The sequence below is a fragment of the Oryza glaberrima genome, chromosome 10 (genome assembly GCF_000147395.1).
Source record: "Oryza glaberrima chromosome 10, OglaRS2, whole genome shotgun sequence".
NCBI classification, from domain to species: domain Eukaryota; kingdom Viridiplantae; phylum Streptophyta; class Magnoliopsida; order Poales; family Poaceae; genus Oryza; species Oryza glaberrima.
Window position 1 is genome coordinate 4,114,766 of NC_068335.1, and position 142,714 is coordinate 4,257,479.

A 142,714-nucleotide genomic window follows, 5' to 3' on the forward strand; every position below is an offset into this window, starting at 1 on the left:
TATCAGATGATAAAACATGAATAATATTTTTTAACTTATTTTTCTATTTTTTTAAATAAGATGGACAGTTAAATATTGAACACAGAAACTTACAAATGCACTTAAAATGGGACAAAGAAAGTATTTGATTATGATCGTCCACCGGTAATATGACAATTTTTTGTCAAGCTTGTACAGTAACACGTTTCCTCTAACTTATGCTACAAGGAAAATAAATGCTTCTATAGAAAAATGTCCAGCACATTCACTTGTATAAGCTAACTCTAATATAAAAACTGGTGATACACGCACATGTGCATCCGAATCAAGCTATCATATCGCCCAATCGGAAATAATAGGTCAGAAATATTGATGAAAATGCATTTATATATAGTTGGAGGTAAAGACACGTTGTTTGTTACTAGGGGGTGTTTAGATCGAGGGGTGTAAAGTTTTACCGTGTCATGTTAGATATACGGACATACATTTAAAATATTAAACGTAGTCTAATAACAAAACAAATTACAGAATCGCCTGTAAATTGCGAGACGAATTTATTAAGCATAATTAATCCGTCATTAGCAAATATTTACTTAGCACTACATTATCAAAACATGGAGTAATTAGGTTTAAAAGATTCGTCTTGTAAATTAGTCACAATCTGTACAATTAATTATTTTTTTAGTCTATTCGATCTGACAGGATGAAAATTTTTGAGAAGGGATCAAAACAGTGCCTAGGAGTATTAATTTGAAACGGTGTTTTCAGACATCCCATCGGTAGTCAGATCAATCTGAAGTTCAGTACTCCATAATCTCGAAAAATGTGTTCGCTTAAAGAACATGTCACCTGGATTGTGATTTGTGAAACACACTAAATTATCTGAAAGAGTATACTATCAATCTTGGTGTAACTTTAATTTTTTAGTCGAAAAAATGCTATATATTCAACATTAAAATGTTAAGAATGTCTAATTAATTATATATTGAAGACAATGCCAATGTTTGAAATACTATGTTATACTTATATATATTTAAACAAAATGAATAAGTGAATATGATTGTCCTTACTCTTGTCGTGTACACTACAACAAACATACCTTGTAAAGATATTTTTCTTATACTATACATGCACTTTTAAAATGCCTTTAAATTAGTATAGAGACATTTCTGAAATACCTTATGATCAACATACTGTCAATATAAACGAAGATGCATTTATAAAATGTTTTCCAGAGGCATGAAATTATACACAACCATAGAAAATCAATGTGAGAAATATTGATAAAAAATATTATCACTGGCTACTATTGCCAATTTTTGAACTCAATATTTCTTCAGTAAATCGTTTCTATATTCAATGCATTAACCATCTTAATATCGTATCATTACTGATAAATGTGTGCCCTATGTTACTTATATATAGTTAGTTGGCATATATTAACATGGGTTCAAATCCTGATTAAAATGCCTTACATATCAATCAAGTTTTTAATTCTAGTAAAAAGATATCTCTATAAAATAAATTCAACAAAATTACCTAAAATATCTGTCAGTAACTCCGGCTGATTCAATCTGGCTTGTAGGTATCATCATATAACTTTTAGTGATAAAATAAGTCACAATTATCAAAATAAATGAAGCATATATAACTTATTTAAATAAGATAAATTATCAAACGTCATACTAAAATCCAACAGAGCCATGTACTAAGATATTAACAAAATGCAGGGAGTAACTACTTTGAATTATTTGAATAAGATAAATTATCAAACGTCATACTTTGAATGCATGGTAGCCCTAACTTATGCATTGTTGGATCTTGGAAAAGAATTCCATTTGGTGCGTGTTTTTAATAGAGTTCAGAGATATGGTCCTATCACATTAAAGACATTCATGCCACGAGGCTAAAATCTGGAAGTGAAGGTTGAAATGGCCACGTCGCATTAACGAAGTTCCTCATTTAAATCTGATCTGAAAGCTCAGTTTGATCCGTGCAACAGTATCATCATATCATGGAAAGTTTGAATCATTTTTTAATACCTTGACTTCCTTTCCATCGTTCGTTATTTCCTTTTTTTTTCCACCCATTTCATGTACAACTAATACGAGACAGCACAATCACGTACTAATACTGAAATGTCCATTTGATGCACAGAAAAATAAGTGTAGCACACGGTAGTACCAAAGTACTCCCTCCGTTTCAAAATATTTGACACTGTTGAATTTTTAGTACGTGTTTAACCACTTGTCTTATTCAAAAAATTTAAGTAATTATTTATTCTTTTCATATCATTTGATTCATTCTTAAATATACTTTCATGTAAACATATAGTTTTACATATTTCATAATTTTTTTAATAAGACGAACGGTTAAACATGTGCTAAAAAGTCAATGGTGTCAAATATTTTGAAATGGAGGGAGTATTCAATTATCTTCGAAAGACTGATATATTCTACCTTTGTTATGATTATTACTAGTACGCGTCATGACAGAAGAAGTACTTCAAGTCCCTACGGATCTCATCTGAAATAGTAATGGTTAGGCGGTACATTAAAATTAGTAGTCCTAGCTAGAAACTCTTTTGTTTTTATGTCGTGCAAGTGTACCCTTCGGTATTTAATGTTTGATATGGATGAACATACATTTAACTAATTTCTCGTTAAAAAATTTGTGTAAATGTAGAAAAATATTAGTCATATTTAAAGTACCATCAGTGACAAAACAAATCAAAATAAATAAAAATCATATTATTTGCTTTATAAAAGAAATGATTCAACACATGTGTAAAAAATAAACGGCATCCAACATTAAAAAATATATAAGAAAAAAAGGACTATCAAAAGAAAAACTGCCGCGAGTTTTTTAAGACAAAAACTTTCAAATCTAACTATAGTATAATTATAATATAATTTTACTGTAACTATAATATAATTTGTATATAAGTATTAAAATAATACATGCAACTTTATATCTAAATGCAGTTACACCGTAATTACATTATAGGTACACTGCAACTACAGTAACATTGGAAAGTTTTTTTGTAAAAAAAACTTGCGACAGTATTTTTTGGCAATTTCGGAAAAAAATTGACAGAACTAACTAGCAAAATAGAACCAAATGCCAATGCATGCGCACTTTGCATAGTGTCGCAACTCGCAAGCTAGAATGATGGCGTTCTTCCACCTATGCATCTCGTCTCTTCTCCTTGTCTTCATCATCTCCTACATCTTCCAACCTCTGCTCGATGCTCGCCGCCGTTTTCTGCCGGGACCTCACCGGCTGCCGGTCATCAGCAACCTCCACAACATCGGCAAGAACCCGCACCACGCGTTCGCTCGCCTCGCCGGCCGCTATGGCCCGCTCATGTCCATCCGGCTCGGCGGCGTCCGCGCCGTGGTCGCCACCTCCGCGGACGCCGCGAGGGAGATCCTGCAGAGGAACAACGCCGACATCACCGGCCGCGGCGGTATGGACTCGTGGCACGCCTGCGGCCACCACGCCAACTCCAGCATCACGCTGTCGCCACGCTGGAAGTGGCGCGCCATGAGAATGCTCTGCACGGAGGAGCTGCTTGTTAGGATTATGGATACCACATACCTAATAGTAGTTGACTAAATCTCGGCAGGACCCACTACATACCATGTCTTATACGGAAACTGACCTCGGATATGGAGGGAGTTCCGGATAAGGAAAGACAACTAGAGTTCTACATGGAAACGACAAGGAGTACTTGGATTGTATCCATATTGGTCTCCCTAGTTCTACTTGGACAAGGTGACACCTATGAGTATAAATACAACGCCCCCTAGGAGAAGAGGGGACACGGACAACATAGACGCCACAAAGCCACAAGCCAATACAAGCCTACATACGCCAAGACAAGCTGCCAGATATCGACATCAGAGATAAGCCTAGGAAAACCTCATATGGTACCTACGGGAACCAAAGAGAGGAATCTAGCGCTGTATTTGATCTCGCCGGGCACGAATTCGAGGAGGAAGACTACCCTATTGTCGACTACGTGATGATACTTCAGTCCGCTATGTCGACAACAGATAGATAGGCTACCCCAAATATTGTACTGGTGTGATTATGGTGAATAAGAGAAACGACCGGCTTCGGCCAACAGGATGTAGGGCTATTACCTGACAATTCTAGGGCCCGAACCTGTAGAAAAATCCTCGCCTCTGTCTCTTTTACCTAAGTCTCGCATATATCCTAGAACCAACGATCCCCATACTATGCAAATACCGGAATCGCGACATCAAACGTCGACACTGCTCACGCCGAGATGGCTCACGGGGCTACGCACTGTCATGCCCATAAATTAATGAACCAGAATTTCTAAGCTGAATGTGCATTAAACCCCTGTCCAGGACCAGCTAGGGTACACAAACGACAATTGTTGACATACATATCCACGGCTTACAAAAATATAAAAGATTACAAATGCAGCGGAGAAGGTAAAAGCGAGCTAAGCCTGAAGACTTGACTCCTATAGCAGGCGACTCCATTCCACTGGCATCCTTGACGGCAGCGACAAAACCAACTTTTTCGGGATGGCTCGAACTAGGAAGAACTTCAGCTCTGGTGTGGAGAAGAGAGAGCAAGACTGAGTACTACCCACTATACTCAGCAAGTCATACCGGAAGAGGAGGTATGATGCAAGATATAACCAAAGGAGGCTAAAGGAGTTCATTTGCATAAAGCTAGCATTTATAAACAGTAGTTGAAAGCAGTAAAACAGTTGTGATAATTAGCCAATATTAAACCAGCCACTGCTCAACGCTACACCACATTGAGACAGGCCCAAACCACCACCTGAACTAATCAGTTCCATTAGACTAAACTAGGGTGAGACTAATCACGGTGAATCTGGTTGAACGCCCATAACCGCGGGCACGACTATTCGAATAGTTTTACTCTGATCAAAGGTGTACAACTGTACCCACAAGACACAGCCCCACGACATGTTCCCGTGCACCGACATGCCACCACGGCATACCGGAAAGAGGCCGTGACAGGACCCTTCGCATAACCCCCACTAACCAAACACACCACACCTCAGGTTTCACCCCCACTCCTTGCAAGGCAGCGGGCAGTCCCCTCTCATGTTTAGGTGAATCCGGAAGTGACAAAGGCCATCGCAGGGCCCATCCCGCTCCATCACGCCTACTCTTGCCTGGATGCGTCAGCTAGAGGAAAGCTACACTACAAGCCCAGCCGTTGTCCACGCTGGCTTGTGGTAAGTACGATAAATTCTTCCAGGGCATCCCGCGAACCGGTCCTTAATTGCCATGGGCGCGACCATCAAAGCCATGCACCCACAGCCCACCATTTAATATATTTTAATTAACCAACACCAAAGCGGTGGCACTAATCCAACATCAATACTAGAATCTGAAGTCTATGCATTAATGTAGTTCCCCCATTGTGTACTAGTTGAACTAGGCATGGCTAAGCAATCCCTAATCCAACATCTAATCATGTTACAACCCAAGCTAGCAAAGTATAAAGGTATCAAATAACATGCATGGCTGAGACAGTAGGTAATCATCCCATGGTAACATTATAAAACAATGCAATATTTAAAGGAAAGCAATAGAGCATTTGCAATATGGGATCAACATGTTCAACTGACAATCATGACTTGCCTTGCTCTGTGGCTGGAGGAACCTCGGCGACTATTTCGAAGTACACCGGAGCGTCGGGAGAGCCGGAATCTATGCGACATACAAAGCAAACAATACAAACAGGCTGTAAGACTACTGAAACAGAGAACAAAACCATTTTAATTGGATTCTTTGCATTTTTCTTGATTTACTGAGACTTGAATGGCTTAAACAGAGCACGGATGAATTATCTATGAATTTTAGAAGATTCACTGTGTTTTTTTACTATAAAAAGAAAAAACTTAATTGATTCATTGCGCAATAATTAACCCTGGTGACGTCAGCGAAGGGGGGGGGCGCCGGCTTGCGAGCCCCACAAGTCATCGGCTCAAGGCCGCTGGTCCACGGTGGACCGAGTCCACGGGATCGGGGATGGGGAACGCCACGTGGTGCACATGTGGCGGCCACGTGGGCTGCCACGCTGGCGGCAACGGACGGCCCCGATCTACCCGAGGGTAGATCGGACGGCGGAGGCGGCGTACGCCCGAGCGCACGCGCGGGCGGCTTAAGCCGGCCCGGCGGCCCTGGCGCGCGGCGGCCCGAGGCGGCGAGCGGCGGCGACACGGCTAGGCGGCGGCGCGGCCGACGGCAGCGAGCAACGGCAACGCAGCTAGGCGGCGGCACGGAGGCTAGGCAGTTAAGCAGCAGCAGCACTAGGCGGCGCGGGAGAGAGAGGGGAAGAAGGGGAGGGGCCTCACCGACGGTGATCGACGACGGTGAGCGGCGGGAAGCGACGGCTACGGCGGGACGGGCTCCGGGGTAACCTAGGGAAGCAAATGAGAGTGATTAGAGAGGGAGAGAGGGAGCGAGACGGGCAAAATCGCCGGCCAAAGGAGGTGGCAATGGCGAGTTGACCGGCGCACGGTGGAAGCCGGACTCCGGCGGCGGCATTGGACGGGGAAGGGGTGGGCGGCGTGGCCCGTGGGCTTGTGAACCCGACGGCGGCGACGGCGAGGCTCGGCGGCGGCTCTAGCGGCAGCGAGTGGCGGCCGGAGGTGGCTGAAGCGGCGGCAGCGGGTGGTGCGCGACGCTAGGGTGGTGGAGTGCACGGGAGAGCTCGACGAGAACGGGAAAATGGTAGAGGAGGGGACGGGGTTGCTTTTTATAGGCACGAGGGGGCGAGATGAAGCCGAGAGGCGCGGGAATCGGCCGGCGACGTGGGGAGGTGGGGAGGAGATAGAGGCGGGATTCAAAAATTGAATCCCGGCCATCTCGGTGGGGGCGCATGGGCGGGTGAGGGGCGGCAGTTGCGGGACGTGCGGGGCGAGTGCGGGGAGTGGGCGACATGCGCGGGCGCGCGCGGGAGAGGCAGGAGCGGCGGTTGCGGGCGCGGGCGGCGCCGGCCCGAGGTAGGGGACGGGGCTGATAGGTGGGCCCCACCTGTCGGTGACCCAGAGGGAGGGAGAGGGGGGCGCGAGGCGGCGGCTGGGCCGCTTGCTAGGCCTCGGCCTCGGGCCAGCTTAGCTAGCGCACGGGGAGGGGAGGGGAGAATGGGCCGTTGGCCCACTCGAAGGAAAAAGGGAAAAAAAGAAAAAAAAGGGATTTCTAGGGATTTAATAATTGCTTGTGCTCATTTTTAATTGGTTAAAATTATTTCTAGACCTCTGAAAATTCTACTGAAAATCCTGTTAGCATATTTTGACTTGTAGAAGTGAACAAAAATTTCACATGCCAATTCCGATTATTATTTGCATTTATTAAATTAGGGTTTCTCTCTTGCCAATACACAGATAATTTCTTGAGGTCATTTATTAAATTAATTTAGGCTTGCGAGAAGAACTTCAGGGTGTGACACGTGCCATGCGGGAGGAGGTGGCGCGTGAGCTCGCGCGCCGCGTGTCCGACGCGAGCGCCGGGGGCACGCTGGTGTCGGTGGCACGCGAGGCGTTCGCGGCGGTGGCTGGCGTGCTGTGGCGGAGCATGTTCTCTGAGGACATGGACGCCGCGACGACGCGGCAGCTGAGGGATGTTATCGAGGAGGCGGTGGTGGTCGCCGGAGCGCCGAACCTGTCCGACTATTTCCCGGTGATCGCTGCCGCTGACTTCATGGGCGTGCGGCGAAGGATGGATAATCTCGTCGGGTGGGTGTACGGCATCATCGATGTGCAGATCGACCGGCGGCGGCGCCGCCGCATCGTCTGCGAGCCTCGCAAGAATGACTTGCTGGATGTGGCGTTTGACATGGAAGGAGAAGTGGAAGGCGAAGGATGGGTGATGAACCAAGACACCATGAGGGGAATGTTCATGGTAATATTAATACTGTCCCATTGTGATTCAATTTTTACAGGTTTTCAATTTCATTTTATTAATACAGTTTTTTTTTCTCCGGACAGCCAATTTTGCAAAATTTTACAGTGAGTAAAAGTTTGTTATGTTTATTTCATTAGATACCTAAAGATAGTACATGATATTTTTGCCAAAAATGGCAGTATTTAGGAAAATACGTAAGTCCACCTAAGCTTTATTTTGTTATAGGTGTATGAATTGTTGAGTTAATATGGAAGACACATCACACATACGGAATGCACGTTTAGTTTTAAACATATTTTGCAATTTATCAGGATTTGCTCTTCGCTGGAAGCGGCTCGACCTCAAGTACAATAGAGTGGGCAATGGCAGAGTTACTGCAAAATCCAAAGTCCATGATACAACTTCAAGAGGAGCTCAAAGGCCTTATTGGCACAAAAACTCACGTTGCAGAATCAGACATCAGCCAGCTTCCTTATCTCCAAGCTGTCATCAAAGAGACCCTCCGGCTTCACCCAACTGTTCCAATAGCATTCAACAAGGCTGAGGCCACAGTAGAAATCCAGGGCTACAAGATACCTCAGGGAACAACTGTATATGTGAATATATGGGCAATTTGTAGGAGAGCTAAGATTTGGGATGATCTGGACAAGTTCATGCCATACAGGTTCTTGGGTAGAGATATAAATTTTCTAGGAACCAATTTTGAGTTCATACCGTTTGGTGCTGGACGACGCATCTGCCTTGGGATGCCATTAGCAGAAGGGATGCTGCATGCCTGCATCTGATGCTTGCATCGCTACTGCATCGGTTTGAGTGGACGATCCCTGATGAAGTTAAGGGTGATGACTTGGACATGGCAGAAGAGTTTGGTCTTGTGTTGTCCATGGCTAAGCCACTTCGTGCTGTGGCCAAGGAAACATGAAAGCTAATGCAAAATGTTTGATAATGTTATGTAAGACGCCATTGCGCTTTTATTTAGGTCTCCCTGCAAATGATAGAGATTTGTATGAATTTTTGAATTGAAATAGTTCTTGTGTAAACCTTATACTGCCTGTTTGGCAAGAGATGGAAAGCGGATTGGAAGTTTAGAGGACGACTGATCATGGGAGTTTCATTTTTATTCCTATTCCTTTGTTTGATAGTAGAGATGAGAATCATGGGAAGTATGGATGTGAATTGAATTTTAAGTGATAATGTATGGCTCATATTTATCTCATCGTACTTAGAAAAGAACTCCCTCCCAATTACCTACATCTAAATAGGTATTGGATGTAAAATCAAAGTGTTTTTGAGTCCTATTTTGTGATGAACAATTGGCATCTGTAATTATTGGTTTTGATATTTAGAGATTATTGGCGAAGTAGTTTTGGAGATGATTGGATTTTCAAGTGATTAACAGGTGCTGCTGTTTTGTCGGGTACGGTCAGACCGGGCAAGTGCTGCCAGTCATACTGGCGCTATGCGAGCGGTCTGACCGGCCGACTCTGTGTCGGTTTCGGTTTCGGGTTGTTTGTTTGGATATCCATGATTGTTTCATGTTTATGGCTTCTAGATGGATACTATTCGTATGTAATACTGTTGTTTGCTAACAATGAGTCAAGTTGGAGATAGCTTAGTCTCGGAATGTGGTTTCTTTGTTTGATTCATGTATAGGTGACTTGATGTCTCTGGAGAGTATTGCTGGTGATAGATCGGGAGTCGACTTGGGGATAAGGCGACGTCCGTGATGGTTAGACATCATGCGGATACTTAGGCTAGAATTCAATGCACGTGGTTGGTGAAGATTCCATATGGCATACGATGGATGTATTGTGTGCATATGGGATGTGGAGTTAAATTTGGAAGGCCAAATTTGGTATGATTGGAGTTTGTAATGTTTGTTTTTTGTACGGGAAGGTTTCCTATGTGGATTAGGACTTCTAGTATGAGTTTGGTTCGTGGCTTTAGGCTGCCTACCTCATGTATAAATAGAGAGGGAGCGTGAGGCTTCCCGGTATCGCTTTTGAGAGCATTGAGTTGATAGTTTAGTTAGGATTTCGAGTTTAGTCGAGATTTTCATGAGGAGTGCTGTTGTTGCACTTTGTAAACACAGAGAGAAGTAATAAAGTTGTCATCTACATCTTGAGTTCTTCAATTTGTGTTTGCGCGGGTTCGGCAGTCTACCCGGCGAAACACCGGCGGTCAGACCAGCGGCATCGCGGCGGTCAGACCGGCGAGTAAGCGGCGGTCAGACCAGCGGTGGCATCAGGAGGCAGTGACGACTTTGGGGCTGTCGGACCGGGCGATCTACATCAGTCAGACCGACGGCACAAGTGCGGTCAGACCGACGGGACAACTTCGGTCAGACCACGATCCGTCGAATTTGAGTGTAACTTTTAATTCCGGAAAAAGTTTGGGTTTTTGGGTATACCAACCATTCACCCCCCCTCTGGTTGGCTTAGTTCTTCTATTCAATCCTACAAGTGGTATTAAAACCTTGTTTTCTTTTTTGGATTTTAACTGATCTAGAGTTTTTTTGCCATGGCTAATAAGTTTGCAACTAAGCTCCATGTTTTCAATGGAACGGATTTTCTTTATTGGTGTAGTAAGATGCAATCTTACATTATGATTGAGTATATTGATATTTGGAGAAAAGTTTCTAATCCTTATGTGATTCCTGATCAAATTAATACTGTTGCTTTAAAAACTGAATTTGAAAATAATTGCAAAGCTCACAATATTCTTTTGGGTGGGATTTCTCGTTCGGATTTTGATCGTATTTCGCATCTTGAAACTGCAAATGAGATTTGGAACGCTTTGAAAAACTTTCATCAAGGAACTTCAAATATTAAAGAACTTCATCGATAACTTTTCAAAAAGGAGTATATAAAATTTGAGATGAAACCTGGAGAAGCTTTGAATGACTATCTTTCTAGGTTCAAAAAATTTTGAGTGATCTTAAATCTGTTGATTCTTCTTATGATATAAATTACACACAATCTGAGGTTTCTCGTCACTTTTTGAATGGTCTTGACATGTCTATTTGGGAGATGAAAGTTACATCAATTCAGGAGTCTGTTGATATGTTTACTTTGACTTTGGATTCGCTTTACACAAAACTCAAAACACATGAGATGAATATTATTTCTCGTAAAGTTGACTCTAAGTCTAGTGATTTGGTTTCTTCCTTGACTTCTTTGGATGTTGGTGCTTCTTCATCGAATTACTACTATTCTTGCTTTAATTAATGCCATGTCCAATGAGCAACTCGATGGTTTTGGTCACTAATAAGTTTTCTCGAGCTATGAATAATGTTAGGTACAGGAAAAGAAGTGGTCCAAATCGATCGTTGCTTTGAATGTGGTGCTCTTGATCTCAATCGTTCGCATTATCCTAAGCTTGGGAGAGGCAAAAAGGAAGACAATGGTGGAGAGAAGACTAAGGAGAACAAGTCTAAGAGCACATTCAAGGGGAAGAAGACCAAGGAGAATCTCAAGAAGATGTTTGAGAAAGTCTATGCCGCTTTTGAGCCACTAAGCGATGTAGATGGAGAAAGTGAAGATGAAGATAAGGGAAAGAACATCTCCGGTGTTTGCTTCATGGCACATGGTGAATCAGATTCAGAGTGTGAAGATAATGATATGAGTTCTTTTGAGGAAGCTATTCTTATTTTAAGTGCAAAAAATAAGAAGTGTGAGAAGATGTATAGAAAACAGGAATTTATTATTGAATCCCTTAATTCTGAAATTTATAGATTAAAATCTCTTATTCCTAATGATGATGGTTGCAAAAATTGTGAGGTTTTAATGCATGAAATTTCAAAAATTAGAGATGTCAATGTTGCACATCATTTGAAAAATAGATCTTCTCTTGCTCTTGGTTTTGTCTTGCACACACGTACTTTGGATGAGTTGTTTTTAACTAAAAAGTTGTTGAAAAAAATATCAAATTGCTTTTCATGCTAGTTTGATGTTTAACATGGTTTGTGCTAAAAAGTTAAAACAACAACAACAAAGTGTTTTTGATTGCTCAATATGCACACTAAACAAGATGAAACTAAAACATGCTTTAGGTCGTGTTGAGTACATGGAAGATGTTGTGAAAACCAATGAAGTGCTTTCTTGCCTCAAATGTCGAAAAAGCAAAAGTGTCATGGTAGATTGTGAAAATTGTGCTAATTTGGAAAAATAGGTTTCTTATTTGAAAAGTTCTTTGCAAAGATTTTCTGATGGTAAGAAACAACTTAACATAATTTTGGATCAATCTAAAGTGACTAGCTACAATAGGGGTGTTGGTTTTGATGTTCATGACTTTTTCAAAATAAGTCAACCCAATGTTTTGAGTGTGACTGAACATGGCTAAATTTTGACAAAACCTAGTGCTAAAAAAACAGTTTTCAAGTCTGCTGGAATTATGCCCTCTCTTTCTGCAACACTAAAGTAAACAAAAACAAATATTTCAAAACCATCTTCTTCTAAAGAAAAAGGATACTTGTTCTTTTTTGGGGTAAAGATGGACATCTTGTTGGTTTTTGTTTCGAATTAGCTCATAGATAGAAAAAGCAGAGAGAAATTGCTTTTGCAAAATCAAAGTGGCAAAAATCTGGTGTTTTCTCGAGGAAACCGGTCAGACCGCAGTGGGTCCCGCGGTCAGACCGGCGACCAGTCAATCCAGCGGCTGTGCTTCGGTCAGACCGAGCACCAGTCAGACCAACGGTACAGCAGTGGTCAGACTAGCTGTACACCTTCGGTCAGATCGGCCTCAGAGAAATTTTTCTGAAAATTCTCAAACTGTTTTTGTAAGGGGATATATGCCTATTGGATCTAATGGTCGTGTATCTCAGTACTGGATTCCTAAATTTTTATTATCTAACCCCAATACTAAGGCTTCGACATCTTCTTGTGTGTAGGCTTTGGTGGTGAGGAAGGAGAACATGTGGATCATGGATTCCGGTTGTTCGTGGCACATGACCGGTAATAAAAATTGGTTCTCCTCCCTCGAATAGGCATCCAAGACTGAATCAATTATCTTTGGTGATGCTTCTACTAGTGCCGTTCATGCCACAGGTTTGGTCAAGGTAAACACTAGAGGTTCAGCCGATATGATCTTTATGTATGCCCTGTGGCTTAATACGTTCTGCTAGGGGCCGCCGTTAACGCGTGGACCAAAAAGAGTTTTCGGGTTACAGCCGAGTATATATGAACCTATAGGGTCGCACGCTTAATGGGCCGGAATAAGAGGATTGGATGGAGATCCAATATGAGCTTAATTCGGATAGGGATCCGAATAGGAGTCCTACGGGCCTTGGAGGCCCGAGTGATGGATTCTATATATTCGTGAGGGGTGTGACCGGCGGAGATATTGCATCACGTGAGAAACCCTAGACGTCATTTCCCTCCCCGAGCAAAACCCTAGCCGCGCACAGGTGCTAGCACATCTGCGCGTGGTGTTCCGTCCCTGTACGTGTGGATACCGGTAGAGGCGCCACTGGTTTGCGGTGCTGGTCGGCGTGGGAGTACGGCGAGGAGAACTCATGAGGAGGAGAAGGTCGAGCCGGTGCGATCGACTACTTCCTCTACATCGACGCGCGCTACTTCGCGAGAGTTCCTTCGACTTCTCAGCGTCTTCTTCCACTGCGCAGCGCGTCGAGTGGTAACGATCTATGATCTAATACTTGCATGGTTTCTGGTTTATGCAATAGAAAATTTTGATTTATGCTATCGTAGCCTATGCGTATCCCAACAGTTTCTAAGTTGGATGTTTTTTTCTCTACATCACGTTAACTCATACAAGCCCGTGATAACTTCAACACCAATATTTTCTGAGTTGGATTTTTTTTTCTCTACATCACGTTAACTCATAAAAGCCCGTGATAACTTCAACACCATTATTATACAAACCATTCTCGATAAACAACTCGGTAATCAAGAAGATCAAAGTATTCTTCTTACGAAGAGATTCGCTCTTATGGATATTTGAACCCAGGACTGTAGGGTGCTACTCAGAGTACTGCAACCACTAGGCTATATGCCCTTTCACATTTGATCAATTACTTGAACCAAGATATCACAAAACTTAAATTTAGCACAACGGATCTTGCTATGGGCTTATTTGGCACAGCTCCAGCTCCAGCTCCACCTCTCCTGGAACTAGAGCTCAGCCAAACAGTTTTAGGGCCTGTTTGGCACAGCTCCAGCTCCAGCTCCAGCCTTCTTGGAGCGGGAGCTCAGCCAAACAATTTCAGCTCCACTAAAACTGGGAGTGGAGCTGGGTGGAGCTCTCTCACAAAATGAACTAGAGTTGTGAAGCTGGGTTTAGGCAGCTCCACAACTCCACTCTAGACCCAACTCTTGGAGCTAAATTTAGGAGTTGGAGCTGTACCAAACAGGCCCTTAGCTCCACCTAAAATGAGAGCGAAGCTGGGTGAAGCACTCTCACAAAATGAACTAGAGAGGTGGAACTGGATTTGGGCTGCTCCATAACTTAACTCCAAATCCAACTCATGGAGCTAAATTTAGGAGTTGGAGCTCTAACAAACAAGCCATATGTACTACTAAGTTCTTACACGCCCTGTGCTCTGGTTAATTGCAATGCAAGGACAAAACCGTCTTGGATAGCGACAGAGATTCCATGCGTGATGAAGCAGATCATAACCACACGTTTTCGACGATTCTACGAAAATTACTCTCTACGAGATGACGCAAGAGAAAATTTCTGAAGATACACACTGATCAGATGGAAGATTAACATATCAAGGCAGGGGTTAGAGAACTGAGTTATTGGATTAACCAATGATGCGTGTCGGGTTCAATGTCCAAGAAACAATTGAATCACTAAATAAAACTCATTACACCATTCTTTCCTGAGATTTGCATTGATTCGCTGAAGAATGTATTGTTATTGTTATGCCTTTAACATTAATGGTCAACCACGAGGACAAAAGAAATGGCTACCAACCATTGGAACGTTTTCTGCTTTTCTTTTGTTTGATATATTCATATTTTGACAATAACTATTCTGCACAAGTGGACACATAGTTGTATGATTCACAGCTGATGGTTATAAAATAAATTACAACGAAACTAGGATATATGTGATTATTTCTGCTGCGACAAAAGTTCGGCCTGCGTGATAAAACGACCATGAAAGCCATAGGGAACACGGGCAGGCAGCTGCACCGCTGCAACAATTTCCAGTTCTGGAGACATGGCATCCATCACCACGAACTGGCTCTCTCCGGTATCCTCTTTGTGTGTATAGCACACCACATATCCATTGTCCTCATTACCATCCCCATTATCATTGCTTGGCACGAAAAATGGCTCCCCAACAAAGCACCCGGGGCCAAAGTCACGGCGTGCAACCGTGCAGTCGTCAGCACCAACCATGGCAAAGTCGAGCTTTCTGATTCCAGAGAACCTGGGTAACGGTGCGCTTACACCAAAGTATCCATAGCGGTTGTATCGACCGACGTAGCCCTGATGAATTACACCAAACTCAAGGCTCTCCGGTGAGAGTGCAGTGCGCAAAACAGTACCAGTGCGGAGATTGATATGTATCATGTCAACCTGAACTTGCATGAGTTCCATGTTGCCAAGCATGTGTTTGACAGATAAGTTGTTGGTTGACACCAATATAATCTCCTCTCCATTAGCTTCCTCCCAGGCATTAGCTGTATGTAGCATATTGAATCCTGGGACCTTGAACCACCTCATCTCTGACTCGTCCTTAGCATACCTTGGTAGCACACCAATCCGTTGTACCATTGCACTATCCAATCCTATCAGCGAGCCACCACGTAGAGCCATGTTCATCGGACACATGACAAGTTGCGACTCAGGGAAGATGGCATAATGCTCCGTGATTGCAAAGTCATGTAGCATTGATGGTTGCTGCAAGGAGAAGATGGGCACATCATCAGCCTTGTTGCCAGCCTTGTCAAACCAAATATACGTGAGAAATGGCTGGAACAAGCTATAACGGAACGCGAATAACTCTCCAGTGACTGGGTCCTTCTTGGGATGCGCTGTCATTCCTATCATGCGGCGACCATCAAAGTCACAACGGCTAAGGGTGGTCACCTCTCCGGTGGCCGGGTTGATGCACATGGTGTATGGGAGATCAGACTCACAAAGCGCATAGAAGTGTTTTGCGAAGAAGAGGATGCTAGTGTTGGCCAACCCAAAACCCATGTTCGCTAATCTGACCTGCCAACGCCCTAGCAAACATGACCGCCATGCGGGCCAGTCCAGCCACTCCTTGGAAACCGGCGATGAAGTTGGGAAAGACCAGCACTCCAGCCTCACGCTCCAAAAGGTACTTATATGTGTGCACATAGCGTGAACAGAACACTGGCTCTTGCAACAATGTTGATGAGGGCGCAGGGAGGAGGAGGGAATGGAGCATGCCATTTCCATCGAAGAGGTGGTTTGTCCGCCCTTGCAGCTGTTGCTGCGGGTTGGGCCCGTTGCGGATGTACGCTCCCCCAGCGAGCAGGGCTGGCCCTGAGGCAGTGCGGGCAGTGCGACCGCACTGGGCCTCCAAAAATTAAGGGCCTCCAAAATATGTATACTATGTGTACCAAGCCTGATAGGCTACTTTGTACATTGAGAAGATGCTGGTAGATGAGATTGTTATTGACATTACAATCACTGATTTTGCATCTAGAACTGTTAGAAGAAATTGTTTTAAATGATATAGAGATATTTCTTTTAGTAATTTAAACTTATTAGTGTGAAATTCGTTAATGACAATGAGTTTTTAAATATTATCTTGTATTTTTATGGTGAATGGGGGCCTTCATTTTTTTCCGCACTGGGCCACCAAAAAGTCAGGGCCGGCCCTGCCAGTGAGGCAGATTGGGATGGAGCCGAGGACAAGAGGGCAGCGTGTCGGTGGCAGCTCGACGACAGGTTCAAAGTTGCCGGAGAGCACACGCTGGGGGTCTACCAAAGGCCGCCTCTCCGGTGGGTCGATGAATCTATCAATCGCCTTGTCCAGTGTATTGCAGATCGACACTGGCAGCGAAGCTCCGGTTGCCGAGTTGTGGTGAACCGGCTGTTGCACAGCACCATGGGCTGTGGCAGCAGGAGATATGTTGGAAGCTTTCTTCTTGGGAAGCCATGAAGCATGAGGGATAATAGTGGCTGGGTAGGGACAAGCCATGGCGACAATGGCTCTGTCCAGCCTGCAAACTTTTGTAACGGATGGGAGCATGGTATTGGTGCACTCAGCTATATATATATGGATCGCCAGTGAGGTGTCGTACAGTAAGTTTGTTACGCTATCTCTATAGAATGGTGTAGATTGAAGCCAATCATAGCAAACTATCAGCAAGGTTTGCACTTCAGTAAACACCGAAATTTCGAGAGTTTCAATTGGTTTTTTTTCCACGAAATTATTTAAATGTTTAACAAATTTTGACTGAATTTGAATAAATTTTCACCAACTTCATTAAAAAAATGAGAGTATTCGAAAATTTCGGATGAGATGTTTGCTTGTCAGGGGATTTGAAATTTCTAAAATTTCGAACCAAGATTTTAAAACCTGACTATCAATATGTTGATGAAGAGAAATTTCATTTTAATAATACAAATGAGATATAATATGGTCTTCATCATTCACTATTGTAGTGTCGCCTTTGCATTTTTGGCAACTAGCAAGAGTCCTATTTGGACAAGCTAGTTTTCTGGCTCACAATCAAAGACCACGTTACGGCGTGGCTCAAGCATTCATTCGAGCCCAAGAACTGCTCAAGCCATTCATATCGGGGAAAAGTACACCCAAGGTCCCTCAACTTGTCATCAAGATACAAAATCGTCCTTAAACCGCAGACCCAGATATCGGAGGTCCCTCAACTAACAAAACAGTTCGCTTGAGGTCCCTCGGCGGTTTTAACACCGGTTTTAGCCTACGTGGCGGCTGAATCAGCGTGTCCACGTCAGCCTCCTCTCTCTCTTTCCCCTCTTCTCTCTCTTCCTCGTCTCTCTCTCTCTTACTCTTCTCTCCGGGGCTCTCTAGGCAGGGGAGCAACTGAGAAAGGCGGCAGCGGCGGTGGGAGCAGGGGAGCAAGGTGGTGGCGCGCAGCGGGGGAAGCAAGTCGGCGGTTGCAGCCTCCGGTCTCTCCCGCCCTCTTCGCTCTGGGCTGAGGCCGCCGTGCTCGCCCCGTCGTCTTCGCTCTGCCCAAAGCGGCAGCGGGGGGAGCAAAGACGTCGTCAGCGGCGGGGGAAGCAAGGTGGCGGCGAGCGGGGCTGAGTGGCAGCCGGTGGAGCAGAGCGGCGGCGAGCGAGTGCGGGGCAGCCGGCGAAGCGGAGCGGAGGCGGGCGAGTGCGTGGCGGCCGGCGGAGCAGCGGGGGCGGCAGGCGGGCGAGCGAGCGGCGGCCGGAGGATGGGGAGAGGCAACCAGTAGGCCCCCTAGTGGTTGTCACTCGGCTGCCGCGTCCTCGCCACTAACGTCCCCGACCGCGTCACTCGGCGACGAGCGTGTTGGAGTCCAGGTTCCCGCCCTACGGAGGCGCAGCCGCCGTTGCCGCGCTGCCGGCGCTGAGCACGCTCGAAATAGATGGGCGGTGGCAAGCGGGGCTGAGCGGCGGTCAGCGGAGGCGGCGTGCGAGTGCGCAGCGGCCGGCGGAGCAGAGCAGCAATGGGCGAGTGCGTGGTGGAGGGCGGAGCGAAACGGAGGCGCAGAGCGGCGGGCAAGCGGCCGGCGGAGCGGAACGGCGGCGGTCTGCTGCCGGGGGGAGGAGATGGGCGAGGGCGGCAGCCGCCGAGCCACCGCCACATCTGGGCCCCTGCCTTCAAGCTCTTCACCGACGACCGCGGCCACCCCGACTCCTTCCTTTCCACGCGGTGGAGATCGCCGGCCTCCCCACGCCTCCATCGTGTCTGCGGCCATGGACGACCCCGCAGATCCGGCGGCCTGCGTCGCGCCGGCGGAGCAACGCCGCCGTCCGCATACTCGTTGCCGCCACCGTGGCACAGCGTGGCCGGACTCGTACGGCGTCATCTAAGCGAACTCGAATGGCACCTCCCCCTCCTCCTCCTCCTCCGTCATCCACGTCGTGGGTGATCCTGAGGGAGAGCAAGGACGCCGCCGCCATCGTTGTCCATGGACGCCGGCAAGCTCTGCTGGGTGGACGCCAAAGACAGCTTCTTCCCGCACCAGCGCCGCCCCTAGCTTCTTCCCGCGCTCGCCCGCCGCCGACCCCGCTTCGCCGTCGGCCGCCTCTCCCTTCTCAAGAGTCGCAGTCATAGCTGCTGCCGCCTCCTTCTCCCGTGTCGTCGTCGCCGGACCTCCTCCCCACACGCTAGCCACCTTGCAGAGAGGAGAGAAGCGAGAGAGATGAGGAAGGAGAGAAGAGGGGGAGAGAGATGAGCTGGCATAACGACATGTGGGACCCATGTGGGGCCCACGCTAACTCACCCGCCACGTCAGAGAAAACCGGGGTCAAAACCACCAGAGGACCTCAAGTTGAGGGACCTCCGATATCTGGTTTTGCGGTTGGGGGACGATTTTGTAAGTCGATGATAAGTTGACGGACCTCCGGTGTACTTTTCCCTTCATATCACAGTACAGCAGTAACCTTGAAAAGGACCTTGGCAGTACCAGGGCCCACGATCAAGACCTTGACAGCACCAGGAATGTGGATCTTAGCACAAGATTGCAAGCGGTCACACCCACAAACCCACTTATAGTATAAATAAGTAGCTAAACCGATTTATAATGCAAATAAATGGCCACACCTATTTGTATTATAAGTGGTTGATAGGTCTGTCCACTTGTGCTTATACCCATATTGTTTCGAGGATATCCACGGCTCTTCACATGATGTGGATGCGAATCTCCGAGCAATCGTATTGGGGTAAAACATCACATGTACACACTATGAATGGCCAATAAAACATTTGTCCATTTTCGTCCTATTCGGACGTGCCGATAGCACAGTTGTGTTGCCTAGCTGACAATTTGCCATGGTTCCATCATAGAATTGGCCTTTTTGTTTCGTAAACAGCAGTCATACTAGCGTTGTTTGGGGGGAGAAAAAGATGTATTTGACCTCATGGATAGTGTTTTCTGCAGTGGCCGATGGTTGGTCTAAATACAAACGCTCTTATTAGGATTGCAAGTGGGATGGGTTGTGGGCCGTCCCGCCCCGCCCCACACCAGCCGCAAACTGAATGTGCGGGCAAACGGTAGCCTGCCCCGCATGGCTTGGCGGGATTGCTCAGCCCGACGGTCACCGCTGGACAGCCCACAATGTGCACATCTCTGTTTAATTAGGTTCATCAATCACACAAGCACATAACTACTCCATATCCCAAATTTAGCACATGAAAACTGTATTATTTTCATGTGAAAGTATTCTTTTTCAATGACATAACAAGTATAGTACTAAATAAGAACACCATTCTTTTCCTTCAACATCATGACTAAAGTTAGAGTGATGATGATGCATTTTCTCTTCATGATAAACCAACTATCCCAATTGACAAAGTGACAAACAACTGCTTCCAACTCCATGAGCTCTTCCGGTCTTTTTCTATATTACCTTCAATACATTAAATTTGACAAAGTTAGAGTGGAGAAACTACTAATCGAAAATTAGAAATGAATTCATCAACCGACTGATCATAACGTTATTCCATATTGTAGAATGGAGTAAATATGTACTAAGTTTCATCAATTAAGAATGCATCCAAAATATGAATTAAAGGACATAATTGACAATAACAAGCAGTTATCGAGGATAGTGAGATATATAACCTGCTGCTGGTTGTTGTGCTGGTACTACATGTTACTAGAGGTGTATAGGCATTTTCACCTGTATAGGAACTTCCTATTACGAAGAAACAATGGAGTTAATAAAAAAGAGTACATGCTGGATTGTTGGATGTTAATAAAAAAGAAACAAATTGTTTCTTTTTTATTAAACAATGATGTTAGTGGTGTAGTATACAACTATACAAAAATATAGAATAGCCAAGTTAATTCAAACGAATCTCAATTTAAATACCTGAATGTTGCACATTTTGGTCATCACTCTCAGCAAGATCACGTGCAAAGAAATCACCCAAACCTTCTGCCCTCATCCAATCTTGAAGGCAAATCAATGCCTCTACAGTACTGCTCGAAAGTCTACTTCTATAGTCACTAATGATCCTTTCTCCAGTTGAAAATGCTGCCTCTGATGCCACTGATGTTGCTAGAATAGCCAAAACATCACGTGCCATTCGTGAAATCACAGGGTACTTTGTTTTGTTTACCATCCACCAGTTCAAGATATCAAAATCATGCCCATCTTAGAAATCACCTTCCTGAGGCATATCAGCAAGATATCGACTAAGCTCACTCTTTACTTTGCTCCTGCTTTTGTCATGTAGAAACTGTCTCCAATCAGCGAATTGATTACTTGCATCAACATTCTGCTCAACACTTGTTTCGGGCTGAGAATTGATGTTGTTTGAGCCCCCATACTTGGCAGAATATTCATCAAACAATTTCTGCATATTACTCTTGATTTCCTTAAGGTAAGGAGTTGCAGCAGCTCCAAATGCAGACTTCAAACGAAACTCAATGAATTTGTACTTATACCTTGGATCAAAAATAACCGGGAAACATATTTGCAAGTATTGAGCGTTCCAGTACTTCTTAAATTTTTCTTTCATTTCCTTGACAATAGATGCAATGGTGACATCTTCATTTGTAGCCTCCTTGTTCAAAACCATCTTTATCTTCCAAAGTTCTTGAAAATAGCATGTTGAAGTTGGGTACAACGTACCAGATACTGCAACAGTAGCTTCATAGAAAACTTTCAACAAAGCACAAAGCTTCTCAGCCATTGTCCATTGATAATCGAAGGGTTGATGCAAATAATTTATGTCATGCCGATCCAAGGCTTCAAAGGCCATTCTGACCAATAAAGATGACTCGAGCATTAAGTATGTCGAATTCCATCTCGTTGATACATCAAGCGATGGTCGTCTGTTAGTTTTTATTCCCACTTGAGCAATCATCTCTTCAAACCTTTGACCACGTGATTGCGAACTCCGAACATATTTAACACTTTCTCTTATACTATTAATGGCGTTGCTCATGGTTTTTAGCCCATCTTGGACAATTAGATTGAATATATGGGCAGCACAGCGGAAATGCAACAACACTCCATCACAAGGCAACATTGTCTTACCAACAAGATTGGTTTTCAGATGAGTCATCATTGTATTATTCACACTTGCATTGTCTAAGGTAACACTGAATAACTTATTTTCGATATGCCACTCCTGAATGGCCTTTAGCATTTCACTAAACATAGTGATGCCATCATGTGGGGTCGGCACTAGAGCAAACTTTATAATTCTCTTTTGCAACTTCCATTCATTATCAATGTAATGACAGGTAACACACAAATAGCCTAAGTTTTGGATGGAAGTCCACATGTCGGCAGTAAGAGATACTCGAGAATTTGAGCTCTTCAAGACATCAAATAAAGCTAACTTATGATCCTCATAAGCAGCCATACAATCATTTCTCAGTGTGGTTCTTGATATCACCTTAAAATATGGATTTAAACTTGCAACAAATCTCCTAAATCCAACATGCTCAACAATGCTAAAGGGTAACTCTTGCAACACAATCATCCTGAGAAGTTCTTTCCGTGACACTTCTTGGTCAAATTTCCAATTCTTCATAACATCGGTGGTAGGGGACAAGTTGGCATGCATATGCTCAATCAAATGGTGCATTCTAAGCCTGACCTTACAAACTTTCAAATGTCTAAGGCACTGACTAGTCCCAGAAGATCGGCTAGCCACGAAAATCTTATTGCAGTGGATACATTTAGCATGTGATAGTTTATCATTAGTACGTATTGGATCAAACTCTTTCCACATTGTAGATTTCAGTTTTCTTGCTCTCCCTGTGGCTAAGCACAAAAATATTGCTATAAATACACTAGTGACAAGTAAAGTAAAAATACTGCACTGACAAGTATTATACGAATATTATAAGTATACCAGCGACATTTCGACAAGTACTCTATGTTCAGTTTATACATATTGTGCAATTGCAGTACATGCACACAATCAATTAATATAAATTAATTCATAGACATGAATAGATTACTGTAACAAACAATTAATGGCTATTGCATACATATTATATAACTGCAGTACATGCATGCAATCAATTAATGTAAAAATAATAATTCATAGACATGGATAGATAACGACAAAAATCAGAACAAATAATTTCAAAGAAAAGTCAGCAATTTCTTACCGTGACTCCCACAAGGAGTCGCTCTTGTCTGATTTGTCATATCGATATCATTAGAAGTTGGGGCTGGTGATGGAGTTCTTTGATTTGAATAATTGATAATTGCCATTGGAGATCTAATAGATGGAGAGCTCACTTGGGACATCATGTGTCTCACCCCTGGGGACCTTACTAATGGCAAAATAGGTGACCGTGGTCGCTTGGCTGAAGGAGGATCTAAAGAAGACTTCCGCTTTGGCCCTAAAAGGGTTGCCTCTTCAGTAACTTCAAACGATGATGGGGTCGACATGGAAGAAAATTTGTGCTGAAAAGAGCAAAATTCTGAGCATAGTAAAATTGTGAGCACTTATGAAAAGAGTAAAATTGCGAGCACTTGTGAACTACATAGCACTTCAAAAATCAAAACAAATAGACTATATATCATGAAGGGCAAATAATAAAAAGAATGCGTAGCACTCTACTATCAGCACATGTGCCTGATTGGTCCTCTATTAGAACAGTACTCTGATAGTCTGATTGGGCCAACAGTTGTGTAAGTGTTCTGTTTATTTCACCAAGATGAAATTCTGAATAACTAATGCAGATGCAGGGAAAACATGAAAAAATAATTATCCAATGTAACATCTGGGGTGAATATTACTACTACATGTAACTGTACTTTATATACTATAGAACAAGAAAAAAAATCTGAAGCTAATAATTAAGAAATTAGTCTGAAGGAAACTTCTCTGAATGAGCACCTATCAATCTTGTTATGTCAAACCAGTGGTAGCTGATCATGCACCACATTAATTAGATAAAAAAAAAGATGCAATAGATCATTTGCAGACGCTGATGTGCAGTATAACAATGGCTAGATCACCAATCACACTCAAAGTTTAACATATACAAAAACAAATAGAGTGAGTGAGACAACCTGCTGCCATTCTTGGAGAAGCAATTCGTTGATTCACATAAATACACAAGAAACACATGAAAGGTTAGTTTGATCTTGTACCTTAATTAGTGTGTAGAGATCTGGAGGCGGCAGCGCAGCGTCGCAAGCTGCAGGATTTGGATTGGATGGATCTATCAAGAACTATCAAGAACTGAAGTATGAAATGCATTGGATTCGCTATTTCGCTGGATCAGGAGACTGGAGGGCGTCGGCTGCTGGATTTGGATGGATGGGTGACGAGGAAGACGAGAGTAGCGGCCGCTGTGGCGCCGTCTCCCGTCTCCCGTCTCGGCTGCGCCGCTGCGGCTGCGTCTCGCGTCTCCCAATCTGTACCCTAATGCCATGGCGCCCAACGGGCTGTGCGGGATGGGCCAAACAATTTTGCAAGGTCCACGCGGGATGGCCAGCCCGCAAATTTGCGGGCTTTTTTGTGGGGCGGGACTACGGGCCGAAAAAAAAGCCCGCCCCACTTGCATTCCTAGCTCTTATGGCATTATATTTTTCATCGAAAAACTGTGAACTTCTAAACCTTTATTCTATACTACATGAATTCAAGGTATAACATTGATTTATGGTACTCTTGTATACAAAATTATGGTAAAAGTGGTTCGTGACCTACTCATTTACATAAAAAAGAAAATACTAAATATATTGATGTTGTGATAAATGCAAAATAGATAGCTTAAAATTTAGAGTAAATTTCACAAAACTACAGATAGTTTGGTCAAATCATCACAAAACTACATATTTAAGGAGATGTATCATAAAACTACAGATTTAACAATAAATTTATCACAAAACTAAAGATTTTTGAGATTAAATCCTTAGCATTAGTGTTATATGCACGGGTGGAGAAGTGGTTTTTACTCCCGGTTCGTAACCCCTGTATAGTCCCGGTTTTCCAACCGGGACTATGAATCCGGGACTAAAGATCGCTATCTTTAGTCCCGGGTGAAATAACCGGGAGTAAAAATCGATTTTTAGTCCCAGTTGATAACACTAACCGGGACCGGTTGGTAACACCAACCGGAACTAAAGAGGCAGATCTAGTTGCTTCTTTATTCTTTTCTTTTCTTCATTATTTTTAATATATCGATTTCACCCTATCCCGTCCCCAAAATCCCAAAACAATCATCCTCAAATTGCCTCCAAATCCACAAATCGATCATCTCAAATACATCACAAAATCTTAAAAAAAATTACATCACAACTTCTATAAAATTCATCACATATTCACATCACACACAAATCAAATACATCATACAACAATCTCAGCTCAGATTCTCCAAAAAAAAAAGAAAGAAAACTGCCAACGTAGGCGCCGCCTCGCCGCGCCGGCCGGCCGGCCCTCCGCACCCCGCCGCCACAGGCCGCCGTCGACGACCACCGCCTCGCTGCCCTTGCGCCGGCTGCCAGGCCACCGCCGCCTTGCCGTGCGCCGTGCCGCCGCCGCTTCGCCCCGGCCTGGAATCCTCGCCCCACCGCTGCAGTGTAGAGAGGAGAAGGAGAAGAATAGATAAGGAGAGGAATAAATAAGGTTGAGGAGAGAGTTAAAAGGAGAGGAGGAGATAAGGTTGAGGAGAGGAGGAGGGAGGAGTTAAAGGAGAGGAGGAGATACCTCGATCTGATCACGCAGGCCTCTCCGATCTCCACGTTGATCTTTTTTCCCGGTTGGTGTTACCAACCGGGACTACAGATAGATCTTTAGTCCCGGTTGGTAACACCAACAGGGAGTAAAGTGTATGCCGATCTTTTTTTCCGGTTGGTGTTATCAACCGGGACTACAAATAGATCTTTAGTCCCGGTTGGTAACACCAGCCAATACTAAAGATTGGAAAGTACCCCTGGAGCTTTTAAACCGGGACTAGAGATGTTTTTAGTCCCGGTTTTTAATACAACCAGGACTATTGTGAAATCTGGTCGACCGACCAAAGATGGTTTCTCCACCAGTGATTTGAGTTATAAACATCTAAGTTTTTTGATTGAATTGACACTAATTTGAGCTATAAACCTGTAGTGTTGTGATAATTTTGTTACTAAATCTGTAGTTTTGCGATACTCCATCTTAAATCTGTAGTTCTCTAAGAAATTTAGTGTACAATATGTAGTTTTATGATATATCTCCTTAAATCTGTAGTTTTGTGATAATTTGACAAAACTATCTGTAGTTTCGTGAAATTTACTCTAAAATTTATTTGTGCTGGACAAGAATATATAAAACAATCAATGGTAAACCTTAGGAGGCAGTTCCCGCCCATTCCGCGTCCCTTAGGAAGCTTAAGTTAAAAACCAGCATGGATAAGTCTTTATATGGGCCGGTTGTTATATGCCGATGTATTAAAAAACGACGTTGATGATATTTTATGTGTTAGTAGTTTTTTTAAAAAAAAAACTCGCACATGTATTACATACATTGTATCCAAAAAGAGCTGGATTCATCTTTAAAGCCAGTCCCCTCAAATCCTCTCTCTCTCTTCCCTAGAATTCCTCACCTCCACTCCTTGCTTCTCTCCCCACTACAATTCTTTTAGGTAAAAATTTGCTACAAGACACTGAAAGATTACGGTCTTTGCTGTGAGACACCCGAAGATCGTGTATTTGCTCGTGGACACTGTAAAAAAGTGGTAATTAGCTGCTGGACACTCATCCCATTATTTTATTATTTCCGGTCAAAATGGAGAGAGAAAGAGTTGCGTAAGTACCAAAATGCCCCTGTACAGTGTTCTTCCTCTCACTTCTTTTCTTTTCCCCTTCTTCTTCTTCGCAGTGGAGCAGAGGGCGACGGCGACCGGCCCGAGCTGGGACGGCTCGGCCACGGCGGGGTGGCGGCGGCGGCGCATCGCCCACAGCGCTGCCGGCGACGCCCTCCGCGTCGGCGCGATGCGCGGCGGCGGCGGCGGGCTCGACTTCTTCACGTCGCGCTCCCATGCCGCCCGCCTCGTCGACCTCATCACCTCGCCGTGGCCCGCCCGCGTCGTCACGTCCAAGCACGCCGCCGCCTCGTCGCATGCTCCGCGGTGAGCTGCCCGAGGAAGCCGCGCACCGCGTCTGTGAGGCACTGGCAACGTCGTCGAGGCTGTCCGCCACGAGCGCTCCATCATGGGTGAAATCCGCGCGCTCCACAACATGGACGACGACGAGGTCTGCGCCTACGCCAACCGCATCGCCGCGCCCTACGACCTCGTCATGCAGACCAAGCAGCTGGGCTGCCTCCCTATCGTGCAGTTCGCGACCGGCAACGTCGCCACCCCCGCCGACGCCACCCTCATGATGCAGCTCGGCTGCGACGGCGTCTTCGTTAGCTCGGGCATCTTCAAGAGCGGCGACCCCGCATGCCGCGCCCACGCCATCGTGCAGGCCGTCACCCACTGCAGGTCATCGCGTCCAAGCACGCCGCCGCCTCGTCGTCCTCGCTGGCACACCTTCGCCGTGGAGCTCTGCCCGGTGTGCCGCGACAGAGAAAGAAAGGAAGAGATGAACGGAGAGAAAGAGAGGAAGAAGAACAGAGAAAGAGAGATTGACAAGTGGGCCCATGGACAAATTTGTCTTTAACCAAAGTTTCTCTCTTTATTTTGACCGGAAATAATAAAATAATAGAAGGAGTGTTCAGCAGCTAATTACCACTTTTTTACAGTGTCCACGAGCAAATAAACGATCTTTGGGTGTCTCACAGCAAAGACCACAATCTTTCGGTGTCCTGTAGCAAATTTTGCCATTGAATGTGAGGACCGATGACTATGAGTGCTAATCTGTCTGTCTATCAGTAAAGAGTACGGGGCATGACGCTCTTTCCCACCTCCTGTTCATCAATTGGGATTCATTTATCGATCAGATGCATTTCGGGGAATAAACTTTTCCAGACTAGTACTATGCCAAATTGGAGAGTATGCCGATATACATAGTTAATAAAAACCCGTAGCGCCCCATTACTTTGTCTGTTTTTATATCTTTTTATATTTTTTTCTTCTCGGAGAATTTAATGTGTATTAGACTACTTTGGAAAAGTTTCTCGTGTATATGCAGAATTTTAAACAGAAGCTCCCACAAGCTGACAGCTTGTGTTTGTTTCGAAGAACCCCTCAACCTTGAAGAAAAGTATAAAAAGACGCGGAAAAATTTTTGCTTCTAAGAATATATAACGCTCTAAACATATTAGTAGAAGGGTGTTTTCACATAAGAGCTATCCCTCAACCCAACACACACCAAACCATCCACTTCTTGGATAGTTCGCCTACTTTCAGTTCATGGAAAAATTATTTATTTATTCAGCTTAACCTTTGGTTTGCCCTACGTCTCAGCTCTGCCCTTAATATGATTGTGATGTTCATATGGAGCTCTCGATGGTCTGAGTTGATTGAGGTTAACAAACTAAAGTTACTTAATCGTGGATCAGTTCTAATTTATATAGATATTCCTTTATATTAGAGCATCATTTTTTTCAAATGATACACTACTTAAAAAGAACCTCATAGGAAGCACTATCATAGGTATTGGTACATAAAAAACCGACACATATGAGATTTTCCCTTTTTTCATAGGTCTATAAATAAAAACTGGTATAATGACTTACAGATGTTGGTTCATAAAAAAAGGCACCAATAATCCCTCAACTCATATGTATCGGTTCTTATAATAAAGCGGCACTTATAGACGTCATATAGGTAGCCGTCCTTGTAATAAACCGGTAGCTATGAGTGCATCGTAACAGGTGTAGATTTTTATTGGAAATCGGCACATATGGTCATCATTTATCTGCCGACCGTTGAAAATTAAAAGCGGCACCTATGTTGGCGCTGCTAATATATGTGTGTTTTGCACATAACTTTTTTATATGAAATCGGATGAAGATAAACTTTATATCAAATTTCTAGAGCACGGTAAGTTCTGCATCTTTGTAGTTGATGATATTTTTATTTGAGATCATTTGGAAGTCTGAAAATATGTGAATTTATTTGGATAAGTGAATTTCTAAAAGTTCCTAGATCTATTTGGATAAGTGAATTTCTAAATTTTCTAAACGATCTCCGATGGAGGCAGAATCTATATGAAAGTTATATATCTAGATGAGATCTATAATTTTGTAGTTGAAAATATTTTCATTTCAGCTCATTTATAGTATTAAATAGTAGTAAAAAGACTTTGAGTGGAGATTGAGGTTGTGGGCTCGAACCGTTCTAACTCCATGCGCTTGAAAATAATGAAAAAATATTGTGAGTTGTCCAAACCAAAGTGTGACCATGTATAAATGACTAGTAAAATACAAAATATTTTTTGGGTTTTTTTTCGAGCACGTAAATATAAAATAGAGGTGCACCTTATAGGGAAATATTCATTTGGTTTATTTTGAGCCAATAAAAATAAAAAAAATTATCTTTATAAGTGTCGATTCTAAATTATATCCGGTAAATCTTGTGAGTAGGAACCAAAGTATGACCATGGATATGTAGTAAAATACTAAATATTTTTTTTGTTTTTTTAGCCCTAAAAATAAAAAAACGAGTATACCCCTATATTTGTCCATTCCAATTAGAACCGGTACCAAACTACCAATAAGGATATCATTGGTGCCCCTCATTAGTACCATCTGACGGGTGTTGGTTGGGGAGTCAACACTATGTAGGGTTTATGTAATAATGACATGCTACCCATAATTTGTTTTTTCTTTACACCTAGTACCTCATGTCGCACCACTAGCTGTGTGACGTGGCACTGCGATCCCTCTCTCAGGAACATCAGTTTATATATATTATCATGTGTTGTTCAAGCTCGGGTCTCGCATTAGGCACATAGCCTGTCTTATGTTGGTGACTGTTTTTGGTCGCAGTCATTTGTAGTTTCTTAAGCATGGTACATATTTGTTTACATCCACTCGAACAAGTATGGATCATTAGTTCGACACTTCAAGTATTCAAGTCATTCTGTATGAACTCAAAGTGACAACGGAGGAGTTTCAAGCACTTTTTTACGTCCATTACAACTTGTGTGAATCATTTCGTAACGAATGGAGTGCACATAGAGTTCACATCAAATTGAGTTAAATCATGCCTTGTACACTCAAAATGACAATCGAGGACTTCAAGCGCTTTTCTACATCCCCTACAACGCGTGTGAATCAATTCATTCACAATAAATTAATGGAGTGAATATTGAGTTCAGAACAAATAGAGACCAATATTCTATATGGATTAAAAGTGTTATTATATTAGAGGAGATTCAAGTATTTTTCCTGCATCCACTGCAACGCGTGTGACTCGTCGGTCCGCAACTGAAGTAATGAAAATTGAGTTTATACCTGCATGGATCAAAAGTTACATTATAGGAGTTTCAAGTGCTTTCTTATATACATTCCCATGCGAATCATTGGTTCGCAACAAATGGGAAGAATCATTCTGTATGTACTTAACTTGACATTAGAGGAGTTTCAAGTATTTCTTTTAACATCCATTATAACTCGTTTGAATCATTCATTTGCAATGAACGGAGTGAAAATTGAGTTTGGATGGGAGGGTTTTTTCCTCCGTAATTTTTGTATCTTCTTAATGAAATGACTCACAATACTAATTATCTTGCATGTTCGAGAAAATATGTGGTTCAGCTATAGGGTTACAGGTGGTACTTTTTGTTGCCCTGTGCAATCTTTGGGTGATTCGGAATGATGTACATCATATCGATGTTCCAGAGTCTCCTAACGTTGTCATGGAGAGGATCGCTTTTTGGTTGGAAGAATGGGCAAATCTGAATAGTGGTAAATCACCAGCTGTTCACTACCCGGCGAAATGGTGGCAAACGCCTTCTAGCGGCTGGTTCAAGGTGAACATAGATGGAGCATTCATGGCGTCTGAACTTAAGGGGTCTGGGAGCTGCTAGCTAGAGTAGTTCTGAGGAATAACAAGGGTAAGATTTTGGGGGCAGCATATATTAGCATGCCAAAGGGCTCTGAGTCTGGCTATAAAAATGGGAGTTGCAGAGTTGATTCTGAAAACGGATATGTTACATGTGGTGAATATGCTATCTGAAGAAGAGTTCAATCATTCAAAGTATAGGACAGTTATCCAAGAGTTGAAATGTAAGCTCAGGTACTTCCACATGTTTTAATGCAAGATTGTTAATTTGTTATTCTCGCCACAAGAATAAGGGCATTTAGCGACCCTTTCCCATGACCCACGGATGAAAGAGTCACCAGAATGTATGCCTCTATTATTTTGCGACTCTTCTTGGTTGTGAGATTATGATAGCTGGTGACACATTGGATGACTTTTGCAGAAGACTCAAGGTTCACAAGTCTAGTGATAAGAGCAACCGCAATGTATACTACCAAAGTGGATAATAACGTGGGCCCAGGTTTAGGTGGTAACAGTTATTACAAAGCTCACAATATGCTATGCCTATTCTGCAAATTAAGGTGGGGTCCACCTTAAAAAGAATCATTGTAAAACTATCTCCTATAGCCATGCTCGTACAAAAAGATTCTCATATCTACAGAAAATATTGTCTATTCTCTTGTTACCGGCAGTAGCACAGTGGCCCGGTAGTAGTTATTGTCTCTACCCACAATGTTTCTTACCTGGTTATAAGTCTATATTAATTGTTTGTTACCTGCTTTTGTTCAACATTGTGGTTGCCCTTACCAGGTGGTGACACATTAGATGGCTGTCTGTAGAAGAGTCAAAGTTTTTAAGTCTTGGTGACCCCTTACAAGTGCCATGTGTTGTTTGTTTAATTATAGAAACACTTATGTTTAATTTTCTAGGGAACGGTTTACGAACTGGTCCTCAGTTCCCCTATGTTCCTTATATCTTACTCCCTTCGTCCCAAAATATAAGGAATTTTGGGTGAATATGACATATCCTAGTACAATCATTCTAAATAGACTCCATGTCCAGAATTATTGTACTAAAATATATCACATCCACCAAAATACTTGAGACAGAGGGAGTATCTTGATGATGGCTGTGAAGAGCCCATTATGTTTGAATAAAGTGTCTTTAGGCTGTGCTGTTTAGGCACTCACAGTGCGTCACCAATTTTTGAGGAGCCAACACTGCCACTTTGTAAGCAACAACCTCCACAGTGCATGTGGTCTTCTTTTTCCTTCACAGTGGGTCCCACCCTTCTCTCTCACTTTTTACCTCCTCTCCTCTCTCTCCCTGCCTTCCCTAACCAGGCCACAAAACTGCTCCCTCCTCTAGTGCGCCGCCGGCGCCTCCCACACACCGCCGTCACCCCTCTCCCCCTCCGCCGGCGTCCCTCTCCCCCTCCGGATCTGGCGGCCCGCCGGCGGCGACACGGCGCGGGAGCCGAAGGCGGACGACCCCGAGGCGATCTCGGCGAAGGGCGCTAGCGGCGGATGACCCCGGGGCGGGCTTAGCGGAGCGCGCCGGCGGCAACGCGGCGGAGACGGCGGCGCGGGCGGCAACGGTGCCGAGGCGGCCACCCTCTCCTCCCCCGAAGCGGCGGCGGCGCCGCCACGCTGCTTCGGCTTCGCCTTGGGCTTCTTCGACGAGGAGGACGCCGCGGCGCCGCCCTTCGGCCTCCCCATGGCGCGGGCGCGTCTCTCTCTCTCCTTCCGGGCAGCGCTTGCTGATGAGACGGCGGCGGCAGGCGGCTAGATCCAGCCCGGGCGGAGAGGCGGCGCCGGGAGTTGGTTTGGTTTGCTTCTTCTCTGCTTCAACGGTTGGTCGACTTCAATGCAAGAAAGCGTCGGCAGCAATTGCTCCTCCTGTTTAGTTAATGTCGTCAATGGCCTCCAACGAAGGTATTCTTCTCTTCTTTCTCAAATATTCTGTTTCTCGCATATATGTTTGCTCCTTTTTTTTCCTTCTGCTCGCTTCTCTCTTCTTCTGTTCGTCTTGGTGATGACGAAACTGAAGGAGTATTTGGTGATTGAATCTGCAGAGGCCGGATTCCCTTCTCTCCTGTGGGATGAACTCGACGACGACGCGGGGCAGGATGAACTCGACGACGACGCGAGCGCGGGAGAACGACGAAACGATGTCACGACCTCCACAATGCGCGCAAGTGCCCGTTCCTCACGCCGCTCGCCCTGGATTTGGCCGAGGAACGCGTGACCAAAGTTGGACGCGCGGACTTGAGAAAAGTGTGACTTGAGAAAAGTGTGCCAGAAGCTAACGTGGCAAGGAATCTATGAGCTGTGGCAAGGAATCTATGAGCTGGCGCAGTGAGGCTGAACGCAACCTCACCGCATTGTAAATGGCCTTAGTGTGAGTTCTAGCTAGCTTCTAAAAATACAATAACCAGATTTGTGGCACACGGATGTTGGACAGTTGGAGTGCTGTTTTAGGAGTCTCTGAAAAGTGACCGAGAATCTGGCCCTTGGGTTAATGACAAATTTGATTCAACGATAATACATGAATTTAATTGAATATACACATGATTTTACACCACTGACTGTAGTGACAAAAAAAATATTTCAGCTCTATAGATGCAATCAAATCGTAAATGCGTTAATTTTAAAACTACCTGTCTATCTGGAGAAACAAAATAGCAAGGTCAGCTGTAATAGATAGATGCCAGAACAACTAACAAGTCGGTCAGAAGAAGCCCGATAGCATCAAATACGTATTTTGGGGCAAATAAACCCCAGACCTGCAAAGTTTGACATTGTATAGTGTCACATAAAGTCCACCATAATTAATTAGCAAAAGCAGGAATACTCGTGGTATTCTTATGTGGCGCTGGGGTAAAAATTACCATCAAGTGACGCCGTTGAATGGTAACACAAATGATTGTAAGCGTTGTTGTGATTGATGTAATTAAACCATACATCAAAAGCACCTAAGTGAAACAAAACAGACAAGGGACCCCATCGATCAGTAAGCAAACAAACAGAAAACATAATTTGGTCTCCAAATGGAGTTCCATAATGCATGCAAGATCAGTACTCCCTCCGGTTCCATAATTCTTAACATTTTGGATAGGGTTGAGGTCAAACTTTTGTAACTTTGAACATCAATAACTTTAAATATATTTAGTTTAAAGGAAGTAGAACAACATAAAAATAAATATATTTAGTTTAAAGGAAGTAGAACAACATAAAAAAGTAAACACGCATTTATTTATTGTATATATATATTATAATAGAAAAACAAAGTCAAAGATGTATTTTGAAGGCCGTGTCGTTGTCCAAAACGTCAAGAATTATGAAACGAGAGGGAGTACTACGCTTTGTCCTATTGTTTATATTCTGGGAGCTCCAAATTATTTTTTGTATCCAATATTTTAGTGCCTAACTACTTGCAGTATATTTGAATTTGGCATAGATACCTTGAAGTTAGTATTTTAGGCTGCTGCTTTGTAACGTTAAACTGGTCCAGAAAAAAATAAAACTACTCCATATTTCTAACTAATTACCTGTATTAATCTGGTGACAGTGGCATCATTCACCTTGCTGTTCTTGGATGCAGAATTGTACCAGCATATGGCAATAAACGGAAGACTAAGAACAGGCAGTATGTGAGAAACGCCAAAAGTATCAATGGAAAGAAGAAGGCCTTGTCGGATAATATGGAAATGATCAAACCTGTAAAATTAATTGTTGTGATAAGTAAACCGTGTGCATCATGAGAGATGCCTTTCAGCATTTATATTTGGAACATGATTACACTCACCCAATGAATGCAGCACCATAACGGAGGCCATCAAAGGTACACCTGAAACATAATTTTTGATCAACAATGTATTTTCAACAACTCCATCTAAAAATATGAATTAAATCACATCAGATACAGAAAATACAAATTGTACATGCATTTTATTCCAGACTAGGAAACAAATTGCATACTAAAAATGCATTATTAACAGAAAGATAAATTCTAACTAAAAGATAAAGGTCAGTAACATCCACACAGCAAGGAAATTACCAATGACCCGTCAGATAAAATAGACAAACTGCCAGAAAGCTCCATTGTGTTACTGAAACAGAGTCAGCAGCATGTATTCCTTTGTCAAGTTTCAGCTCTCTCTGATTTTTCTGCTGTAACTTTATTAAACACCATGCTGCAAAATGAAAAAGAAAATCACATGCCATGCTCTTAATTAGGACATAACAGGAAAAGAATCTCAAATAGTGCCCAAAGTAGTAATTGCCATGTTCTGAGAAGCAACCATATGTCTAGGAATAGAGCTCACAGTACCTATAGTCATACAAATTAGAGCCACAAAGGGACCTTGTCTTCCCAACAAGATCAAGATAGTAGGACTCCAGGAGCACAGCATGACAGCTGACAAACTAGTTATCCTTTCATTCATCTTCAAATGATCAGTTGACCCAAACAACCGATAAAATGCAGATATTGCTAATGATAAACCTCCAATAGTGTATACAAGGTGAGGAGCTAAACTTATTCCAGTCTCTCTAATAGCTTTAGTATGAGAGAGCAAAGTACTTTCAGAAGCCCAATGAATTGCTATAAATATATAACTCAAGATGCTTCCAGACATAACAGAGTACTTCAAGAATCTATGACTGATCGCATAGGATATGCACTTCAAAATGATATAGGCCACTAAGGTAAGAGATATGATGGGGAATATTTCCATGAGATCACTGCAAAAACTTGAACCAAACAGGCCACAAATAATGCTGACTGGGTGGTCATTTGAAATTATTGACCCAGAAATTTGTTTTGACATCCCAAACTCAATCCCAAATCGTATGAAAATATTAAGGAGGAGAAAAACAAACTCCTGCGAATAAATAGAGTAAAAGTAGATCAGAAGTTGACTATACATAATAATAGAATAAAACTGAGGTCAACACAGGGAAATTGGGAGCATTAATTGTGATAAGAATATTAACTTCTATGATGAATTTTCCTTTTGTGGCTGAGTGCCACACACTGGCAATGCAACTCGTGGCCAAAAGAAAGTTTGCAACTCTACCTTCTGCCACTGCATCACAAGAAATAGATGCATGAATAAGCAGGTGCACCAAATAAATTTATAATATTTGATGAGGTTGGTATAGCTGACAAACTCACATATATAGCTATTGGATAGGAAACTTGCTGCCCGAATTGCAACCAATGCAAAAGCAAAGAAATTTTTCGGAATGAAACTTGAACTTGCTCTTTCCTTTTCTGAAATTTGATTAATATTCAACTTCACAAGCATACATGCCTGAGTACTAACTGACAGTATCATAACTGAAAGACCAATGCCCATCAACCATAAATCAAACTCAGTCCATGCAGAGCGAGCAAGCTTTGCAAAGCTCTCCAAGAAGTCAGAGTATGCATCAATTTGCAACCGCAGAGCTGAACTTGTGCATTCCTTATTTGCGCACTCCTTTAATTCATCCTGACTGCTTGTTTCCAATGGACATGTAGACCTCAGGACAGAGGACCAATTTGCCTGAGCTTTTGAATACAGATCTGCAACATGGTTCAGGTCTTCTGCTCGAAATCCAATAACAGAAGTGGCAGAATATCGATCAATGTACCTCTTTACCTATGAGGGTTAACTGAAAATCAGCGTAGAGCTAGGAGGACGCAATCCACCCAACCAAACAAATACAAATGAACTTTCATATTACCTGCCAACAATTTATACAGAGAGCTTCAGCATATCTCCGCATCCATGCTTCTAGATCATTCTGCTGTGTACAATCATTGGCACCGATCTGTTGATTATCCCATGTTCCAGCACTCAGAGCATACAATTCTGGGTTTACACGTCCAATGCTAGATATGGCACAATAGAACACATTTCGTAAATATACTGAATTAAGTACTACAACTATGGAAGGATGTAGGGACAATAGCAACTGAAAAATAAAATCAAGTCGAATCAGTATATATAATGAAAAAAAAAAAAGCAACTAGATAGTGTCTCTAGTCAAACCAGATAGTAGCACACACTGCAAACAACAGAAACAAGCAAGTACCAAGTAAAGCGTACACACCTTCCAAAAGGAAAAGGTATACCAAGTAGCGCTGCTATAGTTACTGCAAAATCAAGCTAAGAACAAGGAGAAAAATTAAGCAATATTGATCATATAAGCCATCAACATAAAAGAATGCAGTTAGCACTGACCTGCTGCATAGTGCTGACGCACACCTCTTTACCATGCTAGAAAAGAAATAAACGTGTGATTAGTAGGCACATTACTACAGTCACAAATAAAAGCAAGCAAAATCTGGCTAAACAAAATGTACTACGATTAACATGTATCTTGGCCAAAAACTGTATTACATCAATCACTGCTTATTTCAAATTTACATTCCTAAAATTTACAGGCCCTCATTCCCACTCTTTTCATTAAAAAACGCTGCATGCAGTACTTCATAGCCATGCATAACACAGTCAGAGTAGAGTTTAAAATAGTCAATCACTTTGCCCTACGGTTTTAGATGTCAAACCAAATATACAACAGTAAGACATTCAATATGGAAGCAAGGGATTAGAAAAATATCTTCTGTACGCAATTCTAGTTTAAGTGTTCTAGACAAAAAAAATGTAACTCAGGTTATAATATGGCCAATGAATATTAATTATAATTGTTTGAAAACTTAGTCCTGATCATAACATTATCGCCATACATGGCAAGATAGCTCAAATCATAATTAGTTAGCAGAACATATAGGATAAGAAAATGTACCAGATCAGCGTTGCATAAATTTTTACCAAGAACAGACAAGACAGCATTTGGTGGGGTCTTCGGACTCCATGCAAAGAGCGATGTTTCAACCTATAATAGTAACAGCATTAGTTATGTAGACATGATTACCATTTAGTGTTCCTCTTCAGCATTTAGCAACAAAACATAAGATAGATCACCTCTTCAGCAGTTCCTCCACCATGATCACCATTTAGTGTTTGGCCATGATCCCCCATTACAAGAAGTAAAGTATTCTCATGGGGACCACCCGATGTTGATAGACTTTTCAATGTGTCAATTACATCCTGTATGAGTTAAATATAGCAGCATTTGATTATCATAGTTAATATGGCCATCATATGGGAATAAAGAACATAATGAGGTCAAATTTAAAAGAATGATAAGCAGGTAAGCATAAAGCCACATTATATATTTGTGCATGAGGTGACTGACCTCTAGGATCCGATTGTATTGCTCCAACTTCTGGATCATTGGGGTAGAGTCAACACCGAATATATGCCCTGCATGGTCCTAAAGGAAGTTGATCTCACATGTTCTTTATTCAAAACGGACAGGATAAAAGGATTAATTTTAAGCTAAGGCATAAGAGAATGCACAATAACTTACCACGCCAAGGAAATGTGCAATAAGAACGTCCCAATCATTTTTGTGTAATGATGGAAGCAAGTGCTCAATAACACCATTGTCTACCTGATATATACGATAAATACAATTACTGGTAATTTCATGGAAAATTTATGGGAGGAAAAAAACTCGCATTGCAGAACAAGGAAAAGAATGGTACCAAAGATATGACATACTGTGTCAAGATCTTTAACGTTAAAAGAAGGGTAAGGATATGACTTGTTGAAATGTTCAGGGTATAACTGGATCCAAGTATCGTCTCCCATCATGACGACCCTCTTTCCATTTTTGGCAAACTGATTGAGTACAAAGAAACAAGAGGCAACACATACTTCCACGGTTAGTTATCCAGAATAAACTGAGTAAGTTTACTGACACCATATTTGTAATGTTAGATGCAAGATGAGATTGTGACAAGAACCTGATGCATTATGTTGTCTTCTACTATTGCTGGAGCTCCAAAGCTATTTCCCACATCAATAAATGTAGGCAGACCACCTGTCGTCAGAGCCTGAGTATAGAATTTTACAGCAAGGATGTTAAAGCCTGGGGGGTGAAGAACACACAAAGTTACAACCATTTGATTGCACTGAATCGTGCAGAGCATATCAGGTCAACTCAATTCATGAATGCATATAATGCGATAATCTTATACTGCACTGAATTGAGGAAAGGACAACAATTTTTCAGGGTAACTCTGTTGATGAATGAATGAATATCTGGATTAACAACAACAGAAACAGAGTTGATCACCTTAAGACGTTGAAGGCTAGTCGTCGGTGGATCAGCAAGCGCTTTGAATATCCTAGCAGAGGTCTTCTCATCAGCAGCCAATTTTTGCAGAACCTGCAGTTTGTCCATCCATGGTTGCCTCTCTGCAGCGAATCATGGCCTCATCTCAGAGTTACAAATCACATTCTCACATGTTACACGTTGAGCATTATAGTAATACATAAAAGGAGTAAATCACCTTGAAAGAATGTACTTGGTGCCACAAAATCGAACCTGCAGGACAGTGCATTGCACAACTGTGTCAGCTCCAAACTTATCGTACTTTCTCGGTAACCCAACACTGAGTATAATCGCAGTAGCCAACAAGAGATTTAATTTCTCTCTTGGGGAATCTAAGATTCGAGGGGTGGTGATTTTACCTGAGGGCGTCGAGGACGACGATGACGAGGCGGTCGACGGCGGGCGGGGGCCAGGAGGAGCAGCCCGGGGAGATGCCGGTGCGGTCGTCGCGGTGGCTGTGGACGTCGAGCTCGGTGCGGGTGAGGAGGAAGCCGCGGGTGAAGAGGTAGATGGCGAGCGAGTGGAACATGAGGACGGCGAGGAACAGCAGCGGCCACGCGCGGCGGCGGGCGTGGCTCCCCGGCGCTGCCATGGATCCCGTCAGCGAACCGCGGCGAGATCTGGCGGAGGGCGGGTGGGGATGGTGGAGGCGTGCGCCGTAGCGCGGCGAGCGGCGTGGCTTCTGGCGGCGTCGGACGGCGGCTGCGTGTTGGATGGGCCTAATTAGTGGGCCTACGGCTTTTTGGGCTTACTGGCCCATCAACGCTCATGTCTTCTACTGGGCTGGATGCAACATGCTGCAGTTGGGCTATTTAGGCATAGTAAAATGGAATAAGTGCACTTACCATCCCTCATCTTTCCGTCTGGTTTAATTAGCATACTTATTAAACCTCGATATCATTAAATGGTTTTGCAGTTTTAAAAAGATTTAGGTGAAGATGTCTGATATTGAGGTTTAAACATAATGGACAGAAAAGATGAGGGATAACAAATGGACTTATTCCTAGTAAAATGCGTGACCATAGCCCGTCAAAATGTTCCACTGCTGATCAGACGGTTAAACTGCTAATGGTGGACAGTTCTAATCGAGAGGCTGCCCTACAGTAGGAATGTAGGATATGCTTTGACGATATTTCTTCAGTGGTTCAGTGGATCAAGTGTGTAGCGCTGCGTCCCAAAATATAAGCTACTCCCTCCATTAAAAAAAAAAACTCAATTTAGAAAGAGACGTGTCTCCTAGATGTTTTTTTAAGGACAAAGAGAGTAAAACGGATGTGACATTTTTTTTAAGGACGGAGAGAGTAAAACGGATGTGACATTTCTAGCTCTTTTGTCCAGATTCGTATTCTCTATAGATTCGTAAGAATGTTTGAAATGAGCGAGACAAGCAGTAGAGAGTATTTCATGATCAAATACCCTCCTGTAACAATCACCGGATTCGATGGAATCCCACGACAGAAGGAGCCGAACTAACAAAAATTGAATCCAATACCAAATTTCATGTGGTTGAAGCAAAACTGGCGAGTTACACACCTCTTACATGAGAAAGATCCATAGCATCCGCGCACATATAAAAGACCCAGATACACTAAACCAGTTGGATGTCCGTTACACGCATGGCAATCGGAACCGAGATTCTAAGCAGCAGAGAAACAAGACAGGTAGGTCTAAGGTAGTGCTAGTTTGGCAGCATTACACATCAGCGATCGTCACCTCGACCTCGACACCAGGCTCGATGGTGATGGAGGTGATCTGCTTCACAACATCTGGGGAGCTGATGAGATCGATCACCCGCTTGTGGATGCGGAACTCGAAACGATCCCATGTGTTTGTTCCTGGTCAGAAAAGAACGCAAAATTGTCCTGAATTAGCACAAGAAAACCCAACCAATGTGAAGTTAAGCCAACAAGATGTCAGCAAATTTCCCTAGCTTAAGCAACTAGCATCCAAAGTGGTTTCATCTAACAAAGAGCGTCCAGTTTAACTGTTGCAAGCATAAACTGACCTGAAGATATATTGATGAAAGATAAGCATGAAAGTAAAAAAACTGTCAATCATCAGAACAATATGCTACAACTACATGAGCATAGGTAAACAGGGGTACAGGATGATTGGCACACAAAAAGGATATACATTACAAGTTAAACATATCATGTACTTTGTCCAATTAACAAATCAATGAATTCACATAATAATAAATCCCATGAAACAAACTCACATGTCCACTTAAATGGGCGTAAAGTTTGATCCTTTAGTTTAGTGATGTCTTTTTGCAACCAAGTCTCTTGCGCAATGCAGGCTTCGAGCCTATGGTTGCTATAATAGTGGGAAGAGCACTAATCTTGTTTATCAATGGATTCCTTCTCTAATACTACCTCCATTTATAAATATATGACACCGTTGACTTTTAAATCTACGTTTGACCACTCATCTTACTCAAAAAAGTTATACAGGTATCATTAATTTTGCCATGACTTGTTTTATCATCAAATATACTTTAAGCCTCACTTATATTTTTATATTTGCTCGATTTTTTGAATAAGACGAATTGTCAACATATATCTAAAAGTCAACAGCGTCATACATTTAAAAACAGAGGGAGTACAATACTACATCCATCCCAAGGTGTAACTATATCTAGCTATGAATCTAGACAAGTTCATATCCAGATTCAAAGCCAAAGAGAGCTACATTTTGGGCAGGAGGTTTTACTACACTATGCAACCTTTGTAGGTTAGGAGCCAAAAAGATAAATAGTAACTAGAAAACTGATAGAAAAATTCTAAACAAATCAAAAATGAGTTCCATCTGGTCAAAAATATGACATTTGGCTTTTTCAATCAGACTTTTAAAACTTAACTACCAATATATTTTAAAACGCATGTTTGAAAACATTAAAAAGACATGTGCAGATTTTTCTTGAAAAGTACTTCCATAATATAATAAACTTGTTCACACCACGAAGATCATAAGTCAAACATCATATATTTTGGACCAGAGGAGTAACAAACTATGATACTCCCTCCGTCCCAAAATAAACAAACCTAGTACAGGACTAGGAAGTGCCACATCCCCGTACTAGCTTTGTTTATTTTGGGACAGAGGGAGTACCTAGCAAGCTACGAGACTAGCCAGTAGTTTCTTGTGCCACTGGTACTCGATCCCATAACAGTTATCACTAGTCCATAACAAACCTTAAATTTAAAAGTAGCATTGCTATTATTACCAATCATACTAAACTATCAGGATACAAGAGGGCCAGCCCACAAACCCACTTATAGGCCATTTAAGTGGACCAACCTATGGTTTACCCACTTGAATAGCCCATAAATGGGTTCAAAAGCCAGCCCACTTGCATTCCAATAGAATACCAACATATGTGCCTTCCAAATCCCTGCTAAACAAAATCTTACTAAACCTTCTTGACTTCAGAACTTGGCTTGGCTATCTTTAAAATTATGACATGTGGAGAATAATAACACTAAAATTGAAGAAACGTCTGTATATTCTGCCCCCTTAATATGAGACTGTGGGGGTAACGGCAAGTTTTCTGAGCTTGCCTCTAGATCATTCCCTTATCTAGGAGTGAATAATATAGGATTATCCTAGTTTGTTGTAGCTTGACAGTGTCCATCGCTTGCTATCCCGCTGCCCATCCATCTCCATGCATGAAATGGTTGGGTGATGAAATGGTTGGGTCGACAAAGAACAGGTAAACCAAACTTATTCACCACAAACCTCCAATAGTAACCCTTCTACTCAACTTGCTATACCATGTGCTTTCACTCGAAAACTTAAACATTCATCCTTCATTACATTTTGGTGGCAACTTGTTGCTGGTAGTCTTTATTGCAGATTTTAGATAGCCGAAAGTCACTATAAGAACATGGCCATACAACAATAACACTTAGTGAAGTACTCTAACTAAGGCAAATTTCAACAAAGAGATTGCCTGAAAAATCAAATAGTTTTGACTAAATGATTCCAATGGTCACACAATCCACACTAGTCACCAACCAAGAGCACTAATTTAGACCAGGATCTAGCTTAACCAAGCATCTATACACTGGCATCTATACAGTGGCATCTGTCTCCACCAATCCATTTCCTAACCACCTAAACCAAAGCTATACCCATGAGTCGAAACATACCACAAAAACAAATGGATTCAAACCCAATCAAGCATTGCAATTAGAGGTGGCTGCAACTGGTCAATACCTTCACCGCACGGCGACTTGCGGGTGGTGATGTGGAGCACCTTGGTGGGGATCCTGACGGGGCCCTTGACGCGCAGCTGCTTGTCCTTGGCGCCCTTCACCAGATCAGCGCAAACTGCAACCATAAACACACGAATCAGCTTCGCGCTCTCAGCAAAAAAAAATCCGATCTAATCTAATCCTCTCTGAACGACAACGAACTGAAGCTATAGAAGAAAAAGAGAAAGAATGGATTACCCTTCTCGAGGTTCTTGACGTTCTTGGAGGAGAGGGTGATGCGGATGCGGTTGAGCTGCAGCTCCCGCGCCTCCTCCATGCCGAGCTTCCCGCCCTTCATCGCGCCGCCGGCGCCGTACACCGCAGCCGCCGCCATGTTTGCTTCGCCTCGCCTCGCGTTCTCCGCTCCGCTCGCTCGGGGGGTGGGGTTGGTGGTGCTCGGGGATGGCGGCGCGGGTGGCGTTAGGGTTTCGGAGGGGGCGGAGGTTCGCTCGGAAGGGCCATTTATATAGGAGATGATATGGGCTCGGCCCAACTCTAACTAACCTCTGAATGGGCTGTCTCTCAGACTCTCACTCTCTCTTCTTTTGGCTGTCTGAAATTGGAAGTGTATGGTTTTTTTAGGGTAATATATGATATATATACTTTTTTGAGGTGCAACATAATCAAAGATTCAAAGTGGCCATCTTTTATGCTTTTGTAGGATTTTATTAGTTTATTGTCAGGTTATTCTCTAGGAAAATTTGTTTATAAAGGATATAGAATAAGAATAGATTAATAAAAGGGATTTTAGATTAGTAGTACACAATGCTAGAAAGTCTTATAACCTGAAACGGAGGTAGTACTAATAATAATTTGATTGATATAATAGACAAAAGAATCCAACTTCTTCGCAATGTACACTCCCTGCTTCCTTTAGTGTTTAGGGAGAAAAAGCATGCAGAAAACATCAATTTTCTAAGCTTTTTACCATTTTAACGTAAGTTCCTTTTCCCCTAAGAACTCATGTAAAAAATATTTTTTGTCTATACTAGAAAAAGACGTTTTCCAGCGGTACAACGACTATTAGGAGCTATAATGACATTATAATTTTACATGAATTTATAATCTACATTGGTCAAAAAATAAATCACCTAATAGAAACATCTAATAAAAAATATAAAAAATTTTAGAGTTGGACCAGGGTTTCACTTATCGCACGATAATCGTGCGATTATCGCGGGGGTACGGTAGGGGAAACCGGCGATATGATTTGGATGAATTTTTACCAAATTCAAAATTCCGGAAAAAATCGAAAAAAACTGAAAAAATTCATGGATGTAGCGCGATAACATGCCACCTCATCGTCCACTAGTAATAATTACAAGGAAAAATTAGAACCATGCCATTATAATTTTGCAAAATTTGAGATATACTATCCTGACCCACATGTCATTGACTCATATGAGTCCTACATGTCATTGAGATACCGATGACATATCTTAAACTTTGCAAAATTATAATGGCATGATTTCAATTTACCCTAATTACACACAAACTTATGCAAGCATGCAACATATCTATAATTCATTGAATTCTACATATCAACATCCAATCATTTTTCTTCACATTATTTTTTCACAATATTTTTAACATATATATATATATATATCCATCATTTCTATATTACTTAACATATATTCATCTATACAATTAAAGTGTAGAATATCATAGTTCATCTACAATCTCATACTAAATGTATTTCTCTCTAAACATACTTTGACAAACCAATTTTATTTTATTTGTTGTTAATAACTAATATAATTTATACTTTTATACTTTTAGCTCGATCATTAAAAAAATTTAGAAGTTACTTGGCAATTTCCGTACGTAGAAAGCGCGGGAAATCAGCTAATTTACTAGTAACGTGTCCCTTCGCTAGACGTGCGGACGCGTTGTGTGCAGTGGAAGAAGGGATAGAAGGACGACTGCGCTACAAAATTCCAATGCATAGAAACCTTGAGGGTTCATAGCATGGGTTTGAACAACGTGTAAATTGAATTCCTGCCTTTTCTTACTCCAGTGTTTTCAAATTCCTACATTCGAAAGAAATCATGCTTTAACAGAGTACTCCCTTCAACACAGAGCTCCCTGCCCATTGCCTCAAATCGTGTAAAAAAAATAACTTAACCTTCAGATTACCTTACTCAACCGAGCAAAAGTTCATCATGAACAAATGTCTACAAGAACAATACTGACAGCAATAAAACGAGCTAACGGATTCTGCTGCAAGTCCTTGGACATTGAGCACAGGACCATTCATCAGTAGCAAATGCTACAGAAAAGGAAATGTTTGTTGCTCAGCTATCAGCATACATCTTTGGTCGATCAAGGATGTAAACAAAAAAAAAATCTGACAATTAAGCTTGAACACTTACAAAGTATGGATGTTTTCCATGAGCACATTGTCAAAATATCTCTGAATATGAAGTTGCATGATCATACATGTATTTTACAGAAGACAACGCATACAAAGACCTCCAGCATGCTTTCAGCTTACATTTTTCTTGACCAGTAGCAAGACCTTTTTTCTCCCATACGTTGCCATTGATGCAAGTTTACAAGGTGGCCCAAAGGAGTTAATCTATGACATCTCAAAAGGGAAGGAAAAGAAACAAACAAAAAATAAGTCTTTAGTCAACAATGTGCATCATTGGCGATGTACAACAAACCAGTTTTTTTTTTCTTCAGAGAAGAAAATAACAAGGCACCTGCATTAGTGTCCATTTCCATGCGTCTCATGTTCTGCTTCCTCTGCATCCTCAAAACGTTGGTCATTGATCTGAAGCTGCATAAGGACATTATGAGGTTTTTGTTCGAGTTAGCTCATGAGATTGGCAGGGGAAGGAACAAAAGAGTTTTATCTTAGTATACAGAGATCAAACTGTTCAGAAAGTAACTGTTTGATGTTTATAATAATTTTGAAAGGATAATCAACTGCCACCCTGAATCACACGGTATATCTGTATATGAATTAACTATACCTTAACATATTATGTGACAAAAACAGTAAGAAATATACACATGGTCGTAGTTTCTAAATAAAATGACGTGAGAGGATGCCATTACCAATTCCTATACCATATGTTGTAGTAAATACAGATTATATTCACAGGAGCCCGAAGAAAAGAAAAAACCTTTACAACCAAGCTTATAACACAAGAGTTTTATTTCACTTGCAATCGTTTCACAGAATCATATAAAGCATAAAACATAATGGTAGAACAAACCAACAGCATACCTCAACTACAGCATGAGTAATATCATGTTCATCAGTTTGACCTATCGGGTTGACATCTGAAAACTCACATTCAGCATCACTTCCTGAATGCAAGATAATACATAAAAGATTATGCATAACGTTTGGATGAACACAAAAGAGAAATGAACAGGGCGAATTCTTACCACCAGTCATATCTTCATCACCTTCATCTCTATGAGCCCAGCCATTCTCTTCATCACTCTCTGGTAATTAAAAAGGCATACATCAAACAAAGAACATTCTTTTATTGTTTATTAACTATAAAACTTACCAGCATTAGGATCGGGGTTCAATTCAGCACAATGTGAGAATGCTTCAAAGAGTCCATCCACTGAAACTTCTGTCAAGGATCCAAGATATAATGTGAATATATAATAGAAGATACAAATGCTTCAAGAAATAGTATTAGTCAATTCTCCAAATAAATAGCATTTCAAACAGCTGGAAATAAAAAATATATCTGCCATGATGATCTGCAGTATGATACTAATTATGCAAGGTAGTTTATTCTTGGTTAGCTATTAATCCCAACAGAGAACCATTTGTAACTGAATAACATAAGACAAGCAAATTTTTACTTGTGAAGGAACAGAATGCACACATTACATTCTTAAAGTAGTACCCTCTAGAGTGAAGACCTATTCTTCAAGAATAAACAAATCTAATCATGACTATTAGTTGCTACAGTCATGAGAATAAATTAAAAATAAAGAGCTAATGAAAAATGAACATAGAGCATTAGAAATGATAGTTATTTCATGTAAACCTGCACTCATATCAAAATTTAGTATGCAAGCATCAGAGGTAGATTTATACAAGGAAAACCAATAAATGCTCCTACATCAGACAATTTACTGTAAAAAGGATACACTGACAAGGATCAGATGGTATGATACGCATCTCAGTGACTTTCGATAGCTCTGTTTCCACATTTACTTCGGAGTCTGATTCATCGGACTCCTCATCAGAACCATCTTCTGTCTCAATCTTTGAAAATTCCAACAAAGGGAATAGCAAACATTAATTGTGATATGCCAAATTCACTAAATACATCAACATCACATTTCAGAATTCAAAATTTAGCAGCTACAAGAGCTCTAAACAAAAACCACGAAGAACTCCGCACCCACCCAGCATACAGGACAAATGATATATCCAGACTAGGATCACTCTTGAGTTGAAAATTATGTACCAGCTCTATGAAGATTACAAAAAGGCTGCATGTGATAAATTACATCCATACATTTATCTTTCAACTATTTGCTACTATGCTAGTAGCAAAAATCACCTTCACTGGTGTTTGCTGCGTACAAACTGAAATCTACTAATGCTATAAGATCAAAAGGATAAAACCAAAGAGAATAAACAATAGCAGTATCCATCCGTTAGTACCCGGTGAACCAAAGGAGAAAATTTCTGCCAATCCTCTCAAAGAAAAGGAAAATAAACTCCACCTTAGTCAAATGGGTCATAGCCTGTAGTTTGTCACGGCGGCAACATCTGTAGCAGGGAGTTCAAAGCAGAAGCCAGCGGCCCAGCCTGTGAATCGGCCCAGAAGGGAGAAGCAGCCCAACTCCCGTTTCACTGCGAGTGTGTGGACCCAGTAGTGATTGGCTGGGCCACTGTCAGTGAGTGAGAGAGGCTGTGTAGTGCGATGCTATATAAGCCAGCAGGATTGAGAGGAAAGGGATCGAATCATGTAATCAAACATACTCAAATTCAATTCCATCTCTCTCCTGTTCAATTCTGTTCTGTTCTTCTTCTTCCTCAAGCCAACTCTCTCAATCTCTTCCCTTCTCTACTCGACCGAATCTCTCCTACGAGTTCAAGACCGTGACAATTTGGTATCAGAGCAATTTCGATCCTGGAGAAGCCACGATATACTTCCCGTTTGCAACTTCAAGTCGAAGCGATGGAGAAGCAGAACATTGATTTCGGCAAGGTGTTGATGGAGATCCAGGAGTCCTTGGTGACGCTGAATCGTGCTCAAGGCGAAACTCAAGCAGCGGTCGTCAAGCTAGATCGCGAAGTGAGCAGTTGGAGACCTCAAGTAGAAGCAGCAGTTCAGGAGTTGCATGAGGAAGTCGGCGACCTTCGTCAGCAACTGGATCTCGTCGGCAAAATGAAGCAGGCTTCTCCGGCGACGTCTTCCCCTCGATTTCCGTTGACAGACGAGGAAAGGAAGGCGCCGCTGCTGCCTACGCCGCCAACTTCATCTCAAGCTGCCGCGGCGGAAGGCGGAAACAAATTGGCCAGTGGCCGACTGCAAGCTCATGAACACCGGGGAAGGGTACTGGGGATGAACGCAACCCTAGGCCCGACTCCGGTCAAGGGTGCGTATGAATCTCCTTCCACATCTCTGAAAAATTTTGATCAATTTGAGTTGGGGGGTGGGGAATTTGATGGGGATCAGTTTGGGCGTCAGTATAATCACAGGGTTCCCAAGTTAGATTTCCCTAAGTTTGATGGAACAGACCCAGAGGATTGGAAAATGAGATGTGAACATTATTTTGATGTGAATAATACTTTTCCAGGGTTGTGGGTTAGAATAGCCACAATTTATTTTTCGGATAGGGCAGCTTCCTGGTTACGATCTTCTAAGGCTCATGTTAGATTTCCTGTGTGGGAGAATTTTTGTATTGCTGTGTCACACAAATTTGATAGGGACCAACATGAAACTCTCATTAGACAGATGGATAGTATTAAGCAGACAGGAATAGTTTGGGAATATTATGAGAGATTTGATGAATTAATGAATCAATTGCTGACATATGATCCTGTTTTGAATATGCGATATCTAACACATCGTTTTACTGAGGGACTGCGTCAAGAAATCAGGAATGCAGTGCTGCTGCAACGTCCTAAAGATTTGGAGAATGCTTTGGCAGTAGCAATGTTGCAAGAAGAAGTGATTTCTGAGACAATGACAGTGTCAGTTCCAAATCTGAAGAAAAGTGATGGTGGAAATTTGCAGATTCGGCCAAATGTCGCATTCAAAGGAGCATTACCATTACCCTTACCTCCAAACCTTGGAAGTGGCTCTGGTGTTTTGAATCGATCAGAGGATCGTATGTTTCTTGACAATACCAAGACTGGTACCAGTAATGATAAAATTTCTACACTGAAGGCTCAGCGTAGAGCTCAGGGGTTATGTTACATATGTGCAGAGAAGTGGTCTCCAATCCATAAGTGTGCAAACACTATACAACTGCATGCAGTTCAAGAATTGCTCACAGTTTTGCAATCCGATTTGCTCTCTGATCAGGGTATTTCTGACGAAAGTGATGGTCTGGACAGTCCTGGATTGATGTCAATTTCAGTTCAGGCTATAAATGGCTTTGAAACAGTGGGCTGTATGAGAATGTTGGGATATGTTCAGGGTAAAGAAGTGCTTATATTGGTGGATTCAGGTAGTACAGCAAGTTTTATTAGCTCTAAGATTGCTCAAACCTTGCAAGGAGTTGTAACTCTTGAACCACCAGTACAAGTGAAAGTAGCAAACGGTTCCATACTTACCTGTCTTACTTCAGTACCAAGGTGTGAATGGATGACCCAAGGATGGGTGTTTTATACTGACTTAAAGGTGTTAAATCTGGGAAGTTATGACATGATTTTAGGCATGGACTGGTTGATGGCTCATAGTCCTATGCAGGTCGATTGGGTTAACAAGCTCTTGACAGTTTCCTGGAGAAAGGAATCCATTACATTACAGGGAATTTTGTCAGAAACTGAACAGTGTTCTCAACTCTCTTCTCAACAGTTTTTGGAGTTGAAGGATAGACAGGCCATCTCTCACCTGATTCAGTTGTGCACTCTGTCAGAATCTTCAAACAAGGAGCAAATTCCTGTGGAAATTCAACAAGTGCTAGCAGAATTTGGACAGGTGTTTGAAGAACCTTCTGGATTACCACCGTCCAGGGTTTTTGATCATACAATTCCACCCATGCCAGGAGCTACTCCAGTCAATGTGCGTCCCTACCGTTATACACCTGCTCAAAAGGATGTGGATAGGTAACAATACCTTAGTTCAACAAAAGATTTTGGCTAACTTGCATACTGCACCAGTTGGGGGTCATTCAGGCATTCATGTCACTTACCAAAGGGTGAAACAACTGTTTGCTTGGCCTCAATTGCGCACTACAGTTATGCAGTTTGTTACTGCTTGCTCTGTTTGTCAACAAGCCAAATCAGAACATGTCAAGTATCCGGGAATGTTGCAACCACTGCCTGTACCTGACCATGCTTGGCAAGTTGTTTCTTTGGATTTTATTGAAGGCTTACCAAAGTCAGCTACCTTTAATTGTATCCTGGTGGTAGTCGACAAGTTTTCCAAGTATAGCCATTTTGTTCCTCTTGCTCACCCTTTCACAGCTATGGATGTGGCCGAAGCTTATATGCAGTTTATTCATAAATTGCATGGATTACCTTAGTCACTCATCTCTGATCGTGATAGGATTTTCACAAGCACCCTGTGGGCTACTCTATTCAAGTTGGCTGGTACACAACTCCGGTTGAGTTCTTCTTATCATCCTCAGACTGATGGACAAACGGAGCGTGTGAATCAATGTCTTGAGACTTTCCTTCACTGCTTTGTGCATGCTTGTCCTTCTCAGTGGAGTCGATGGCTGGCTCTAGCGGAGTATTGGTATAATACTTCCTTCCATTCAGCCTTGGGGACCACTCCATTTGAAGTATTATATGGACATAAGCCACGGTATTTTGGTTTGTCAGCAAATGCAGCTTGTCAGTCGACTGAGTTAGCTGACTGGTTACATGAAAGGGAGCAGATTCAGAGTTTGATTCGGGATCATTTGTTGCGTGCTCAAGCTCGTATGAAATTTCAGGCTGATCAACATCGCTCTGAGAGAACATTTGTTGTCGGCGACTGGGTTTATCTCAAATTACAGCCGTTTGTGCAGCAGTCAGTGGTCACTCGTGCTAATCGCAAGTTGGCTTTTCGTTTTTATGGTCCTTTTCAGGTGCTCTCTTGAGTTGGTGAAGTGGCTTACAAATTGGCTTTACCAGCTACCAGTCTTATACACCCGGTGGTCCATGTCTCACAGCTTAAGAAAGCATTGGCGCCAAGTGAGGTGGTGTATTCTCAATTGCCCAGAATCCAGTCCACTGCTGGTACGTCAGTTGTTCCATCGCAAGTGCTGGATCGTCGCTTCATTTGGAAAGGATCCAAGATGGTGGAGCAGTTGCTGGTTCGGTGGTCTGTAGATGATCCGCATGTGGTCACTTGGGAAAATGCTCAAGAACTTCGTCATCGTTTTCCTGACTCTGAAGCTTGGGGACAAGCTTCGACTGAAGGAGGAGGGGATGTCACAGCGGCAACATCTGTAGCAGGGAGTTCAAAGCAGAAGCCAGCGGCCCAGCCTGTGAATCGGCCCAGAAGGGAGAAGCAGCCAACTCCCGTTTCCCTGCGAGTGTGTGGACCTAGTAGTGATTGGCTGGGCCACTGTCAGTGAGTGAGAGAGGCTGTGTAGTGCGATGCTATATTAGCCGGCAGGATTGAGAGGAAGGGGATCGAATCATGTAATCAAACATACTCAAATTCAATTCCATCTCTCTCCTGTTCAATTCTGTTCTGTTATTCTTCTTCTTCTTCTTCCTCAAGCCAACTCTCTCAATCTCTTCCCTTCTCTACTCGACCGAATCTCTCCTACGAGTTCGAGACCGTGACATAGTTGCATTACTAACTTAGCAGTCGAATACAAACAAGCCATGATACACCAGAAATGAATGTAATCCAAAGAAACTATACACGACATAAGCAATAAAATGAATATATAAAACTTATCATGAAAGATTATTCATAAGTGCTATAGACAATACATTGTGTAAAACATGACCAAGCCATATTCCAAACTCCAAAGAGAAGTAGCTCAGTTGGACCCGAAGCACTTGAAACTCCAAGCGCACAAGCTTTTTCTTTCCTAGAGCTACTTAGTTCCTTTCTTTTTTTTGTTTTGTTGAAACCAATAGCTGGTGATTAAAAAAACAAAATAAAAAAATATCTAACATCACATGAACCATAAGCCCCAACCAAAAACTAACAATGCAGAATTACAGATACCCGAACTTAAGAAATAAAATTGAATAACAACATGACCATGATGGCCAATCCATATTATAAGTCTAATTCAAACACTAAATTAGTAGTAATTACAGGGAATGTATCCTATATATTACCCAAGCTGCACAAATTTCTCAAATATGTCACTAATAAAACCCTACAGCTGATCAGCCAATCCCTGTAAATACTCTAAAATCAAACAAATGTTCGCTCCCCAAGCTATCTCAACTACAGTTGAAAGAAATTACCTGCGTGTAGATGCAGGGGGAGGGGTACGCCTCCGGATCGCGAGAGACGGCGTGGAGCGAGACGGCGAGGAAATCCACCGCGTAGGCCTTGCCCTTCTCCACCTCACTGACCCAAATCACCCTCCTAGCTCAACACACAAGCACACGCGCACGCTCCGCCGCGTCAGAGGCAATGGAGAGGCAACTACTTGGGGGAAGTGGAGAACGAAGAGAAGCGCGGTTACTACCTGGTGGTGATGAACAGGGTCCCGGGGGGCTCCGGCGCGCGGGAGCCGAGGGCGACGGCGGCGGCGCGCTCGACGCGGACGAGCTCCTCCCCGGCGGCGGAGTTGAGGTGGGGGGCGCCGTCGGCGGCGATGTCGGCGAAGGCGTAGAGGCCTAGCACCATGGCTTGTGTGAATTTGGGAAATGAGCGGCGGTGGCGACGGGGTAGCCGAGCCGGGCACCAGAGCTAGGGTTTTGAGCTTTTGGGTTTTCAGTTTTCACTTTCGAGAAAGAGTGAGCTATTGGCTATTTCTTCGTCTCTGTGTGTGTTTTTTGTTTGTGCTTTTTCCGAAATTTCCTACTCAAATTGTAATATTAATTTGTTAAAAAATATTTTTATAACATATGAATATTCTGATTTTTCAGATTGTAACTTTGATGTTTTCTTGGGCCATTTTTTACTGTTGAATTTTGTTCACAGTCCATATTTTTCACCCTAAATTACAAACCGGTTATTTTTCATCCTTAACTTTCAAAATAAAATAAATAACATCCTAGATTATATTTCTTTTTTCTAAAAAATATGTTCTATATCATATGAAATATGCTGACTATAAAAACAGTGGATAGCTCAACTGGTAGGGAGCTACCAGGAGCAAGCCACTGGTCTAGGATTGTTAAAAAAATTTGCTAACTATTCCTATTGTAATTTTTTTTTCAAGGGTAAAGCCCTTTTTTGGGCCTTGAACTTTGTTCAAAATTCAGTTTTTCAATACAAGCAGGTTGTTTTTCATCCTCAATTATCAAAGACTAGTGACATCCTATAACATATTCCTGATGTTTTTATCTGAAATGCGGCAGTTTTCTATCCCATACTCTTATTATGCATATTTTTGTTAATGTAGATGTTAATTAATTACACAACCATGAATATTAACAGCTTGAAGTTCATTTTACCAAATAAAACTACAATGAAATATGATTTACGGTGTTATTTTATCTTGTTTTAAAAGTTTGGGTGTGACAACCAACTTTCGGGGGTGAAAAATAACCTTCGAGCGAAATTCAAGGAATAAAATGAACTATACTTTTTCCTAATTGTTGACTTTTTAGTCACGACTATGATATTTGCATGGTATGAAGATTGTCGGTACCAGGGTATATGCGAGATTGAAGTAAAAAAGATGGAGACAAGGATTTTTATACACGCTCGGACCCCTTATCTGATAGGTAATAGCCATACTCCTGTTGGTCGAAGCCGGTGTTGCTTTATATTCATCGTAATCACACAAGTGCATCTAGCTATGGTTGACTTGGCGGCTGTCACACCTGGAGTTTTTCCATTTTTCGTAGTTTCTAAATCATTGTTGAATCATCTATAACTTTGTTAACTATATAACTCTGTTAACTAGGAGGAAACCCTAATGAATAATGCATTTAATAATTGGAATGGTTAGGGAGAATTTTTTGGTATTAGCTTTGCTTTAGATCATTAACAGGATGTTCAGAGGAATATACAGAGTAGAGGAAGTAATACTGTCAAGTTAAAATGTCAGGAGTTGAATTAATAATTCTTTCCTCTCCCTTCTTTGGTCGTGAACCATTCCCGGTTCACTCTCCCCGTTCGCGGTTCGTCGTATCTACCAACCCCTTTGCCGCCACGGTTCCGTTTTGTATGTGTTGGTATTTCTTACGACCACAGATAAATCCGCAAGCGCACGGAATACCGCTGTAGCACTTCACCTTCGGGTGACCGCAAAAGGATATCGAACTCAGGGAACGTGTGTAATCTACCTAAGGCTAAGACAATCCAAGGACAAAAACTAAAGGTAGGCAGGCTAGAGAGGACTCTCTATGTGTTTTAATTATCTAAGCTAAGTAAAGGTAATTCCCTATCTGTTGCTTCGGGCACCGATCCCTGCTGGTCTGCCAGCGTGGTTCCGGCTATAGCTCTATGATGTATTCGAACGTGGAGGATTACTGGGACGGGATTCAGGGCTGTCACCACCTGCCGCCTACTTCTGACAAATCCGTGGGATACACAACAAACAAAGGTAATCTCTAACCTAGACATCACGTCTAAGTTATTAATTACTACTCTAATACTTGTACAGGAACTTCCTTCTCTATCCAGAGTCCTAGTACTAGAGCACTTAGTATGAATACTAAACAATGAACCCGCAAAGATGGAAATATATCTTACTTAAACAAAGTATTTAAATAACATAAGAAAGGAACACGAATGCTTACTTTATAGAAGAAGTTCTCCGAACCTAGAGCAGAGTGTACCGACAGCTTCGGTACTCCTCCAGAATTCCTCCTAGAAAGCTACACTCGTCGAGGTAGAAGTCAGATGAGCGCCAAACTTCCGGGCACTCCTCCAGAGTTTTTCCTCACTCTCTACCTTATTCTAATATACAAAAGATACAATAGAGCCTCTTGTAATTCAGCTCAAAGTTGTGTGTTGTGAATGAATGAGAGGAGCTCTATTTATAGCCTCCATATGACGGTTACAGGTATGGGAAACGACCAAACTACCCCGCAACCGTCATTGGGATGAAATCAGGACCGTCCATGTAAAGGATGGCGATGAACAGCCACCAAAGTGGTTCGGCCGAACAGTTCGGCTGAACCCGAGACGGCTCCGTTCGGCCCATTTTTCATCGTGGACACTAATTTTGAGGCCCTCAGCCCATTGGCATGATAGTTGGGCCCATTTGGAGTTGTTTAATTGACTTATGGGGCCTCCAATCCGTGTAAATACGTCCTGAATGCGCGGAGGTGCAGTTTGTCGCTTGACGGATGTGTTTTCTTTTCAAAATACCTACATACACATACTTCACCAATACTAGTGGAAATGATTAGTAATAATCCCTACCACTAAGTTGGATACCACATTTTATTCTATTATATGCAGGTATTGACGGTCAAATATTATGATTTAAGGACCGTCAACAGTATGACGAGCCGAGCACTATTCTTATTCCAGTCCAGTTTCCTTTTCCTTTCCCTATTCTTATGCTTATCATACTCAGCCTTTTGTTACCTTGTGTAGCGACCCTCGTATTCCACTTCCGAGGTAGAATACCAGTCTACGGCTCATTCCTTAGTAAGAACCAACTTACCAAGAAATAGGCACACCAGAGTAGCATAGCAGAAACAATTGTAGCGAAACCCATTAAATAGAAACCATAAGAAATTAGTTTTTACCAAAATAATAGCACTAACAGTACCTTGCTCTTATAGATCTTCATCACCTTCAACAGTAATTTGATGTAGAGGTATGCAACACTTGATCAATTTTGTAGAATCCTCTCTTCACCTAATTGTTAGCTCAACACTACAAGGAATAATATATAGGGGATGAGTACGAATGGTACTCAACAAGTCCAACTATAGCAATCCAAATAATATAAGCCCATAATCCACCTGCATAATACATATATCTCCAAATCCCATAATCCAACAAGAAATTTTATCATAAAAAAGTGTAGTAAAAGCTCATATTAAGTAATTATAAAATCTAGTACATATAAGGCACCACAGCTATTAGAACCTCCGATAGATTCCTTTCCTACCGCGTTCGCAGTTTCTACCCGAAACAGGGAGTGACATATCACAATTCATACACTCTGCAGAGGTGTGTCGCTGTACCCATAGACGCCTTAAACATTTTAACGCCCGCGCTACACCGCCACCACGCCAGCGCCTAAGCACACTTCATGGTGTATGCCGGCAAGACTAAGGTCACAAGCTTTTCATCAATCCCATCTGGCAATTATCTCTGCGGGTGATTCCCGCAACAACGGTGATCCACATCATCTAATCGGATTCCGCAACAATGGCAACCCTCATCGCTAGCCCACGCTCACGGGATTCGCGGAAGTCCTTAAGCCCGTAGGATAAAGCCATTAAGAAAGAACTACTAAGCTAGCCTGTCCCATTCCAGGTCATATGGTCGACACGATCGCTACGACGCTTGAATGCCATATAACAGTTGTTTAACCTTATGATGATAAATATGGCATTTTTTGCCGAATCTCAAAAATACATTAATTTTTTTTACGAATTCAGAGTTGCAATAGGAAATGTGAAAAATTTAGAGAATATTAGTGTCATGGTTATGGATACCACATACCCAATAGTAATCGACTAAACTCGGCGGGGTCCACCATATACCAAGTCTTATACGGAATCATACCTCATATATAGAATATATAAAAGAAGTTCCGGATAAGGAAGGACGAGTAGGTTCTATATGGAAACGACAAGTACTACTCAGATTATTTCTATATTGGTCTCCCTAGTCATATTTGGACAAGGGGATATCTATAGGTATAAATACAAGACCCCCTAGGGAGAAAGAACATACAAGACCAACACAGATCGACACACAAGTCAGAATAGACACCAACACTGGCAACACATGCCGCCAGACATCGACATCAGAGATAAGCCTAGACAGACCCAATATGGTGCCTATGGAGGCTGACAAGAGGGATCTAGCGCCATCTCTGATCTCGATGAGTCTGTATTCAAGGAGGAAGACTACCATGTCATCGACTACGTGTTGGTTATTTATGCCGCTGTCACGCCCATAAATTCGCTAACTCGAATTTTTAAGCCAAATGTGTATTAAAATCTCTGTCCATAACCAGCCAGAGTATACAAACAACAAATTGATAAACAGATCCACGTCTTACAAAAATAATAAATAATTCTTACAAACGCAGTGGAAATAAACAAATAATATAAACTTAATCTTCACGACCAAAACATAGCTTCCTCCATAATCCACAGGCATCCTCAACGTCCGGAACAAGCTTAATCCTCAAAGAACTCACCATCTGAACAATTCTCTGCTTCTGGGGTGGGGAAAAATAAAGTAAAACTGAGTACCAACCACCGTACTCAATAAGTCATACCAAAAGGAAGGTATGATGCAAGATATTCACAAAGAAAAGGCTATAAGATATTTGCACAAAAAGCATCATTTATAAATCATAATTTGAATACAATAAAACAGTAGATATAATTAAGCAATATTAGATATCACTGCCAACACTAAACTACGTTGCAACACTAAATTTTCTGTTGCAGAGTTCCATATTACCAAATCCTGATAAGCTTTTTTCGGCAACAACTAAACATGTCCTAAATTCGTTTTATAAATGGAAATGTCCTAAATTCTTTTATTTGAAGGGAAATGTCCTAAATTCTCTATACTAATAATGCACTATAACTGTCCTAGTTTATGTAAGTGTTCCATAATATTCCATGGTAGTGCCTGTAGTTCTGTACTAAAACTATTGCTTCCTTAAACATAAGTCACTTCCTGCTCAGACCAATTGGGTTGTGGAAATTGACTTCGACTTTAGAAAAGTAACTACCATCCAACATACAAATGGAATATCACTATTAATTCTAGTGGGAACATATATGTTGTGTATCCCACATGCCATGAATTTAACTAAGTTCATATTGGTCCTAATCATTGGTTTAATAGTCCTTTTTTTCTGTTCTTTTAATATTTTTGTCAACACTAGGATAGCAACCCCCCAGCCACCGTAACAGAGAGCCCTGATTAGGATGGACATGAGCCGATGGAGCACATCCTGATTGCATAAAAAAATTAAAAATTGCCACGAGTGAACCTTAATAAAATTGAACGAATTTCGATAGCATAATCCTGTGATAACATCGTAACAACAGACGTACGCGTGATCAGAACAGAGGCACACATGACACTTACACATTCCCTGCAAACAAATAAATTTTATGCATAATTTTCTCGTAAAAGCAAAATGAGATACAGCGTACCACCACCTGAGTTCAAATTCTAAACTTGACACGTGTGCTAGCTTACATTTATAGCTATTTATTTTTATGGTAGGTGACGTACCCTTCGACAGCGAGCCATTCATGGTGACTTCGTCAAACTTAAGATATGTCGTGTCGCTCGTAGTTACTTCGTCAATTTTAAGATATGTCGTGTCATTAGCGGTGACTTCATCGATCTTAAAATATATTGCGTCGCTCGTGGTGACCTTGTCGATATTAATATATATCGGTCTAGTTTTTCAGAGATGCATATAGGAGAAAACAGATGCACATAGGAGAAAAACGTGTGCATATATGCGTGTTCAAAGGGACGATAATACGCGTATGTGAGCATCTGCGTTTATACCGTATTTCTAGAAAAAATAATTCTTGTAAAAGTTTGAACTTTGGACAGTGACAAGTAGTTCATTTATGAAATAGAGGGTTTCAGCATCTCACGATTTAAGTGTACCGCTTTTTTTTCCCTAAAAAATGAAACTGCATCACCTAAGATAGTAGTTTACACACAGCGGACACATCTTAATTAATACTCTGATTTCAGTCTCATGAGTTGACTAAATGTTTTTTTAATTAATGTAAATGTGTACAACCCATGCTTTAAAAAAACTCTACTTCCTCCGTTCGTATATACTCCCTCCGTGGCTCCATCCAACAATAAACATTTCTAATTTTTTTTGACAGTGGTTAAGTTTAATGCGAAAATACTTGCAAGCTATAGAGAAAAAAAGATCGGCGATGAAGAAAGGGCCAAGCATAAAACAAAAATGTAGTCTAGTCCCTCCGTTTTAAGTTATAAGACGTTTCGACTTTGGTCAAAATCAAATTACTTTAAATTTGACCAAGTTTGTAGAAAAAATAGTAACATTTTTAACCCAAGATAAGTTTATTATGAAAATATATTTAATTATTGATTTGATAAAACTAATCTAGTATTATAAATATTACTATATTTATCTATAAATTTAGATAAACTTGCAGTTTGACTTTGACCAAAGTTAAAACGTGTTATGACTTAAAACGGAGGGAGTACAAGATAGCAGGAAACGAAATAACTTTGAATGGCAAAAGATTAGTCTATCTTAAGGAACTTGTACATGATGGCTAAATGCTCCTGGTTTAAAGTACTCCCAATCTAGTTGGAAAATGCACATGGAGCAAAAAGCTACTGATACTTGTCCAATCAAGGGAAACGCTCTAGTCTTAGGGGAAAAAAGGAAAAAAAACTTTGTTTGTGCCGTTAATGGTAAAATTGGAAAAAAAAACGCATGTTAGGACTTGGGAATGGCGCACTAACAAGTTTTCTGTGAAAAAAAAAGTTACAGAGGAATGGAGGGATAAGAGTTTTAAATCTTGAGCATCAAATGATTTTTTTTAAAGGAAGTATGGTGCGGACAACAAAATATTTTTTCTAACGCTAAAATGTATTTTTGTGAAAGTGTCGCTGGAAATTTTTTCCCCCTGCTTCACAAACTAACTGAGTGAGGAGTGAGGACCGGTGGCTGAGCTAGGGTGGAGGATTGGTGGCTGAGCTAGGGTGGTCGAGTTCGTGCAAAGACCAATGAGCCACGGAGTTCAACCCCTTGACGATGTACAAATAACTAAGTTGTCACACATGGTCATTTTCTATCTTTTAGGTAGAATATGTCAATATTTATTCTCCCCAACCTCTCATTCTACTCATGCAATACTTCTTTATACATCCATCGCTTGTACTAAGATTCTCTCTCTGAATTTCGGATATTTATTCAGAATAAACAAAACACCGTTTGATACAACTTTTACTTTGATGTTTTTGTCCCATAGAGCTATAACTCTATCAAACACTTTCAAAATCTTAGATAACATATAACGAAGCTATCGCTCCGTTGCTAAAAAATTACAATACGAGGATGGAGGGATATTCTCACCACTCATCAGCTCCGCTTCATTCTCCTAATTCTCCTAGGAGCTGTATCAAACGGTTGAGTCTTTTACATTAAAACCAGAAACCTTCACGAATTTTAATTTATAATCGAGCAATACACACATTTCTCTGTATTTTTCCCCTCCTTTTGAAGTGGTAGACTCTTCTAATTTAAGAAGCTTGAAGCAATTTTTATTTTGAAAATAAACTTTCCTAATTTATGCAGGTGGAATTTCAGATACGTTACGTACGTACCGTATTCCTTCAACACTCTATAAATACATGTACAACACTCACGCTATCCCAGCTGCAAGCGACAAGCTCGAGTACGTAGCTAGAGCAAGCCAGCTACGTAAGCGCGCGTCGCGTCGCGTCGCGCGCCATGGTGTTCGGCGCGGGCGCCGGCGGCGGCGGGAGACCGTGGCCGCGGCTGGGGAAGATGCCGGCGGCGGCGCTGTTCGCGAAGCAGGTGGTGACGGGGCGGTGGTTCATGATGCTCGCGTGCATGGTGATCATGTCGGCGTCGGGCGGCACCAACATCTTCAGCATCTACTCCGGCGCGCTCAAGTCGTCGCTGGGCTACGACCAACGGACGCTCAACACGCTCTCCTTCTTCAAGGAGCTCGGCGCCAACGCCGGCATCGTCTCCGGCCTCGTCGCCGAGGTGGCGCCGCCGTCGGCCGTGCTCGCCGTGGGCGCCTGCATGAGCCTCGCGGGCTACCTCGTCGTCTACCTCGCCGTCGCCGGCCGCGTCGCGCGCCCGCCGCTCTGGCTCATGTGCGCCTGCATCTCCGCCGGCGCCGACTCGCAGGCCTTCGCCAACACCGGCGCGCTCGTCACCTGCGTCAAGAGCTTCCCGGAGAGCCGCGGCGTCGTCGTCGGCCTCCTCAAGGGGTTCGCCGGGCTCAGCGGCGCCGTCCTCCCGCAGCTCTACCTCGCCATCTACGGCGGCGGCCACGACGCCGGGTCGCTGATACTGCTCATCGCCTGGCTCCCCGCCGCCATCTCCCTCGTGTTCCTCCGCGTCGTCCGCGTCATGCCGCACCGGCCGACGAACGGCCGCGTCGGCGGCGGAGGCAGCAATGGCCCCATCTTCTCCTTCCTCTACATCTCCTTCGCCGTCGCCTCCTACCTCCTCGTCATGATCGTGCTCCAGAAAACCATCAGCTTCTCGCACGCCGCCTACGCCGCGACGGCCATCGTGCTCCTCCTCCTCCTCCTCCTCCTCCTCCCCCTCGCGGTCGTCATCAGACAGGAGCTCAGAATCCGGAGGGAGGCCGATGTCCAAGAAACTCTCCCCGCGGCGGCGCCGCCGCCTCAGCCCGTCGTCGAGACACCACCACCACCACCGGCGTCGACATGCGGCGTCGGCTCGTGCCTGAAGCGAACGTTCAACCCGCCGGCGCACGGGGAGGACTACACGATCCCGCAGGTTGTGCTGTTCGTGTGCGTCATCTGCGGCGCCGGCGGCTCGCTGACGGCGATCGACAACATGGGGCAGATCAGCCAGTCGCTGGGTTACCCGGCGAGGAGCGTGAACACCTTCGCCTCGCTCATCAACATCTGGATGTACGCCGGCCGCGCCGGCGTCGGCTCGCTCTCGGAGCTCCTCCTGTCGCGCTACAGGTTTCCGCGGCCGCTGATGCTCACGCTGGTGCTCGTCGTCTCCAGCGCCGGCTACCTCCTCATCGCGCTCGGCGTGCCGCACGGCCTGTACGCGGCGTCCGTCGTCGTCGGCTTCAGCTTCGGCGGGCTGTACACGCTGCTCTTCTCCATCGTCTCCGAGGTGTTCGGGCTCAAGTACTACGCCACGCTCTACAACCTGGGCATGGTGGCGAGCCCCATCGGCGCGTACATATTCAACGTGCGCGTCGCCGGCGCGCTGTACGACGCCGAGGCGGCGAGGCAGAACGGCGGCGGCGGCGCCGGACACAGGGCGTGCGCCGGCGTGCGGTGCTTCAGGGCGTCGTTCCTGATCGTGACGGCGGCGACGTTCTTCGCCGTGATCGTGTCGCTGGTGCTGGTGTGGAGGACGAGGGGGTTCTACAGGGGGGACATCTACGCGAGGTTCAAGGCGGCGGCGCCGGCGCCGGCGGCGGAAGGGCACCGCGGCGAGGTGACGCCGGAGGAGGCGTCGGGGACGAAGCTACATGGTTCGACTTAAGTATTATCGTGTGACGAGCTTGCTGTCTCTGCTTTAACTTGGCGTGCGTGTTCTTCTAGTCTCCAACAAAAAATTGTGTCATTTAAGTTCAATGCATTTCCATATCAGTGAACTACATACGTTTTTAATTGAAAAAAACACAAATTAATGTGTCATTATTTCTTGCATTGCTAGGATTGTTCATAAAGGCCACGATTTGGGCGAATTGGGAATGGCTTATCAATATTTGATCTCTCTTATTCCGTCGAGTCAAACTTATTGATATTTGACCATTAGTTACATGTGAATTATATCAAAATTTCTTATAGTGAATCTAATAATGTAAATCTTATGAGATGTTGATAGTGCTGTGTTAAGGGGTATGTGGTATATGGTTTCAATCCTGATGTGTCGTGTTCAATCTCTAACATCCTCATAATTTCTTCTTTAAAATATTTAGAGGGACGTCTCTCCTTCCAAATCTCCTTTTTTTTAATAATGTAAATCTTATAAAGATAAACTATATGTCAAAGATTAAAATGTTTGACTTAGGAGAAATTTATAACGATAAGTAATTCAAAATGGAAGGAATACTATTGATTAGTCCACATTATATTTTCATAACTCTTGGTCAACACGACTCACCATAGACGTAGACAACGATAGTGATAACAGCGACAAACTTTCTGCCTACAACCCACGAACTCCAATACAAATTAGGGTTTCAGGGTTGGCTACGATGGGATGGAGGCAGAGGGCGGTGATGGTGGCTTTAGAGTGATGGGCGGGGTGGTGGAAGACCGACGATGAACGATGGACATAGATAGGCCGTGGTGTGTTGCTGGTGGTGCCAAAGCCATAAGAATGAAGGAGGGCAGCGGACCAGTGTAGATATACATTGGTTATGAGGCGGAAGATGATGGCATCTTAGTGGTACAAGCTATCAGAGACGGTGGAGTTTCGCACACCGGCGAGGAAGGGAGGTAGCACACGAGGAGAGGTGGCCGATGCCAGTGGTGGGTGCAGTGTGTGACGCCGCAGGTAGGGGGACAAAGATGGTTTGAAGTTGTACGAGTCACAATGCGATGTGAGCTGTTGTGAAAAAAAATGGTACTAGATTAGAAAAATTCAGGCAAATGATGAATAACAAAAGCCCCATCTGAAACTACAATCGTACATTCGTACAAGTAACCCTGATTGTTGCTATGGAAAATTTTGTATGATAAAATGATACACATGAGATTTAAGATGGATATTCTCTGTAGCCATGTGACTTTAGCCTTATTGCTCGTACAATTTATATCTTTAAGATGACAGTACTTCGTGAGAGATGAGAGGAAACTAGACTAATAAGTAGAACAATATTGGTTATACAATAACTACTCTGTATATGCCACTGGAGCGGCTGTTCTACTTGCCTCCAGTGTACTATAAGTTCTTAATTAAGCACTAATCAACGGAATGAAGTACTTCACAACGATGCTACGCTAGCGAAGATGCTGGTTCCAGCTAACAGAAGAAATGGGAGTACAGAAATAATCCTAGAAACTGACAGTGTACAAGTACGAAATATATTGTTGATTTTCCTGAACGATTGATACATGGGGACTCATACGATGGCCAAAAAATAAAAATAAAAAACAAAGGGTGAGGCTTTTGAAGATTTCAATATCAATTCGGTACGGCGCACTGCAACCAAGCGGCACATATCTTAGCTATGGACATGCATCAAGATAGAAATAATTTCACCTGGTTTACAAACAGTGCAATGGAAAATGGACGGAGGAAGGAAAAACACCTTCAGGATCAAAATGGTAGGCTATGAAATCCGCCCTACCTCACCTAGTAGTCCCAACGAAACGAGAAGAAAAAGAGAGAAGGGATGGATAAAAACAAGTAACAGAAATAGCAAAGGTAGATACTTCAACTGAATCTGATTATCCCTCCATGTACAGAAATTGCCACAAGAAGATTGGCACGATCTGTTCATGATAGATATGTTGATGGCAATCAAATATAATAATAGGCATAACAATCATGAATTGGTGAAAAATAAGTTGGATGGAATCATGAAACTGTACGCAACTTTTTATGGTGCAACTACAAGAAAATTAAGCAATCATATTCATGTCTCAGGCAGATCAAATTCAATTTACAGGCCTAGAAACACAAAAAGAAGGATTGATAAAGAAACAAGAGCTAATATACAAACATACAGAAGTTGTTTTCCTGGTTGTTGATGTGCCTTTCCCGTTGGCAGCGACGAAGTAAGAACCCACTCCAAAGAAGCTATGACACTCGTACCACGATGATATTCTACAAAGCGAGCTCTACATGGGGGCAAAAGGGGTGATTCCCTACTTCATACATCCAATGGCTGTCTCGACGAAATATACAAAGCGGACTCATAGTAATGATGTATCAAGAGCACACATAGTGAAGCTTGCAGGGTTGAGCTAACCGTACCTAGAATGGTATTGGCAAGCATTGTGCTCGTTGGTATTGATTCATCAGAATCATGTGATTCTGATCCAGAATTCTGTGTCTCACGATCATGACCCCCTGAACCAGGGCCACCATTATCTCCAGGATGATTGTCAAAATTGTTTCCACCATCTTTTTGGTCCTTTGAGCTCCCAGCACTGCCATTACGTGTGAAACCTTGGACCAGATCTGGTCTAGGTTCTACTCCAACTCGTCTCAAATGTAGCTGCCATTGTTTTCAAAATTGTCATTCATAAATCCTTCAAAACTGAAAGATTGCAGAAGAAGCGTTTACAATACCTGAAGGTACAAATTAACCTCATCAGGACGTGACAGGAAGGGGAAATCACCGCCCGTCTTTAGTACTGCACGCCTTGCACCTGGGTACCTTTCATTCACTTGGTCCTTTAACTGCTGAGGAACAGCGGAATAGTCGTTTGTCTGTGCAAATATGTTCAACACACACAGTTAGCATTCAAGGGACACTGGGATGCTCAAGGTCTCTGATAATGGGAACCCTTGGGCACCCTTTTCTGATGATTTCAACTTCATACTTGATTGTAACTTCTAAGGTACAAAAATTTAGCATGCTTATCTCCCAGCATACCTACACATGACATACTGATTAAGAATCATTCCTTCTTAATACCATGCTAGCCTTAGATTATCTCTTAACTGGTGCAGCCAATCAATAGAATGGAAAATAATAATAAATAAACCCTATATAAACAGAAACACATGAGAATCACTTGTATTATTTGGGTCGAGGTAACTTACATCCATTATAGTGATGAGTGAATCAGGTAGCATTAATGATCCAACTGATGCAACATTAACATTTAACATCAACCTTGATGAGAGATCATCTCTTGACAGCGTCTCAACCTGGCATGCAAAATTTAGATTTTAATTTGTTAACAACAATAACAAGCCCAGTAAAATAGAAGAGCAACACTGAGTAACAATGCGTTGTCAAGCACAGAGTAGTCATCTAACTAGCAATACCTAACATTACAATTTCAGATAAAGTTTGAATGCTCATATTTATAACATGTATGAAATTAGTTCAAACATCAAATAAAATGTTTACAGTTGATCCTGACCTGACTCACAACAAAATCCACTGAGTCTGCAATAAACGGTTCATGGGGGCCATCTCGGATTCCTGTCAATAGGTACCGCTTCAGCAAAAAAGAAGGGGTCCAATTAACACTGCAATGTCAAAAAAGTTGTTTGACAGAATTATTCTCTATAATTTACATCCAATAATAAAGTATACTTTTATATGGAAAAATCAGATTTTATGAGTATATGATGTCCACCAATGTGTTACGTTTTTTTTTCTAGTGATGTACTTCTAGTTGTATGAAATGACTTTGGCCTCAGGACACAATCCTGATAAAAGAAACACCCCCATCGTTTCGCTTATTCGGCATATTTGCAAACAAAAAATAATTTGTGGATAAAACTTATATATACGTGTAGTCAGCGATTTAAAAGCAAAGGCTGAAAAATAAACTTCGATGAAAAAACCTCAAAATCAACTCCAAATTTAAGGTTGAAAATTCAAATTTTGGCTGATAAGCATAAGCGAAAAGATGGGGCTGAAAGTTTGCAGGATCATGGCATATGAATAGATTATGATGCAACCATAACAAATCTCAGAAAGAATACATACACAGGAGACCATGGCGTAGCAGCAGCAAACTTATGTGTCTCAAGAAAAGTATTTGATAGGACCAAGGACTTTACTCTCCTTGGACGGTGTTGAGCAAATATTTGTGCAAGAAATCCACCAAGAGATGTACCATAAATATGAACCTGTTTTCTCCAATGAAAAAATAAATAAATTAGTATTAAATAACTCAAAACTCAACGAAATGAAACAAAAACTTCTGCTGACATACAAGGAACAAACTAACACACTCTACTATAGACTCCTTAATAAAGAAGTGAATCATGCAAACTGGGAATTGCAGAAAGAATAAGCAAAAGCAGTCTTTCATGAAGTAGTAGGTAACATCAAATTGATTTCATATTGTTCAGAGCTGACTATAGCATATTTATATTCTCACTGCTATGACAATCCTGTATACTCCCTCCATTCCAAAATATAAGGCACGACCACCCTTAACCCAAAGACCAAGAAATAATTATTATCATCTTCTAGTTTGAATCATCCTAATAAATATAATGCATGCATCCAATAGGATTAGATAACATGAGAGTGGAGGATTTAAAAAAGTAATAATTTAATGGAGAAGATGTAATAGTTAATTGCATGCTTGCATGCATGCCTTATATTATGAAACATCTAAGAAAAGTGGTTGTGTCTTATATAATGGAATAGAGGGAGTACATACTTTGCTGCGTTCTACACTACACTTTCCCAATTTCTATTTCCCTTGTTTTCCATGCGCACGCTTCCCAAACTACTAAACGGTGTATTTTTTACAAAAACTTTATATAGGAAAGTTGCTTTTAGAAAAATCATATTAATCTATTTTCCAAGTTTTTGAGTTAAAAATTAATTAATCATGCGCTAATCCACCACTCCGTTTTGCGTGCTGGGGAGAAGGGTCCCCCCCCCCCCCCCAAACAACAAAACGAACACAGCCTTATAGGTTGCAAGAGGCACAAGAAGAGTGGAAATGAAGAATACATGGCTTAAAATATGAATGGTTGGACAGTTCTAAGACTGCAATGCATAAAAGAAATGCAGAAGGAAGGGAAGACTTCCTTACATGATGGATATTCATGGAGTCCAAAAATTTTTCAAATGAATGAATCCATTCCTGGTGATTCCAAACTTGAGGAACATCAATTGACATCACTCGATAACCCTGAAAGAGAAGTGAGAAATGAAGGGTGTAGTAAATTGCGATTAACTAATTGCCTATAGAACAGAGATCAACAAGGTTTCAGAAATATATGAGTGGCATTCAAATTAATTACAAGTAGATGGAGATGTTCGTATTCAAAACTGACACACTAAATATAACCTAAAGATGAATACATCCTAAGGTACTAAAGCTGCACCAAGAATACAAGGATTCTTGATCATATTAACAGTCTTACTATGCATCATGTACTAATATTTCCAAATTACTTCAGATCTTCATTGATACTTCAAATTTTAGTAGTTCAAGATAAAAACTGTTTATGTTGAGAGTGAAATTATTGTTTGGTAGAATGATTGAGAACAGGTCCAAGGACCAAGTACAGAACACTTGACCATGACTTTTTTGTAGTTCTTTTTTTAAAAAAAAAAAACTTAGCACTACAAGACTACAAATGCAAATAATAAACATATCGGTATATGTTTGTAGGTATGCATGAGAACTGAAAACCAAAACCAGATCAGGTATGAAAAAAATAGTCTCAAAGCAGGTACTAGGAACCTTCATAGAGAGAGACATGATCTGTTTGTAGTACACATCAGCCGTTCCTGCAATTCCTGGGATGCAGACAAGAGGTGGAACAGTCTTTGGTCCAAAATCATAGTACCTCCATAATTTCGGTCCAATCTACAAAACCTCCAATAAGGAAACAGATTAGAATCTAGCCAATCGTATGTAATGATTAAAAAATTAGTTCTTAAAAAAATGAAGGCAGCAAATTTATTTTCTTCAAAAAGGGATACATCACAAATTATAATTCTGCCATGTTGAAGAACAAAGCAGAGAAACTGGTCAACCATATGAATAAAATTGAGAAATTCATGCAAAGAATTGAAGAAAGCAGCTTGGTTTTTATTAGAATGGCATCCATCACACATTATAATAATACAAAGTTGAGAAGAAGTTGGCATGTAACGCATATTCACATTCAAAATTTGTACATCCTACAGTTCACTTTGTACAGATTGAGGAAACTCGTAAGCAGAGAATGATGCAATATGCATATCTGCTGTTATAATCGATGAATAAGTTAAGTAGACAAAGCAAAATAGCTTAATCTAAGATATTCTATTATGCATAGCGAAAAGCAAGCAGTCAAGCACACATATTTCAATAGCAAGGTAAAAGCAATAAAAAAAAGAAAGAAATTGCAGGAAAAAAGAAGATCAATAAAAACATGGGGACTCTGGGACACCATAAGCCAATCCCATCATACATCGCAATTCAGATCACATTACTAGTGTCAATTCTGCACAGAATCACCAAGACACACTGCATATGACACTCAAGAAGGCAAAGATAAAAAATATATACGGATAACTCCCATAGGTACCAAATTTAGTCAGCAGGTTACATCTAACCAAACCAACCCCTAATTGCTACTAGATAACTTGATTTGTTCACTTGCTAGACGGTGGAGTTGACGAGATTTTAAGAAATTTAAGGCAAAGTAACTAAGGAATACTAAAGCTTAACGCTCTTGATCTCTCTAAAAAAAAGAGAGGATCATAACCAGATACTATGAATCAAGGCACTGGAGAGAAATGACGACATAAACATCGGAGCTTAGAATCATTGTCGGCATCTCATCCAACGGAGCAAAAGATGCTGCCCGAATTACTCATGATCATGACGAATTGATGATCATGATCTAGACAAAAACCGCACCAAATGCCATCATCCAGAACGGGGAAATGCCAATCAACCTAAACCCATTTCCTCCCTCCCTAAAACTAGAACTAAACCATACACATACTTGGACCCCGTTATCCATCCAACCCAGACATTGTGATCCCGTAGATCCCGCATGCTAAATCCTCCCCGCAAAATCAACCCCAAAAACCCGCATGGGAACCCTCCTCAACCACAATCCCCACAACCAACCGCACCAAATTCCACCGCCGAGGACCGAAATCCACGCCGCCAGCAGCACTAGCGAGGCGCACGCGAGAGAGGAGGGGAGCTCCTCCACCGTGCAAAATTGCTTACCGAGATCTTGTGGAGCGGGACGACGGACTTGAAGTAGACGTAGTCCCCCGGCGCCGCCGACGCCGCCGCCGCGCCCCCGCCGCCCTTCATCGGCGGCGAAATGGGAAGGGAATCGCGGAGGCGAGCGGAGAGGGGAAGGAGGAGGAGACGGCCGGGAAGGATCTCTCCTTCTCCGGTGTTAAGAAGAAGGGAGCCCCTCGCTCACTGACAGTGGGCCCGGATGCCGCGTGGCCCACGTGGACGTGGAGGGGGTGGACCCCACCCACAATAGCAATTAGTTTTTCTCTTGGGTGACTGACGGGTGGATCCATGGCTCGGGAAGAGGTGGTGGGGCCCGCCCTGCAGTGGAACAGCATCGGCGTCGGTTTGGCTGGAAAGGGAAGAGGACGCGGGCCCTTGCGTTGCGATCCAGCTTGACGAAGAGAAGAGGGTGTGTTTCGCTTGGCGGGTTCCGACAGGTGGGCCCCACGGGGTGCTTCGGCCATGGGGATCTGGACAATCCACGGGTAGTTCGGCCATAGGGATCTGGACAATGGCGCTTGTTCGTCTTCTCCGTGGAAGCACCGGCGATCTGAGATCTCTTCGATCCTGTTGTGGAACAGGATTCGAGAAAGGCAATCCCACCCATCATCATTTTAGGGATCAAATTGACTATTGGAAATAAGCAGGGCGATAAGATGACAATGATCGGGTAATTGTTAGAGCAGGTATAATAAGATATACTCTGATACTATGCTCGTTTCACGTTATAAGATATTATAGCTTCTCCATCCCTCGGTTAGATATACTAATATCTATATGAACTTTAACACGTATATAAGGCATATATTTAGATTGATGTATGAATTTATTTAAAGTCGGAAGTCTTATATTGTGAAACGAGGAAGTAGTCAATAAATAGACTAGCTACAAATCAGTTGATATTAGTATAATCTTATATGGATTGGAGATAGATGAAGAGACAAGAGAGCCGACAACTAGGCGGACTAGTTCTAGCCTCCGTATTTGCTCATGACGAAATGGGGAAGCTTTTGATTGCTGCACTGGTAGTGAGACGGCATGGAGAGGGCTATCCTTCCAGTTGAAAGCGATGAGAACAATCTTGTAGGTAGACTTCTAATATTTTATTTTTGATTTGTTTGTATTTGTATGTATCTCAGTCATGAGATATGGAGTATATGCAGCCGTGAAATTTTTACCTGTATATATCCACTTATAAATATAAAGATCGAATTTCTATCAATTATGTAAAAAGAGAGCCGGCGACTAATTTGTAGTGACACACTTTTGCAACCAAATAACCAATACACTTAATAATTTATGAGTTTAATGGACATCTCCACGATTCCGTGTGGCCATGAGATAAAAAAAAAACTGCCTTTTGTATTTGCTTTGTTATAGAGATGATGTTTAGATCATTAATCCAAATATCATATGATGATTTAAAGGGGTTTAAACTCTAAAACAGGTAAGCGTAAGGACTTTAGCACTAGCTATGTTAGGCCTGCATGCATGCCTCCGCTCCTGCAAACATATGCATGACCACATGGTGCTACAAGACCATGATAAATTGATGAATGAATTTATTTATTCTGGTCATGTTACTTTCAAAAAGTGGGATTAATATATCTCCTAAAATGTACGTCTACCTGTTAGCTATGGTAATTCCTTAAAAAAGTCATTAGCTTCATGGACGGAGGCATAGTGTATAATTGGATCCACGCTAATAGAAATATGCTATTTTAGATAAATACAACTACTATTTCACGATATCGGTTACGTGCCACTGGAATTTAGGGAAATTGGAACATGTCACTCCGTCACAATATCTATCAAAAATCTCCGTTAGCCCTAACTACACGTGGAACCTAGTTGCCAGTTCCATCTTCTTCACCTTCCTCCCCTTCCTTCTCTTTCCCCTACCCCTCTCTCTCCCCAGTCTCGCTCTCTCTCCGACGCTCATCATCCTCCATCACTATCGTTGCCACTGTCATCGATCACCTCCGTGGTGGGAGGGCTTGGGAGCCACCACAGTCACCGTTGCCGTCGTCGACCTCCTCCCATTCTCAGCGGGAGGGCTCAGGAGCCATCGTCATTGTCTGTCACCCCATCCATGGCAGGAGGGTTCGGGATCTGCCATTGTCGTCGACCTTCTCCCATCCTCGGTGGGAGGGCTCGGGAGCCGCCATTGTCCTCGACCCCTTCCGCGGCAGAAGGACTTGGGAGCCACCGCCGCCATCGTCCTCAACCCCATCCGCGGCAGGAGGGCTCGGGAGTTGCCGCCATCACCGTCGTCGTCCTCGTAGCAGTTGCAGGCAAACACGTAGATGGGGAAGATTGAGGAAGAGATTAGGAAGATGGAACTGACATGTGGTCCCACGTCTAGAGGTCTGACAAAAAATGTGACGGTGATGGCGTGGTTCCAATTTTCCTGATTCCAGTGGTACGTAGCCAATATCGTGAATAGTAGTGGCATTTATCTAGAATGGCATATTTGTAGTGGTATGGATCCAATTAACCTTTTTTTTTTAACAATTTTCTTTGATGAGAATATCATTGACATGCTAGCTTGGGCCAGAGAAAAGGAACAAGGTGAACATACATCAACTGGTTAGGTTACTTACGGTAAAACATATCCATTCATATTTAAATCTTATACTTGACTAGATTGCTCACATTTATGACTAATTGTTCTTTTAATGGTAGGCGAGTACTTATTGACAACAAGCCATTCATGACGATTTCGTCGATCTCAAGATATACCGAGCCAGTCTTCTGGAAGTGCTTGTAAAGGTGGGGTGTGCGTGCATTCGTAAGGATGATTGTGCGTGTGTGAGTGCCTGCTCTTAACTTTATTTTAAAGATCTAGAAAAAAATGACACAACAAGGAAAATCCCAAGCGGGGCTTTCAAGGGTAAGCATTAGGAGTGATGATAGATGAAACTTCACGGGTAAGCATTAGGAGCAGGGGCGGAGGACTTGTATGGTGAGGTGTGGCGCTCGCCATACCTTGATCCTCCCGCGACCCCCCCTCCCCCTGGCTCGTCCTCCTTCCCAGTTCCCAGTACGCCGCACCAGCACGATCGAGAGAGGGAGAGCAAGAACGCGGCGCAAGAGAGCGAACCAGGCCAACCAATTAGGCCCATTGGTCTTGTTTTTGTGTAAATGGACCTTTTGACCATGAATGATTAAACCCTATCCCAAATTTCCCCAATTCTCCAATTCCCCAATCCATCTCCCCAATCCCCATCGAACAGGCAAGCGGCGGCAGTGCGGCGCTGAGGAGTGCGGACGATGGCCAACGGCGACGGGGTGAGGCTCGGGGCCGCGACGCAGGGTGGCAGGGTGGGGCTCGGTCGTGCGGAGCGGCGGCATGAGCTAGCAGCGATCGGCAAGGCGTCGCAGAGCCGCGAGGCAGCGGCGTGGAGCAGAGGCGCAGCGGCTGGCCAGGCAGGCAGGCGTGGGGCAGGCAGCAAGAAGAGCAAGTGAGCTGTGAGCAACCGAGGAGTGCAATCAACAGTTTGACAATTTCAGATTTGACAGTTTCACAAAGAGGTACATATTCTTCAAATTTTGACAATTTCAGAACATTATTTTTGTTGGTTTGAACTTTGATGTATACAAATTTGATACTAAAACTGCATTTGTGTAATTTGTTTTGCAGATTTGAAGAGTTTGGAACCGGGGCTCTGCAAGCGCAAGTACTCATGCAAGCGGAAATGCTGCAGTAGAGATGGAGGAGGAGGAGGAGGAGGAGGAGGAGGAGGAGACAGCTGGAATCTTGAGGTATTTTTCAGTGCCTCTTTTATTTACACTTTTGGCAAATGGATGGTTTATGAACTTATGACTAGTGTTTGTTGTCATGTTTGAGATTGCGTCATGATGGGACAATGTTGCGTCATATAATATAGTGCATTGAGATTGTTTTTTTTTTCCTTTCTCTGCGGCCACACCGGCGACACCGCCACACCTCATTTTTTTTTCCTCCGCCACTGATTAGGAGTCATGATAGATGAAATTAAGTTAGTTAATAAGCATTATTCGAGGGCATAAATCAATACATTACAAATATTAGAAGGTTGATAGCTTGATTTGAAAAATAAAGATTTCTAAGAAGTATTAATGAAAAAATGTACAAGAAGGAAAGTATGCCTGCTAGAACGTGGCTAGCCTAGTAAAACCTAAGCAACTTGATATTTTCACTTTCCACAATTATTTTCATAGAATTGAAAGATGTATTAATATGCACACACTGATGAGGATATCACTCCTTTGGATAAGCAGAAGGCTAGGAGATGGAGATCCAATTCATATCAAGTTCGAACCCGCCTCATCATCTAGGAGCAGGCCGCACTAAAATCGTTGCTCAGGCCTCATTGGGACTCCATTTTCGACGTTCTACATATGTATGGAAAGCTAACGAGAGCATCTTTCCAATGGAACTGGTTTCACGTAAAAATTTCTTCCAAATCAATGAGAATCTTCAAAACAAGAGAGCGTCCAGAATCTGTCCGGGTGTTGCGTCACTGTCTTTAGGCCCGAGTATCTTGTTTGAGTCCATTAGGGACACATCCAGGGGTCCTTGGATGACCCTAGAACCTATTTAATCAGTATCCATCATTGAACTAGGGTTGGGTTTTTGCTTAGATTTTTTTTGCTGTTATAGTTTCACCGCTAGTTCGGTTTGTGGAACCTCAACTTGTGAGATTCATCTTAAATTCGCAATATATTTAGATTGGATCTTCTACTCTCTTGCTTGTGTTCTATTCGCTTGCAAGAGATAGGCTTATGGGTGAGGTCGGTCATGTTTCGGCTTGGGTGATAACCAACGGAGGGGGTGGTGTAGTGATTGTGAGGGATTCGATCATCCTGAATGAACCATTAGGATCATCAAAATCGAATTTACACAATCGACCTATCCAGTACCTAACGGAAGATAGGGACCCTAGCCCTCATCACACACGGGGGTGTTTTCAGTACGACTGTAGTAGTAATAATAAGAATGTCCGCTGAAATCAGTATCTTTAATGTGTATGTTACTAAGTTCATTTTACAGATGTGGATGTGGTGTGGGTGTGTTATCTCTATTATTATAAAAAATAAAGATGTTTCTACCGGGATTTTGGTATATTAATATGCAAAACATTGATTAGGATTTAATTTTTGTGATCGAAGCCCTTTAACAAAACATTATCAAGCATACGAAGATCTTTTCAGCCTATCATTGTTTTGACTGACCAAAGTCATCATCCATTACCCCCTCCTCCATCTCTATACTTGGAGTCATCATATACATGCCTAGGGTCGTCACAATTGCAGATCAGAAATTGACGTTCCAGCCAATATGGACATCCCCTCCAAAAACATAGACATTATTGAGTTCGCAAACGTGTTTTAATCAAGTCGTTCTCATTGAATTGATCGCATTGATCTCTATTTTGATGAGCAGTAATAAGAAAATTTTGAATGATACATGGTTCTTGTACATGGTAGAATCAGACTTCATCGATGACAAACGGAAGTTTGCCAAAAAAACCAACTAAAAACCAACTCAAACACATATGGTGTACAATTTCAGATCTGCAACTGTGACGACCTTAGGCATGTATATGATGACTCCAAGTATAGAGATGGAGGAGGGGGTAATGGATGAGGATGATGACTTTGGTGGGTCAAAACTATGATAGGCAGAAAAGACCTTGGTATGCTTGATATTGTTTTGTTAAAGGGCTTCGATCACAAACATTAAATCCTAATCAATGTTTTACATATTAGTATTCCCCTTACAACACACGTGTATTTTTCTACTAATTGTAATAAGAAAAATGATATCCATGATGACTTTGTCAATCTCGAGATATGTCGGTCCAGTTTTTTGAGATAGATGTACGTGCGTGCGTTGATAGGAATGTGCACATTGGAAGTGTCCCCACTTGTAATGTCTTTATAAAGGGGAAAAAAACGCAAAATCTATTTCGAGAGGCATCTCGATTTAGACTTAATGAGTGACACGGATAATTACGTGAGAAGTACTAGTAGCGTGACAGACATACATGCAAGTAGTTTTTGCTATTAGGTTGTGCATATTTTTTTTCTTCTTATGAAATTTTCTCTTAAACTACTCATCTGATCTACGATCCGATTACACCATTGTGTTCGCAACAATTAAATCTTTACAACAAGATCTCACATGATTATATTTTGATGAAAAATCACAAATTACTTTTATGATATGTCTAAATTACTTTTAGATTTCACTAAGTTACTTCTTAGATATATAAAAGTAAATTCATTAAAGCCTAAAAGTAATTTACATATATTATATAAGTAACTTAGAATAAAACGAAGGTAACTTTGGCATGTCATTTGAAGTAAATCTGTTGTAGAGATAAAAACATAACTCTATCTGGAAATTAAATTAATCAGCACAAATTATGGAATTAACTAAAACCAATAATAAAAGTAATCACCTCATAGCATTATGAATGTATAGGAAGTATTTTAATCAAATCTAAAAGTAACTTTTATATATATATATATATATATATATATATATATATATATATATATATATATATATATATATATATATATATATATATATATATATATATATATGATAATTTGTTCAATGAAAAAAGGTTTAATTAAAGTTACTTTCTTTTTGTTATAAGTTACTTCTATAATATATGTAAATTACTTTTAAGCTTTACTGAATTTACTTTTGTATATCTAAGAAGTAACTTAGTGAAATCTAAAAGTAATTTAGACATATCATAAAAATAATTTGTGATTTTTCATCAAAATATAATCATATGAGTTCTTGTTGTAAAGATTTAATTGTTACGAACACAACGGTGTAATCGGATCGTAGATTGATGAATAGTTTAAGAGATAATTATATTTGAAGTATAAGTGGATGGTATCTCTTATATATGGAGTGGTAGTTACCACTATGTAGTCACGTAAAAAAAAAGTAGACAGCTAGATTTACTTCAAACTTACTCTACTCCATAACAGACTGCGGAAGATAAGAAAATACAACTTGCCCCCTCCATGTCGTGATACATGTGCACAAAATGTTCATGGTAAAGAAATCTAAACATTCCATCTGGGCACTTGACCGGCCACATGGCCACGATTGGACGATTGGATGCTTCACCGCGAGGGCCCAAGGCCCAAGAATATTGAAAAAGATTGGAATAAGTTCGCTTTGACTCCCTTAATTAGTGGTCGAATCTGATTCATATCCATGAACTACAATACTGGATATCCCGACCCCTAAGTATTAAAACCGGTCTAATTTGACTCTCTCGATGGCTTTCAGGGTGGTTTTGCTGACTTGGCGCCTACGTGGCGGTATTAATCGGGTCCTTATTCTACGTGGCACTTATATGGTATTAAAATAAAAAAATATGCATAGGACCCATTTGTCATTCAAAAAGTATTATGAGACCTACTGATATGTAGGGCCCACATATTATCCTTTCTTTCTCCCCTTCTTTCTCTTATCTCTCTTTCTCTCCACCGGCCTTTTGTTCGTCTGGCAGGAGTGTGGAGGGGAATGGCAGCGGCGGTGGTGGTGAGGACAACGGCCACTGCGTGGACGATGAGGGTGGCGCCGTGGGCGCGGCGTGCCCCGGGGAGGGGGGGGGGGGGGGCGGCGGGCACGGCTCCAGAGCATAGGCGTAGCGGGTGGCGCGCGATGCCCGAGGGAGCAGCGTGGCACGCGCAGTCGAGGGGGAGGAGGCGGTGGCGCAGCGGCGCGATGATGGAGGGGAGCACACGGCCGGCCTGCACGCCATGGCGGTGGTGGCCGCCGCCACCAGCTATAAGAGGGCGCGGTGGGGGTGGCTCCGCCCGATGCGGATGTGGTCGGCACTACAGGGGAGGCGGGTGGTGACGCTGAGGAGGACGTTGTCGGGGAGATCCCTGTCCATGGCGGCGGATGCCGCTGTCTTCGCTCCCCGCCACACACGCGTCTCCGCCGCTCGTCGCCATCTTTGCTTGTCCGCCGCCATTGCCGTTCCTCTTTCCCCGACACGGTGCTCCCACCCAGCCGGCTCTCCACCATTGGATGCCAGCGCCGCCGCTCCCCAATGCTAGATGCCACTGCCGCCGCTACCCGCCGTCGTCCCCACTGCCGCTCCGGTGGTGAAGAGAAAGGTCGGGGGAGAAAAAGAGAGAAGCAAGAGATAGAGGGGAGGAGGAAGAAAGGGAAGAGAGTGGTTGTTCATGTGGGGCCATGTGTCCGTGGGTCCCACTTTTTTTTTTGTGTGAATGATAAATAGGGCCTACATATATTTTTTTAATTCTAATGCCACTTAAGTGTCACCTCAACACCACATGGAACGAAGACTCAGTCAATATTGCCACGTAAGCACCACGTCGGCAAAACCACCCTCCAAAACCACCGAGGAAGTCAAATTGTACCTCCAAAACCACCGAGGAAGTCAAATTGTACCGGTTTTAATAGTTGACGGTGGATATATCCAGTAATATTGTGGTTCAAGGATATGAATTAAATTCGACCGCTAGTTAAGGGAGTCAATGTGAACTTATTCAAAAAGATTTTATGAAGGAAAAAGTACACCGAAGGTCCCTCAACTTGTCATCGAGTTACAAAATCGTGCCCTAACCGTAAAACCAGATATATGATATTCCCTTAACTAATCAAAACCGGTCACAATAGGTCCTTGGGTGGATTTGACCCCGGTTTTATCCTACGTGGAGGCTGAGTCAGCGTGGGACCCATGTGGGACCCATATGTCAGGATGCCACGTCAGCGCACACTCTTCCTTTCCCCTCTTCTCTCTCTTCCTCTCTCATTTTTCCCCTGGGCGTCGCTGGATGCCGCCGCCGCTCCGCTCCACTCCACCGGCCGCTCGAGTCGCGATAGTACGTCTGGCCGCTTGCGACGACGATGGGGTCGCGCATTAGATCGAGAGAGATTGGGCACCGGAAATCCGACGGCGGTGCCGGGGTCTCGATTTCTTGTATCAGCGACAGCACGCTCCGCCTTCAGCGCCTGCTCCGCCTCCGGTGCCGGCGAGCACCGCCAGCACTGGCGCGACACGAGGGCGAGGACGTCGAGCATGTCGTCGGCGAGGCCCAGGCGCCCAGCTCGACGACCGGCAAGAGGTCGAGCAGCGTGGCCAGGTCGTGGTTGAGCTCCCGCAGCTCCGCCTCCATCTCGTCCGACTCCAGCAGCAGCCACATCCGGCTTCGCACCGAGCAATCGGCGACGATGGCGTTGAACCGCTGCAGCACCAGGAGCACCTCCCGCAGGCATAGCGACGCCAACCGCGGCAACTCCCGGCGGCGCCGCACAGCCTCGATATCTATATCAGCTCCCCGGCGGCGCCGCACACTCATAATGCAAAAGAAAACATTCAGTTCAGATCTATATCAGCTTTATCTGTCATGAATTCTCAGAAGCAGAACTGGCATGGTAAGCTGAAAGTTTGTATCATCATTGCCAAACCGCCAAATCTAACAAAGTAAATCCAATGAACGAAAACACGAATATTTTAGAGGAAATATGATAGCTGAATGTATCCATTACGCTGACACAGACACAATCACGAGCTCACAGCATCATGACCTGCAACACTGAATGGCATGGTGGATATAGCACAGTCATTGCCTCATTGGGGCTTCATTGTTCAAAGGATTCCAGTCCGACAAGCCCGGGGTTAGCACGGTGCATGAACAGAACAGATATAAACAGAGGAGTGAGATTTTTTTAAAACAGGGTACAAGAAAAGAAACTAGTCTGCATCAAGAAAAAATTGTACGCACCCCGCAAAAAGAAAAAATTGTACGCAAGCAACAATCGTATTGCTTAATCGAGCCATGGCAACAGAAACGATTTCTTGACGCGTCGATCTATCCCCTTCTTGCAAAGATGGTGACACCATGGAGATATTGGTTCCCCAACCTTAACAGGAGCAAGAGAGGACGATTCAAAACACACAGGAAAAAAAAACCATAATACCATATACCATCGATCCATGAAAAAAAAAATCAAATTGAACATAGAAGGGAACATGAAAACACAGACCAGAAAGGAAAGATAAACCTGCGGGCTGCGGCAACTCCTCGGCGGCGCCCCGCAGGTCATCCAACGCGGCCGCCAGTAGCTTCGACCGCCTCGAGATGGACGCGAACAAGGCGCGCAGGAACGGCGCGGGTGGGTCGACGGCGGACAGGTCGCGTGCCAGGCGGTGCAGCGACCGGAGCAGCTCCCCGTCGGACGACCGCTCGCTCGCCTGCCGCCGCAGCTCCGCTCCGCCGCCCGCCCGCTCGCTGCAGCTCTCGTCCGCTGCGCGCTCGCGGCCGCCGACGCCCTCCTCTCCCGTCGGCGTTCTCCCCGCCCGCTGACCAGCAGTGGTGAGAGAGAGAACGAAGGGAGAGAAAAAGGGATAGAGAGGGGGCTGTCGTGGACGCCCTGACTCGTGGGATCCACGCTGACTAAGCCGCCACATCAGACAAAATCAGGGTCAAAACCACCTAAAAACCTAAAGTGAATGGTATTATAACTTGAGAGATATCATATATCTGGTTTTATGGTTAAGGGATGATTTTGTAACTCGATGACAAGTCGAGGGACCTTCGGTGTACTTTTTCCTTTTATGAAGCAATAAAAACCCAATACTGGAGTTGAGATCACCGCCTCCAGCGGCAAATGGGATATCTTGGCTTCTTAATATCCTGGATGAAGAGCCTGTTTGGTTGGAGCCATGAGCACCCTGCCTTAGAAATTTGTATGCGTGAATATATAGCATCCGAGAAGGCAACCAATGTTGCCTGGTCAGGCAGCCTGAAATTAAACCAGCCTAAAAATAGCAGCCAGCCTAAAAATATGCTATTTTGGCAGATGGGTATCTTAAAGCGGGGGGCTGCTAGCTGGCGCGTGTGTGCCAGTAGCGAGCACATCTCCTTCCCTTCCCTCTCTATAACTACTCTATATTAGTTAACACTTAATACTAATGACGGATAATTATGAAAGATTCTTAATAATTTTTTTTACTAACAGATTAAAATGTTTTAAGTCAGATTTGAAAACTTTTGATTTAAGATTTAAATTTTAAAGTCAAATTTTGAAAACTTTTGACTCAGATTTGAAAACTTTCGACTCAAGATTTGAAAACTGTTAACTCAGATTCGAAAACTTTCAACTCGAGATTCGAAAACTTTCAAGTCCAGATTTGAAAAAATAGAAAACTTTCAACTTGAGATTTGAAAATTTTCAACTCGAGATTTAAAAACTTTCAACTCGAGATTCGAAAACTTTCAAGTCCAGATTTGAAATATTTGAAAACTTTCAACTTGAGATTTGAAAACTTTCAGCTCAGATTTGAAAACTTTCAACTCAGATTCGAAAACTTTCAAGTCCAGATTTGAAAAAAATAGAAACCTTTCAACTTGAGATTTGAAAATTTTCAACTCGAGATTTAAAAACTTTCAACTCGAGATTCGAAAACTTTCAAGTCCAGATTTGAAATATTTGAAAACTTTCAACTTGAGATTCGAAAACTTTCAAGTACAGATTTGAAAAATTTTGAAAACTTTCAACTTGAGATTTGAAAACTTTCAACTTGAGATTTGAAAATTTTCAACTCAAGATTTAAAAACTTTCAAGTCCAGATTTGAAAAAAGGAAAAGGAAAAAAATTAAAGAAAAAAAAAGAGAAAGTGAAAAAAGAAAAGAGAAGAAACAGCGCGAAAAAAAGATTCGGGCGCGCGCGTGCTGGGCTGTGTGGGCCGGGCATGCGCACGAATTAGGATTCTCGCTTAAAGCATACATCTATAAAAATAGATTTTCACAAACAATCCTTAACTGAACATCACCCAAATCCTTTTATTTACCGATGTTATTTAGTTTAATAGTATAGTTAACTACTATCTCCAAATCATTTATATCCAATGTAATAGTCAATTCATACAATAGTTGCTTACTATACTATTAATACCTGGTCCCACCAGTCATACACACATTACGTCTTGGAGTCCGTGCTGCAGTTAGCTATAAATCTATAGTCCGCTGCTCTTCTCTCTTTTTCTTTATCTCTTTAAAAATATGTTTATAGCTGGCTTATAGCCTGCTAATGTACCTGCTCTTAGCTCGCCTGTGACTAAGGGGGTGTTTGGATCCAGGGACTAAACTTTAGTCCCTGTCATATCGGATGAATTTGGAGTATTAAACATAGACTACTTATAAAACTAATTACATAGATGAGAGCTAATTCGCGTGACAAATTTTTTAAGACTAATTAATCCATAATTAGCACATGTTTACTGTAGCATCACATAAGCTAATCATGGATTAATTAGGCTCAATAGATTTGTCTCGCGAATTAGTCCAGGGTTATAGTATGGGTTTTATTAATAGTCTACATTTAATATTTATAATTAGTATCCAAACATCTGATGTGATATCCCATCTAAACAGGTCTAGATAGAGCGTTCGTTGAAAAAAAAATGATTTTTTATAGTGACGGAAGTGGGAGTTTTACCCGATGCGTGGCGGTGGAGCCGTGGAGGTGGGAGCTTCACCTGATGGCCGCGTCATCTGCAGTCGACACGACGACGGAGGTAGGGCTTCGTACTGCACCATGCGGTGGTGGAGGCAGGAGCTACACACAACAATGTCCGCAACTTTACCCTACGGCGGGCGGCATCAAGAGCATCACTCTGCCTTTTTTTTGACAAATTGACCCTTTGTAAAAACTTATTTCGAATCTAACCCCTGCCAAAAACTTCAACCAAAAATAGGCCGTCGGCTCAGCGCCAAGCGCATTGGCGCTGAGGTTGGCCGTCTCAGTGCCAACGGGATTAGGCAAAATGGCGCTGAGATCCCTAGGACCAGCGCCATTATGGCTGGCGCTGAGGTCCCAGCCCGCAAGCCATCCAGAAGACTTGCCGGGCTGGGCCACGGCCGATTCGGCCAAGTCCCATCTCAGCGCCAGCCCACCTAGCGCTGACGTCCCTAGTACCAGCCCCATTATGGCTGGCGCTGAGTTCCCAGTCCGCAACCCATCCAGAAGGCTTGCCGGGCTGGGCCACGGCCTATTCGGCCAAGTCACATCTCAGCGCCAGCGTCCCTAGGTCCAGCGCCGATGCAGCTGGTGCTGAGGTAGCTGCCACGTTAGTTGGGGGATCGGCCCGGCCGCCACGGTGGCACGATATCAGCGCCAGCCCCGTTGGCGCTGACACGGCCAACCTCAGCGCCAATGCGCTTGGCGCTGAGCCGACGGCCTATTTTTGGTTGAAGTTTTTGGCAGGGGTTAGTTTCGAAATAAGTTTTTGAAAAAGGTCAATTTGTCAAAAAAACGGCATCACTCTGCGGCTGCTTCATCCACTAGCTTTCCAGTTCTAGAGGGGTTGTGAGTTATCTTCAATCGTTGCCTGGGTATTTAAATTGGATTTGGAAAAGCAAATATAATACACCATGAAGGTTAAGGTCTGTGGTTAGCTCCTTTTAACTGATCGATTGAGGCTCTCTTTTGTACAACTGATCCAAGATTATTTGTAGCTGGCTATTTCTAGCCCCATAAATTCTTAATCTAGATTTACGATTTCGTCGATAACATTTGGATAAATCATTATTTTTTAAATAAAATTTAAAGTTCTAAACCACTATAATTAAATAATACAAATTTAGAATATATCGTGAATATGAGATCCGGAGCCGACCATAATAATAATATATAGGACAATGAGCAGTATACATCAGGTTGGGATTGATTGCTTCAACAAAATCATCTAGAAAAAACACATAGGATGCAGTAACAAACAGAGTAACATAACTTGGAGGCAGTAGGCATCTAATTAAGTTGGATATAGCGTAGCAGCTTTGGTTATATCAGGCGTGCTTGCTGCACCTGAGGTTTCTCATGCAGGGGAGGTCCATGTCGGCGATCTTGAGGGCCTTGGGCACGTCGCAGCGGCGTCCGGGGATGCATTTCACCTCCGCCTCCCGCTTCACCTGGCACAGGCACCAGTGGTTCTTCACCACCCCGCAGCAGCCTTCCCTGATCCCGCGCCTCAGGCAGTTGGTGAAGTAGGTCGTCTGCGTCGCGCAGTCCTCCTCCGGCTCCGCCGCGTAGTTCGCCGCCGCCGCCGCCGCCGCCATCATCAACACCGACATCACCACCACGGCCATCTTCCTCCTCATGGCCGACTCCATGGAGCTACACAGATCAAGATTTCAGCTACAGCTTATAGGCGTTTGTGGCTCACTGATTGATTGATCGATTAATTCGGAGTTTGTGTACACGTTTTATAGGCGGCTATGAGATGATCTGCTTGGAGAGACCGGATCGGAGACCGGCTAAATTATACAAGAGGATACAGAAGACCCATGTTCCAAGCGTTGTCATCTTCCTCGCGTTTTTTTAACTCGGAGGTGTCAGACTGTCAGGCTTGATAAGAACAATATCGCCACACTACCCCTACTCGTGTACATAGCGTACCGCATGTGTTAGTTTGCAACGGGAAACTTCACGTGGTCTCGGTCGGGGATGCTGGGGGTCTAATCGTGCAAGTTGGGTTAACTCTGCTAGCTAGCTAGCTAGCTATAGCTCAACCCAGTTGCCGTTTCTGATTAGATTAGTGCCAAGTTCGTTATTATATTAGTAATAATCACCGGGTTAACTGGCCTTGGATGCGACCGCCACCCTGAGCTTGCCGTCCAGCAAATGCCTCTCCGTGTCCTCCCGCAGCTTCGCTGAACCATGCATGCATGGGTCAGGACACCGATTCTAATCGTTCGAGGGGAATACGAAGAGCTATGATTTTTCTAACATAATAAGATAAATTAACATGTGATTTGTAACTTGGGAAACATTCACAACCATACAAGTTCAATTTCAATCGCAACAAGTTATAGAAAAAAATAAACTCTAATTATACGTGCACTCGCCCTATTTTTTTTTTCAACACGTAGAAGTTAATAAATGTGAACTTGCTCATATTTATGAGGGTGACATATCATATCACGTATTAATCTATGTTATCAAAATTTTCTAACTTTATAGGAGAGTTTTTCGTGGATGCAAAATAGGAGAGTTTTGCGTGGATGCATTGCATTGTACCCAGCCAGCAGTCCAGCACAAGCACTTCAAGGGAGACCACCTCAGTGTCACATAGAGCGGTAGATCCAAGCGTCGTCAGAACGAGCTAGGTACTCCCCCCATTTCCACGTTATGTAGTCTGGTCCCAAATAATCCAAGGAAACATGGAGGCATGTTTAATGGTTGAGCCCAATTTCAATGATCATTAATTATTTTAGTTCATAGTTTACATAGAGCTAATTCTTGCAAGAGACGGTTAAAGAGAAATAGGGCTTGAGTACTACATTGTAAAGTTAAGAGGAGATATAGGTGCCGAGACATTTAGAAAAAGTCGTAAATATGTGGTGGATACTCAATTTAAATAGATGGAAACTCATGTGAACCCCAACGAAAAAGTCATTTAAATTCACCAAACAAATTAATTGCATATAAAGATGAGATGTTTGTTGTGAAAAATATTGTCCAAATTACTCGACTTCATTTGTGAGATATAAAAATAATTGCTCAAAATTTAGTATTTTTATACATGACATACCACTACTAAAAAAGGGCTATAGGTGCCGGTTTCCCAACCAGCACCTATTAGTCAGCACCTTTGAGGTGTCCTCAAAGACACCGGTTTAGGAACCGGTACCTTTGAGGCTACACGAACAAAAAAAAATGGCTCGCTGCATCGGCTCGAGACGATCCATCGAGCAACCGCACTTCATCCCAACAAAGATCAAACATACAAGATTCAAATCAAACCCACTTCATCCCAACAAGATCAAACATACATGATTCAAATCTAAATTAAAGAACACATTAACACATAGTATCAACATCAATGAACACATAGCATCAACATCCATCAACATCCATGAACGCACCGCTGCCGTCGCTGAGGTCCGCCGTCTCCCCTCTGGCCGGATCTAGCAGAAGGAAGGGCGTAGTCGCCACCGGTGCCGCCTCCGCCAGGTCGCCACCGAGACAAGCGAGAGACAGACGGCGAATCAGAGACAGCGAGAGAGTGAGAGAGAGAGGGAGGGAGGGCAAATTAAGGGATAAGATAAGGATGGGAGGCATGCACACGATGGATAAGGCCGGCGCTTGATCGGCTCACTGGCTCAGCTCGGTATAAGTGCCATTTTTTTAGAAAACTAAAACCTATAACCGACACCTATAATAAATTATAGGTACCTTTTTTTAAAAAAATCGACACCTATAGTACTATAGGTGCTGGTTTTTCTTTAGAACCGGCACCTATAGTTGTTTAAAGGTGTTGGTTTTATGTGTTTTCAGCCTACGGAGGAGGAACAAACACTATAGGTGTTAGTCTTAACTGTTTTGAGACCTATAGTGCCGATCTCTATGAGTTTTATTAAGAAGTGGAGAGTTTAGTGTTTGGACAGGATTTTCTCTAACATCATCTTAATTATCTACATGTGTGATTACTTTTGGTGAAATTAGATGAATTTTTAAATGGAGTTTACACGAGTTTAAACCTAAGTTCTGGTTTTCACTTTTCACTGTATATTTTCCTATGTTCCATGGAACATATCTGCGAGATTGTGCTATAAACTGGTAAGAGTGCACATGCAAATGTTTCATTAAGAAACGGCACTTATCTTGGGATCCTGGCTAATGCTTATTGATTATTATGTTTGAGCATTAGTCGGCTAGTATGTTCACGAGAATATGTTCTATTGGAGTAATGATCGATGGGGCGCAGAGCAATACAATATCAATATGTGTCAAAGGTCTATGTGACGTGGGTGAGCAATAATGCTGCGAGATGCACAACATCAGATCATTATCATAGTTCAGCGGAGTGCACGTGAGCAACTATGATTTTCAGAGCCTTGAATCAGCATTGTGGTTCTTCCTGAAGTTGCGAGTGAATCAGAATTTATCTGATTATGCCAATTTGGTCTACAATCTTGTAGGACACTTTGAAACATAGGATCTAAAAATCACACACGAATAAAGAAGGATTTTGGAGAAATTAAACAGAGGACCGAGAAACAAAACAGTATGGAAGATGTCCCTTTGGATGGGCATTGGAACGAACGTATATAGCAAGTAAACAGTAATTAACTATTTTATCTGTCGTCATTGTTCCCTGATCCAATCTCGTTGACGTTAATTACATCCAACGCGCGCTGCATTACATCCAACTCTACCTTTCCCATTGCTCCATCTTCATAATCACTACTAGGCAAATTATTTATCTGGACGAGCACCTCAATAGGTTGCAGACGGAACGTAAGTGTACGTGTCTACAAACATCGATCCTCATTTTCGCATACGGCTCCTTAAGAGACCCATATACGAAAATATATTTTCGCAGACGGCCCTCTTAAGCAGCCGCACAGGAAAATAGGGCTATTTTTTCAGACGGGCCTCTTAAGCGACTGCACAAGAAAATATATTTTCGTAGACAGGCCTCTTAAAGGTCCGCACAGAAGTCTGAGCTACATCCTCTTTCCTTTTCATCATATTCAAAAACAATTGAAACCTTATCTCTGAGTTTCTCTCTCCCTTATCTTCTTCTCACTTCCTCTCCTCCTTTCATTCTCACCTCCTCTCTCTCTCTCCCTCATGACAGCGGGAGCGACCGGCGGTGGATCCTACGGCGACAACGACAACGACAGTGGGGGTGGCGGGAGATGACGGTGGGCGGCGGACGGCGGCAGCTTGGCACCGCTGCCGACAAGGACGAGCACGGCTGGGAGCAGGCGACGTACGGGAGGGGGCGGTGGCGGCTATTGACGGTCGTTATAGACCAATTTCGACAGTCAATATTACTAAAATTAAGGAGAGCTAGCTATGCTTGCAATACATATTTATTTTAGAATAATCTATTTCCACTTGTACTTGGATATTATTTGCTTGCAGAGTTTGCTACATAAAATGGAGGAAGATCGATGGAAAATAATCAAACAATCAATTGTCGTCCGTCGAGTGGCAGACTTCTGAATAGATGGGCTGACAACACAAAGTTAACACTTGCAAACAAGCACAACTCTCATGCCATTGGGAACAAAGCCCAACAAGGAATCCACCTGCTAAAAATGAAGGCCGAATGGGCCAGCTCAGGTTCGGCCGAACCCTAGCCGAGGCCACCCATCCTGGCCTTCCACGTGGATGCTTTAGATCACTCTTCAATGACGGTTGCAGCGCAGTTAGCACATTTCTAACTGTCACAACCGTCATTGGCAGCCTATTTAAGGAGGAGCTCATTCTCCACTCCAACACACACTCAAGAAAGAAGATCAAAGCTCTCTCTCAAGTTTAGTTAGTATTCTAGAGCTAGTAGAGTAGGAATAAAATAGTTTTCTTAGTCCTCGGAGTTTTCGGAAGAGTTTGGGTATGGCTCTAGTAGCTTTTCCTTCTCTTGTAAGGATTGTACGATTTATGGAATATTCTTCTATATACAATTGTGGTACTTTATTTTATCCTAATCATTCAAGTACCGACTTGACGATATATTTATCTTGTTATAATTGTACAGCTAACCTACCCGTGATATGCATTGGTGTGGGTATAATGATTATGTTAATGACTACTCTAAGTCGTGACGATGATTGTAGAGTATTATTTAGTAATTTAAGCGTGGTTCTTAGATTATTGAATAGCATTATTTGGGTTTATATGCTGCGGGACAGTAAAGGTGGACCGCTGATGGTGACAACTCAGTACGGGTATTGATGTGCGCGAGTGTGTCCCGATCTTTCAATGAGAGGGATAAGTCGATTGGATGGAGCGATGTTGGCGATCCGACTACAACTATCCAAGGATGTTGTGCCTTAGCAATCGTTACACCAACTCCAAAGGTGGCCGTGAATCTCAACAGATGCACGATCAACCCAACCATGAGGGTATTTGTTCCTGCAAGCAATCGAGAACCAGCAAGAACAAGATGAACAAGCAACTCAATTTGCGAATCAAAGATATTGGATTGAATCAACAGAAGTAACAAGCAATCCGGCGATCTAATTGATCATGGATCAACTTGGCAAAGTAGCGATGCTACACTTTGGTCTAAACAAAACCCGATTATTCTTGGCAGCGGAGAAAGCTGTAAGAAGAGGAAGAGGATGACCACGGGGGTGCTGGGGTCGTTCTCTAACCCTAGGACGCGTCCCTAATGGACCCAACAAGATACACGGCCCATTGGACCCAAAGAGGTGATGCAGCACCGTGGACAGCAAAGGACTCGGTAGTAAAACGAAGATTGCGGCCGCTCCAGAACTGATATGGACATGAGGCTGAATCCATTTGAAAGTATACTTGACAAGATTTCCATGAAGTACTTGCACACCCAAATCGGAGTTCGCATGAAGTTGTGGCGGCCGTCAGAAGTTGGTGTTGTGCTGTAGTCCGAATCCATCCCGCCGAATCCTCTCCCCGTTTGATCCTCTCCACTTTTCTGAGTAAAACAAAAGTGTACGTGTCTCCGGGATATAAATAAGAATCATATGAATTTAAGAGTAAATGTACTTGATAGTTGATTTGACGTGCATGAGCGCGTGTAGTAGGACCATGAAGTTGTACTTGTGGAGGCATGGATGCATCGTTGGTGTTGATGTCCTCATCAGGTATTCCTCCACATTAGTAGATAATCCTAAGTTATTTTCCTAGGGAGGGTACTCCTCCGTATTTAGCACCAGTTGGATGGCTATGACGGATTGTTGTAACGAACTCGACAATCAGGGGTGGTTTCTCGAAGCACCAGGAGGGCATTGTAAAGGGGGTATTAACTGTATGATTGTATACTAGAAAGTATAGACTAAAGTTGTATTTATAATAGAGGTATAGGAATGGATCCTTTTATTATTATTTCTCCACTTAGTCTAGCTTAGTATGTATGAGAGTGTTTAGTTCTTCTGCTTCATGTCACTATACCCATGAATTAAATTAACTCCTGTTCGGACTGACTATTACAAGTACCATATAAATTATTAGCATAGTTCTCTCTTATAAATCTTCCCTCGGGATTAAATAAATACGATACCCTTGGAATACTCTCAGGTGAAATGGTACAATGGTATATCCGTGCGCTTGTGGATATGATATGTAACCATAGTATACCATAAATATTTCTACGCCATTGCTGGGAATTATATTTCTATTAATGTTGTTAAGAAATACCAACAGCGGCGCCACAGCCACCGGCGAGGCAACGACTGGGAGTGGCGCCATCCCCGTCCCCCGCCGTGTGCCGCTGACAAGGAGGAGGAGTAGGTGGCCGGGAGGAGGAGGAGGCAGCTCAATCCGGCTATCCGCTGCCGTAGTCGCCACCACTAGGATGCTAGAGTTTCGGTTTTTTTGCAATTTTTATTTTTGCATGCAGACGACATAAGCACTCACACGCGAAAATGCCCCAATATGCAAAGATAGCAATTTTTGCAGACTCTCCAGAGCATGCGGGCTGCCCTACTGCATGCGAAAACCTCTTTTGGGCTATCTGCAAAAATCACTTTTGTACTAGTGAATGTTGCATGTAATCTAGGACAACCAATCGTTATATCTTTTTTGTTTACGTAGGATCGAATAACAAGAACTAAGCCTACCAAAGAGGATTAAATAGTAGAACATAAAGAACCGAACACTTTTAGCGGAATTAAAAGTTACCTTCAAACTTGATGGAGAACGGTTTGACCGGTGTAGATGCGGCGATCTGACCGCTAGGATACCATCAGTCCGACCGATGGTGTATCTTCGGTCCAACTTCCTTGCCTTCGTTGATGTCGCCTGATGTTGTTAGTCACACCGCTAGAAAGCCGCTGGTCTAACCGCCGAGTAGTCGCCGGTCTAACCGCTATATGCTTGCCGATGTAACTGCTGAACACGAGCAAACACAAATTAAAGAACTCTTGAAAATAGATATACCTTTATTGCTTCTATTCGTGTCACAAAGTGCAACAACTTCACTCTCTCAAAATTCGAGTAAACTTAAAACCCTAACTATTCACTCAACTCAACTCACTCCAAAATCGATACCCAAAGGCATCAACCCCTCTTTTATTTATATCCAGAGATGGCTGTACACAAACCCCGGTTTGACCAGTCCTATCAAGAAAACAAATACTACTCCCTCAATTATCACCAAATATCAAAATCAATTATCTCACATGCTAATTATTCATCCCAAAATAATAATTAAAACGCACTTTGATTTGACAGTTTATTTTTTCAATGTTTTTAGAGCGAGCGTGGGCGCATGTCTATGAGTCGTTCAGCCTAGGAGTGGTCACGTGCAAGGGAGTGGTCTGACCAAAAGTCTGTTGTCTGTACCACGCTGTGGGATGGCGCGCGGCATCGTGTGCGTGTGGGCTGCGAGAAGATAGGATCATGCGGGCCGGGTCATGGTTGTGGGATGGCAGGACTGAATTTGCGTGCGTGTCGTACAAACAGGAGCAGCTGTTTTTGCTTGTAATTTTTCTTTTCAATCAAACATCACAAAACACTACAAATTCACAGCACAAAACACTGATGCCCGCGTGCGTGGCGCGTCCACGTGCTCCGGTGAGTGCTCACCATCCCCACCCCCACAAAATGTACGGTCTCGCACCGGAGATGTCGCATGGGCGAGGTTACATCGAGCGTACGTGTTGTGAAGGAAGCTAGTGGCTCCATAGTACCCAACGGTCACCTGCATCAACTGGGCTGTGTTTGATAGTAAGGGTTCCCAACCCCTCCCTCTTGTTTTTCACGCGCACGTTTTTCAAGCTATTAAAGGGTGTGTTTTTAAAAAAAAGTTATATACGAAAGTTGCTTAAAAAATCATATTGATCTTTTTTTTAAAAAAAAATAGCAAATACTTAATTATTCATCCACAAATGGACTGCTTCGTTTTCCGTGCAAGAGGGTTGGTTTCCCAACCCAGGGGAACGAACGCAGCCCTAGAGGAGTGGTCACGTGCAAGGAGGAAACCCACTCCAAGGTATAGTTGGCCAAAAGGCCCGGGCCTGACAGGCTGGCCCACGGGACGGGTTTTTCGTCTGGCCCAAGCATGACACAGCTTAATTGGTGTCGGGTCCGTGCTAGCCTAGCACGACCGTTGGGTTGTGCTTGGGCCTCTTAGCACGATGGACCGTCCCGGCACGACTCGGTCCAACGACAAGGAGGCAAATAGATGAGGGCGCCAAAATAAACTTATTCCAGCCATATAAGTGTATGGCGCAAAGAGATGAGGGACACAAAATAGACTTATTTCCAGCCATATAAGAAATAGTAATAAGTTCACTTTCGCTCCCTTCCTAGTGATTAAATCTGATTCGTATTCTTGAACCACAGTACCAAATATCTCGACCCCAACTATTAAACTGATTCAATTTGACTCTTATGGCAGTTTTGAGAGCGGTTTTACTGACGTGGTGATATTGACTTAGTCTTCGTTCCATGTGGAATTGACATGGCTATTATATGGCATTAGAATTTAAAAATATGTATGGGACCCATTTGTCATTCATAGAAAAAATATGCTATGGGACTCACTGATATGTGGGGCCCGCATGTTGTCCTCTCTCCTTCCCTTCTTCCTACCTCTCTCTCTCTCATCTCTTTCTCCCCCTTTCTCTTCAGACTGGGAGCAGCGAAAGCGGCTTGCGGTGAGGGCCGAAGTGCGGCGGCGCAGCCCGAGGAGCGGCAAGTGGTCCACGGGGTGCCCCGGTGAGGCTTCCTCACGACCAACGACTTCGGTCTGGCAAACGAACCGGCTAGCACGTGCCAGAGCGTGGTTCGCCGGAGAAGAGGATGATGTCGTAGGGGCGGAACCCCGCGGCTAGCTCCACGTCAGGTGCGTTGAAGGGCAGCACCGCCACCGTGAGCGGGTGGCGAGCATCGCGTCGGAGTTGACTAGCTTCGCGGCGATGACTCTGACTCATAGTTCTACCTATACTAGTAATCGTGCACGTGCAAGGCACGTCGGTATCATATTCAGTTAGAAGTCCACTATTCCTTAAGCAACCACAAAGAGTAATTCATAAGATAAAAAATGAAAAACCTTGGTGATGATTCTCAGTACGTGAGAAGTCATCATCGTTAAGGTTGACAATAAAGTATTGTTTAGCCAAATCCTCAAAACGCTGCACAGGCATGACGGATTTCAGAGGAATAGAGACAAATAGGCAAAAGTCGGGAGACTGAAAGCAAGCCTGTCCATTTGGTTAGTGCTCATAACTTAATTCAATCTTTTAATTCATACAATTAGGCACACACCAAAATATACAGATTACAGGGATTACTTTTACCCAAAACCAGTTTTCCAAGGTGATGGAATTTAATGAAAGCATAATGGTCCCATACAGAGGTCTTCACTGGGGACTCCAGCTCGACAACAGGTGATGAAATTTCATAGTCAATCATCTAATTAAACAAAATATAAACTATGAATAAATTTATTATTGAGCAGTGATCTGCCCCCTTCCCTAAAAAAACGAAAATATGACACAAAGGAATGTAAAATATAAATGTTTCTACTCTGCCTAGAGCATCTTATATTATCCCACAAACATGCTTGATGTCCATATGACTATATACATAAGTACGTGATGCCAGCTAATTACCAAAAATACCAGATGCAGTCAGTAGAGAAAAAATATAATTGTTTCTACTCTGACTAAAATGCTTTAAAAAATAATTATTGGACTACTTAACTCAATGAAGAGTCTGTTACCATGCTTACTGACTGAAAGCTCAGTTAACCCCAAGCACATTCAGTATAGGAGACAAGCTCAACTAACCATTTTCTCTGACATAAACTGAGAAAGCATATAAACAAATCAGTTTTTCCTAGAGAAAAAGATGGCAACTATTGCTACTTTTTTTTATCCAACTACAAAATACAAATGTGCATGTCGATAGATTGCCGTGAGATCTGCAGAGATAAAAGCCACAACAAAGCATGATTGCTGCTCTGATTTGTCACTCGAGGCCTGAAAGATAAGAGAAAACAAAGTCCTCGTCATGAGGGAAATAAAAAACCTCCAAGTACCTGACATGCACATCAAGAGCAATCAACCAACATCAACATAAATACAGAATGCTTTGAGACTGTGGCTTGAATGCATTAAGCCCGTGCTCGCATCGAGTTCGATTAAAAGATGGAAAATAAGAGTTAAAAGTTGCAGCCTAAGACCAACCTCATGTGTAGAGACCACTATGCTGGTGGAGACAAAAACTCGACGCGGATTGAGGCTGCCGGCGCCAGTGATGGTGTTTGGCGGTGGGGATGGCCAATTCGGCTAGGACCGCTGCTGCTTTGGAGGAGACAGCGGCGGCCGCGTCGGTCAACATGGGAACGGAGGGGATTACTCAGGCGTGGAGGGATGCAGATTGTAGCACACGCAGACCATTGCCGCGAGAGAGACTGGGGCAAGCCTACAGATTATAATAGTAGTTTTATATTAGTATAGATGATATATAGTAAAAGCCTAACAGTAGTTAAATGAAAATGTATACAAAGAAATATCATCAAATGGCTCATATTGTTCACATCATTTGCTGAGATGAAATGCAGTAAAAGATCTCACAAAATTGGAAAGAGGATACATGACTAACACAAAAATCTGGTTACAGTTTCACCTTATGAACTCCTCCGTAAATGATGAAACATTGGAGGACTTAACCACTTGCTTTTGTTGTTACTATCATCCATCTTGAGCATCTAATTTTAATGCTATCAATAGGGTGAACTTGTCTAAAACAGTCATCTGTTTATTTGTCCTATATTTCCTGAAACAAAGCATCAACTTGCTTGGTGAGCAGGAAACCTGCCTTGGAACCAATAAGAAATATTTTGGTTTTATACTACTACAGATTACTTGAACAAAATGATAAAGGAAATAGGCAACTCGATCAGGGCTGCAAAATCACAGAAATTCGAGGAAAATTGTAAGGAAGATACAAATATACAATTGGCGCACACCATTGAAATAATTAACTGAGATATCAATCAACAAATCAATGTTGGGTTAGAAGCATGGTTTAGGAATGAAATAACCTAATTTGCAATTGGTAATCGGAAAGCACCTCATTGGGAGCATGCATGATAACTACACCAATTTCACCATTTCAGTGGTACTTGGAAAGCACTTCATTGGGAGCCTGCATGATAACTACACCAATTTCACCATTTTAGTGATGAGAACAAATCAATTGGCAAATATAGCAAGGCACTGTAATTATGTAAAGCAACGAAGAAATCATACCTGTGACATTTCCCGAGCTGCATGCAGCAGTATACGGCAAGTGTGCCGCAAAAAGTACTTCCTTAGGTTTGTCGGTTTCTGCAAACAGGTGTGCAGGAAGACACGGGTGTGGAGGAAGGCACAGGTTGAAATGATGGCCGACAATCTACAGTTTGGCTTCCATTATGCAAACTCAAATTTTTAATATCGCCAAGCACACCTGTTGAAATATATTATTAGATTGAACCCCCCCCAAAAAAAAACAGACGCACAGAACAATTTGATATTATAAATTGATTCCACAAGACATTACCATGTGTGGAGAAAGGCACAGGCTCTGATTCAAAACTACAATCCAATCGAGTTTGCCCAGGTTTCAGCATTGTTTGCCACGAAATAGGGGTGAGCATAATAAGAAGTGAATGAATATATCATCACCTGTGCCCGATGTAGATGCAGACTTCTTCCTCTTCCTATTTTCACGGTTCTTTTGAACTCGTGCTGCCTTCTCCTCAACGCTGAGTGCCGCGTACCGCTCTCAGTCTCTTTGTCTTCTTAATTCATTTGCAGTTAATTTAGGAATGCCGTCCATCGCTAGGAGTTACAACCTTCAAGCATACAACCTGGGCATATATATACTCGGGGAACCACAAATTTGAAGATCTGCAAGGAAATAGGAAGAAAAAGAAGGATTAATTTCATATGGAGGTGTTTTGCATGTGCTGTTGCCACTGGGTTTAGATTCTCCTATAGAACAGTAGGATGGCTTTATATATTTTTCAGTAACTACTAACAAGAACAGTAGGATGGCTTCACAGTGAGTAGTGCTAATCATCTGTATTACAAGCAAAATTTAGAGCCTCCAGTGATCTGAAAAGTTCAGAAGAAAGAAAGGATACAAATCCATTGATAGGGGCTGCACAGGATCAACTGAAAGGATGCAAATCCATTGATATGTTAAAATCTTCAAACTCTATGGCCAATTTCTGATTGGCAATTGTGAATGATCAAGAAAACAAATGGTGATCCACAAATTGACACATCACAAAAACATGTAAAATAGGAGAAATTGGTATTACCTTAGGGTTCAGGGGAACAGTGATGGTTCCTTTAGTTCCTACTCAAATCTGACGGGAACCAATCGGCGCAAGATGAACCTGTGAAGTGGATTGCGGCGACGGTGGCACGGCGGAAGGGGAAGAAATCGGTTCCGGCGAGGACCTGTGAACCTGTGATGTGGATTGCGGTGCCGGCGGAAGGGGAAGAAATCGGTTCCAGCGAGGGCATCGGTGGAGTATGGCGGCGTCGGCGGAAGGGGACGACCCTCCGGCGGCGCGAACGGGGAATGCGAGGAGGAATAGGGTGGAGGAGGAGGAGCATCGGCGGGAGCACCATTGGACTGAGGCGGGGCGAGGAGAATCGGGGCGAGGAGGAGCGCGAGTCCAGCATGGTCAGCGCAAGTTCATCGCGCGAGAAGGAGGAAGCGGACAATCCGTGGCGGATGGATGGACATCGCTGGCGGATGGATGGAGGATATGGATCAGGACAGACGCAGATGGACGGTAAGGATTGATCGAGATGATTTCACCTGTAGGATTGGAGGGGGCAACTCCTCCTTTTTATATTAGTATAGATATCGCCTCCACCGAGCCACGAGCCGGACTATGGCTACCGTCCACCGCCAGTGTCAAGGACAAGGAAGGCTACCTGGCGTTCGCGCTGGTGAACAAGGCCACCAGCCAAGCCATCAAGCACTCCCTCGGACCTCGGACAGAGCCACCCTATATGTACATATATACATATTGTTCATTAATTAATTCAGTTTGTTTATATGTCAAAAATCAGTTAACGTAGTGGTTGGAGCGCAGTAGCAATCAACGCACATGCTTACTATTTCCGCCCTGGCGTCACAAGTTGTGAATTTGTTGCAAAACCACTAGTCTTTGATGATGATCTGACATATTCGTTCATCTGCACGCGTACGTGTGTTGGTGCAAACAGGTTCGGCTGCTGCCATCCAACCCGGAGTACCAGGATGAGTCGGTGCTGTGGACGGAGAGCAAGAACATCGGCCACGGCTTCCGCTGCGTCCGGATGGTGAACATCTACCTCAACTTCGACACCTTCCTGTTAGGGTTGTCTATTGGATCAACTAGGTTTACATCTAGTCGGGTGGTTTATTTGGGTTGAATGATTGAACAACAATAGAGATTAAGGGAAAGGGTTTAGGGATGTGACCGGTTGACGCGTTGGATGAGGAGGAAGTCCCGGCCATCGTCGTTGTCGTCGCTCTGCTTGACGAGGACGGCGGCAACGATGTGCTTGACGGCGACGGTGGTTGTAGCAGTGGGAGTCGCGGTCGACGATGAGGCGTGGCGCGGCGGTGGCACGTTCCCGTCACTGGCTGCGCCCCCTCTCGATCGGATTAGGGTTTGTGGAGTGGAGTTGGCGGCGGCGAACCTCGTGTCATGTGCCGCCCCAGCCTCCACCCCTCTTTATATGGCGCAGGGTGACGGGGGCCCACCAGCCATTGGGCTGGGCGCCTCCGATCAGGGCGCGGGTCAAGGCCCCCTTGAGAACGGCTCAAAGGGAGGGAGATCCATCTAACATTCTCCCCCTTGATCTCACTATTTCTTTTAGCCTTTTTCTATTCCATCACAGATTTGCATATAGAGCATGTTACACGTCACGGTTAATCATCGATGGATTCAACAACCACTATACACATCTCTATTCAGAAACAGATACTTTAACTTTTGGGCCCTATAGTCCAGGATTCATAAGGCTTCCCTTAAACCCATGCATGCTACATGTTCCTTAAACACGTTGGGAGGTAGGCCTTTCGTGAGCGGATCCGCGAGCATTCTTTCTGTTCTAATGTGGTCGAGACTGATTGTTTGATCCCGGACTTTGTCTTTCACAACATAGTACTTTATGTCAATGTGTTTGGTAGCACCACTTGACTGATTGTTGTGAGTGTACATTACTATGGATTCGTTATTGCCGTATAACTTTAGCGGTTTCTCAATACTGTCAACCACCTTTAAAACCGGGTATAAACTTCTTTAGCCAGTTCACCTGCCCCGTTGCCTCATAGCATGCTATAAACTCGACATACATAGTAGACCCTGCAGTGATGGTCTGTTTTGAGCTTTTCCATGAAATAGCTCCTACTGCCAGGGTGAACACGTATCCCGACATTGACTTTGTATTATCTTTTGCAAAGTCAGAATCTGAATACCCCACTATCTAGAGCGATTCTGATTTTCTATAAGGCAGCATGAGGTCTTTTGTTCCTTGCAAATAACGCAAGACTTTTTATACCAATTTCCAGTGCTCTGGACCTGGATTACTCTGAAATCTTCCAAGTAACCTGGTAACAAATGCCAAGTCAGGTCGTGTGCACACTTGCGCGTACTGTAGGCTTTCTACAGCTGACGCATATGACTTTGTTTTCATTTCATTGAGCTCATACTGATTTCTAGGACATTGCGATGCCCCATAGTTTTCGCCTTTGACTATAGGAGCAGGTGTAGCACTGCATCTATACACGTTGAATTTCTTCAACACCTTTTCTATATATGCTTTTTGAGAAAGTCCCAATGCATACTTTGTTCTATCTCGGTGAATCTCTATGCCCAAAACATGTAAAGCCTCACCGAGGGCTTTCATGTCAAAGTTTGAGGACTAGAATTTCTTTGTTTCCTGTAGTAGACTGACATCACTACTAGCCAGTAGAATATTATACACATACATAATTAGGAAAATGAATCTCCCATTCTTAAACTTTGAATAAATACAGTTGTTCTCAACATTCTCTTGAAACCCAAAATTTCTTTATTGTCCCATCAAACTTCAAGTACCACTGTCTCGAAGCTTGTTCTAATCCATAAATGGATCTCTTTAGACGGCATCCCATATTTTTGTTTCCTTTCATGACGAAACCTTTTAGTTGTGCCATGTATACTTTTCCTCCAAATCTCCATTTAGAAATGCCGTTTTACATCCATCTGATGTAATTCTAAATCATAATGTGCCACTAGTGCTATTGTAATCCTCAAGGAATCTTTACAAGAGACTGGAGAAAATGTCTCATTGTAATCAATCCCTTCTCTTTGCGTGAAGCCTTTTGCCACAAGTCGCGCTTTAAACTTTTCCATATGCCCTCTGGAGTCATATTTGGTTTTGTAGACCCATTTACAGCCTACTGTTTTGGCTCCTTTAGGAATTTCTTCTAAATCCCAGACATTGTTTAATTTCATTGATTTCATTTCATCTTTCATGGCTTCCAACCATTCAGATGAGCGAGCGCTTCTCATGGCCTCTTCATATGAGGTGGGATCATCCTCCATATGCGACTCTTCTATATTATGAACATGATAGTCATCATGGATAGCCGATCTTCTGTCTATTTCAGACCTTCTAGGGGCCTCCTGTTCTGGCACATTATCTGTTTGAGGCTGTTGCAGCTCCTCCTCTAGTGTGGCAATAATTTCTGTTGAATCCTGTAGAATAGGTTCCTCACTTTCATTCATTGTTGCCACAGGAGAGATAACAACATGTGTTGGTACCGCAACGTCATGCATTGGAGGCACAACATTAGTAGGTAGAGAGAAGAAAGGTTCCTGAGTCGACGGAGCGGGTATAGACACCCGCCTCTCCTCAAGATCAATTTCTCGAACTACCGAGCTCCCCCTAATCCAAGAAGACGGCGTGTATCGTTTCTACAAACTTTGTATAACTGTTTGGACAGTAGAAATGATAACCCTTTGATCTTTCAGGATAGCCAATAAAATGGCAGCTTATTGTTTTGGGGTCCAACTTCCCAAGATTTAGGTTAAATACTTTAGCCTCTGCAAGACTCCCCCACACACGGAGGATCCATAGCTCATACGGTATTTTAGGCACCGATGCATTCTATGCATTGTTCTAAAACTAAGAATTCCAATGGAGAAAGAATTACATTCTTAACCAGTCTCTCAATTCTCCCCCTCGAAATATGGCCTAAACGACAGTGCCATAATTTCTATGAGACATCAGGAGTTCGCTTTCTTTTCTTTTGTCAACGAGGACACAATATTCACATTCTCAGAAAGAGATAACAAATAAATCTCATCTTGCAACACAACAAGACTAATACATGCATTATTATACCATAGTTCACACTTGCCATTTTCAAAATGGCAATCATATCTATCAAAATCCAATTTGGATACACTTATTAAGTTTCTTTGCAAAGAAAGGACATAAAAAACATCTCGAAGTAAAAGTGTGAAGCCATTCGTGAGCTCTAGGCGAAGATCTCCAATAGTTTCAACTTTTGCTTCAACTCCATTGGCAACTCTAATGGATCTTTCGCTTCTTTGCATAGTCCACATCGAACGGAATCCGTTTAAACAATTACACACATGAATAGTTGCTCCAGAATCAATCCATCATGTGGATCTAGAATAACCAATCATAATGAGATTCATTTACAAATGTAATAATGTTCTCACCTTTCTTTGCCATGATCACTATCAGGAAGTCAGGACGAACTTTTTTGCAATGCCCTGTCTTCTTGTAGTGGGGACACTGATCTTGTCTCAACTGTGAACTGTTGTTACTGAGGCAGATGCTGAGGCTGTTTTGCTTTTAAGGGGGGTGACCAATGGCTCTTTTCCTTGTTATCTTTAACAAGGTTATTGGAGGCACCATTGGTCTCTTTGATTCTTTCCTTCTCTTGCACACAATTAGAGATGAGCTCTTCAAGATTCCATTTCTCTAGACTTATTTTGTAGTTGACAACAAAGTTGTCAAAGTTCTTTGGCAATGAGGTCATAACCAGATGGACCAAAAAGTCATCTGAGATGCCCAAATCCATTGGCTTCAACTTGGAAGCCATGTCGCTCATCCTAAGAATGTGGTCTTTTACACCACCTCCATGGTACCTCTCTGTCACAAGCTGTTTTATCAGCTGTGTCGCATAAAACTTTGAAGAACCAGTAAACTGGCTCTTTATACTTTCAAGGTACTTAGAGACGGTGTCATACTCTGGGATTGAGCCCAATATTGTTGGCTCAATCGTGTCCTTTACCGCAGCCAAACAGTTCTTATTGGCTAAGGACCATTTCACATGTTCAATGTCATACGACATGATGAGGGGAGCATTGTTCCTCTCTCTCTTTTGCCATTCAGCATCTGACTCTTTTTCACCTCTGACAAGGTCCGCAGGTTCTATAGGACATGGAGTAGTCAACACCCAGTCCACCTCTCCCAAGATAAAAGCAAGGTCGAGTTCTCTTTTCCATTCTTCGTAGTTATATCCTTTCAGGGTCGGAATATCTTTAATGTAACCCATCAAGGAGTAGCCACCTGAGATAATCATGTATTGTGAGAACAAAATTAATATTAAAATTATTATGTATTAAGTCTACATCACCATTGGGCAGAAAATAGACATAACACATAGAGCCATAACTATAACATTACAATTATCAACGTTGGTCAGAAAATTACATCATAGCACATAATTAATGTTCCTAAAATTAAATTATCCTGTTGGTTCGAAATTTAATTTTAGAAACACTAATTTTCATCAATTTCATCTATTTGCAGCAGAAGATCTATATAAAATTCATATAAACAATGACAAAATTCTGTTATTCACTCTGTAAAAATTAACCCTTCGGTTCAAATCTTAAACGGAGGTAAATCATGCAAAAACAATTCAAAATTCTATTGTAATTTGCATGAAAATATACAAAATACATGTTCAGAAGCATTTCTCACATTTATCTATTCTCTAAACAATTTTCACGTTGGCTCAAATTGCTTAGAAATAAACACATTTAATAACTATAATTGTAAATGCATCTGAAACAGGGACTAAAAATAGACTCTTTTCCTTTTTCTTTCGGCCCCGAGGGACCAAAATTGGACTCTGGCGGCCCTGGTATATGCACATGCGGGCTCTCACCCCTCCCTAGGCCGCAACCTAGGCCTGGGCCGGGAAAGAGGCCTAGCGCGCGCTCCCTCTTGGGCCAAAAGCGGTCCGGCCGACGTCGGCTGTCCGATCGCTAGGGTTTCGATCGGACGGCCGAGCGGGGAGATCGGGAGAGCAAAACCCGAGCCCCCAGCCGCCGGCCGAACCCTAGTCACTCTTCTCTTCTCTCGGCCGAAACCCTAGCCATGGTGCGACGGTGGCATGGCGGCTGCACGGCCCGGCGGCACGGCGCGTTGGCGCCGTCGCACCTCCTTTCGCCGGCGCGCGCAGCCGTCGAGCGCGGTGCGGCGGCGCCCGGCGAGCACAGCGGCGCGGCGCCACCCCTTCTTTTCTCTCCTGCGTTGGCGTAATGGCGACCGACGGCGGTTGACTCCCGCGCACGCCGGCGGCGGTGAGTCTCTATTCCCCCTTTCTTGCTCTTTTCCGGGGATCTCCGCCCCACTCTTTCTTTGCCGGCGTCGGCGACGGCCGGCGACGAGGTAGGGTTTCTTTCTTTTCGACCCGTGCGGATCGTGTGCTGTTCTTTCTTTTGATCTTTGGATTTCTTTCCCGAACCAATCTAAATGCTAGGATTGCTCTGATACCATTGTTAGGGTTGTCTATTGGATCACCTAGGTGTAGATCTAGTTGGGTTGTTCTATTTGGGTTGAATGATTGAAAAAAATAGAGATTAAGGGAAAAGGGTTTAGGGATGTGACCGGTTGATGCGTTGGATGAGGAGGAAGTCCTGGCCATCGTCGTTGTCGTCGCTCTGCTTGACAAGGACTGCGGCGACGATGTGCTTGACGGCGACGGTGGTCGTAGCAGTGGGAGTCGTGGTCGACGATCAGGCGTGGCGCGGCGGTGGCGCATTCCCGTCACTGGCTGCGCCCCCTCTCGATCGGATTAGGGTTTGTGGGGTGGAGTTGGCGGCGTGAACCTCGTGTCATGTGCCACCCCAGCCTCCACCCCTCTTTATATGGCGCAGGGTGACGGGGGCCCACCAGCCATTGGGCTAGGCGCCCCTGATCAGGGCGCGGGTCAAGGCCCCCTTGAGCCGTTGGGCTCAAGGGGAGGGAGATCCATCTAACACTTCCATGGCGGCAAGGACCACGGCGGCGTTCACAACGGCTCCAAGATAGTGCTCTGGGAATAATGCTCGCTGCTCGCCGCCGTTGCTCCCGCCTACCGGTGCCAGCCGAAGAGAAGGGGAGGGGGGGAGAAAGAGATAAGGGAGAGAGAGGTGGGAGGAAGAATGTAAGTAGAAAGGATGACATGTTTTCCCCACATGTCATTAGGTCCCACTATAATTTCTGTGTGAATGACAAATGGGTACCACACATATTTTTTAGTTCTAATCCTACATAAGCGCCACGTGGAACAAAGATCAGGTCAATACCGCTACGTAAGCGCCACGTCAACTAATATGCTTTCCAAAACCATCGAGAGAGTCAAATTGCACCGATTTTAATAGTTGGGGGGGATCGAGATATCCGGTATTGTGGTTCAGGGATACGAATCAGATTCAGTCACTAGTTAAGGGAGTCAAAGTGAATTCCTAGGACATATCCCAAATAGACTAGGGAGGAGAAATAGACTTATTCCGAGAAGGACCATGGTGGGCTTGTTGTGCCTTTGGGACAGCTCGACATGACCCGAGTCTTATTGGGTCATGCCTCGGTCGTTGGTGCAGCCAATGTGTAGGCACAACATGGCTCGGTGTGTTGGTCGGGCCGTGCCGACTCGGCTGATCTTGGGCCGTGCGCCCGTGCCTGGTCATGCTCACGCCGGGCCGGGATGGGTGGCCCATTTGGCCATTATAGTCCAAGGTATCTCCCTCTATAAATAGAAGGGTGCAGGAGCTCCATATTTTAGCCTTCACAGATCACATCCTCCATTCATCCTCATCCTGCTACTTCAATGTAGTTATTAATAGGCTAGTAGAAGTTCTGGAGTTAGATCTGGATGTCCCAGTTCCCATTGGACTTATGGTTCCACCAGAAGTGCACACATAAGTTCATTTTGTACATTACTCCAAATTCTACGAGCAATAAGTAATGGTTTATTGATGCTATTTTCACCGAAGGCAAAAGAGACAAGCTGATAACATGTATTGTCGTTCTATATACTCAAGGATGAGCCCATGGATAGAGGCATAATCGCAAGCGCAGGCTGATGTTGTTCAGGAGAACAAGGCATACGACCACAACACTTACGAAAATACATGGCCTAGTACTCATCGCTGATTCGCATCCGACTGTTTCCACCCGAGGATCCCGACAAGCGCGGACTAGCCAACCTTGACCAAATATATGAGATGCAGCTAGCAACCCTGGCTCACTTGACTGTACTACTTCAGATTGAAAGATTTTGTTGCATCGGTGTTTCGTTGTTCATGCGAAGACACTTTCTAAACTTGTTACTACCTTCCTTGCATACCGAAATTGCAGGGGATTTAGTAAGGGAGGCCAAAACTTTGTGGGAGAAGTTTAGAGATGGGATTGTGGGTACTAACCATGAAGTTATGGCCACGGTCGACTTTCTTCGTGAAAAAAGTAAGTGAATCATGTGCCTCCCGTCGTGCCGACATTCGTTAGATGTCTACAAGAAGGACGTTCGAGCCAATGCCGGAGCGGCTGTCTACCTCTTCCCAGCTGTCCACCTCAGCACGCCCCTCAGCCTCCACACGATCATCAATTGCTGCTCATGCAGGACGGTCAATTTCTTTTCGTGAGGTACCCACTTTTCCAACGATCGCATAAATCTCGGAACGCCTATGTGGGTTTGCCCTAGTTCTAGGTAAAAAACCTTCTTACGGAATGATAAAATATGCGTCATTCAATTATAAACTAATATATTGTTTTGTAGCGCACCCTGAATAGGTACCCCCCCGCAAAGCTCAATGCCCATCACCTCTCAGTGGCAGGGTGAGTTTGTGTTGTATGCACGTAAGACATTTTTGTGCAATATGCTTACTTTTTGACAATTGGAATTGTTACACAACTAAATGATGTTTTTGAATTGATGACAGAGGGAACGCGAATGGTCCATCCCATGCCTCAGATGCCTAGTCCCATGTCTCAAGTGGTTCCTCCCAAGGCTCTAGATGTCGCAACCTCACACTAGCAAGGAGGATTTGCATCATTCACATGTTCGACTCGATTGGGTAACATTGTTACGCATATGTGAAAGAGCATCTATGCCCTTAGTGGGTTTTGGTTAATTGATGACAAACAATTAAGGGACTAATGCGCTTATTGAGTGTATAAGCAAGTGATTAGTCCAATGAAGAAGCTAGAAGATGGACTTATCGATGGATGAGAATTAAAGAGAAGAGATTGAAGATGAGGGGGTACGAAGTGACTACCTATGGCAAGACGGTGAAGCGCAAGTGACGCTCGACTGCGATGGACCATGCGGTGGTGAAGAGCAAGCAAGGGGCTTGACACCGACCAACCGAAACTGATGGTGAAGGACGAGTGAAGACTTTGTTGTGATGGACCGTGCGAGGCCATTTGAAGCCATGGATTATCCGCATCAATCATTTAAGAAATTGAAGATGAAATGCCAAAGATCAAGAAGATGAGATTTTCCCAATGATCAAATGTCCTTGACGTTGGTAACCTTCCAAGTATGGTATGAAGGTATTCCTATTGGTATAACTTTGCTTTTTTACATTTGAGTTTAGGATGCTGTATTATTAAGAGGGATACCACATGCATATAATTGGTTGAATACTAGTGTTTAAAATAATTCATCTTTGTGTGAGTTGAAAAACCTAAGCAAATTCCAACTCCGAGTTGTTTTACATGTCACAACACTTACACCGTGTTTCTTTTCAAGTTTTTCAACATCTCTTGAAGGTTTTGTCTCATGTTTTATGGTGTATTTGATATCCTCTAACTAGGTTTCTTTAAAGTCCAAGATCATCAAAATCGGACTTCGGAGTAAAAAAGTTATTGCATTTTTCTTCATCAACATCAGACTACCGATTTGAAATTAGACTATCCGATTTTTCATGGAACTTCACTCTCTTTCTTGTTTTGAAAACTCCTCTCGAGTGAGTTTTTTTCTAAGTATTGGAGTATTCGATGTTGGATCAGATAGTCTGATGAAACATAGACCTCGAAATTTCATGGAACCTGAGTCTCTACTTGAGGACGAAGTTTTTGCTTGTAAAATATCAGACTATCCCATTTAACATCAGATAGTCCGATGTCTCAGAAAGTCCGATATTTCATGGAAATTCATTCTTTGTATCTCGTTGCCTTGGAGATTTAAATTTTCAGACTATCCAATTTAGTATCGGACTATCTGACGTGGGATAAAAGACTCCCCTCCAATGGTCACATTTTGGGGGGATCTTTATAAACCCCCCACCAACAGTTTTCTAGAGTTGCTCAAATTCATTTCATTCAAATCTTGTTTTGGGTTGAGCTTTGTGCTAAGTGCTTTGGATTTTTGAGCTCTCTCCCTCTCTATCTCAAATCCCCCTTGTTCTTTGTGACTTGGATCTTTGTGTGTGGATTTGCAGGTTGGGAGCCTAGTGTGCACTTTTCTTTATTTTGAGCACTATGATTTGTCCAAGTGTTGTGTGGTGTTTATTACTCTTGGAGGTTGAGGACTCCTAGACAGCTAGGTGTTATTCTTGGGCCACCGATCTACTTGTGGTTGGTCAAGAGAAGTTTGTGAAGGCCGGATCTCACCTCCGCAAGGAAATAGATACCCTTAGTGAAAGGAGGAGTGGATTTGTGCAACCTCACGAGGAGAGGGTTGAAAAAAGACCGGGCTCTTTGCAAGCTTCTCGACGGAGATTGGAATCCCCTCAAGGATTTGAACTCCGCAAAATACATCATCACGTAAATCTCAGTGATATCCTCACTCTCTTTACCTTCTTGTTGCATCGCTTTGTGCCACGCCAATCATGTTGTTAGTTGAGCTCTCCTCCTTACTTGTGAATTGGATGTAGAGCTTTTAGGTTGTTACTTGTTTGATTGTTACTATGTAGGTCAAATAGTCCGATCTCAGTTTGGACAATCCGATCCATAGGACTCTCTAACTCGGTATCAGACAATCCAACCCTTTTTAGTTTTATCTTCCGCATTGCCTATTCACCCCCTTCTAGGTGACATCAAGGTCCTTTCAATATGTCCACATGTCCTTTCACTTCACGCTAATTAATTGCATTTACAAGGACTAGCCACGGGGTCCCTACCATGACCCAAATTTCTAGGGCAACTATAGGTAAAGGAGGGTTTGCGTCATTCGGCGCTGGGTCTCCGCTGCCATGTAATTTCACAATTTTCTTATTTTTCTCAACTATTGATGCTTTCTGATGTGTCCAATTCACAGGGACAAGCATGGAGATTCCTCGCATGAGTAATGAGGCCGGTATGTTTTAGTGGATGAATTTCTACTATCAGTTCAATTGTTTAATTTTGCATGGATACGAATGTTTTTAACTATTTACTTGCTGATATTTGCAGGGCCTAGTCAGGTGGTTCTCCCATGCATCCACCAACAAATGGTACCAACCCATGGCAAGGACAATACATGGATTATGCTGGTACGCTCACAACCGTCATTGTTAATCATTACATATTGGCGGTACTTTTCTACGATACATGACTCTAACTGCAACTTAAGAGAATAACTTTGTACTACATGTAACATGAATGCAAGGTACGACTTTCAGTGGTGGAGTGCAGGGTTATATGGATTTGTTGAAACAAGGTGATTGGCTATTTGGTGAATATCTCTTGCATCCGAATGAAATTCTGTATATGCAAGCACCGTCAACAGGTTTGTATATTTTAGTTTATGTTATTGTTCTCTGCTCTAGTTTGACAATTTGATTGATATCTACTATGCTTCTGTAGGCTACCACCCAAAACTAATGTCAGGGTTTAGGCCGTAGACATCATCGTATGACAAGATGTGTAGCTTGGGTGGATGTCACGCCCGGAATTTCTATCCAAAATTCCAAACGCTTACATGTGCACGAACCCTCGTCCAGGAATCAGCCGAGGCACACAATAACAAATTGATAATAGAGTACAATTATTACTCTAATTAATAAGCGAATAAAATGTCATTACAGAGGTAGATAGTTCCTCTCAATCAATAAAGATCTAAGCAGCGGAAAATAAGATAAACGGCGCAGACGATTCCACTCCACAGGCAGCTTGACCAGGGCTACACCTAATCCTCCACACCATCAGCATCACTGTAGAACTCCTCCTCTGATGAATGATTGCAAGGTGAGTATATGACATACTCAGCAAGCCACGCAGCAAATATGCAAGTGCACAGGATAACAAAGGATGGCATAATAGGGTTTCATTTGCATAAACAGCATTTAATAAACATTTCAGAATTTAGTAAAACAGTTGAGTAATAATTAAACAATATTATTCCAACGCTATACAACATACCCTGTTGCATAGGCCCAACCATTCTGAACAACCAATCCCGGCTACACAGTTCTATCTCCAAACCAGGAATATACCATTCCAAACCAGGAGCTAATCAAATTATTACCAGTCATAGTATCTTTTATTATGATGAGAGGTATGAGACTAATCACGAAAGACATTGTTTGACCCGCCCATAACCGTGGGCACGGCTATTCGAATAGTTTTACTCTGACCAGAGGTGTACCACTGTACCCACAAGACACAGCCCCACGACATGTCACCATGCGCCTTGATACCACCACGGTACCTCAGAAAGGAGCTGTGACAGTACCCCTCGCACAACACAATCCACCACAGCGCACCGTTCCTGGATCATAATCACCCCCTTATAAACAAGGCATGGACTCCCCAGCGACCCCCGTGGGCTTATCTCCGCCACTTCTCAGTCTGGTGCCCCGCAATGAACCATGCTATACAAAAGGTAAAGCCGTTGCCCACGCTGGCTTGTGGTTGGCACGGTTAATGTTTCACAACCGAAACTCGTGAACCGGTCCTTAATTGTCATGAGCACGTCCATCAAAACCATGTGCTCACAACCCACCATTAACAGGTTTTAGTAGGCAAATTAATTAATTAACCAATCATGATTAACCATCATGAGTTATCATTCAGCCATCATTGAATAACAGGGAGTCATAAGTTATCCCAATAGTGTGCTAATGTTTCTAAGCATGGCTAAGCAATCACATCTAATATCTAGCTGAACCAATATAAAGCTCAACTAGTCAATTTATAAGAACCCAAGGTATCAAGGAATAAAGTAATCAAGAACAAAAGGGCTATAACAAACAATAGGTTAATTCCACCCAATGACATTCGAAAATAAATGCAATAGTTGAATAGAAACAATAGCTTTAAACGGGATCAACATGCTCAAAGGGGTTGTTTGGGATCTGTGTGACTTGCCTTGCTGGCCTTGGAACTCTTCAAATTCTTCTCCTGCGAAAACGGACTCTCCGGAAACGTCGGAATCTAAACAGAAAAGAGCAAAACACCAAAACAGCACATAAACAAGCATGAACAGTACATGTAGATATTTTTAACATGTAGATCTCAATTTTAGAAAAATTTAGAGACTTGAACCAACTAAATCCGAGCTAAGATGAATTAGTTATGAATTTTTAAAGATTAAATCGGATTAAAACACTTATATGGATTTTAATTGAATTATGACGCAATAATGAATTATTTTTGAAAAGGAAAAGAGGATTTATTGCGTCAGCGGCTAGGGTTAGCGGTGGACCGGGTGCACAGCGACGGTTCACGGGAACGGACGGCCGAGATCGATCCATCCAAAACGAACGGCCGAGATCGACCGGTCCACGGCCGGACCACGGCGGACGGCACCGATGACGTCGGCGATGACGTCATCTCCGGCGGCGACCGAACCGCGCGAGCTCGCCGGCGAACGACGGCGTGGCGGCGCGAACGGAGAGCACCTACGGGTAGCGGACGGCACGGCGAACTCACCGACGACCAAAGCGACGGCGGACGATGACCGGACGACGTCGGCGACGAGGAAGAAGCGGCGGAAACCTTCGGCTTGACGACGGCGACGGAGTTCCGGCGGTCGACAGCGACGACGAAGGGGCGGACGAGGACGGCGACGCGACGGCGACCACGACGGCGGCCTTCCCGAGCGACGGCGACGACTGGAGCGACGGCGGCGCACGGCTGGAGCGGCGGCGACGACGGCGGCGCGAGGACTCACGGCGCTAGGGCTCTACGGACGACGAGAGGCGAAGGCGAGGGTGGCGACGGGTAGCGGAGACACCGGGGATCCTTTTATAGGGGCAAGAACACGGCGGCGAAGGCCCACGGCGGCCGGCGACGAGAAGGAAAGTCTAGGGTTCGGAGGAGAGAGACCGATCCGATTCGAGATCGAATCCTCCGCTTTCCAAACGATTTTAGCCGAAGTTCCAAAAGGGAAAAGGTAGAGGAGATCGAGAAGATCATTTCCCCTCTATTGATTTCACCGGAAACGGAAAGGATCGGCCGGATTTGGAAAGAGACGGCGGCGGCGCGGCGCTAGGGTTTCGGGCGGCGGCGGCGCGAGGAAGACGACGACCCTGACAGGCGGGCCCCACCTGTCAGCGGGCGGACGCGCGCGAACGGCGGCTGCGGACTGGGCCGACTTGGGCCGAGGAGGAGAGAGAGAAGGTTTTGGGCCGACTTTCGGCCCAAAGCCAAAAGAGACTTTTAAAAACCTTTTTCCATTTAAATTATTCATGAAATGCAATTCCATTTATTAAAAATACTTCCTTAGCTCAAATAAATCCCAGAAAAATCTAGAAATTATAGAATTAAGCAAAGTATTTAATAAAATTTTATCTAGCCCCATTTTATATTGGAATTTATTATTTAAAATTAGATCTTCTCTTCTAGGCTTTTAAAATCAATTCTAATAATTCCAATTAAACAACAATTTATATATTTGAAATTTTTAGGGTGTGACAAACCTACCCCCCTTAAACAGAATCTCGTCCTCGAGATTCGGAAGAACTGGCGAACAGATGCGGATGAGCTGACTTCAATTCATCTTCTCGTTCCCAAGTTGATTATTCTTCTGAGTGATTACTCCATTGAACTTTACAAAAACGGATCACTCGATTCCTGGTTCTTCTCTCATCTGTTTCCAAGATACGGATCGGTTTCTCAATATAGGTCAGATCCTCTTGGACTTCTATCTGTTCAAGATTAGCTTCTTCGGTTGGTACCCTTAAACACTTTTTCAATTGCGACACATGGAACACATTATGGACTCCTGTTAGAGATTGAGGTAACTCCAACTGATAAGCGACCTCTCCTCTTCTACTGACAATCTTGTAAGGTCCCACGAAACGCGGTGCCAATTTTCCTTTAGTGTGAAAGCGATGAACTCCTCGAAGAGGCGTGACACGAAGGTACACATAATCTCCTTCATCAAAACTTAGATCTCTACGACGACTGTCGGCATAACTCTTATGACGGGACTGGGCCACACGCAATCTTTCTTGAATGATTTTTACCTTTTCTTCTGCTTCCCTTAGAATATCAGTCCCAAAAACCTGACGTTCTCCCGTTTGATCCCACAAAAGCGGAGTGCGGCACTTCCGACCATACAGCGCTTCGTAAGGAGCCATCTGAAGACTAGCTTGATAACTGTTGTTGTACGAGAATTCTGCATAAGGTAAATTCTTATCCCAACTTCCACCGAAGTCTAAAGCACAAGCTCTCAACATGTCCTCCAAAATCTGATTTACCCTTTCGGTTTGTCCGTCTGTCTGCGGATGATAAGCAGTGCTAAAGTTCAGCTTAGAACCCATCTCTTCTTGAAGCTTCTTCCAAAACTGTGAAGTAAACTGACTACCTCGATCAGACACTATTTTCTTAGGGACACCATGCAAGCACACAATCCTTGCCATATACAGTTCCGCCAACCGACTTCCGGAATATGTTGTCTTTACTGGAATGAAATGAGCCACTTTGGTAAGTCTGTCGACTATCACCCAAATAGAGTCGTGGCCTGATGATGTTCTGGGTAGACCAGTGATGAAATCCATACCGATTTCCTCCCACTTCCATTCAGGAATCTTCAAAGGCTGCAGCAAACCTGCGGGCTTCTGATGTTCTGCCTTGACTCGCTGACAAACATCACATACTGCTACGTATTCTGCGATTTCACGCTTCATACTTGCCCACCAAAATCTTTCCTTGAGATCCTGGTACATCTTGGTACTACCAGGGTGAATGGAGTACAAAGTATCATGAGCTTCCTTCAGGATTGCATCTTTTAAACCTTTGTTGTCTGGGACGCAGATTCTCTCGCCCAACCATACAGTTCCTTGCTCATCTTCCAAGAAACCTATAGCTTTTCCTCTTCTCATATTCTTCTTAATTTCTTGAATATCGGGGTCATTAATTTGAGCTTCTCTAACTTGATCAATTAGAGTAGGCTTTGCTTCTAAGGCTGCAACAAAACCTCTACTAACAATTCCCAAATTTAATCTTTCAAATTCCTTGCATAACTCCAATGGCAACTGTCGTCCTTCTGTAGCATTGCAATAACCTTTCCTGCTAAGAGCATCTGCTACAACATTAGCCTTTCCCGGGTGATAATGAATTCCCATGTCATAATCCTTAATTAATTCCAACCACCTCCGTTGTCTCATGTTCAGATCTGGCTGAGTGAAGATATACTTTAAACTCTTGTGATCGGTGTACACCTCTGTACGAGTACCGAAAAGATAATGACGCCAAATTTTCAATGCATGAACCACTGCAGCCAACTCAAGATCATGAGTAGGGTAGTTCTTCTCATGCGGGCGTAACTGACGAGATGCATAGGCAACCACCTTCCCATCTTGCATCAGAACACAACCTAAGCCAAGCTTAGATGCATCGCAATACACTTGGAAACCCTTCTTTGGATCAGGTAAAATTAAAATAGGAGCTGATGTTAAGCGATTCTTCAGCTCTTGAAAACTCTGCTCACATTCTTCTGACCACTTGTACTTTACATCCTTCTGAAGCAGTCGTGTCATGGGCTTAGCAATCTTGGAGAAATTCTCTATGAACCTCCGGTAATAACCTGCAAGACCCAGGAAACTGCGAATCTCTAAAACTGTCTTCGGTTGTTTCCAGTTGGTTACGGATTCCACATTACTAGGATCAACGGCAACTCCTCCGGCTGATATGACGTGACCAAGGAACTTTACTTCAGACAACCAAAATTCACATTTGCTAAACTTGGCATACAACTGATGTTCTCGCAGCTTCTCTAGTGCAAGACGAAGATGTTCTTCATGCTCTTCTTTTGTTTGGGAGTAGATAAGAATGTCATCAATAAAGACCACCACGAACTTGTCTAGGTATTCCATAAACACCTTATTCATTAAGTTCATGAAGAAAGCGGGGGCATTGGTAAGTCCAAAAGACATAACAGTACATTCGATCAATCCATACCTAGTGGTAAAAGCCGTCTTAGGTATATCCTCTTCTTTAATCCTCAACTGGTGATACCCTGATCGAAGATCTATCTTGGAGAAAATGGTGGCATCTTTAAGCTGATCGAACAAGTCATCAATTCTGGGCAGCGGGTACTTATTCTTGATAGTCACATCATTTAATGCACGATAGTCCACACACATCCTCTGGGTATGATCTTTCTTTTCCACAAAAATAACTGGAGCTCCCCATGGAGATGAACTTGGTCTGATGTATCCCTTTTGAAGCAAATCGTCGACTTGCCTTTTGACTTCTGCCAACTCATTGGCTGCCATTCTGTAAGGTCTCTTATGGATCGGAGTTGTTCCGGGTATCAGATCTATTCTGAATTCAATATCTCTCTTAGGCGGCATACCAGGTAAATCGTCCGGGAACACGTCCGGGTATTCCTGTACTACGGGAATCTCTTCCAAAGCTATTTGGTTCAGACTTGACCTTAAAGACTCAGAGGACAGTGCATGAACTGTTACAACTCGACCATCATTGCTGGTGAGAGTTACTTTTCTGTTGGCACAGTCTATCACACCTTTATACCTGACTAACCAGTCCATCCCTAGGATGACATCAAGATCTTTGGATTCTAACAAGATAAGGTTGGCCAGGAATGGCACTTCTTGAATTTCTATTCTGACAGAGGGGCTACGTTGCAAAGAGAGTACTTGATTACTCGGGGTACTAACCATCAAAGGACGTCTAAGGTCTTCTACTTCCATCCCATGATTTCCCGCAAAACTCATAGATAAAAATGAATGTGTAGCACCAGAATCAAAAAGCACTATTGCAGGGACTGAGTTAACAAGGAACGTACCCAAAATTACATCTGGAGCACCTTGAGCTTCTGCAGCAGCAACATGATTGACACGAGCCTTTGGCGTAGGTGCGGTAAAGTTACTCTGGGTAGGGACAACCTTCACGCGTCGGGGCTTCGGACACTTGTCAGAGTAATGTCCTGGTTCACCACAGTTGAAGCATACTCCGGGCTTGCTGCCTTGCTCCTTCTTGGCAGGCTGTTGTTGGGTTGGAGCTGCCACAGGACGTGGAGCTTGATTTCGGATGTTGTTGCCAGCATTGTTGCTGAAGAACTGACGCTGCGGACGAACAACAGACGAAGAACCTCCTTGTGGCATGGACTGGGGTCCTAAAGTAAGACGCGGCCTCTGACTATTCCCTTGTTGTGCCTTGAAGTGAGCAATCCGACGTTTCTTCTGCTCCATGCGGTTGTACTTGTCCTCCTGACGAATAGCCTTATCCACTAACTTCTGGAAATCATGGTAATCTCCAGTCATGAGTGGGTAAGAAAGCTCATCATTAAGTCCTTCCAAGAACCTCTCCTGGCGCTCTTCATCAGTGCGCACATCTTCTGGAGCATAACGAGCCAGACGATTGAACTCGTGCAGATACTCGGTGACCGTGCGAGACCCTTGGGTGAGCGACCTAAATTCTTTCTTCTTGAGAGACACCACTCCCGATGGTATATGCGTCTTCCGAAAAGCAGCGGTGAATTCAAGCCAAGTGATAGGTTCAGCAGTAGTCCTGTTAAGGCGGAAGTGATCCCACCACTCAGAGGCAGGGCCATGCAGTTGGTGTGATGCAAATGAGACCTTCTCCTGATCGGTGCACTGAAGCAAATCCAACTTCTTTTCTATGGCGTGGAGCCAATCACCAGCTTCCACAGGATTAGTGGTGCTAGAGAAAGTGGGCGGCCTCACACGAAGAAATTCTGCTAACTTGTTCTGGGGAGGTGCGTGGTTATTTCCCTGATTCTGCTGGTTCTGGAGTTGCTGCATCATCATGTTCATAAGCTGTGCCTGTTGAGCCAGGACTTGAGCAAGTGTGGGGTTCTCTCCATTGTTGTTGTTGTTGTTGGGGCCATTCCCGTTGCTGCGAGTGAGCACCATCTGGCACAGGCAAGAGCACAGGAAGAGAAACCGGGGAAAAAAACTACTTAGGACAGAGAATTAATTTTTCCACTAACTTAACTTTTATTGATCTTAACTGAGTTTCATTATTACAAAACTGAAGACTCTCTCACACCACTAAACTCACCAACTACCTAACACTCGAAAGCAAACAAACGCATGCACTTACATCCCACCACTGATGTAAACCACATGCAGGACCCACACACACAACCAAACTTAAAACAAGCAAACTAACACAACGATCTAGGACAACGGCTTGACAAGGAACTCTAGGTCTTCCGGGCATCGGAGTTGATTGAAGGCTCGTTCGGCTCGTCTTCATCATCTTGAGTGGCTCCCCACTCGACCTTTGAATGGGTGCGCTTCGATTCTTCTCCTTCATCATCACTTATATTGACGACCGGAGGATCTGCTAGGGCTGGGGTAACTTCTTTCTCCACCACACGGACCTTTGGCGCCAATTGGTAGCGAGGGACGAATAGAGCTCTCTTCCTTGCGGTAAGACGAACCCTGGCCTTCTGCGGCAGTGCTTCCCCCTTCAATGCGGCTAGTTCTTTCTCCAAACGATCCACCTTGTCTTCTAGCTTGCAAATCTTTCCACGATTCCGGTCTTCACGATCTTGAGCTGCTAGCACAACCTCCGCGCGAGTCTCATCCATAGCCCACAGCATTTCAACCAAATGCCTTGTGGTAGCATCATTCTCAATCCCCTCAGTCTCAAGGTAGCTGCCACGGTCACTTCCCTGGGGTTGGCGAGGATGGTAGCGATACTCAGTGTCGGCCAACTGATCACTGTAGCGATCACGGAGCTCTCCTATGGCGATCCTTGCCACCTCCTAACATGCATGAATATAATTTCCCCCTCCAGCTTCGAACATCACTGATGGGATATCTTCACTATTACTGTTTAAGGTGGCTTTGACTCGACACTTCTCTTCATCCCGATCATGTGGAATCTGGGCATACATAGGGGCAGTCCCAAATCCTATGGCAAAGGACATCATACGCAACTCCTGGACAAATCCTTCAACACCAAACAAGTACTCAGGCTTGTAGTGCGGCATCTAAAGACAAGTGAAAGGAGGGAGTTAAGACGTTTGTCCAATTAATAGCACAAGTTTTTGGATTAATTTGGATAAATTTAGAAAATCAAAGTAAAAGATAAGTAAATAAGGTAAACCAAGCTTGCAAGATAAGTTGAAACAGTTGGAAACAGGATCACAAATTTTGCACTTTTGAACAACAGGTTTCAACATAAAAGAAAAGTTATAAAATCAACCTGCTAAATTTATTTCATTGTAACAAGATAAAACAATGTTGTAAAACTTTTGCTGGTAAATGAGCCATTAGTACGGTAATAGATGTACGGTACTAATAGCACAGGATTAATAATAAATAAATTTTTAAATGAGAACAATTAAAGGAATTATAAACTGCATGTGCCATTTGTTTGGTTTAATTAAAAGAGAAAGAGAGGAGAATAGTTCTATTTTTCCAATATTTTTAGAGGGCTTCTATGGGTAACCATTTGGCATAACCTAGGGTCAAGGAGGCTCTGATACCAACTTGTCACGCCCGGAATTTCTATCCAAAATTCCAAACGCTTACATGTGCACGAACCCTCGTCCAGGAATCAGCCGAGGCACACAATAACAAATTGATAATAGAGTACAATTATTACTCTAATTAATAAGCGAATAAAATGTCATTACAGAGGTAGATAGTTCCTCTCAATCAATAAAGATCTAAGCAGCGGAAAATAAGATAAACGGCGCAGACGATTCCACTCCACAGGCAGCTTGACCAGGGCTACACCTAATCCTCCACACCATCAGCATCACTGTAGAACTCCTCCTCTGATGAATGATTGCAAGGTGAGTATATGACATACTCAGCAAGCCACGCAGCAAATATGCAAGTGCACAGGATAACAAAGGATGGCATAATAGGGTTTCATTTGCATAAACAGCATTTAATAAACATTTCAGAATTTAGTAAAACAGTTGAGTAATAATTAAACAATATTATTCCAACGCTATACAACATACCCTGTTGCATAGGCCCAACCATTCTGAACAACCAATCCCGGCTACACAGTTCTATCTCCAAACCAGGAATATACCATTCCAAACCAGGAGCTAATCAAATTATTACCAGTCATAGTATCTTTTATTATGATGAGAGGTATGAGACTAATCACGAAAGACATTGTTTGACCCGCCCATAACCGTGGGCACGGCTATTCGAATAGTTTTACTCTGACCAGAGGTGTACCACTGTACCCACAAGACACAGCCCCACGACATGTCACCATGCGCCTTGATACCACCACGGTACCTCAGAAAGGAGCTGTGACAGTACCCCTCGCACAACACAATCCACCACAGCGCACCGTTCCTGGATCATAATCACCCCCTTATAAACAAGGCATGGACTCCCCAGCGACCCCCGTGGGCTTATCTCCGCCACTTCTCAGTCTGGTGCCCCGCAATGAACCATGCTATACAAAAGGTAAAGCCGTTGCCCACGCTGGCTTGTGGTTGGCACGGTTAATGTTTCACAACCGAAACTCGTGAACCGGTCCTTAATTGTCATGAGCACGTCCATCAAAACCATGTGCTCACAACCCACCATTAACAGGTTTTAGTAGGCAAATTAATTAATTAACCAATCATGATTAACCATCATGAGTTATCATTCAGCCATCATTGAATAACAGGGAGTCATAAGTTATCCCAATAGTGTGCTAATGTTTCTAAGCATGGCTAAGCAATCACATCTAATATCTAGCTGAACCAATATAAAGCTCAACTAGTCAATTTATAAGAACCCAAGGTATCAAGGAATAAAGTAATCAAGAACAAAAGGGCTATAACAAACAATAGGTTAATTCCACCCAATGACATTCGAAAATAAATGCAATAGTTGAATAGAAACAATAGCTTTAAACGGGATCAACATGCTCAAAGGGGTTGTTTGGGATCTGTGTGACTTGCCTTGCTGGCCTTGGAACTCTTCAAATTCTTCTCCTGCGAAAACGGACTCTCCGGAAACGTCGGAATCTAAACAGAAAAGAGCAAAACACCAAAACAGCACATAAACAAGCATGAACAGTACATGTAGATATTTTTAACATGTAGATCTCAATTTTAGAAAAATTTAGAGACTTGAACCAACTAAATCCGAGCTAAGATGAATTAGTTATGAATTTTTAAAGATTAAATCGGATTAAAACACTTATATGGATTTTAATTGAATTATGACGCAATAATGAATTATTTTTGAAAAGGAAAAGAGGATTTATTGCGTCAGCGGCTAGGGTTAGCGGTGGACCGGGTGCACAGCGACGGTTCACGGGAACGGACGGCCGAGATCGATCCATCCAAAACGAACGGCCGAGATCGACCGGTCCACGGCCGGACCACGGCGGACGGCACCGATGACGTCGGCGATGACGTCATCTCCGGCGGCGACCGAACCGCGCGAGCTCGCCGGCGAACGACGGCGTGGCGGCGCGAACGGAGAGCACCTACGGGTAGCGGACGGCACGGCGAACTCACCGACGACCAAAGCGACGGCGGACGATGACCGGACGACGTCGGCGACGAGGAAGAAGCGGCGGAAACCTTCGGCTTGACGACGGCGACGGAGTTCCGGCGGTCGACAGCGACGACGAAGGGGCGGACGAGGACGGCGACGCGACGGCGACCACGACGGCGGCCTTCCCGAGCGACGGCGACGACTGGAGCGACGGCGGCGCACGGCTGGAGCGGCGGCGACGACGGCGGCGCGAGGACTCACGGCGCTAGGGCTCTACGGACGACGAGAGGCGAAGGCGAGGGTGGCGACGGGTAGCGGAGACACCGGGGATCCTTTTATAGGGGCAAGAACACGGCGGCGAAGGCCCACGGCGGCCGGCGACGAGAAGGAAAGTCTAGGGTTCGGAGGAGAGAGACCGATCCGATTCGAGATCGAATCCTCCGCTTTCCAAACGATTTTAGCCGAAGTTCCAAAAGGGAAAAGGTAGAGGAGATCGAGAAGATCATTTCCCCTCTATTGATTTCACCGGAAACGGAAAGGATCGGCCGGATTTGGAAAGAGACGGCGGCGGCGCGGCGCTAGGGTTTCGGGCGGCGGCGGCACGAGGAAGACGACGACCCTGACAGGCGGGCCCCACCTGTCAGCGGGCGGACGCGCGCGAACGGCGGCTGCGGACTGGGCCGACTTGGGCCGAGGAGGAGAGAGAGAAGGTTTTGGGCCGACTTTCGGCCCAAAGCCAAAAGAGACTTTTAAAAACCTTTTTCCATTTAAATTATTCATGAAATGCAATTCCATTTATTAAAAATACTTCCTTAGCTCAAATAAATCCCAGAAAAATCTAGAAATTTTAGAATTAAGCAAAGTATTTAATAAAATTTTATCTAGCCCCATTTTATATTGGAATTTATTATTTAAAATTAGATCTTCTCTTCTAGGCTTTTAAAATCAATTCTAATAATTCCAATTAAACAACAATTTATATATTTGAAATTTTTAGGGTGTGACAGTGGAGGGTCGTCCTCGGTATCTAATGAGTTTCGGCATTGCAGACTGATGAAGTTGGTGGTTTAGAAGGGAACGACAACAACCAGCATAGAATTAACCCTGAGCGCCGTGAGCCCAACCGTGTTTCTCTCTTAGCTCCCGACATGCCGCAGGTGCAAGGAAACAGACAAAGAAAATGCAAGCTGGTAGTTTTAGGACTCCGACTGACCACAACAATGAGTAGCTCTGAACATGATGTCTTTGTACAATATTCTATATGTTGTGCATGATGTTTCATATTTGAGGAATATTTCTTGCATTGATGTCCTATTTAATATGGAATGTTAAAGGAACTCCGAAAAAAATAAAACATCACTCCAAAACCTCACAATACATAGTGCAAAATATTGTACTCCTAATAGACCTTAAAAAACAAGTGCACGAAGTTATTGTTCATGACTAAATGAGACCATTGTTTTATCAAAAAACAATAAGTAAGATATTTTCCTATTTGCTAGAACATAAAAATGGTAGTATTTACCAAATTGTTGTACCAACTAATGCGACTCCATGAATATATAAATATTGTAACTTATCATTATTGCACTACACGCGACGTTAATTTTCTGTGCAGCACACCATTGGGACTCTGATGAGGGATGTTAGGTCCCGATCTTCCGATAGGCATTGATAAACAGTCGATTTCATGGAGTTGCGACACAACTTGATCCGGCTTCTGAACGGACATGCTACTGAGCCCCGCAATCGCAACACCACATCTCCTCTAGTTATCAACCGTGCTGAAACTCGGTTGACCTGGCCGAGAAGGCTAATCCCTGCATGCGAATCGAAGAACACAAGAAAGAACAAGATAGGTTGCAACACAATTGCATTTGAATGATTAAGCACTCAAATTGTAGCGGCGAAACTATTCTTAACAGATTAATCTATGCATCCGGTAAAAAAACAGATTAATCTAAGCAAAACCCGCCTCTAAACGATGATGGCTACTGATTAAGTATGATTAGGGACATCCTAGGGTTGCCCTAGGACACACACCCTGTTGATGCGAAAAACACGAGGCCTGGGAGATCTGCTTAACTCCAGTGTAGGTCTGAAAATCTTGCCTTTAGGTTCGTGAGCATGCTAGTTGATTTGATCCTGCAATCAACAAGAAACAAAGATAGGAAAATAGCGGTTAAATCCATAAATGATAGCTGATCGGCTAATCGCCGATGACATATCATTTATCTCTGAGCTGATGTCATATTTGAATCGATTGGCAATCATTAATAATTAAGAAAGCACTAAATCTATTCGATCGGCTGTAGATATTAGCAGTATGTAATCTTTATGTAGATATATACTCAAATCAAGTGATTGAGATAGATCGGTCGCCATGCCGAGACAGTATAAATCACTTAGATCGAAATATATATTAACAATGAGATTATAGACGCTAATAGCATAGCCAATCAGATAGATCTAGCATGTATCGGCTAATACTCCGATACCACTCTATATTAAGATATTAAAGCAAGTAAAATATACCAAACAGAAGCCTAATATACTTTGTTGTAATAAGATCTTAACATAAAGGGCAGATCAAGCATATCAATTAAGCACATGAAACATAAAGCTAAATCAGGTAAGATCGGCTGAAACCCCGATACTACCCTAATCGGCAACCAAAAAGCAGGCTAGAGATTGAGATTCTAAGCACGACTTAATAGATTAAACTTAACTGATGCAGCATTAAGTATGAAAAGAAGGACAATGTCTAGACAATCAAGCCGTTGAGTGTTCCATAGAGTGGTGGATACCCTATATAATCTAAGTCAACATTGGTATTTAACCTGATGGGCCGCCTTCTAGCGATAGATGTTAGCGGATTGAGGGTTAAATACCAAAATATTGCCAGAGATTATATAAGATATATGATAACTCGACGAATTACATAAACAAGATTAGAGTATCATAAAGATGGAAGCACTAATCCCGAGAACACAAGCCGCCAAAACAAGTTTTACCTCTAGTTGAAGATCGAAACAGATGCAGCTCAACCCGAAAGCAAGAACTCGTCAAAACAAAACGAAAGTGAAAGTGTGGCGATGCGCCGACATTGTATTTGAACGTGTGTTAGATTGATTACATGGGGTTCGGAGTCTATTTATACCCAAGATTACAAAATATGTCCATATCGGACACGACTATTGTCTCTAACAAACTCTAAGATACCATAAGTCTTTGCGGCAGACTTTTGCCCAAACTTATCTCTAAGGAAATTACATAGAATATCCTAATTAATATATACAATTGCCTTTCTAGGACTCAATCCATGCATGGCAATCCATATGAAGCACCATAACCCAACCTGATGTCATGTATCGAGTCATATTGTCGGAATCGGCTCAATCGGCTAACCTTGTCTGACTCGAACTCTAGCGATCCTAACCGTAGCCGATTCGGACTTTAGCCGATTCTTGCTCTGCTTCCGGAACGATCTCTATCTTGGATTTCGCTTCGGTTTTATCTTCATCTCCGATACTTGAATTACCAAATTTGGTTGTTAACACACCCCCTTGGGCTAAGAGGACGACACAATTACAAGGCCCAAAGCACAAATCAGATTCGGACTGAATGAGATACGTGGCTTGTTTTGCAGATTCCCGATAGCTCGGTAGGAATTTTGGCGTGGGACCAAAACCATATGAAAGTAGACTCCATAAGTTTTCCAACAAGTACTCATAGGCCCCAAAATATCTTCTAGATCAGCGGCTAGGCCCGTTTTAAGTTGATGCTGTCAGGAGGCCCGAATCCGAATCCAAAACGTGTAGAACTTTATCTCTTGTCTTTTATAGACCAAAAGTGACGTGGTGATATGGAAGTAGACTTGCAGAAGGTCTTGGTTTGGTCCTCAATCAACTTCTTTAATCATCCATCCATTCGTTACGCTCGGTCTCTTTTCCTTCACCCAAGCAAGTACCACTGTAAACGAAAACACACAAAACTCATTGTGTAGTAACGTTTGTTCAAATATATAACAAGTAAATATTATGTAGAACATATGCATCTTTGGTTGATTAGTACATAAGGTAGTCTTGGTTATATCCGAGCTAGTTGTGTCCTCATCATCCTCCTCTTCTTGATTGGAAACCGTCCTCAGTTTCACCTTGTCATGGAGCATTTTGAACTTATCTTTATCTATCACAACATCCGGTGAGGAACATTTCTTGTGGCCATATGGATGGATCCTAAAATCTTTGTAGTCGAAAAACCACAACACTCCCCTTCTTGCAAACTAACATGTAACTCATTTAAACAACTAGAGGAACTAGATAGAGAATTACTTATACGCAGACGGTCCTCTAGACAATACATTTCATCATGAAAAGGAGGTATAGTGAACTTCGAACAAATATATACTCGATGCACATTATATTCTCCTTTACTATCATAATTGCCAATAATATGAAAACTCACATCAGAAGGGCATGGCAATTCAAATCTAGCAAATAATTTCTTCTCTAAACAGTTGAGAGGACAAACATCATCAAATAGAATATAACCCTATGTATTTAAAGAAGATAATAATTTAACCTCTTCATTCTTGCTAGCAATGTTAATAACATGTTTAAACTCAACACATGGTGGCTCTACTATAGAACTAACATGTCCATTCACTAGTTGTGGCATGGATATAAGTGGAGCATCGCACAACTCTTCTTTATCACAAGAAACATCAAGCAAATTATTTTGTGATAAAGGTATTTCAGCAATTGTTTCCACTATGGGTTGCTCTAATGTAGCATAAGTAGTGGACATAGTTGGCACATCATAAATATACATACCTTGAGTAGTTGTAGCACCATTATCATTACCTTTTTTTACCCGACGACGAGAGGATTCAATTTTTCAAGATACCGGCAACAATCGTCGAGATGAAAAACTGGACCTAAAACTGACGTACAACTCATACCAACTTGAGTGATGAACCCTAGGCCTAAGTGATGAACAGATGCAATACTCAAAACTTAAAATTAAATCTAAAACTAAACCAGCACTCGACACGACAATGCAATCTAGAATTCAACAAAGGAAAATCTAATAGAACAATGCAACGGGTCACATTGTCTAGGTAAAGAATATTTTTTTGTGTGGCAATTTTCTGGTTATGGGAAGATAAATTACCTAACGGGCAACCGCGCTCTCATACCAACTGATGAGGGATGTTAGCTCCCGATCTTCCGATAGGTATTGATAAACAATCGATCTGGGCGGAGTCACGACACAACTCGTTCCGGCTTCTGAACGAACACGCTACTGAGCCCCGCAATTGCAGCACCACGTCTCCTCTGGTTATCAACCGTGCCAAAACCCGGTTGACCTGGCCGAGAAGGCTAATCCCTATGTGCGAATCGAAGAACACAAGCAAGAATAAGATAGATTGCAACACAATTGCATATGAATGATTAACCACTCGAATTTGGGGTTCTACAAACTGATCTAGTGGCGAAACTGTTCTTAACAAATTAATCTAAGCAAAACCCGCCTCTAAGCGATGACGGCTACTGATTAAGTATGATTAAGGACGTCCTAGGGTTGCCCTAGTGCTCACACCCCCTTGGGCTAAGCCCACGACACTATCAAGGCCAAAACACAAATCGGATTCAGACTGGATGAGATATGTGGCTTGTTTTGCAGATTCCCGGCAGCTCGGTAGGAATTTTGATGTGGGACCAAAACCATCTTAAAGTAGACTCCATAAGACTTCCAACAAGTACTCATAGGCCCCGAAATTCCATTTAGATCAGCGGCTAGGTCCATTTTAAGTTGATCTTGTCAGGAGGCCCGAATCCGAATCCAAAACGTATAGAACTTTATCTCTTGTCTTCTATGGACCAAAAGTAACGTGGTGAGATGGAAATAGACTTGGAGAAGGTCTTGGTTTGGTCTCCAATCAATTTCTTTAATCATCCATGCATTCGTTACGCTCGGTTTTTTTTTTCTTCCCCCAAGCAAGTACCTCTGCAAACGAAAACACACAAAACTCTTTGTGTAGCAACGTTTGTTCAAATATATAACAAGTAAATCTAATGTAGAACATATGCACCTTTGGTTGATTAATATATAAGGTAGTTTTGGTTATATCCAAGCTAGTTGTGTCCTCATCAGACTCCATGAGAATTACACTAAAAGTTTATTTGCCGCGATATGTTATTGCGATTAACAACATAATAATATAATAAGTACTCCATAATATTAATTTAACTATAATTCATTAAGTAATAATTTTATCAATCGCAGTTAATGTGGATAAGACTAGTCTCACTAATTAAATTACTAACACATAACTACTAAAAATCATGAAAGAAAATATATATACGTACTCCACGGTCTTCACACGAAATATAATCAACTTGCAATTAACATTTCAGTCTCGAGCTGGGAGAATGTGAAATCGCACTCGGTCTCATGGTGGGGAAGTGCGAGACCAAAGGTGGGCCCCGACGCGCGTCAGAGAGGCGCTCTCGCGGATAGCCGCGCGAGGCCAATTCCTTCACGGGGTCCACCACCTCGATGCTGGGTTGTGTGTTTTGGCCGGTGGTCTCGCGTATTAAGGGTGCGAGACCGAGTAGCTCTTGTTTGGAGCGTGAGACAGTTACAGTCCTGGGCGCACTTAAAGGATTAGCGATATAGCGCTATCACCTTTGTTGAAATTAATAGATGAGCCTTAGCCCACTCGAAGATTAATTCTTTGGAAAATCACAAAAGCCTACCTCATGGGATGGTATGCATGGAGAGTTTAGTACCACCTTACTTATTGTAGGAGAGAGGGACCTCCTTAAAAGAGAGGATGCCCTCCTAGCCACTTGAAGCATGTGTGATGGAGAGAAGAGGGGGAACACATGCACTCGCTCGCCTCGCCTCGTCGGGCTGTACAGGCGGCGCGCGTGCACGATGTACTACGCGTCGAATGGCCCGAAAAATTAGTTCCTCACCCTTGCGTAGAAGCAGCCTCCTTTGCAGTCTTGTTTTGCTGCGGGAAATTCGGATTTGTTTTGTTAGTTTTGTTCATGGAGTCCGGATAAGTTACGCGCGACTTATCCAGTTCGGTTAGCGGAGTGGAGATCGTGCGGACGCCCTGATCAAGCGACCTATCTCTATATAAACCGAGCCGGCGCCTTCACGCAACATACGCGAAACCAATCTAGGGTTTGCCTCCTACTCTGTGCTGCGCCGTCGCTCGTAGACTACTCCATCGCGCTCGCCGGCGTGCACCGGTAATCGGGAGAGCAGGTCTCCGGAACCTCTGCCTTCGACGTCTTGCACCGGGAGAAGGCGGCAATAAGGATTTTGGAAAGCGTTTTGCGCGACTGCTCCCTGTTCGTCCGCGACGGCTCGTCTTCCTCTCCGCTCGCGTGCTGCGCGCCTTCGTCGGCGCCCGCAACCGCGAGTAATTCCTGCCGAGCAACAGGTTTTTCCGCAATCTCGGTACGTGTTTAATATTTTGCGCATATTTGATCTGTTCATGTTATAGATCTTATGATGCGTTCATGCTAGTTTACATCTGCAATATCATGATTTATTTATGGAATAAATTAAATTATTATGTGCTTATAATTTCAACAACCTTCACGCCGCCATTTAGCGAGATCGCGGTTTCTCTCTCCCGAAGTGTGAGATTGACATGGCTGCAACGCTCTCGCACGCTCTCGCTCATCAAAAGAGCATCAACGGTATATTTGTGTAAATTTTCCCCAAATCAGTGTATTCTTGCGATTTTGGAAATAAAAAAAATACATAATCTTATTACCAGGGCCTTGACAGAGGTAATAATTCGACTATACTGACAAATGACACGGTAAAAGGGTATTCCAAATTTTGTTACAAATCAAGAAAGCTAAAGAACCAGAGGACATATGGAAGTAATAAAAGTTATATTTGCAACAAGTAGAGTTGGAAATACTTAAGCGTGAACAATCAGTGTCATCCATTAATTAATTATCATAGCGTAGTGAAATACAGGTGCATCACGTGTTGATTCCCTTTGCATTCTTTTCATGATAGTGGTAATTAATTTTCCATAAGACCATGAGGCAATGGGTTACGCAGGATCATTGTCTCAATAGTGATCCCTGGTCCAAAGGCCAGCATCACTCCCCATTCAGGCTGTTCTGGCTCTTGTTTTTCCTTCTCCCGACACTGGCGTAGTTCATCAAGAACAAACGCAATCGTCGCGCCACTCATGTTTCCGTACTCACGTAGAACTTGACGACTTGCTGCAAGCTTCCACGGCTGTAGTTGGAGCTCACCCTCTATGTTGTCAAGGATCATGCGGCCACCGGGGTGTACCGCCCAGAAGAGGTCGTTCCATTTAGGATCTGTGTTTCCGACCGAACAGAATGAATGGAGCAAGCTCTGCTGGATGTTATCCCTGATCAACGTCGGCAGCTGGATGGAGATGTGGAAATCTATGCCGCTACTAGTGGCCTGCATGCCAAGTGCGTTCTCTGTTCCTGGTATCGTGGTCTGGGAGGCAGCGACCATCTCGAACAATGGGCGCTCGCCATCAGCCAAGGGGCCTGCGCCAACGATGATTGCACCAGCGCCATCCCCGAATAGTCCATGCCCGACAATTTTGCTTTCATCAGGGGCTGAGAAACATATCAGGGTCAGCTTGGAGAGTGCTACAAGGATGCGCGCGCCACGATTGTTCTCAACGAGCTCCTTAGCAAGCTGGAGTGCCCGAGCACCACCAGAGCAACCATGGAGGTTGAGGATTGTGCGGGAGACGGTAGGGCGGAGGCCAAGGAGCGATGCTAGCTGTAGGTCAGCACTAGGGGCGCAGCAGCCAGAGTAGGTGCTAAAGATGAGGTGGGTGATATCAGTGGCTGGACGGCCCCACTCAGCAATGGCCTTCCGCGCGGCGGACTCGGCAAGCTTCGGGACCTCGGAAGCGACGATGTCTACACGAGCTTCAAGGGAGGGCATGTGTTTATCAATGATCTCTGGGTGGGCAGTGATGATCTCCTCATAAGGATGGTTGTAGCGCTTCTCTATGCCCGATTTCTGACCTGCAGTGAATAAGGAAGAACCATGTATATCTCTATCAGTTAGTACTTAGCACCCCCTAAGGTTTGATAAAACAATAAAACATATGATTGGACATTTAAGTATTTGTTCAAAATAATTACAAAACTAAAATAATCCCTCCGCTTCATAATGTAAGACTTTCTAGCATTGCCCACATTTATATAAAGTAGGAATATAGCCCGCGCGAATGCGCGGGCATGCGTATTAGTTTGTTTCAGAAATAGTTCTAACAAAACAAATTGAAATTAAAGTAAGGTATTTCCTATTTTTAATTGAGTGTTCATTATGAAGACATCTCGACAAAATTTTATTGGTAATAACTGTATTTTTCTACCATTCTGCTAGCCCTCTTTTTAATTGCTTCATATATATATATATATATATATATATATATGCAATTTGTTATGTATTTGAATCAATAAATATAGAAAAATTCTAATAAAATATTTATTGTATTTTGAATTTAGTGATTGACTTATTCTTATCTAGAATTTGTATTAAAATCAAATTATTGTTTTATTCTACATTGTCTTCTTTAGGGATTTTAAATTGTACTTAATCATGTATCGTGTTGTATTTGGACTCTTCTTTTAATACTTCTTTTATTGTTCCAAATTCCATATATTTATAACTTATACTTTTATATGGACTCTTGATATTTTATATTCTACATGGAATCTTGTTTCTTTTTATAGTTTCAATGATTTTATAATTTTTGTATGTGTTTTAATCAAATTGCTTGTTTTATTTTTTTCTGAATTTAATTACAAACTCCTTGTAGTGATCCGCCTGTCACCATGAGCCTCGCGGATCATTGTCGACCTTCTCATCAGTGAGCCTTTCTTGATGCATTGGACATGACGTGGCGAGGCTCGGTGGCAAAGATGAAGTTGTTTTCTAGTCCTTGTCGAAGACATGGAACATCTCTCTCTGCCCCTCCTCTTAGTCCTTGCCCTGCACATAATTATCTAGCGTGTTATTTGGCCCAGGAACTTGAGGAAGTCGATGCTGCTGCTGTCATCAGTTTCCACCTCATTGTAGCTCCGCCTTCCTCAGATTCAGGCCCAAAGTATGCATTATGGTTCCAGGCTTCTTGGTGGTGATTGAACTTGGACTTTAGACTCACATATTTGAATTCGTTGATTGTTTTCAAACTGCTATTTTGCTCAAATATTTGTAGTTAGAGCAGCCGCATTATCTAACTTCTATATAGTAAATATGGGTAATATGGATCTCAAATTATGTATTTAATTATAAATAACACAACAAATCAAATAAACTGAGAAAAGTACATGTAACTTGAAAGTCATAATCATTTAGCTATTATTATTTTTTATACATTAATTATGTGTTAGCTAGAAAATAGAAGATGAGAGTTGGATCCTAGAGGTGAGTAGGATGGTGGAAGGAGTAGGTACGTACGTGCATGCGTGCACACATATGGTAGGGGTTGAGATGGGGGTACCGGATTTATTTCTGTGAGATGTAGTAGTTACAATTATTGGGTTCACCTATTTAAAGGAAAATCAATAGTTTTAATTTTTTTATCATAATTTCTAGGATATTCTAGTTTATTTGAGCGCCACATGATGTCTTAGGAGTGTTTGTAGAACACTATATGACAGTTTGAGAGTGTTTGTAAGGAGTTTAATGGACTATTAGTATATCATAGATAGTTAATATAGCATTTTATATTGTTTATGTACTGAGCTGCTGGCTAGAAAATATGGATAAGAAAGTGAGCAGGAGAGATAATAGTAGATCATTTACAATAGCATGATATATGTTATTTTTATAATATTTTATTACTATTTAGTTGTGATATAAAGGAGTTTATGTCAAATGATATTTTTATATATGTACATGCCAAAATATGGTAAATATAGTTCAAATTAAAATCGAATATATTATAAGATATTCTCTTTATTTAGTTACTGTGTTTTTATATATATAATTTTGCTACTATAAATAGAAAGAAGGAAGAAGAGAGGGGTGGAGAGACGTATACTCCTATGTTCGTGTGAACAAAGGAGGGAGAGTTGTGGACGTACTTGACATTTTCTTTTAACATACATAGATCTAACAATGTAAAATGATGGATCACCGTATTAACTGAAAATTAATAAAAATTAATGGTAGTATATTTTCCTTTTTTTATCGAAATTTCTTAGACTTATCTAATTTATTAGAGCGACACATGGTGGCTTGATAGCGTTTATAGGAAGTTTAATGGACCCTCAATATATGCGGGCACCTTGTTTAATGTTGCTTGAATTTTTCTTATGAATGTTTGTGTGGATGATATTTTTAAAAAATTATTTGACTTCATTTTAGACATGTTTCGTGTAATAACTGACACGGAGGAATTCCTCCACTATAAGAAAATATATCATAAATAGTTAATTGCACATGTTATGTGATTGTTTATTTGTCAAAACTATTTGCCAAAGAGAAAATACATGTATGTATGGCCATAAATCTCACGATGGATTAAGGGGCTCTGTTACGGTAAGTTCATTGGCCATAAATATTTTGATAATATTTTCACGTCTGGCTCACTTCTCAAATACTATCAAATAGTTATAAAAAAAACCAAAAAACACTTTCAAATCAGATCTACGTGAAAAAGTTTGTGTTCTTTTTGTTGGTTTTTTTAATATGTACATTTAAATTAGTGTTTTATATTCGTCGAGTGATATTTAACACCCGAAAATATGATGGAAATTATTTAAATACTTATCATAATATTATTATGACATGTCGGTCTCATGTGTTTTGACGTATTTAACATCATCTGTTATATTTAACTAAAAAATACAACATGATCGTAAATTGGATAGCTAATTTTAAAATAATTTAAAAGATAGAACGTTTAAAGAGTGCTGATTGGATATTTTGTATTTATATTATAGATCTAGTTTAACAACATATATTTGGTTATATGTGTAAATTAGTATATTTTATCAATTGTAGAAAATCCAATTTCAAAAACCGTCATTTTTTTTCCACCGGTATATATTAGATGTATGTACGTTTATTTTGGCTTTATGGTTGTTTTAGTAAGTACGTGCATATGTTTTTTTTTCTTATTGTGAACAGCAGGTAAGCTAATCATACTTGCATACGGATATATTTCTCATGTATAAGCATATAGGAGGAAAAAATATTACTTTTCTTTAATAATATAGATCTAATCTAATGGTCGAAAATATCAGGATCAATTTAAGTGAAAATCGACGGTAAAATTATATAGTGCTATGTGGATATATAATTTTAAAATAATTTCAAAGGCGTAATGTGCAAAGAGAGTTGATTGGATAGTTTGTATTTATATTTATATTTATAGATCTAGTTCAACTGTGTATATTTGCATAAATTTGTACAGTTTACTATTCGTAGAAAATCCTACTTTAAAGACCGTCGATTTTTCCCACTGGTATTAGACGTGCTTATATTTTTTTTTGCTCTATTGTTTTCTTAAGTAAGTACGCGCGTATGTTTTTTTTTCTTCCTATGCAAAGAGTAGGTAAGCTTTATTGGTTTTCTTGAATCATACGTACATGCGGATAAATTTTTTTATATGGATACATGATAAATGTATTACTTTTTTTAATAGATGTAATGGTCTAAAATACCAGAGCCACCAATTTAGATGAAAATCAATGGTAATAATAGATAGTGCTATGTGGATATATAATTTTAAAATAATCCCAATGTTCAAAGAGCATTCACTGGACATTTTATATTTATATTATAGATCTAGTTTAACTATGTATATTTACGTAAATTTTTAAAATAATATATTTTATTAACGGTAGAAAATCTTATTTTATAGATCATAGATATTTTTAAAAGCAATATATTTTATTAATTGTAGAAAATCTTATTTTAAAGATCGTTGATGTGTTAGAGGTACATATGTTTTTCCTGCTTTATCTTTTTTTCCCATAAGTACGCCTTTTTAATCGTACATTTGTAGGTAAGCTTTGTTTCTCTTTAATCGTACATACGTGCGGGTATATTTATCCTGTGTATGTATAAATGAGAAAAATATTAGTATTTTTAATAAAAAATCTAATCTAATGGTCTAAAATATTGGGACCACCAATTTAAGTAAAAATCAACGGTAAGATTAGATATTGCCATGCGGTTTGAGAGCGTTTTTAGGAAGTTTAATGGACTTTTAGTATATAATAGATAGATAGATAGATAGATGTTAATGAATCTATACACACATATATATCTAGATTAATTAACATCTATATGAATATGGGCAATGTTAGAAAGTCTCACATTATGAAACGGAGGAAGTATATGACATAGTGCTCTTCATTTCTGATTGAGACAGTGGGGAATATTGAACCTCTATACAGCCTAGCTTTCTTTTGGAGATAGAATAAATATATATGTGGTTTAGAACAAACCATTGCATGATAGTACTGGAAATGTAAGGGCTTGCATAATTTGCATTGTTTCTCACTAGAGTTAATGAATAAAAATTAAATAATAGTGATAATAAGTAGATTGATCAATCTGCTTACATATCCTCTTAATCTTGTCTTTAAGCTCGGTAAGATGCTCGCTCTTGGTTAGACCGAAGTAGTAGTCGGCAAACTCATCCTGGGGCACAATGTTAGCTGGGTTTGCAGTGCCGATGGCGATGATAGTGGCCGGGCCTTCCGCGTGCTGTGTGCCACGGCGGCTGCCAACAACGGCGGTGGTAGCTGCTCCAGGCATGGTCAATGGAAATGGAAGAACGTGTGCTTGTGAAATTAGTTGCCCTGAGGGAGAGATAGATGATTATGTGATGCGTCTATGGATGGATGGAAATTAACTCGTGTTGCTGCCTCTGGATTTAAACTAGTGCATCAACAATCTGGCACTAGCTAGCCCCAACTCTTCCATGGGGTACTTAAAACCGAAATATATTGTTTCTATATATGTTGTTAAAACTTAGTCTTGGTGTTGTTGAATTTATTTATCTGCACAAACACCGCACTCCTTCATTGAACTTAAACTTCACAATCACATGAGTTTCAGAAGAATCAAACAACTTGGTAAATATGGATCAAGTCTCGTGCTGTGGAGATTACATAGCATAATATATAACTCGATATTAATCGATCCAATCCTACAGTATTCTTTTTTTATATTTAGCTTGAGACCATCTAGCTGTTAATGTAGATCATTGAGATAATTAATTTAGTTTTTTTGCACAATTACCCTGATCTGATAATCGACTGAGTGGCCACGAGAATAAAGTTCCGAATAAATAATACTCCGTAGTACATATCAACATATGAGTGAGACGTGTTAAGACTGGTATGTTTTGGATCTTCGGAGGATATCGATCAATGACATGCAGTCATAAACTTCCCACTCCTGAGGTAGTGGGGCTCACGCATCTCTAAGAATGCAGGTCGTGGAGATTATATTGGCAAGTTTGCCTGGGAATGGGCATGAGCGACGTCTCTAGTTTTCCTAATTAATTAAGCTTCTAATCACACCGTATCCTCTGTAAAAGCCATGGTAGGCAAGGCAAAGGAAACACCGTTGGCCAAAGTGAGTCCTGCAGGACTTTGCTCGCTGTCCTTGCCAAGTTCGATGACCATGCGCTGGGCTACGCCCCACAGTTGAGGTTTGCGCCATTGGTGGGTCGAGTTCGATGGTCAACGTTGATGATGGCCAATGGCGCAAACTACTACGCTCGATAAAGTCGTTTGTGACAGGTAGACCCCTCTCGTCATGGATGAGTGGTCAGTGATAACTCAGCCTCATCTATGATGGAACACTATCTCTGATGGGCAGTAGAAAAAGATCGGTCATTGATGAGGTTGGCACGTATGAAGAGTGTTATTACCATCCATCACATGTGAGTCACCTGCGATTGGTTGGTTTGATGCCCGTTGTAAGTCTGGATAATGGGAAACGGGTGCACTCAACACCACCCATCACTGGTGAAATAAAAAAAATGTTTACTCTTCCTAGTTGCCACCTCATTCAGAACTCAGAAGAAAATATAAAGACAAAAAATAAACAAAATACAATGGATCTCAATCACACATTCAAACTACATGGACTCATCACTCACAATGTTATAAAAGTTTGGTCGATATAGAGGAACAACGACTAACCTTATCGATTACTTCAGTCATTGATCAGCCAAGACACGTCAGATGACAATATAGCAACACACGATAATTATTAACTAACTTCAGCCGAAGCCTACATCTCCGAGGCTCTGATTATGGGTGCTCCTCCCTAACCAATATCATCTTTCTGCGTGTCTACACTACATCGTAGTCGCATTGATTACATTGTGGTGCTCGCCTCTATTTACGAGAGTTTCCGAGTTACAGAGTCCAACTCTAACTCCACCTCCTACCACTTATTACAACTCCAAGTCTAACTGTAATCAATTAGTACTAGTATATTCGACACATATTCTAACAAACTCCACCTTGAAAAATATATGCCAAGCAAAAGTAGTAGAATCACCATGCTGATCCACCGGTCCTCCAGACAAGGGTTATCTTCTTTACAGCTTCACTGCAAGCCGCCCGACAAGTCTGCGCTAGACCCGCCACTATCAAGAGACTCCGCTATCCCTATAACATCTTTCACTGGACTCCTCCTGCAACAGTGTTCAACCTTATCTCTTATCATCGCAGTCATCTTGCCATGTGAAATTGGACACCTCTCTAGTTGCCACATACTAAACTCCTTAAAGACTATGTTCACCTTCATCTTATGTCTTAAATTTGGTTTTATCTAACTCATGGCCAGACAACTCGTGTCATTACCAAATAGACAAATCAAACTCGCCATACCGATGAACAACCCTTTCTTCCTTGTAGTCTTATGAAATGAGCTAACAAATCTAACATCCACGCTTTCCACATCCTTAGACCGAGCTCGATGATAACTTTAGAAGTTCACCGTTGCCTCTAATCACTCGAAAAAATTACCACCATAATGCTTGCTCTTCCTCTTCATTTCTGGTCCAACTCCATATATCTCAACTCCTCATCACCGAGTTCTAGATATATCATGTTTCTACCAGATAATTCTATATTTGACCTGACCAGTCTGTTGCCACCAATCTACTCACCCTTCACGCTTGCAAAATATAGATCTGTAGTGCCTTCTTGCCTTTCTCCTAGATCCATTTATAAGTTCCTGCAGCAAATTGCCCATCCGCTACATCATGGTCCAACCGTCCAAGCTCCGTCATCCAACCAGTCCGTTGGTCGGATCACCTTGTCAGCCTGGTCTAACCAGCCTCAATCCACACGGGACCGAATACCACATGGTGTACCTTCTCTTAAATCACCATAAACCATACAACTGTTGTCTTGATCCTCTGACTCCTCTTGGCAGCACCACACCAACTGCCCCTGTGCCTGTGCATTTGCCGAATCGCCACCATGTGCCAACCTGGGTCCTAGACTCCCACTATCCCACGGAGTATGTTTGCACGCTTTGATCCGCATGCTCAGCTTGACGACCAACGGAACCACCACACAGTCAGCTTGCTGGCCTCCCTGCCACAGTAGTATGCATGCACGTACTATGGCAACCATGCATGTCACCATGTCATATCGTGACCATGCAAAAACTACTGTTCTTTCTTTTGTCCACCGCTTGACCCTAGTTCGATTGGTTAACAACATTCCATGTACTTCCCTACACACACATGCTTTCCGTATGAGCCAAAACCGTACCAAACCCAAGCCAGATCCCGACTCAATCTCAATTTCTCCGCTTCCTCCGGTGCTACAAGCTGCAGCCAGCGCCTCCTCCGAGTCACCGCTGCCGCACGCCTCGGAATTAAGCCAAAGCCAAGAGTAAAACTCGGATTGGAGAAGACGTTAATTGTCCACTAGAGTCCGCAGCCACGCTGTTCCGTGATGGAGCTCGCCGCTGCCTCTCCCTGCTACAAAGCAGACCTCTCCGCACCCAAGGCAGTCGCCGATCGATCAAGTCCTAAATCCCGATACATCCGATGTGCTGAGATTAGGTTGCTTGAAGCTTAAGTCCATTGACTGTCTTGTTGAATCCAACTCTATCTCGAGCCCACCAACCACGTAGATCAAAACTCCCTGCTTCCATTGCCTTCATCTTTACATCGTAACCACCAATTGGTTCTGCTCTCTTGGAAACCACACTGTACGTGTGTATGTCTGCACAAGTCGTGCCTTCACACATGACGTTCGTGCCCCTAACACACCGCAGTCGCATCCCTCTTGTTCACCGCGCCACACTCGCCGGTTTCGCCCTTCCGCCACAGCCTCCCTACCACCGTAGATCCACAATCACTGCATGCATCGGCCGCGCTGTCCATAGCGTCACCCTCCGATCTCTCTGGTCGCCTTTGGCCACGTCCGGCCTCGTCTTCCGGTCACATTCCGCCATTGCCAGTCTAATCGTGAGTGAGGTCATCGCCTCCGCAAAGTCCTCGTTGTCGCCATCGATCCCTTCGCCACGACTGGCGATCTTCTGTCGATGCGCGATCTCACCTCATTTTTCCTCCTCTACATGTCTTCTGAATCCAATTCTGAAACCTTCGGCTTTGATACCACTTGTTATAAAAGTTCGTCAATATAGTGGAACGTGAACTAACTTTATTGATCGCTTCAGTAATCGATCACCCAAGACACACTAGATGACAATATAGTAACACACAATATTTGTTAACGAAGTTCAAAGCCGAAGCCTACATCTCCGAGACTCTAGTTATGGGCGCTCCTCCCCAAACAATAGAGCACCTAGCCACTACGGGTCCACGACCTCGCCGCCATTATCTCCCTACGTGTCTACGCTGCATTCTAGTCGCCATGATTACATTGTGGTGTCCCCTCTATTTAAGAGAGTTGCCAGGTTATAGAGTCCGACTCTAACTCCACCCCCTACCAGCTATTATCACTCCAAGTCCAACTGTAACCACGGACTAGTATATTCAACACCTATTCTAACACACAATAATCTCTAAAGACAAAAAATCTATGGAAAAAAATTGGTGGATCTCAATGATCACAATCACGGCTCAAAATTCCTGATGATGTGCTTGTTGTAGTTGGTGTAAGAGACGATGGTGGCGTGGTTGATAGACGAGCTGAGAGAGAATGTCTGCTAGGTTCTCGATGAGCTGTTGGAGATGGTGGTGGCTGTGGTCGCTTGTAACACCCTGAAAATTCGACCGACAAAAATCTAAACTCTAAAAATACGGATTTTCAAAAACTTTTTAAATTAATTGCATCATGCCGATCCTATTCGCCTATTTTATTTGGATTTGATCTCGAAGTTTATTAACCGTGAGTAAAGAATAGTTAATTAGGAATAACCCATAAAAACAAGTTAGTAAAATAAATATAAACTAAAATAAAGATTAGGTGTGGATAGAAATAAATAAAATATTATCGCGACCATATTTGGATCAATTAAATTTAAATACGATGGGATAAGAATTAACCCTAATTAAAACTCAAATAAATTATATAAAAATAAAATATGAGTAATATTAATCTAGGGTGAATTCATTAGTTGAGATAACACAAATATTGAGTAAAATGCATATATGCAAAAATTAGGAATTGTGGAATCAAATTTATATGGGAAATACACTAAAATCGGGATAAATAGGAAAAGTCACTATTCATTGCCCCCTAGGTGTTCGATCACGTTCCCTAGCCCTAGCCCCTCCTCGGCCGCGTTGGCCTCGCGCCCCGCACGCCGCGCGCCGCTCCGCCTCCCCTATGCCGTCGCCGTCGCCATCACCGCGCATGCCGTCGTCGCCTCGCCGCCCACCCGTCGCCATCGCCGCCTGCCGCCGCGCCGACGTCGCCGAGCCGCCCCGAGCCCGCGCCGACATCGCCACCCCGTGCCGCGCGTGCTGCCGTCCCGTTGCCGCGTCGCCTCGAGCCCCGCGCAGCCGTCCCGTCGCCGCCCGTCGCCGTCAAGCCCGCGCCGCGCCGTCGCTGTCGCGCCGTGCCGTCGTGTCGCCGCCCATCGCATCCCGCCCCGAGCCGCGCGCCACCGCTGTCGCCGTCGCCATCGACGTCCCGTCGCCGCGCGCGTCCCATCACCGCTGCCGCGCCGCGCGCCGTCTCGTCGCCTCGCGCCGCGAGCCCGCCGCCTCGCGCCCCGCGCCGCCGTCGTTTCACCCTTCCCCCTCCTTCCCCTCTCTTTCTTCCCCTCTCCCCTATAAAAACCCTGGCCTAATCCCCTCCTCCACCCCACTCCATTCCCTCCTCCTCTCCCTCTTCCCCTTCTCCACGCACCGCCGTCGTCGCGCCGCCGCGCCGCCGTTGTCGTGCCGCCGCGCCGCCACCTTCGAAGCCGCCGCGCCGTCGCCCCGGAGCCGCCGCGCCGTGCGTCGCCGCCTTGCGCCGCCGTCGCCGTCGTCGCCGCCACCGCCGCCGCCGGTGAGCCGTCTCCCTTCCCCCCCTCCACCTCACGCCCACCGCCGTCGCCGCCCGGGGAAGCAAAGAGCCGAGAGAGAGAGAGATAGAAAGAAGCCGGGAGGGAGGAGAGAAAAAGAAAAGAGAGGAAAGGAGAAAGGAGCCGGGAGAGAGGAAAGAAAAGAAAGGAGAAAGAAAAAGAGAAAAAAAAAGAAAAGAAAAGGAAAGGGAGAAAAAGAAAAAGGAAATAAATAGGAAATTAGAGGGAGATTAGGAAGTTTAGAAAATTTAAAATAATTGGAAATTAATTATAGATTAATTATAGTCGTAGAATTGCAAAATTTAATATAAATTATGGATTATTCTTGGCAATTTCTATAAGAAATCAATTCGCGGTAATAATTTAGATGTGGTTAATAACTAAACAAATAGATGAATTCTTATAGATTATTTTTGGGTAATCCCTATAAGTAATCGATTCACGGTAGAAATTCGGATTTAACTACTAGGGATTTTACCCGTGTATTATATTTAATCATTTAGTCATAGACTAAATTAAATCGTATAATATTTCTAGGATTCCGTCCGATATTTAGCTCGCGATAGAAATTTCTAACCTATTATATGGATATAATGCTCGGTTAGATTAAATTAAAAACTTATGACAACAAAATATTTATACCCGCAAAATAGTTTGAATCGAAATTGGGTTTGCCTTAGTTCGCGAATAATAAAGTTAATATAAAGAAATCGACCATCGCATTCGACTTTCATTTGGATTTATTTGGATTTTAATTTGAATTCTAACTGAATTCAAATCAATTTTCGCACGTAACTATAGAGCCCGAGGGAGTTGCGGATCCAAGCGAAGGTCAAGACCCGCAAGACATTGAGCAAGGCAAGTCATCACTATCCCTTGAACATGTTGATCCCAATTGCGAAATTGCTTTGTTTACAAATAAAATTGCATGCAATGATGAACATCCCACTTGTGATTATGCCATGCCTTGATTATTGTTTACCCTTAAATCTTTGTAACCATGTTTACGTATAAGTCCCTAGTCAACTATGACAATCGCTTAGAAATGCTATTCTAGAATCATGCATACTCATATTTATCAAATGCTATATGCTTGGGCAATTACCTTTGGGAAGGTAATTGAGATGCGGCATGTGGAGACATGAGCGCCACATTGCCATGATGTTGATGACATGATTTGTGAAAGGAGAAATAAAATTAAACAACTGTTTTCGACTGGGGCGGACGGAGGATTTGGGTGGTATCTGGAAAAGGTTAGTACCGTCCCCGGTCAATTAAGGACCGAGCCATGAAGTTAAGCATGAAACGACCCCCGTACAACCGCACTTCTCGTATGGGTATAGACCTAGCGGATTAGATAGCCGAGCGGAGGCAGTATCCCTGCATAGATGGTTCACCTCTGAGTGAGGCAGGTGCGCTACGGTGGGACAGCCGTTGAGGTAGGGCCGAGAGGCGTGCCCTACATCGGTGTCGCCATTGGTAGGACTGCCATGAGTGTGTGTGAGAGAGAACTTAACTTGAACCATAATTTAATATGTGTGTGAAACTTCTCTTTCCCGGGAGCGCCAGAACTCCTCTCACTGCTAGAAACAGGGACGCCTAGAGTGCATGAGGATTTAAGTTCATGGAGCGGGTACTGCCAATGCGAGGTTATCGAAAAGCTTTGCCGTGACGCGTCTCATGTGTTGGGACGAGGCTCATGTGTTGGGCAGTCGCGGAGTGCAGGTAAAGTGTACATCCACTGCAGTGTGAGTAAACCAAATCTATTCGAATAGCCGTGCTCGCGGTTATTGAGCACCGGGACATGTATTACACTTGGCTAGACTCTAAATTCTTAACCTGTGTGGGATGGGATATTGCATGATGATTTTTATGCTGATGGAGCCACTTCCTAAGAGGAAGGAAGGTGGACGTCCTCAGAAAACCATGACGACTCAATGGCGGGAAGCTATCCTTGGGATCACAATGGATGGTGGACAGAACCGTCATCGTTTAATATGAACACTGGTACTAAAATTTGATTAGTCTGTGCTAGGTCTTAGGCTTGTGAAAAGAATTACAAAACCGGCTTTGCGCAAAGGAACCATAGCTATCCTTTGAATACCCCTATCATGTGCATTTCTTGCTGTGGTGGCTTGCTGAGTACGGTTGGTACTCACCCTTGCAAATATAAAATTAATCAGAAGCGGGACATGAAGCTTCGGAGGATCCCTATGCCTACTACCAGGAGGGAGAAGAAGACGATGGCGCTCAGTAGGTCTTAGTTACGGTCGTTGCCTGTGGCAATGGCATGCCGCTGCCTGAATTCCACTGCCTCATCTATTTCTGCTTTTGGATGTATTCCGGACCGCTCGGTTCGATGATTTAGGAGAATGCCTGCGGGCTTATGATGTAATAATTAGCACTGGACTCTCGTGTATGTGCTTTTGGGTATTTCAGCTATGAACTCGTGTGTACCAGACTACTTGATCCAGGGAAATGGTACTGTTTACACGAATGATTCCTGTTATAAAAAAAAACGGGGGTCCACAGAGCTGGTATCAGAGCCATACGACTGTAGGAAAAGACCAAAAGGCGCCCCACCCCTTTCCTAAGCTTGGCCAAGGGAGAAATTCCCATTTAGTAATACTTTCAAAAATAAAAACGCTATGTTTACAAAACTCGGAACGATTTTCATCCTACTCTTAACTATTTTCTTCATAAAACAAGTTTTACTCATAGCTAACTTTGGGTTTTTCTTAAACTTAGATGGCAGACCAGGATTCACCCGCTACCTGGGAGTTGAGCTTACCTCAATCAGAGGGGTATGTCATTGAGCTGCATCGGATGTTGAGGCGTCTGCGATACTCTGGGTTCCCGTCATACCGAGTGAGACAGTGTGGTTCAGTTTGGGAGGCTCGGGTCGAGGTTCACCCCCGAGTCCCTTCCGAGTTGGATTATAGTTTTCAGACACTCACTACCGAGACTTGCCAGAGACCGCGATGCAGGATGCAGCCCGGGAGGCCTTCCTCCGACTCAACTCTATCCACCGAGCTGAGTTAGCGAGTACCGAGTTTGCTCATCACCCGTTCCGGGAGGAGGGCAACTCAGTTTGCACAGTTCAGGACACGCCCTGCTGCTACAACCCAATGGTGACTCGGTTGTCACGATGGGCTGAGGCAGTAGATGACTACTACGAGGAGGCTCTATTGGAGATTGACGACCACCAGAGACGTATGGGAGAGTTAGAGACTGAGGTGACCGACCTCACAGCGCAGCAGCTTCAGCTGGAGGAGGAGCACCAGGCTTGGGGCAGTGAGATAGACTCACTGAAGGCACAGCTCCAGGTCCACGGCGACCAGTTCCAGCAGTTATCTGACCAGTACAACGACCGCCGCGGGATGATGGATACACTGGAGGAGCAGCTGAGAGAGAGTCAGGAGCACGTCAGCCAGCTGGAGGAGCAGCTTCGAGCAGCCACGATCAGCACCACAGGGGCTTCTACTTCCACAGCAGTAGGCCGTGACCGCTACTTCTTCCTCACCCCGCCGTACCCACCAGCGTTCCACGCTCTTCTGGGAGAGGCTAGTATGCTAGCTACCGAGTCAGCACCTTACCTGGTG

The 142,714-nt window shown here is 43.0% G+C and overlaps 11 protein-coding genes, 1 long non-coding RNA gene, 3 other non-coding genes and 1 pseudogene across 24 annotated transcripts; 3 read left to right on the plus strand and 13 right to left on the minus strand.

The window, feature by feature from the left end:
* The first annotated feature begins 7,454 nt into the window (after positions 1-7,454).
* LOC127785768 (carnosic acid synthase-like) lies at positions 7,455-8,689 on the plus strand. The gene is made up of 2 exons (XM_052313163.1): positions 7,455-7,901; positions 8,216-8,689. The coding sequence occupies exons 1-2, from the start codon at positions 7,455-7,457 to the stop codon at positions 8,687-8,689; spliced, it is 921 nt and encodes a 306-aa protein (XP_052169123.1).
* Positions 8,690-14,980: 6,291 nt separating this feature from the next.
* LOC127752677 (9-cis-epoxycarotenoid dioxygenase NCED2, chloroplastic-like) lies at positions 14,981-17,048 on the minus strand (annotated as a pseudogene).
* Positions 17,049-26,797: 9,749 nt separating this feature from the next.
* LOC127752679 (uncharacterized) lies at positions 26,798-27,880 on the plus strand. The gene is made up of 2 exons (XM_052278081.1): positions 26,798-27,062; positions 27,147-27,880. The coding sequence occupies exons 1-2, from the start codon at positions 26,798-26,800 to the stop codon at positions 27,641-27,643; spliced, it is 762 nt and encodes a 253-aa protein (XP_052134041.1). The 3' UTR covers positions 27,644-27,880.
* Positions 27,881-30,091: 2,211 nt separating this feature from the next.
* LOC127753216 (uncharacterized) lies at positions 30,092-39,823 on the minus strand. 3 transcript variants are annotated; one of them, XM_052278688.1, is made up of 21 exons: positions 39,506-39,823; positions 39,325-39,359; positions 39,108-39,229; positions 38,776-38,865; positions 38,531-38,650; positions 38,337-38,420; positions 38,163-38,240; positions 37,889-38,014; positions 37,710-37,799; positions 37,145-37,180; positions 37,014-37,069; positions 36,645-36,792; positions 36,091-36,559; positions 35,910-36,001; positions 35,245-35,797; positions 34,972-35,107; positions 34,720-34,761; positions 34,463-34,631; positions 33,803-33,886; positions 33,572-33,697; positions 30,092-30,383 (listed from the first exon to the last, which is right to left on the minus strand). In XM_052278688.1, the coding sequence occupies exons 1-20, from the start codon at positions 39,736-39,738 to the stop codon at positions 33,602-33,604; spliced, it is 2,859 nt and encodes a 952-aa protein (XP_052134648.1). In that variant the 5' UTR covers positions 39,739-39,823; the 3' UTR covers positions 30,092-30,383; positions 33,572-33,601. The 3 variants fall into 3 exon arrangements, with proteins under 3 accessions (XP_052134648.1, XP_052134649.1, XP_052134647.1); XM_052278689.1 differs by lacking the exon at positions 30,092-30,383 and adding an exon at positions 33,368-33,499; XM_052278687.1 differs by lacking the exon at positions 30,092-30,383 and having other exon boundaries at positions 33,368-33,697.
* Positions 39,824-40,625: 802 nt separating this feature from the next.
* On the minus strand, positions 40,626-43,852 carry LOC127752800 (40S ribosomal protein S20-1-like). The gene is made up of 3 exons (XM_052278211.1): positions 43,601-43,852; positions 43,365-43,478; positions 40,626-40,981 (listed from the first exon to the last, which is right to left on the minus strand). The coding sequence occupies exons 1-3, from the start codon at positions 43,734-43,736 to the stop codon at positions 40,839-40,841; spliced, it is 393 nt and encodes a 130-aa protein (XP_052134171.1). The 5' UTR covers positions 43,737-43,852; the 3' UTR covers positions 40,626-40,838.
* Positions 43,853-45,537: 1,685 nt separating this feature from the next.
* On the minus strand, positions 45,538-53,468 carry LOC127786454 (chloride conductance regulatory protein ICln-like). Its single transcript, XM_052313866.1, has 8 exons — positions 53,216-53,468; positions 52,989-53,112; positions 47,531-47,648; positions 46,933-46,992; positions 46,805-46,864; positions 46,641-46,723; positions 46,111-46,187; positions 45,538-45,983 (listed from the first exon to the last, which is right to left on the minus strand). The coding sequence occupies exons 1-7, from the start codon at positions 53,374-53,376 to the stop codon at positions 46,116-46,118; spliced, it is 678 nt and encodes a 225-aa protein (XP_052169826.1). The 5' UTR covers positions 53,377-53,468; the 3' UTR covers positions 45,538-45,983; positions 46,111-46,115.
* A 7,850-nt stretch (positions 53,469-61,318) lies between these two features.
* Positions 61,319-63,303, plus strand: LOC127753198 (uncharacterized). The gene has a single exon (XM_052278661.1). It carries the CDS (start codon positions 61,319-61,321, stop codon positions 63,098-63,100), a length of 1,782 nt encoding a protein of 593 aa, XP_052134621.1. The 3' UTR covers positions 63,101-63,303.
* Positions 63,304-63,683: 380 nt separating this feature from the next.
* On the minus strand, positions 63,684-70,595 carry LOC127753053 (uncharacterized). Of its 4 annotated transcripts, none has more exons than XM_052278509.1 (9): positions 70,453-70,595; positions 68,965-69,090; positions 68,308-68,406; positions 67,242-67,384; positions 66,667-66,775; positions 66,341-66,448; positions 65,864-66,004; positions 65,546-65,789; positions 63,684-64,171 (listed from the first exon to the last, which is right to left on the minus strand). In XM_052278509.1, exons 1-9 carry the CDS (start codon positions 70,540-70,542, stop codon positions 64,155-64,157), a joined length of 1,077 nt encoding a protein of 358 aa, XP_052134469.1. In that variant the 5' UTR covers positions 70,543-70,595; the 3' UTR covers positions 63,684-64,154. The 4 variants fall into 4 exon arrangements, with proteins under 4 accessions (XP_052134469.1, XP_052134470.1, XP_052134468.1 ...); XM_052278510.1 differs by lacking the exon at positions 63,684-64,171 and adding an exon at positions 65,137-65,409; XM_052278508.1 differs by lacking the exon at positions 63,684-64,171 and having other exon boundaries at positions 65,137-65,789.
* Positions 70,596-79,842: 9,247 nt separating this feature from the next.
* On the minus strand, positions 79,843-79,936 carry LOC127753568 (small nucleolar RNA Z223). The gene has a single exon (XR_008012624.1). It is a non-coding gene; the product is annotated as a small nucleolar RNA Z223 (small nucleolar RNA).
* LOC127786069 (uncharacterized) lies at positions 79,905-81,182 on the minus strand. Of its 2 annotated transcripts, none has more exons than XM_052313396.1 (3): positions 80,534-81,182; positions 80,254-80,392; positions 79,905-80,108 (listed from the first exon to the last, which is right to left on the minus strand). In XM_052313396.1, the coding sequence occupies exons 1-3, from the start codon at positions 80,937-80,939 to the stop codon at positions 80,042-80,044; spliced, it is 612 nt and encodes a 203-aa protein (XP_052169356.1). In that variant the 5' UTR covers positions 80,940-81,182; the 3' UTR covers positions 79,905-80,041. The 2 variants fall into 2 exon arrangements, with proteins under 2 accessions (XP_052169356.1, XP_052169354.1); XM_052313394.1 differs by having other exon boundaries at positions 80,516-81,171.
* LOC127753554 (small nucleolar RNA snoR134) lies at positions 80,003-80,161 on the minus strand. The gene has a single exon (XR_008012611.1). It is a non-coding gene; the product is annotated as a small nucleolar RNA snoR134 (small nucleolar RNA).
* On the minus strand, positions 80,271-80,399 carry LOC127753552 (small nucleolar RNA snoR111). The gene has a single exon (XR_008012609.1). It is a non-coding gene; the product is annotated as a small nucleolar RNA snoR111 (small nucleolar RNA).
* A 2,939-nt stretch (positions 81,183-84,121) lies between the features above and the next one.
* On the minus strand, positions 84,122-84,749 carry LOC127753054 (uncharacterized). The gene has a single exon (XM_052278512.1). The coding sequence runs from the start codon at positions 84,640-84,642 to the stop codon at positions 84,319-84,321; it is 324 nt and encodes a 107-aa protein (XP_052134472.1). The 5' UTR covers positions 84,643-84,749; the 3' UTR covers positions 84,122-84,318.
* Positions 84,750-94,256: 9,507 nt separating this feature from the next.
* LOC127786091 (uncharacterized) lies at positions 94,257-97,191 on the minus strand. 4 transcript variants are annotated; one of them, XR_008019902.1, is made up of 8 exons: positions 96,783-97,191; positions 96,142-96,366; positions 96,017-96,051; positions 95,725-95,923; positions 95,546-95,631; positions 95,099-95,248; positions 94,657-94,894; positions 94,257-94,449 (listed from the first exon to the last, which is right to left on the minus strand). It is a non-coding gene; the product is annotated as an uncharacterized LOC127786091 (long non-coding RNA). The 4 variants fall into 4 exon arrangements; XR_008019901.1 differs by lacking the exon at positions 96,017-96,051; XR_008019904.1 differs by lacking the exon at positions 96,017-96,051 and having other exon boundaries at positions 96,142-96,633.
* A 4,114-nt stretch (positions 97,192-101,305) lies between these two features.
* Positions 101,306-102,043, minus strand: LOC127752681 (uncharacterized). The gene has a single exon (XM_052278085.1). The coding sequence runs from the start codon at positions 102,041-102,043 to the stop codon at positions 101,306-101,308; it is 738 nt and encodes a 245-aa protein (XP_052134045.1).
* Positions 102,044-127,652: 25,609 nt separating this feature from the next.
* Positions 127,653-133,409, minus strand: LOC127753378 (bisdemethoxycurcumin synthase-like). The gene is made up of 2 exons (XM_052278855.1): positions 133,214-133,409; positions 127,653-128,653 (listed from the first exon to the last, which is right to left on the minus strand). The coding sequence occupies exons 1-2, from the start codon at positions 133,407-133,409 to the stop codon at positions 127,653-127,655; spliced, it is 1,197 nt and encodes a 398-aa protein (XP_052134815.1).
* Between the last annotated feature and the right edge of the window lie 9,305 nt (positions 133,410-142,714).

Excerpts from the sequence above, each read along its gene's own strand:
- LOC127785768 (XM_052313163.1), top strand. The coding sequence starts at position 7,455 with ATGCGGGAGGAGGTGGCGCGTGAGCTCGCGCGCCGCGTGTCCGACGCG. Across the intron at positions 7,902-8,215 it reads CCATGAGGGGAATGTTCATG|GATTTGCTCTTCGCTGGAAG; the intron begins GTAATATTAATA and ends GCAATTTATCAG.
- LOC127752679 (XM_052278081.1), top strand. The coding sequence starts at position 26,798 with ATGCCCCTGTACAGTGTTCTTCCTCTCACTTCTTTTCTTTTCCCCTTC. Across the intron at positions 27,063-27,146 it reads CACCTCGCCGTGGCCCGCCC|GCACTGGCAACGTCGTCGAG; the intron begins GCGTCGTCACGT and ends CGCGTCTGTGAG.
- LOC127753216 (XM_052278688.1), bottom strand. The coding sequence starts at position 39,738 with ATGGCAGCGCCGGGGAGCCACGCCCGCCGCCGCGCGTGGCCGCTGCTG. Across the intron at positions 37,181-37,709 it reads ATTTATGCAACGCTGATCTG|CATGGTAAAGAGGTGTGCGT; the intron begins GTACATTTTCTT and ends TTTCTTTTCTAG. Across the intron at positions 36,560-36,644 it reads TCTGTATAAATTGTTGGCAG|GTAAAGAGGTACATTGATCG; the intron begins GTAATATGAAAG and ends TAACCCTCATAG.
- LOC127752800 (XM_052278211.1), bottom strand. The coding sequence starts at position 43,736 with ATGGCGGCGGCTGCGGTGTACGGCGCCGGCGGCGCGATGAAGGGCGGG. Across the intron at positions 43,479-43,600 it reads CGTCAAGAACCTCGAGAAGG|TTTGCGCTGATCTGGTGAAG; the intron begins GTAATCCATTCT and ends TTATGGTTGCAG. Across the intron at positions 40,982-43,364 it reads CAAGTCGCCGTGCGGTGAAG|GAACAAACACATGGGATCGT; the intron begins GTATTGACCAGT and ends TTTTCTGACCAG.
- LOC127786454 (XM_052313866.1), bottom strand. The coding sequence starts at position 53,376 with ATGGTGCTAGGCCTCTACGCCTTCGCCGACATCGCCGCCGACGGCGCC. Across the intron at positions 47,649-52,988 it reads CCCCCTGCATCTACACGCAG|ATTGAGACAGAAGATGGTTC; the intron begins GTAATTTCTTTC and ends GAATTTTCAAAG. Across the intron at positions 46,188-46,640 it reads TTACTCATGCTGTAGTTGAG|CTTCAGATCAATGACCAACG; the intron begins GTATGCTGTTGG and ends GTCCTTATGCAG.
- LOC127753198 (XM_052278661.1), top strand. The coding sequence starts at position 61,319 with ATGGTGTTCGGCGCGGGCGCCGGCGGCGGCGGGAGACCGTGGCCGCGG.
- LOC127753053 (XM_052278508.1), bottom strand. The coding sequence starts at position 70,542 with ATGAAGGGCGGCGGGGGCGCGGCGGCGGCGTCGGCGGCGCCGGGGGAC. Across the intron at positions 67,385-68,307 it reads ACTCCATGAATATCCATCAT|GTTCATATTTATGGTACATC; the intron begins GTAAGGAAGTCT and ends TGGAGAAAACAG. Across the intron at positions 65,790-65,863 it reads AGGTTAATTTGTACCTTCAG|CTACATTTGAGACGAGTTGG; the intron begins GTATTGTAAACG and ends AAACAATGGCAG.
- LOC127786069 (XM_052313394.1), bottom strand. The coding sequence starts at position 80,939 with ATGTGGCGGCTTAGTCAGCGTGGATCCCACGAGTCAGGGCGTCCACGA. Across the intron at positions 80,393-80,515 it reads AGGTTTATCTTTCCTTTCTG|GTTGGGGAACCAATATCTCC; the intron begins GTCTGTGTTTTC and ends GCTCCTGTTAAG. Across the intron at positions 80,109-80,253 it reads CAATTTTTTCTTTTTGCGGG|CCCCAATGAGGCAATGACTG; the intron begins GTGCGTACAATT and ends TGAACAATGAAG.
- LOC127753054 (XM_052278512.1), bottom strand. The coding sequence starts at position 84,642 with ATGGAGTCGGCCATGAGGAGGAAGATGGCCGTGGTGGTGATGTCGGTG.
- LOC127752681 (XM_052278085.1), bottom strand. The coding sequence starts at position 102,043 with ATGGGTTACATTAAAGATATTCCGACCCTGAAAGGATATAACTACGAA.
- LOC127753378 (XM_052278855.1), bottom strand. The coding sequence starts at position 133,409 with ATGCCTGGAGCAGCTACCACCGCCGTTGTTGGCAGCCGCCGTGGCACA. Across the intron at positions 128,654-133,213 it reads AGACAAGATTAAGAGGATAT|GTCAGAAATCGGGCATAGAG; the intron begins GTAAGCAGATTG and ends TATTCACTGCAG.